Source organism: Tursiops truncatus, chromosome 16, assembly GCF_011762595.2.
Source record: "Tursiops truncatus isolate mTurTru1 chromosome 16, mTurTru1.mat.Y, whole genome shotgun sequence".
Lineage (NCBI taxonomy): Eukaryota > Metazoa > Chordata > Mammalia > Artiodactyla > Delphinidae > Tursiops > Tursiops truncatus.
In genome coordinates, this window is record NC_047049.1 from 27,425,118 (window position 1) to 27,568,907 (window position 143,790).

General features: G+C 43.6%; 4 protein-coding genes across 6 annotated transcripts; 2 read left to right on the forward strand and 2 right to left on the reverse strand.

The window, feature by feature from the left end:
• Positions 1 to 12,380: 12,380 nt before the first annotated feature.
• On the reverse strand, positions 12,381 to 56,567 carry HIF1AN (hypoxia inducible factor 1 subunit alpha inhibitor). The gene is made up of 8 exons (XM_004310557.4): positions 56,366 to 56,567; positions 55,829 to 56,079; positions 53,076 to 53,224; positions 50,570 to 50,715; positions 49,670 to 49,776; positions 49,183 to 49,246; positions 48,845 to 48,955; positions 12,381 to 47,992 (listed from the first exon to the last, which is right to left on the reverse strand). The coding sequence occupies exons 1-8, from the start codon at positions 56,540 to 56,542 to the stop codon at positions 47,948 to 47,950; spliced, it is 1,050 nt and encodes a 349-aa protein (XP_004310605.2). The 5' UTR covers positions 56,543 to 56,567; the 3' UTR covers positions 12,381 to 47,947.
• Positions 56,568 to 56,708: 141 nt separating this feature from the next.
• On the forward strand, positions 56,709 to 64,164 carry NDUFB8 (NADH:ubiquinone oxidoreductase subunit B8). 3 transcript variants are annotated; one of them, XM_073793702.1, is made up of 6 exons: positions 56,716 to 56,839; positions 58,151 to 58,358; positions 58,623 to 58,749; positions 60,235 to 60,334; positions 60,747 to 60,862; positions 63,213 to 64,164. In XM_073793702.1, the coding sequence occupies exons 2-6, from the start codon at positions 58,274 to 58,276 to the stop codon at positions 63,451 to 63,453; spliced, it is 669 nt and encodes a 222-aa protein (XP_073649803.1). In that variant the 5' UTR covers positions 56,716 to 56,839; positions 58,151 to 58,273; the 3' UTR covers positions 63,454 to 64,164. The 3 variants fall into 3 exon arrangements, with proteins under 3 accessions (XP_073649804.1, XP_073649803.1, XP_019795384.1); XM_073793703.1 differs by lacking the exon at positions 58,151 to 58,358 and having other exon boundaries at positions 56,709 to 56,839; XM_019939825.3 differs by lacking the exon at positions 56,716 to 56,839 and having other exon boundaries at positions 58,169 to 58,358; positions 60,787 to 60,942; positions 63,213 to 63,396.
• Positions 64,165 to 67,557: 3,393 nt separating this feature from the next.
• Positions 67,558 to 97,809, forward strand: SEC31B (SEC31 homolog B, COPII coat complex component). Its single transcript, XM_033842391.2, is given in 24 exon segments — positions 67,558 to 69,438; positions 69,763 to 69,902; positions 76,022 to 76,041; positions 76,044 to 76,216; positions 76,419 to 76,514; positions 77,476 to 77,619; positions 77,976 to 78,118; positions 78,976 to 79,075; positions 79,195 to 79,356; positions 79,904 to 80,038; positions 82,980 to 83,210; positions 85,375 to 85,449; positions 85,698 to 85,796; positions 87,075 to 87,081; positions 87,240 to 87,385; positions 88,099 to 88,272; positions 88,785 to 88,946; positions 92,884 to 93,061; positions 93,484 to 93,792; positions 94,021 to 94,079; positions 94,369 to 94,515; positions 94,814 to 94,930; positions 95,386 to 95,457; positions 95,686 to 97,809. Coding segments are annotated over 24 exon segments (3,132 nt in total). The 5' UTR covers positions 67,558 to 69,375; the 3' UTR covers positions 95,866 to 97,809.
• Positions 97,810 to 98,127: 318 nt separating this feature from the next.
• On the reverse strand, positions 98,128 to 105,128 carry WNT8B (Wnt family member 8B). Its single transcript, XM_073793743.1, has 5 exons — positions 105,016 to 105,128; positions 103,350 to 103,510; positions 102,402 to 102,527; positions 101,502 to 101,644; positions 98,128 to 101,291 (listed from the first exon to the last, which is right to left on the reverse strand). The coding sequence occupies exons 1-5, from the start codon at positions 105,126 to 105,128 to the stop codon at positions 100,746 to 100,748; spliced, it is 1,089 nt and encodes a 362-aa protein (XP_073649844.1). The 3' UTR covers positions 98,128 to 100,745.
• Between the last annotated feature and the right edge of the window lie 38,662 nt (positions 105,129 to 143,790).

The following is a 143,790-nucleotide window of genomic DNA, read 5'->3' on the forward strand; positions in this document are numbered from 1 at the left end:
GTCAGGGAACTAGATCCCACATGCATGCTGCAACTAAGAGTTCGCATGCCACAACTAAGGAACCCATGAGCCGCAACTAAGGACCCCCTGCTGCAACTGAGGAGCCCTCCTGCTGCAACTAAGGAGCCCACATGCCACAACTAAGGAGTCCTGGAGCTGCAACTAAGCAGCCCGCCTACTGCAACTAAGACCTGGTACAAACAAACAAACAAATAAATAAATAAAAAAGAAGGTGTTTAGCCCATAAGCCAAGTTCAACTTCTAGTATGTTGGGATCATGAGTCCAGGCACTGAGAGTGTAGCTTTGCTGTTTTCCCTTTGTTTTGTAATTAAGATTTAAAAATTCTAGCCAGATTCAATTGAAATAAAAGAAGGCAGAATTGAACTAAAGGGAGGCCAATGGTGATGATGGTCAGAAGTCTAGACTAGATAAAAGAGAGGGGCCCCACATGTCCCAGCACCAGGTGTAGGCTTCCTCCAGCACTCTCAGTGGGCCTCCCCCAACTCCCAACTCCTCTAGGAACAGCCAACCCTCTCCTTGGGAACCCCTCTCACCTCAAGAAACTGCTAAGAATGAGCCAGTTGGTCTTTAAGGGACACTTTCCTGACTGTAAGAAAACGTCTCCCAATTTCCAGCCTTTCCCTGGCCTCTGTATACTTGCCTGCATTCATTCATTCATCCATAAGACAAATACTGGAAATAGGGTAAGTGTAGTGCATGTAGTGCATAAAAGTACAGATTTTGGAATTGGACAGAAACTCAGCTCTACCATCTAATAGCTATGAGAACTTGTGAGAGTTACTGGACTTTGCTGAGCTTTAGCTTCCTTATCTATAAAATGGGGATAATACTTTCTTCAGCTAGTGATTAATTGAGATATGTATAGAAGCACTTAGCATGATACCTGGCACAAAGTAAGCACTTGATAAGTGTTAGTTACTATTACTGATATCAGTAAAATGGAGCTTTAAACAACCTGCACTTACCTGGCTCACTGGCTTAAGTGACACCATCAATTCTTTTTGTAAAACATACTGACTTACACTCATGGTTCATCAAACCTTCATGGCTAGGATGCTGTACACTTGTGCTCCCCCATTTGGTTGAATTGCATACTTACCAAGAGTCATTTGTTTTTAACTCAGCCTGTTTATGCCAGCTGTGCATATTATTCTTATTATATAATTTAACTAGATATTACATAAACCAATAAAATATGAGTGCTAAACTAATGTTGCTGTTTGGAAAGATTCCATAACAGCAAGTTGCTAAAAAATGTTGTTATCAAATTTTGTATTGGTGACACAACTGAAAAAGAAGAGGAAAAATCATTTAAAATCTAAGGTGTTGAATCCAGATTATTTCTCAAATACTTTTAAAGTTTCCAATCCATGTTAAAGAAATCAAAACTGAAAATGGCAGTCAATGCATTCTGGGTGTAGCTCATGCAAGAAAGATGACAGGGGAATGCCAGCTGGCACACCCATACACAAAGAAAAGTCTTGGCCATGTATCTAAAAACTAGAGAGTAAATAGTCTTTTGTTTTAACTTAAAAATAAAACATTTAAGGTATGCAGAGGCAAAGTAAGAAATGGTCTCCGCCTTTAAGAAATGTACAGTCTGGAGTGGGAGACAGAAAAGAAAGTTATTAATCATAGTAGATTGTGATGCAGGTTAATGGAGCAGATGGAAGGGGATACCTAACTTGGGCAACTGTGCAGAGCATTCCTGGAGGGGGTGGCTCCTGAGCTGGCTCTGTCCGCCTTCACATCTGTCCCTCAACTCCTTTCATATCTTCCTCCAACATAAAAACCAGAGACTTTCCCTCCAGCTTTGCCCTATGGTTCCTTTAATTTCAGGTCTCATTATTGACAAAATCTCACTGAGTGTTACAGGGGACATGGCTGCCCTCCCTGGTATTAAGGAAGAGCCCCAAGGATCGTAGAATGACTTAGGGACCTATCATACATGCACTTATTTAGACTTTCTTTGATTCTGTATATGTTTTCAGCTGTGTCCCATATCCCAGGGTAAGGTTTATGAAGGGCTTGTGTAAAGCAGTTGCTGATTTTCTTTGATCATTTTTTAAAATTAAACTTTTTATTTTGAGATAATTCACACGCAGTTATAAGAAACAATACAATACTCTTTACCCAGTTTCACTCAGAGGTAATATCTTACAAAACTATAGCACAATATCCCACAATCAGGATATTGACATTGATAAAGGCAAGGTACAGAACACTTTCATCACCACAAAGATCTCTCATGTTGCTCTTTTTAGCCACACCCACTTTCCTCCAGCCCTCATTCCCTTCTTAACCCCTTGCAACCACTACTCTGTTCTCCTATTTGGTAATTTTGTTATTTCAAAAATATTATATAGGGCTACCCTGGTGGCGCAGTGGTTGAGAATCCGCCTGCTAATACAGGGGACAAGGGTTCCCCTGGTCTGGGAAGATCCCACATGCCGTGAAGCAACTAAGCCCATGCGCCACAACTACTGAGCCCGCGTGCTGCAACTACTGAAGCCCGCACGCCTAGAGCCCGTGCTCCACAACAAGAGAAGCCACCGCAGTGAGAAGCCCGCGCACTGCAACGAAGAGTAGCCCCTGCTCACCGCAACTAGAGAAAGCCTGCGCGCAGCAATGAAGACCCAACGCAGCCAAAAATAAATAAATAAAATAAATAAATTTATTTAAAAAAGAATATTATATAAATGAAATCACACACTATATAACCTTTGGAGATTGGCTTTTATTTTTTTAACTCAGCAAAATTCTCTGGAGAGTCATCCAGATTGTGTTATGTATCAATAGTTCATTCCTTTTTATATTGCTGAGTAGTATTCTATAGTGTGACTGTGCCACAATTTATTTCCCCACAGAAGAACATTCACCTATTGAAGGACATTTAGGTTGTTTCTGATTACTATGAATAAAGCTGCTATGGACAATTGTGTACAGGTTTTATGTAGACATAAATTATCGTTTCTCTAGGATAAATGCCTAGGATTACAATTGCTGGGTCATATGATAGATAGGATAGATAGACAGATAGATAATTTTAAGGAACTGCCAAACTGTTTTCCAGAGTGACTATACCATACATTCCCACCAGCAATGTATGAGTGACCATTTCTGTGCATCCTTGCCAGCATTTGGTAGTGTCATGTTTTTGTTTTTGTTTTTGAATTTTAAGCCATTTTGAATGGTGTATAATCTCTCACTATGGTTTTGTTTTGCTTTTGTTTTTGCATTACCCTGAATATTTTTCCATGTAATTATTTGCCACATATATATCCTCTTTGGTGAAATGTCTCTCTTCATGTCTTAAGCCCATTTCTATTAGATTGCTTGACTTTTTTTACTGTTGAGATTTTAAGAGTTTCTTATATAGTCTATATACTAATCATTTGTTGGATATATGATTTGCAAATATTTTATCCCCGGCCGTAGTTTGTCCTTTTATTCTCTTAACTGAGCTAAAGTTCTAAATTTTCACAGAGTCCAGTTTATCAATTTTTCCTTATATGGATCATACTTTTGGTGTCCAGTCTAAAAACTCTTTGCCTAGTTCTAGATCCTGACAGGTTTCTCTTATGTTTTTTTCTAAATATTTTTTAACATCTTTATTGGAGTATAATTGCTTTATATTTTACATTTGAATATGTGATTCACTTTGAGTTCACCTTTGTATAAGGCGTGAGACTTAGGTCAAGGTTCTTCTTCTTTTTTTAACCTATGGATATCCACTTGCTCTAGCACCACTTGTTAAAAAGACTATCTTTCCTCCACTGGATTGCTTTTGCACCTTTGTCAAAAATCAGTTGGACATATTTGTGGGGTTTATTTCTGGATTCTTTACTCAGTTTCATTGATCTGTGTCTATACCTCTAAAATACTTCACAATCTTTGTTACTGTAGCTATATAATAAGACTTGAAATTGTTTAGACAGATTCCTCCCACTTTCTTCTTCTTTTTCAAAATGTTTTAACTATTCTAGATCCTCTGCCTTTACATACAAATTTTAGAATTTTGGTTATGTTTACCAAAAACATCTTGCTGGGATTTCCATTTATTTATTGGCTGTGTTGGGTCTTTGTTGCTGCGTGCAGGCTTTCTCTAGTTGTGGTGAGTGGGGGCTACTCTTCGTTGCAGTGCACGGGTTTCCCATTGAGGTGGCTTCTCTTGTTGCAGAGCATGGGCTCTAGGCACGGGGGCTTCAGTAGTTGCAGCATGTGGGCTCAGTAGTTGCAGAACGTGGGCCCTAGAGCACGTGGGTTTTGGTAGTTGCACTGTATGGGCTCAGTAGTTGTGGCTTGTGGGCTCTAGAGCACAGGCTCAGTACTTGTGGCGCACAGGCTTAGTTGCTCTGCGGTATGTGGGATCTTCCTGGACCAGGGCTCGAACCCGTGTCCCGTGCATTGGCAGGCGGATTCTTGCCACCAGGGAAGCCCCTGACAGGAGGATTCTTGACCACTGCACCACCAGGGAAGTCCTGGGATTTTCATAATAATTGTATTAAACTTTGTATCAATTTGAGGAGAACTGACACCTTTAGTATATTAAGTCTTAGTCTTCCAACTTGTGAATATGACATGCCTCTCCATTTTTCAGAAAGATCTTCTTTGATTTCTTTCATTAGCATTTTGTAGTTTTCAGCATACAAGTTCTGCCCATGTTTTGTTAGATTTACACTTGAGTATTTCACTTTATTTCTGAGCAACTATGAATGATATTTTAAATTTGTGTCCATATGTTCATTGCTAGTATATAAAAATACAATTGAGTTTTGTATATTTATCTTGTATCCTGCAACCTTCCTAAATTCACTCATTAATTCTAGGAGATTAAAAAATGTTTTTTATATTCCTACTTAGGGATTTCTTAAGTAGACATAACGTCTTCCTTTGTCATCTATATAGCTTTTCTTTTCTTCTCTTGCCTTACCATCCTGGCTAGAACTTTAAGCACTATGTTGAATTGGAGTGGGGAGACTGGACATCCTTGCTTTGTTCCTGGTCTTAGGTGGAAAATATTCAGTCTTTCACCATTAAGTATAATGTTAGCTCTAGGACTTTTATGGATGCTCTTTATCAAATTGAGGAAGTTCCCCTCTATTCCTATTTTTCAGAGAGTTTTTATCATAAACAGGTATTGAATTTTGTCAAATGATTTTTCTGCATCAACTAATAGGTCCATGTGATTGTTCTTCTTTAGCCTGTAAATAGGGTAGAATACATTGACTGATTTTTTTTTTTTTTTTTTTTTTCGGTATGAGGGCCTCTCACTTTTGTGGCCTCTCCTGTTGCAGACCACAGGCTCCGGACGTGCAGGCTCTGTGGCCATGGCTCACAGGCCCAGCTGCTCCATGGCATGTGGGATCTTCCTGGACTGGGGCACGAATCCGTATCCCCTGCATTGGCAGGCGGACTCTCAACCACTGTGCCACCAGGGAAGCCCACTGACTGATTTTTAAATACTGAACCAGCCTTTCATGCCTGGAATAAACTCCAATTGGTTATGGCATATAATTCTTTTTATATATTGCTGGATTTGCTTTGCTAGTATTTTGTTGAGGATTTTTGCATATATTCATGAGGGATATTGGTTTGTAGTTTTCTCTTTTTTGGATACTGTCTTTGTCTGGTGATATCCAGGTAATATTAGCTTCATAAAATTAATTGGGAAGTCTTCCTTCCTCTTCTATTTTCTAGAAGAGATTGTGTGGCACTACTTTTCTTCTTTAAACATTTGGTAGAATTCTACAGTAAAACTGTCTGGGCCTGGAGATCTCCTTTATATAAATTTTAAAATTATTAATTCAATTTCCTTAATAGTTAGAATGCTATTAAAATGATCTATTTCATATTGGATGAGTTGTGGTAGTTTGTGTTTTTCAATGTGTGAGAATTGTTCATACTATTCCCTTATCCATTTGATGTCTCCAGGGTCTGTAGTGATATCTCCTGTTCATTCCTGATACTGGTAATTTGTGTCTTCTCTCGTTTTGTTTGTTGGTCTTGCTAAAGGCTTGTCAATTTTATTGATCTTTTCCAAGAACCAGATCTTTGTTTCACTGATTTTTCTCAATTTTACTGTTTTCAATTTCATTGATTTCTGCTCTTGTCTTTATTATTTCCTTCTCTTGCTTGTCTTATGTTTATTTTGCTTTTCTTTCTCTAGATTCTTGAAGTGGGAGCTTGTAATATTGATTTGAGATTTTTACTCTTTTCTAATGCATGACTTTAGTGTATAAATTTTCCTTTCAGCACTGCTTTAGCTGTGGCCCATAAATTTTTTTATATTGTATTTTCATGTTCATTCAGTTCAGTGTATTTTTAAAGTTTCCTTTGAGACTTCCTCTTTGACCAGTGGATTATATACAAGTGTGTTGCTTTGTTTCTAAGTGTTTGAAGAGCTTCTTGTTATCTTTATGTTATCATTCCATTCTTTAAAAATTTCACTTGTGGTCAGTGAACACATCATAAATGATTTCAATTCTTTTAAGTCTGTTGAGGTTTGTTTTATGGCCCAGGATATGGTTTATCTTCATGTTAAGTCCCACATACATTTGAAAATAATGTGTATTCTGCTGTTGTTGGATAGAGTGTTCTGTAAATGTCAATCAGATTCTGTTGGTTGATGCTTGTGTTGAGTGCTGATTTTCTTCCTAGTTGTTCTATCAGTTATTGAGAGGGGATGTTTATGTTTTCAACCATAACTTTGTATTTGTCTGCTTCTCCTTTCGGTTCTATCAGTTTTTGCCTTAACACATCTTGCAGCTCTATTGCTTGGTGCATACACACTTAGGATTGTACATCTTCTTGATGGATTGACCCTTTTATCACTATATTACATCCCTGTCTCTGTTAATCTTATTTGCTCTGTAGTCTACTTTATCTGATATTAATATGGCATATGGACTGATATACATATGAACTCATGTTTTTTTGATTAATGTTTTTATGATATATCTTTTCCATCCTTCTGCTTTCAATCTGCCTCTATACATAGGAGATACATTTGAAGAGTGGTCCTTGTAGGCAGCATATAATTAGGTCATATTTTTAACCATTCTGCCAATCTGCCTTTTAATTTGTATATTTATACCATTTACATCTAATGCAATTATTGATATATTAGAGCCCAAGTCTGCCTTTTTATTTTCTGTTTTTTTTTTTTGTTCGTTCTCTCTGTTTTTCTTCTCTGTTTTCATTTCCCTGTCTTTCTGCGGTTCACTTGAACATTTTTTAGAATTCTGCTCTTATTTTTCCATGACGTTTTTGAGGGTATCTCTTTCCATAGCTTTTTTTAAAAAAATTGTTTCTTTAGGTATTATGTTATAACTGCATAACTTATCACAGTCTACTGGTGTCATCATTTACCAGTTCAAATGAACTGTAGAAACTTTACCTCATTTTACATCCCTTTATCCTCTCATTTATAATATCATTGGCTTAAATATTTCCTTTATGTACATCAAACAGTGTTGTAATTTTTTTTTTTTTTTTTTTTTTTTTTGGTGGTACGCGGGCCTCTCACTGTTGTGGCCTCTCCTGTTGCAGAGCACAGGCTCTGGACGTGCAGGCTCAGTGGCCATGGCTCACGGGCCCAGCCGCTCCACGGCATGTGGGATCTTCCTGGACCGGGGCACGAACCCGTGTCCCCTGCATCAGCAGGCGGACTCTCAACCACTGTGCCACCAGGGAAGCCCAGTGTTGTAATTTTGCTTCAACAAACATAATTTAGATAACTCAAGTGGAGAAGGAAAGTCTATTATATCTACCCATATTTTTGCTTAGCATGTTCTTTCTTCCTTCCTGATGTTCCAAAGTTCCGTCTTTTATCAATTCCTTTCTATTTTGAGAAGTTTCTTTAGCCATTTTTTTTAGGATAAGTCTGCTAGTGACACATTCTCTTTGTTTTCCTTCATCTGAGAATATCTTGATTTCCCCTTCATTTCTAAAGGATATTTTCTTTGGATGTTCTAGGTTGACAGTTATTTTCTTTCAGCACTTGAAAAAAATGTTGTGCCACTTCTTTCTCACCTGTATGGTTTCTGATGAGAAATCCACTGCATTTGAATTGGTTTTCATCTATAGATAAAGTGTCATTTCTCTCTCCTTTCAAGAGTTTTGTCTTCAGTGTTTAAAAGTTTGACTATGATGTGTCTTGGTGTGGGTTTCCTTAGTAGGTTTATCCTGTTTGGAATTCACTCAGCTTCTTGAAACTGTGGGTTTATATCTTTTGCCAAATTTCAGGGAGTTTCTGCCATTTTTGAGTACTTTTCCAGCCCTGTTCTCTTTCTTTTCTCCTTCCGAGACTCCAATGACAAATATGTTAGAACTTTTGTTATAGTCCTGCAGTCTGTTTTCAGTGTTTTTTCTCTGTGTTGTTCAGATTGGGTAATTTCTACTGTTCTATCTTCCAGTTCACTGATTCTTTCCTCTGTTCTCTCCATTCTGCTTTTGAGCCCATCCACTGAGGTCTTTGGTTCTGTTACTGTATTTTTGAGTTCTAAAATTTCCATTTAGTTCTTTATATTTTCTATTTCTTTGTTAAGACTTTCTATACTTTTGCCAAAACTTTCTATTTTTTCATTTGTTTCAAGTGTGTTCATAATTGTCCACTGAGGCATTTTTGTGATGGTTGCTTTAAAATTTTTGTCAAATAATTCAGACATTTTTGTCATCTCAGTATTGGCATCTAATGTCTTTTTTTCATTCAGTTTGGGATCTTCCTTGTTCTTGGTATTATGAGTGATTTTTAAAAATTGAAACTTCAACATTTTGGGTATTATAAGACTTGATTTTAGTTAAATCTTCTGTTTTTGCTGGCTTCCTCTGATGGTCCTCTAGCTGAAGAAGGGGGAGAGAACTGCTTTGTAACTGCAAGGTAGAATAGAAGTTCAGGTTCCCCACTTGGCTTCTCTTCTTGTTACTACTGGATGGAGGTGAAAGTTCCAGCTCTCCACTAGGCCTCCTCTGATACCTTCCTGGCTGCAAGGGGGTAGAAGTACTTTGTTACTGTTACCCACATGGCTTTCATTGACACCATGGAGGCATGGAAGTCCTAACTCTACTAAGCCTCCTCTGATACCACCCCAATGTGGAGGGGAAGGGTTGCTTCATTGCTGCTGGGTGTGGATAAAAGTCCAGGCTCCTCATGTGGTCTTCACTGACACTGTGCAATGGGGGTGTGTTACCACTGGCAGGTATGAACATCCAGGCTTCCTTCTTAGCCTTCTCTGACACCATCCTACAGAGGGCTGGGATGCCTCCTTATGGACTGGTGAGAGTAGAAATCTAGGCTTAGCACTTGCCCTTGCTGGCATGGGTGGGAGTGGGGTCACAGGTTTTTCTGTGGCATTTGGCTAGAGTTGAGCAGTTGTCTAAAAGCTGTCTTGCTAGGCTGCCCCTTTCCCAGTTCTTTGACTAGAGAGCAGGCTTTCACTGGAACTTTTTTTTTGATCTGTACTTATTGGTGTTTCTGGGTTGCTAGCCTCTTTAGCTCTAGGTCTGAGATACATGAGGTGAGACAAAAAGAAAACAGGCAACTCACCACTATGTTGTTCCTTGGGTTTCAAGTTCCCTAGCTGCCTTCTTCGCTCCACTTTTCAGAGTTTTCTGATGTTTGCTTTATGTATTATGTCCAGGAGTTTTAGTTGTAATTAATGGAAGAAATTGGGAAAAGTATGTCTACTCTACCTTTCTAGGATAGGAACCTCTTTTTGATCATTTTGATACCCATCAGTTGGCTGAGCCTCTGACATATCAGGCACGGTGTAGTCACTGCAGCATGGTAAAGATATATAAATTATGGCTCCTATATACCAGGACCTCACCACTTAGTGGAATAGACAGCCATGTCTTGTTTAGTCTGGCACATAGTTAGGAGCATGGTTTGAACTCAGATAGGACTGGGTCTCAATTCCAGCTCTGCCACTTGCAAGTTCTGTGACCCTGGATAGGTGAGTTAACCTCTCTGAACCTCAGTCTCCTCACTTGTAAAATATGGGATAGATTAGGACCAATCTCATAAGCTGTTGGTGGCTTAAAGTAAATGAAATAGTGCATGTAAATCACGTTGCATGGTGTCAGCACATAGTAAGTACTTAGTAAATATTAGTTGGTGTTGTTTTCATTGTTACAAGGCAGGCTGGGCCAAGTGTAATTATTCTCCCTCAGTCTGTCCTCTCCAGACAGAGGAGATCTTTTGGCTTACTTTGTGTCCACTGCCTCTCTCTCCTCCTTGATCAACTGTGGGAACCTTTTCAACCTTGTGAAGGGATTGAGATGGATGTTGCACAGGATGAGGAGGGAACATAATGTTTAGTATCTGTTTTCACTCACTCATTCCTTTGTTTCTCTTTTTAAAATTTTGACTCAGCCTCAGTTTCTTAAATATTTATTTATTTGGCTGCACCGGGTCTTAGTTGCGGCATGCGGGCTCTTAGCTGCGGCATGCGGGCTCTTAGTTGCGGCATGTGGGATCTAGTTCCCTGACCATGGATTGAACCCGAGCCCCCTGCATTGGGAGTGTGGAGTCTTAACCACTGGACCACCAGGGAAGTCCCACTCATTCCTTTACTTATTCATGAATTCCTTCAGCAAATCTTTGTTGAACAATAACCCTGTGCTTGGCACCATGCAGGGAGCTTATAATCTAGCAGGATAGGCATCTAAGTAATGATAATATGGGGCAAACTCTAAGTGCCAAGAAGAATACAGTTAGAATACTCTTGAGAGTTCAGAAGAGAGAGAAATCACATTTGGATAGAAGAATCAGGGAGGGATTCATGGAGAAGGGCACATCTGAACTAGACTTCAATAGGTAGACATGGAGGAAGAGCATGAGATGAGCAAGGAAACAGAGAAAGTAAGGTATAAATTATCCTTAGGAAAAAGAAAATAGTATGGTTTGACTAGAACATGGTGTATTTGTAGGGGGTAGAATGAAAGGTGACTGGATAGTATGTTGGGGCTAATATTTGGAAAGATTTCAATATCAGGTGTATCAGTCAGGGTGAGGGTTGACTGCAAGCAGCCAAATTACAGTAGTTTAAACACAGAAGGGTTTATTTTTCTCTAAGTTAAATATAACCTCAGAGTTTGGTGATCTGAGATTGATATGGCAGCTCTACTGCCACCAGGGACCCAGGCTCCTTATATCCTACGCAAGTGCTTCCATCTTTAAAGTTGCCTCATGGTCCAAGACAGCTGCTGGAGCTCCAGCATTCCAGAAATGGAGGAAAAAGTAAGGGAAGACAGGGAATCTGTCCAGCTATCTGCCCTCTTTATGGAACCTTCCAGGAAGTGGCACCCAACAATTTGCATTCACATCTTATTGGTCAGAACTTAGTCACATGACCATTTATTTGCAAGGATATGAAGAAATATAAATTTTAAAACTCTGGGCATATTGCTCTCCTGGATAAGATATGATTTCTATTGCTAAAGGTAAAACGAGAATGAATACCAAGTAGGCAACTGGAAGTCTCTGCAACATCAGAATAAGTGGGGGTTAGACTTAATTCATCTGGCAGTGGGAGTCCTGTGGGGGATTATTTAGCCAGAGACTGGCGCAGTTCAAGTTGCTGACTACAAAGATTAGTCTGGGAGTGTGGAGAAAAGACTGTAGTAGAAAGAGACTAGAGGCAGAGAGATCATTTAGGAGGTGATTTCACCAGTCAAGGAGGGAAGTGATGAAGATATGAAATGGAAAGTGAAGGGGACAGAGGGGAGACATACTTCAGGAGTATATCATTAGGGTGGCAGTTGATTGGATGTGAGGGTTAAAATAAGCCACAGATTGATTTCGCAATGGGAAGCTCAGACAATTGACCAATGGATATGGAATTGGATGTGGGGCCATTTCTGGAAAGAGGGAAATCAGAAGAAGAACTTAATTGGGGCCAGGTGATGAGCTTGGTTTGGAACAAGAAAGAGGTTCAGGCAGAACACTTATGTCAGTGGTTCTCAAAGTGTGGTCCCCAGACAAACAGCATCAGCATCATCTGGGAACTTGTTAGAAATGCAAATTCAGACCTAGTGAATCAGAAACTGTGGGGTTGAGGCCTAACAATCTGTTTTAACAAACACATACTGTATTTCTATACACTAGCAATAAAACAATAGGAATAGAAAATTTTAAAACATACCATTTACAATAGCATCAAAAGTATTACTTAGGGATTAAGCTGACCAAAGATATGCAAGACCTATACTCTGAAAACTACAAAACATTGCTGAGAGATATTAAAGAAAACCCAAATAAATGGAGAAATATTATGTCCATGAATTGGGAGACTCAATATTGTTAAGATGTCAATACTCACTAAACTGATCTATAGACACAACGCAATCTCAAAAATCCCAGCAGGTTTTTTATTTGCAGATATTGACAAATGGATTCTGAAATGTGTATGGAAATACAACAGTCCTAGAATAGCCAAAACAACATGAAAAAGAACAAAGTTGGAAGGCTTACATTACCTGCTTTCAAGACTTTTAAAGATACAGCAATACAGAGTGGTACTAGTATAAAGACAGACAAACAGATCAATGGAGCTGAAGAGTCCAGAAATAAACCCACACATAAATGCCTAATTGATTTTTGACAAAAGTACCAAGGCAAATCAATGCGGAAAGGAGAATCTTTTCAACAAATGATGCTGGAATAATTGGATAGCCATATGCCAAAAAAAAAAAAAAAAAAAAAATTAACCTTGACCCTTACCTCACACCACATACAAAAATTAACCTGAAAAGGATCATAGACCTAATAAAAGAGCTAAACCCATAAACTTCTATAAGAAAATGTAGGCGAAAACCTTAGTGACTCTTGGTTTCGCAAAGATTTCTTAAATATGTCCAAAAAAGGGCAAATAATTTAAAAAATCAATAAATCAGACTTCATCAAATTAAAAATGTTTGCTCTTCAAAAGATATTGTTTAAAGAATTAAAATGTAAGACATATACTGAGAGAAATTATTTGCAAAATACATATCTAACAAAGCCCGTGTGTTCTAGAATATATAAAGAACACTTACGGCTCAATAGTAAGAAGACAACAATTCAATTTTTTAAATAAGCAAAAGATTTGAACAGACATTTAACCCAAGAAGATAAATGGATAGAAAATAAGCACCTGAATAGCTGCTCAACATCATTAGTTATTAAGGAAATGAACATTAAAACCACAATGAGATACCACTACGTACCTACTGGAATGATTACGATTAAAAAGACTGATCACACCAGACAATGGTAAAGATGTGGAGCAAGCGGAATTCTCATACCCTGCTGATGTCTGTGTAATATGGTGCAACCAACTTGAAAAACAGTCTGGCAGTTCCTTAAAAAGTTAAACATACTCTTACCATCATGACCCAGCCATTTCACTTCCAAGAGAAATAAAAGTACAAAGTTTTTACACAAATGTTCTCAGCAGTTTGATTTGTAATTGCCCCAAACTGGAAAACCAAATGTCCATAAACTAGTGAATGGAGAAACAAACTGCTATATATTCATACAATGGACTACTACTCAGAAATAAAAAGGAATGAGCTCTTGATACATGCAGCAAAATAATTATGCTGAATGAAATAAGCCAGAAACAAGAAAGAGGTACATATTTTATGATTCTATTTACACAAAACTCTAGAAAATGCAAACTCATCTATAGTGACACAAATAGGTTAACGGTTACCTGGGAATGGGAGTGGAGGTTGAGGAGAGAAAAAAGAGGGATTATAACGAGAAACCAGAAGCTTTTTGGGGATACGGATATGTTCATTATCTCGATTGCAGTGCTGGTTTCATGAGTGTATTCATATGTCAGAACTTATCCAATTGTCCACTTTAGATATGTGCAGTTTATTGCATGTCAAGTATACCTTGTATAAGGCTGTAAAAAATATTTTCAGCCCCTCCCTAGGCCTACTGAATCCGAAACTGTGGGACTAAGCCCAGCAATCTGTGTTTTAACAAACACTCCAGGTGATTCAGATGCACAGCAAAGTCTGAGATCAATGAGTTAGGTGATAAACTTCCAGCAGGTGGTTGAAATAAGGCTCTGGACTGGAGTACAGATTTGAGAGTCACCTGCTTGGAGTTCATAGCTGAAGTTATAGGATGACAGGATTTAGAATGTAAAGAACAGAAAGCAAGAGGTGGGGACTAAAGAAAACCTACCCTCAGGAAATGGGAGGAACAGGTGACAGAAGCAAGGAAGAAGCCCCCTGAGGTTGGGGGAAGAACTAACAGATGCCAAGGAAGCGATATTAAGATAAGGGATGATCAATAATGAGGATACCAATGTGGTATCTTATATTTGCATAAGTGCTATCCAGTTTCCAAATCATTTTCATGTATGTTAGTGCATTAACCATGCCAGGGATGGGCAGACAGACATCAATAATATTATACCCGGTAGGCAGCACAGTTTAGATTCTACCGAGGTCTGTCCAACTCCAAATCCTGGGCTCTTCCCAGGATTTGGAATTGGACAGACCTCGGTAGAATCTAGCTCCTTCACTCACTCATGTGACAAGTTTCTTGAACTGAGTCTCCATTGCCCTGTTTTCAAAATGGAGATAATTCTACCCACTAACAGGGTAGAATATCTGTGCTCTGTAAAATACCTGCACCAAATGACTTGCAAAGTTGTTAGTTTCTTTATGGTATCCACCTACACCTCACGGTTCCTCATCTTACAGATAAAGAAATTGAAGTCCAGAGTGGGTGAGTGATGTACCCCAGGTCATAGGACTCCACATTCTTGACTTGAAACCCATGGGACCACTGGACAGGTCCATAGATGGGCCTCAGTGGGTATGGAACTCTTAAAATCATATGCAGACTGGATATGAGTGTGTGATGCGTGTTTTTCCTGGAGCAAGTGTTCATTATTTACATTGGTATCTCCAAGGGATCCAGGATCTAAAAAGGTTAAGAACTTCTGCTCAAAGGTCAGTTGTACTTATTTTTCCTGAAGTGCCTTGATTCATGCCTCCCCATATTCTTAGCCATCCGTCTTCCCATCACACACCTTCTTCTAGGACATAGTTTCACTATTTCTCTGCTGACTAACCAGTCTGAAAACCAGGAAACTTGCTTCATGGTCTCACCTCAGATCATTCATTCACTCCACAAGCAACTGCTTATTACCTGCAGGTCCAGTCCACACCATATATCTGGTACAGGGAAGGACCCAAACATGGATGAGGATCCCAGCTTGAAGGAGCTTATGGTCAGGTAAAGGAGTAGGCAGGAGCAGAGATAACTATGATAGATACAGTGTATGATGGGAAACATGAGAGAAGGGGCACAAGCAAAGGTCATCTGGAAAGACTACATTTGGACTGCCTCAGCGTGGACCTTGGTGAAATTTCTCCATCCATATGTCTGTTCATTCAAAGAAGTACAACCCTCAGCTTCATCTTTATTCTTCAAACCACCACAACTTGCCTTCCACCCACCACTTTGATGAAATGCTTTCCTCCAGGTAAACCACCAGGAACCCCTTGCCCTCTTTTACAGACTCTGCCATTTTTATCTTTGATGCTCTCTCTGTGACACTGAGCTGTGTTGGCTGGTACTCTGGGGGTCTCCTTCCTCCCTTGGCTTTCCTGACAGCAACATCTCCTTCTTTCTCCTGCTTCTCTGGGGTCTCTTCTTTCTCACTCCCAAGCTCCTGTTAATGATGGTATTTGCCACAGTTCCATCCACAGCCCACAACTCTTCCCTTTCCACATACTCACCCCAATGACCTCATCCAGGCCCATGGCTCCCCTGACCAAATTCACACAGACAATCCCCATACCGTTTTTTTTCCATCCAGCCTTTCTCAGAGTTTAGCTCTGAACAACTGACCAGCATCTCCAGCTGGATTCCTTAAGAATCTCAATTTCAAATCATCTACAACAAACTTACCACCCTCCCCATGAATCCATTTGTGTTCCCAGAATCAGTCACCCAACCAGAAACCTGGGAGTCATTGTGAATGCCATCTTTTTTATCACCTCTTTTCATCCAAGCAATCACTAAGTCCTGTGAATTTTACCTTTCAGAAGCTTTTAAACTGGCTTCTCCTTTTCCATCTCTGCTGCCGTTGTCCTAGTTGTGCCCTTACCACATCTTTCTTGAATACCTGCAGTAGTCATCTCACTGCTCTTTCTACTGGTCTCTGCCCATCCCAATCCAGCCTATAATAGCTATAACAACAGTTAATCTTCACCAAGGATTGCTACATGACAATTCTACCCATACCATCTCACTGCATTCTTACAACAACTCCAAGAGGCAGGCACTATCATTAACCCCATTCTACAGATGAGGGAATTGAGGCACAGAGAGGTTAGGTCACTTTTTAGTAACACAGCTAATAAGTGGCATGCCAAGATTATTCTAAAATGCAAATTTTAATTATGCTACACACTGTCCTAAAATCCTTAAAGGCTCCCCATCCCCTTAATACAAAAACTCAAATTCTTTAGCACAGTAGTGCAGACCTTCAGATCTGAGCCCTGCCTAATCTCCTGTGTAAACTTTGCCTCTGGGTTTTAGTACATGCTGTTCCTTTTTTTTTTAAATTTATTTATTTTTTAATTTTTTTGATGTGGACCATTTCTAAAGTCTTTATTGAATTTGTTACAATATTGCTTCTGTTTTATGTTTTGTTTTTTTGGCCGCGAGGCATGTGGGATCCTAGCTCCCCGACCAGGTATCAAACCCACACCTCCTGCATTGAAAGGTGAAGTCTTAACCACTGGACTTCCAGGGAAGTCCCCATGCTGTTCTTTCAACCAGAAACTCCCCTTTCCCTACATGTTCCCCTTCCCGACTTTTTTTTTTTTTTTTTGCCTTGTAACCCCTACTCATTCTTCTCAAAGCTCAGGCATTGTCTCATACACAGAAGCCTTACTTCACTGTGAGTGCCCCGCCCTCCCCAGCTCAGGTAGGTGCCTTGGTGGACACTATAATGTGCTGTCCGATTCCCTTCAATGAAGGACTTACCCCAGTTGCTGGGAGTGCTAGCAGACAGTCTTCAGCTTTCAGCTCCCATGGGGGAATGGCCTCAGTTGAAGAGAGCTGCCCAGCCTAAGGTCACGCCCATTTCTGGGGCTACTTGCATTCCATGACCCACCAACACAGGGGTATGAAACCTCTGGCCCCAACTTGGGGAAAAACTGAAGGGCCATTCTAGCCTCAGAGTGACCCAAAGGGCTGGGCTCTGCCCAATTCTGATTCCTTCCTCTCCTTCCACAGGTTTTGATCCCAAGAGCTTCCTGATGACACTCTGAGCATTAATCTCTATCTCAGAATCTGCTTCCTGGAGAAGCCCTCGGTACTTATGTCTCCCCAGCTACGCTCCCTGAGGACTCAGTGATCCAGGGCTAGGGAACTACTGGAGAAAAGCAACAGTCTTGGGCTTCCCTGGTGGCGCAGTGGTTGAGGGTCCGCCTGCTGATGCAGGGGACACGGATTCGTGCCCCGGTCCGGGAAGATCCCACATGCCGTGGAGCAGCTGGGCCCGTGAGCCATGGCCGCTGAGCCTGCGCGTCCGGAGCCTGTGCTCCGCAATGAGAGAGGCCACAACAGTGAGAGGCCCGCGTACCGCAAAAAAAAAAAAAAAAAAAAAAAGCAACAGTCTTCATGAGCCCCAGCCCGAGGGGTGCAGCTCTTTAAACGCAGGGCAATAAGTGACAAAACCCTCTCTCTCCATTGATCCACGTGGTCATGGCTTCTTAACCAGATAATTCATCTCCAGGTAGCCCTGCACTTCCTGACCCCAGGCAAGTCATTAATTTGGTGACTCTTACTGTCCTCCAGTACTCACCTGACCTTCACCCCCCGGAAACCCCCAAACCATAGTGTGAGGCCAGAGCATGGATTTCAGAAGGCAGAGGGTAGGGATGTATGGCAGTGAGGTTGCACTCCCCTGTCACACACTATAACCACTCTGAAAACAAGTTACTCATACTCCAACCGCTGTCAGTCAAGGTAATGTGGACCCCCAAAGTACCAGCACCCTGAGACCTCATATCCTTGAATTGCTAATTCCAAATCCTAAACTCTTGATCCTCAAATTAAAGAAACGGCCCAGTGTCTTGGAAAAGGCACAGCTTTGGAATCAACTAAATCTGAGTTCAACTCCTGAATCTTCCCTGTCTTGGTTGTGAGACCTCTCGCAAGTCACTTCAGCTACCTAAACCCTCATTTCCTTGTTCGTTAAACAGATGTGGTGACAATCCCATCTCACGAGGTTTTTTTTTTTGTTTTAACTGAGACACCGCATTAAGACACTCAGCACACAGGGGCTGCTCAGTAGTTTACAGTTCTCCTCCTCTATACTTGAGAATTCTGAATCCCTAGAGTCAGAAGCAGAATAAAATGAGAAGCAGAACTCTCACTGTTATAGTACCATGTGTCAGGGACTGTTCTAAGCACCCTACTCACACCAAATCAATCCTCTCAACAATCCTGTGAGGCAGGTACCATTATTAATCTCATCTTGCAGATGAGGAAATGTGGAACAGAGAAGTTAAGTAATTTGCCTGAGGTCACACAGCTAGGAAGAGGTGGAGGCAGAATTACAACCCAGGCAGTCTGGCTCCAGATCTACACACCCTGGGGGTGTGGAATGAGCTCACATAGTAGGCTCTCAAGGAAGCTTGTTGACGTTGAGAAGGAAGAGGAGGAGGAAGGGCAGTGGAGGGGAGGAGGAAGGAAAGGTCACTGTCTGGGCAGATAATGAGGAAGACTGAGGGAACAGGTCAAGGGCCATAACCCAAAAATCATATCAGGGCCTGTCTGGCAAGAGTGGGACCAAGAATATGAAAGGTCTTGGGGATGGGCCATCCATGAGCCTGGAGGAGCCTGGACTTTGACCAGAGCAGGGTAGAAAGCACAAGACATGGTGGTGAAATGTCTAGATGATGTTGTCAACATCTGTAGTTGGAGGTCAGTGTGCGTGTATACAAGGGTTTTTTGGTGCCTGTGGTCTGAGCTGGAGCCTCTTTCAGGGGGCGATCAGGGAAGGTTTCCTCAAATAGGTGACATCTGAGTGTGGCTTTAAAAGATGTGGAATGTGGTTGGTGGAGAAGCAGGGAACTGTGGGCCTGTCAAGGAAGGTGGCCAGTCCTGAAGGGCTTATGGGGGGTGGGAGTGAGGGTGTTGGAAGGGGTAGGTTGGGGCCCGTTGTGAAGAGCTCTGAATGCCATGCTGAATCGTCTTGGTCAATGGAGTACTTGCTCAGAGTAATGCTTCAGAAAAAATAATTAGGCAGCAGGAGATGAAGGACAAAGATGAGGAAAAGGAATACCCTGGGGACCACCCACCCCCTGCATCCCTGTGAAGTCATCTCCCCCCTCCCCGGTCCGCTGACAGACTGGTTATCCTGGGAGAAAGGAGAAGCAGGCCGCCACAGAGTCATCAATCCCCTGTGTCTTCTGTTCTTGGAAAGTGCCTGCTCCACTTGCTGTAGCCAAAGTGGGCACTGGACCCCGAGAGTGCAGGTGGGTGTGGTGTGGAAAGAGGGCAGAGTTAGAGGAGAGAGAGATGGAATGCATGGCAGATAGTGGCTCCTTTATGATTATTTCTTGATCTACTGACTAAGAGAAAGACAGAGACACCCAAAGAGAGATACACATAAGGGGAAGAAGAAAAACAGAAGATGCCTCCAATAGAGGGACTTACCTTCTTTCCCATTTGTCTCCCACAGCACCAGGTAGCACCTTGTATGCCACAGGAGCTCAAGAATTATTTGTTGAAATAAGAGACTCAAAGGATATTCAGAAAGTGGCCAATGACTGAGATGGACACAAAAGGTGGAGAGAACTGAGGTTTGGATTGAGGAGCTTGGTGGACCTCCCTTCCCTTGTTGCGTCTATATTTGCCACCGTTTCCTTGCCCCTTAACAAAAAAGCAAGTCCTGAGTCTGCTCCCTTCCCTCAAGCCTTCAAAGTGAACAGATCTCAGAGGAAGACTTCCAAGGCCTAACCCCAGGTTCTTGGAATCGCTGGCAGGGAGCAGGGAGGAAGAGGGGAGTGGCGGTCAGGAAAAGAACCCTAGGCCAGGACTTAGCTGCTGCCTGGGGCTGCCGAGGGTAGGGTGGGAGTAAAAGGAGGTTCTCTGCCTTCCATGGTTCCCATGCTCCTTCACTGTCCCCAATCCAAGCCTTGCTCAGAGGCAGCCTCTGTTCCACAGGTAACATGCCTTCTCATGAGAGGCAGAGAGTCAGCTGTGAGTATGGGGACACTTAAAGACAGAAGCAAGTAAGGCACAGGAAGAAAGCAGAGGGGGAGGACATAGGAAAAAGGGAAGGAGAAGACAGGAAAAGAGGGAAAGAGGGAGAGAAAGAGAGACAGAGGGGAGAGGGAAGAGATGGGAGAGAAGGTCAGGGGAGAGGGAGGGAGGGAGGGGACGGAGATACAGAGAGAATTTTTCCCCAAAATGAACATTACATAGTTAATAGAAGTAAGTAGTCATCTAACAGGTGATAAACATAAACACTGGGGTCAGAGTCTGATTGTCTTCCCAACTGTCTGCTGCCCAGTTTGTCTGTTTATCTCTCTGTCCATCTCTATCTATCCATCCATTCAGTTACCCATTTCTTTTTGCTTTTAAATTTGTCTAACTAGCCAGATATCTACATGTCCTAGGTTTGACTACCTGTCTGTCTTTGTACATCTGCCTATTTGTTTTTCTACCTGTTTTTGATCTGTCTGTCTGCCAATTTGTCAGTTGATTTGGGTAGCATTAGGATGCTTTTGGCTGCAAGTGACAGATGATCCTACCAAAAGTGGCTTAGGTACAGAAATGGAACAAAAAATTTCACAATTTGTATGGAAACACAAAAGACCCCGAATAGCCAAAGCAACCTTGAGAACGAAAAATGCAGCTGGAGGAATCAAGCTCCCTGACTTTAGACTATACTACAAAGCTACAGTAATCAAGACAGTATGGTACTGGCACAAAAACAGAAATATAGATCAACAGAACAGGATAGAAAGCCCAGAGATAAACCCATGCACATATGGTCACCTTATCTTTGATAAAGGAGGCAAGAATATACAGTGGAGAAAAGACAGCCTCTTCAATAAGTGGTGCTGGGGAAATTGGACAGGTACATGTCAAAGTATGAGATTAGAACATTCCCTAACGCCATACACAAAAATAAGCTCAAAATGGATTAAAGACCTAAATGTAAGGCCAGAAACTATCAAACTGTTAGAGGAAAACATAGGCAGAATACTCTATGACATAAATCACAGCAGGATCCTTTTGGATCCACCTCCTAGAGAAATGGAAATAAAAACAAAAATAAACAAATGGGACCTAATGAAACTTCAAAGCTTTTGCACAGCAAAGGAAACCATAAACAAGATGAAAAGACAACCTTCAGAATGGGAGAAAATATTTGCAGATGAAGCAAATGACAAAGGTTTAATCTCCAAAATTTACAAGCAGCTCATGCAGCTCAATATCAAAAAAACAAACAACCCAATCCAAAAATGGGCAGAAGACCTAAATAGACATTTCTCCAAAGAAGATATACAGATTGCCAACAAACGCATGAAAGGATGCTCAACATCACTAATCATTAGAGAAATGCAAATCAAAACTACAGTGAGGTGTCACCTCACACCGGTCAGAATGGCCATCATCAAAAAATCTACAGACAATAAATGCTGGAGAGGGTGTGGAGAAAAGGGAACCCTCTTGCACTGTTGGTGGGAATGTAAATTGATACAGCCACTATGGAGAACAGTATGGAGGTTCCTTAAAAAACTAAAAATAGAACTACCATATGACCCAGCAATCCCACTACTGGGCATATACCCCGAGAAAACCATAATTCAAAGAGTCATGTACAATGTTCACTGCAGCTCTATTTACAATAGCCAGGACATGGAGGAAATCTAAGTGTCCATCAACAGATGAATGGACAAAGATGTGGCACATATACACAACGGAATATTACTCAGCCATAAAAAGAAACGAAATTGAGTTATTTGTAGTAAGGTGGATGGACCCAGAGACTGTCATACAGAGTGAAGTCAGAAAGAGAAAAACAAATACCGTATGCTAACACATATATATGGAATCTAAGAAAAAAAAGGTTCTGAAGAACAGAGGGGCAGGACAGGAATAATGACGCAGATGTAGAGAATGGACTTGAGGACACAGGGAGGGGGAAGGGTAAGCTGGGACGAACTGAGAGAGTGGCATGGACATATATACACTACCAAATGTAAAACAGATAGCTAGTGGGAGGCAGCCGCATAACAGGGAGATCAGCTCGGTGCTTTGTGTCTACCTAGAGGGGTGGGATAGGAAAGGTGGGAGGGAGACGCAAGAGGGAGGAGATATGGGGATATATTTATACGTATAGCTGATTCACTTTGTTATATAGCAGAAACTAACACACCATTGTAAAGCAATTATACTCCAATAAAGATGTTAAAAAAAAAGAATATTGGGACAAATCAAGGTCATGTGCCTCTTGATATAATGCACTGAGAGGAACACAGCATCATTCCTGCCAAAAAATGCATAACATGAGGAAACATCAGATAAACCCCAATTGAGAGATACTCCTAAAAAAAACCCTATTCTGTATTCTTGAAGATTATGTAGGACATGAAAGACAAAGAAAGACTGAAGACCTGTTCCAGATGGAAGGCAACTACAGAAACATGACAATTAAATGCAATTGTGACTCTGGAGGGGATTCTGAACCAGAAGGGGAAAAAAGGTATCAAGGATATTATAGTACCAATGGGCGAGGTTTGAATGGATCTGTGGATTACGTGGTAGAATTAGATCTATGTTAATTTTCTGATCTACATGATTGCATATGACTATGTAAGACAGCATCCTTATTTTTTTTAGAAAATACACATTGAAGTATTTAAACTGGAAAAAAAAAGTGGCTTAGGTAGTAAGAAAAATATTATCTCACATAACAAGAAGTTTGGGGACAGAGAGATTCCTAAATTGGTCAGTGTGGCCCAGGGGCATCATTTGGCACCCAGATTTTCACAGCTGTCCTCTACCATCCCTGGCACGTCAGCTTTTAACTCAGAGGAACCTCAGGGTTTCAAAAAGGCTGCAGCAACTCAGCACATTACATCTTCATGTAGGAAAGTCCAAAATCCAGAAGGAGAGAAGAGGGCACATCTCTTCCATCGGTCCTTTTATAAATTTGAGGTAAAATTTCCCCAAAGTCTCCTTAAGAGACTTCCTCCCACATTTCAGTGGTCAGAATTGTACCACATATCTCCAGCGAGGGGAATGGAATTACCAGGATTTTCCTGGACCAACTAAGACTCACCTCTGGGGCAAGGGAGAGGTTCAACCTTCCCCAAAGCACTTGGTCTCCAAATAACAAACAAAAGAATGGGTTCCGCTAGCAAGAAGGGAGGACAGAATGTGGGGCATGGCTATTGGGTAGGCCTATTCTACATGCTGAGCTATACATCCATCTTCTCTGTGCAATCAGCTGTCCATCTAGCTGTCTATCGATTGGTCTGCCTGTCTGTTGGTCTGTCAGTCACTCCTGGAGACTGTCTGCCTACATGACTATCCATGTCAGTCTGTGTGTCTATCTGTACACCAATTTATCTGTGTCTCTATTTGTCTTTTGGTCTGTCTATAAATAAATCTATTAATGAGTTTGTGTGTTTACTCAATATGTCTGTCTGTCCATCATCCATCTTGAACTTCTGTCCACTTCTGCCCGTCTCTTCCTCACCTATCCCATATTTTTTTAATGGATAGCTCATTTCTTTTTTTTTTTTTTTTTTTTTTTACCACAGGATAGTCTAAAATAACTCTTGAAACTCATCACTCTGGACAAAGCACTGACCAGAGGGCCCACATCTCCTAACAAGAGAGACAGCAGCAGGGAGAGACTGCCAGAGTTCCCACCCCACCATCTCATGGTGCACCATCTCCCCTCTTCCCAGGTCCTGCCCAGAGGCTGGGCTGCTCATGGTCTCTACCTGTGACGATCAGGCCCTCCCTAAGCTATCTGAGCTCCCAGAGTGACTTTGTTCATTCATTCGTTCTTGAACGAATATTTACTGAGTACCTACTATGTGCCAGGCCCTTTCTTAGGTGATGGAGATACAGAGAGGATACATGGTTCCTGCCCCTATGGGATTTACAGTCTATGCATAGACACAGCCACACATAGCCACACTTACACAGGCTTATACACCACAATGGATGCTCCCATGTGTGTGCACACACAGGTTCTCAAATATACATTTAAAGACCCACACAGCCACATCCGGGCCCTGCCAGCCTCTGCAAACATCTGTTGAGCCTAATATGTATGTGGCACTTAAGTTAGTCCTGTACAAAAGCACATCTTACACACACACACACATACACACAGTTATATATTTTACTGCCCTGGGACCCTGATAGTAGGGCGCAGGGAAGTGGCACAGGATTCTTATTTCTGTCCCCACATCTAGGCTTGACTCCCGTCATGACCTTGAGTAATTACTTCTTGACCATACAGTATCCCCTTGTACAAAAGGGGCAATGCCTGGCCCAGGGATGATCAACCCCCTCTCATTTCCTTGAACTACTCTACTCATGTTCCTTTATAGCATAAAAGTTGCTTCTGACCTGTCACTGGGAACATGTCTCTTTCTTTCCTCCCCTCTCTGCCTGTCTGTTTCTCTCCATGTCTCCGCAGGGTCTCCCCCAACAGTGCTCCTGCTTTTGTGTTTCCCATCAGAGTGTGATTGTGTCTGGGTCTCTGTCTTTGTGTGGTGTTTGAGTATTAGGACAGAGTGTTTGAATTCATGTCTATGTTTGAGCTGCTGTGTATTCCTATGTGTGTCTGCCGTGGGTCTCTGTGTGTTTTTATCCAAGAGTGTGTGTGTGCATACACACACACAGGCGCGTGCGCGCGAGCACATGCTCGGCTCCCCTAATATGCTGAATGGGCCATTACGCCTCTTGTATGTGGGGCTGGGGGTGGATGGGGAGGGGGAACAGAGGGAGGCAGCAGGATTCTGTAAGAACATTAAATCCCAAATAAAGTAGAAAATATTTTTTAAAATCACCGACTTCCCGTTTTCTCCGAAATGGAGTGAAACGAGGCTGGTCCTGAGGCAGGGGCTCCGCGGGGCCAGCCACTGGAAAGGGGCAGCGCTTTATTTTTTATTTTTGTAATAAGAGGAACTGAATTAGAAAAAACGGGGAAGGAAGAGCAGAGTCAGATTGTTAAAGGATTCAATGAGCTGTGGCCAATGTATTCGAAAGGTGCTTAAGGCAGCAGAGCCGCTCACCAAACACACACTCACACGCACGCACGCATGCACACACACTGTCATACACAGCCACACCAAGGCACCACATACCGCCATCACACTCACACGACCGAGACAAAGGCACATTCAACCACACTGGCATTGGGACACACACCCAGAGAAACACAGACACACAAACCCATCCCCACACATCCCCCACACGGCCAGTATACGCTCCAAGATGCACGCGTACATCTCAGGTGCCAGGGCAACTAACTCAGATACACCCTGAGACACAAAATCATCTACTGCAAACAGATATACGCAATGACGCAGACACCCAAAGACAAAAACACACATTCACAGTCACACACAGACACTCACACTCCCTACACTTGGATCCACACAGATATTTTCGTATATTTTATGACAACTACCAAATTCACTTCCAACACCTGTATACTCACTCGCACAACAAACTTATTGCACATAAAGTTCACACTTACTATGATGCTTGTTCTCTCACCGATGCACCCACTATGGCTGATACACAAAGACGCTCAGGCCTCCGGACACACCCACACCTTCACACACAGTCACCCAACACACCCCATGTGTAGTTATTAACGATACCAAACGTTTATAGGGAGATTTACAGTTGAAAATGTATTTTGGTCTACTTAAGCCCCATAATCATCCTGTGAAACAGATACCCTTATCCTTACTTTAGAGATGAAGCAACAGAGCTCAGGGAGGTTAAATGACCCGCCCAACACCACACACCAGCAACAGGCCAAGCCAGGACGAGAGCCCCCTGTTTAAAAATTTAAATTGCCAACTGCAGAGAGCTGAACAAACACAAACACATAGGGTCTTGGTCTTTCACACGTTCTCATGAACACAGCCTCACGCTCATTTACATAGGCAGGTTCAATTTCACACACACACCCCACCTTTGCCTGGCCTGACAGTAACCTGCATGTGCTGTGCCCACATTCTCACACACAGTCACCCCCTTCTACCTCCCTTTCTCGTTTTCTGTTTCTCCAGCTGCTTCCTAATCCTGCCACCCCTGGATAGCCTGAGCTAAGGTAAGTTTTCAGGGGACAGGGATGGGGCATGAGCCAGGCTCTTCCTCTCAGCTACACCTATGACCGCATTCCTCCCACCCCACCAAAAGCAACCCCACCTCGTGGCTGCCCCAGCCCCCTCCCCCAGGGCCTGGGAAAGGTGAGCTCCAGCTTCCCTCGCCCTACTCCTCCCACACACTCTAACCAAGGGGACATTAAAAAGTGCTGACAGGGCAGGGGAGAGGCCACCTGCCTGCTCGCCAGTCGGGCCACTTTCATCTCAGCTGCCTCCTGCTGCAGCCGCCACCGCCCTGGCCTTCCCTCCCCCGGGTCCCTCTTTATTAATCTGGCCCGTCTGGCCAGCCCAGACCCGCCTAGTCGCCCCCATCACCCCTTTCCCCTCCAGCGCCAGCGGGGGCGGCTCCAGCTCCCCAACATCCCAGGGCTGCGCCAGGTGGAGGCTCTATTCCCTGCATTGATCATCCCAGGGGCCACGGAGAGTGCCTCCAACAGTCTGGGGAAGCTCATTCTCCTCCAGATTTACAGCAGGAGATGGGGGTCTCCCGTGCCCCCCACTGACACACAGACACATCACACACCGAGCCTCACCTGTACAGGACATGCGTGCCACACACTGACAGTCCTATATTCACACTGCACAACAACACACCCACAACCTCAGGCACACCCACTGTTGTTACACTGAGTTACACATAACACCCACAATGACAGTCACACACAAGGACCTCAAGGGGAGACATACAACAACAGCCATATGATAACACAGCCACCCGTAGTAACCATCATTTAGAGCACACGGCCAACACAATCACACACAAGCACCCACACATGACACAACATCACACACTAGGACACGCTCTCACCCAGCTTGTTGTTGCCCATAATGATAATCAAATGGTACCTGGCTCTTAGTGGCACTCAATAACTTAACATTTATTGAATGAATAAATGATACAGTCGCAGTATATTCACACACTACACTGCACACATATACCTTAGAGCCAAAATGCATATGCCATAAAGAGTGGAAACAAGCCCTGCTAAGAACACCCCAAGCAGCATGTGATTGATGTCAGAAAAGCAGACAGAAGGTGATGGAATGAAAGCAACCCAGCTGGGACAGGGTTGGGGACAAGGCATTCAGTTACCTTTTGGAACTGGAGACATCTTTCTGAAACACAAATCTAATTCCAGAATAAAGCCCCAGCGCTCCTCAACAGTCTGCACAGCCCCGTCTTGTACACACCTGCTGCGTGCCTGCCCAGCCATGGTCCTACTCCCTATGCTCCAGCCATACTGGCCTCCTCTCATTCCTCATCCCACTCTGCTCCCTCCTGCCGCAGGGCTTTGCATATGCTGCTCCCTCCACCTGCAACACTTTTCTCTCCTCTGTTCTCCCAGTTTACCTTTAGCTCTTGGCTCCAGGTCACTTCCGAACTAGGTTAAATCCCTCATGCTATAGACCGAATGTTTGTGCCTGCCCCCATTCATGTGTTGAAACCTAATCCCCAATGTGATAGTATTTGGAGGTGGGGCCTTTGGGAGGCGATTAGTGCCCTTATGAGAGGGACTCCAGTGAGCTCCCTTGTCTCTTCTGCCCTGTGAGGACCCAGTGAGAAGATGGTGATCTATGAACAAGGAAGCAGGCCCTCACCAGATACTAAATCTGCTGGTGCCTTGATCTTGGACTCGCCAGCCTCTGAAACTATGAGAAATAAATTTCTGTTGTTTATAAGCTACTCAGTCTATGTGTTTTGTTCTAACAGCCCAAAAGGACTGACATCCCACTTATAAGCCCACCTTATCAAACCGTTGATCTCTCCTTTATGGCACTTTTCACAGATGCAGTTTTTCTGTCCCCACCACTAGACTGAAGGCCGTATGAGGGCAGTGTCTGCTTTTGCTTCCACCAGCTCACAGGACTGCTACCTAACAGTCCTGAGGGCCTACTCTGTACACATCGCATAGTAGGTGCTCAATAAACATCTAAATAAATGAATGACAATGACGAGGTACACAAAAGAACACTAGAGGGACAGCTTGGCTAGACGTTAACAAGTCCTAGAATGCCAGAACTGGGAGGGATATCGGGAAACCCTGAGTTTTTGCCCTTGCTGTGTGACTCTGGGCAAGTCTCTTCATATCTCTGGGCCTCATTTTCCTCACCTGTAAATGAAGGCATCAGAATGTATTCTGTAGAGCTCTAGGGGCTCAGGAGCATCCAAGCTGCTGTGGGCAAGGATGGGAGCAAAGGAGAGCAAGCTTCAGCCACAGCACTTCTGCTTTTATCTGTGTGTGTGTGTGTGTGTGTGTGTGTGTGTGTGTGTTCAGAATTGAAGGTTCTAAAGTTTAAAATATTCTTTGAAATCCCTGAACTAGGTGATCTCTAGTTGTCTTCTGGAATATTACAATGCAACAGAAGCAGAATAGTTCCAAAACAGTAAGATGCCAGAGCACGTGCTACTTTTTATCTGCAAAGTTATCTAAGTGGGCCCTCAAAATCGACAGAGGAAAGGAGCAATAAGAATTGAATGAGCCCAATTGGAGGAGGATTCCTCGAGGAGAGGAGTTTTCAACATCCTCTGCTGATTCCTAACTCTGGTGACAGACTCAAAGAGACCAGGGAGCTGGTGGGGGAGGGATCAGGGAACCGCTTCCCAGAAGGGACTGTGATCAAAGCAACAGACTAAAAAAGGTAAGTCCTGCCTGAATATGAGTAGGAGAAGACAATGGGTGGGTGGGGTAGTGGGGGAGAAGGGCACAGGGTGGTCCACAAGCTTTCTGAAAAGCCCATATGCACTGAGGATGGCAAACAGGAAAAAACTCTACAGTCAAGTCACCTTACAGGAACTGAACTTTATCCTGGGAAAGGGAAGGCTGAGGGCACAGGAGTTGAGAATCACTGAGTATGGAGGGCAGGGTAGGAAAGCCAGATAAATCAGGATAGTTACAGGACACGGGCTATCTGTTTTTCTCTGTGTTCCCTGAGGGAGGCAGAGGAAATAACAGCCTAAACTGGGGGTTAAGAAGGCGGGTGGGGCAGAGAAAGGCCAGAGAATGAAGCCTGGAGAAATCTACTACTTTGTACCTAAGGTGGGGATGGTTCCTTGGGAACCCCTTACCTAAGTGAAGAACTTCTTCTCCTACTCCATCCCTTCCATCAGCCTCAATGTTTCCTCTGTCTCATATACACCCTTTTCAACCTGCCTTGGGAACCTCAATTGTCTCCCTCTTTCCTTGAACTCCCAAGTTTCTCCAACCCACAAGCCACCTTCACCCACTGCCTCCTTCCTGCAGTGGCTCCCCTGCCTGTCTCTGGCTTCCACCCTGCTGCTGTCCTGGAGTCACTTGTTCTGGAAGCAGCCAACCCCTAGGCCTATTCTCTGGGGTACCTGGCGCTGGTGATGCTCTTCTGGAAGCTCTCTGCCCTCTCCTAGTTCTCCAACCTCTCTGATTCTCTCCCATCAACTCTTCTTATCTACAGAAGGGGCCCAGGCTCAGTCTGAAGGTTTTCAGTGCTTTCCCCTCCACACTCTCTCCCATGACCAACTTATCTACAAGCAAGACTTCAAATTCAACTAGCAACCCCATAGGAAAGACCCTCAAAGGGGCCCCTTTTATATGTGTATTGAGTGTACTCAGTAGATTTGGATTAATGACTCCCAAATCGGTACTTCAGTTCAACTTCCAACTGGCATCCCCAATTCCTCACCAGATATCTCCTCCCAGATTCCCCATCACTACATTAAATTCACTGTGATCACCTTGAGTTCCAAACCAGCCCACATCTCCCAGAATTTCCTCTCAGGTCATGTGCCTGCTAGATCAGGCCCAGCCCACTCTCAATTCATGAATCTTCACACTGGGAGTTTCCCTTCAAATGTCCCTTAGTATTGCCGCTTATCTGCACATTTTAACCCCAAACCCAGTTCAACTCATGTGCCTTTCCTCCAGGGTTTGGTCCAGATTGTCCCCCTCACCCAGTGTCTTCCCTGACTGCATGAGTGGTCTTCCTAAATATGCCATGCCCTCATCCAGAACCCCACAGGTCTCCATTTCTCTGCTCAGTGTCCAGAGCTCTCAGTTTGACCTTCTGGGATGTGCTCCCAGCCTCCTCTGCAGCCCTAAGCCTGCTCTTCCCTCCAGGAACACTTGCCTCCAACAGAGTCTAATTCTTCCCAGCCAGACAGGTCTTCAAGCTCCTCCCGACATTTGCTCAAGCTGCTCCAATCTCTGGGATTGCTACTCTTCTGAGGAGTTAAATCCCAAGCATCCTTTCTAGCTGAGTTTCTCCTGCACATTATCAACTGGGACATGACTGACCACTGTTACCACTCCTGGCTCCTGCCCACCAAAAACCAGTAGCTCCTGCCGGCCACATCAACAAAAATATCCCTGGTTGAGAACCACTGGTTGTATACTGTTCTCTCACCTTCCTCCCAACTACTAGATCGTCTCTAAATTACCAGTATGTTCCAAGACCTTCTTTCAACTTCCTCAAAGTCCTTAGCTTCTGGCTAGAGGCTATGAGGATCAATGAGAAATAAGAATAATAATAAGGGCAGCATCCCCTAAGTAAAACCTTCTATGTACTAGACACTGTTTTAGGTCCTTTACATATATTTACTTAATCCTCACAAAAATCTATGAGCTAGCATTACTATTATCCCCACTTTTCAGATGAGGAAAGTGAGGAAGAAATTAAGTAATTTTTTCAAGGTCACTTACCTAGTAAGTAGTGATAAAAAGGCATAGCAGAAAGCATACGCTTTGGAAACAGAAAAAACATTCAAATACTTAACTCTGACACCAACTGGCTGTGTGACCTCAGCTAAGTTACTTCCCCTCTCTGAACCTTGATCTCATATGTAAAATAATAATAATAGCAGCTACCTAATTCACGGACGGTCCTGTGAGGATCAAATCAGTTAATCTAAAACAGTGTTTGGCACAAAGCAATGCTCCCTTTCTGCATCTCCTTATGTTCTTTTTCTCCACTCAAATCCTACCTCAGATACTTAAAAAGAGTAACAATGATAATCCTTCACAGTTAAACTCAGGCTCTTGGCCCCCCTACACTGCATGGCCCTGCACTGTTCAATCAAGCCTTCCCAGGCCTGCTCTGGCAGCTGTTCCTCTCTTCCCCAGCAAGGCCCCTCCCTGCCTTCGTAGTGTTCTGGCCTCTAGGCTCCTGAAACTGTTGTAATCTGGTCGCAGCATGGCTTGCTTGCCCCATCCTGCTCCCAGAAGCAGAGCGTCAGACCTGACCCAGGAGAAACCCAAGCCCGGATCTTCTGCTTCCCAGGTCTGCTGGGCAATATGTCAGATGTCCAGACCACTCCTTTGATTCCACCCCTTCCGCTGTATCCCTCCAGCCCAGTCCCACCCTGGCCACCCTTACTTGAAGGAGCCTACTTTAGGAGGTCAAAGTCTGGGTCCAACCAGAGCTCTACGACTTCACCCCTTTCTTCTCATCTGCGGCTTTGACCTCTTCTAGGCCCTGGCTCCCTTCCCTTACTTTCCTGTCTATAACTTGGCTCTTCCCAGTGTCTGCTCAATCTCTTCCTCTCCAACAGCTCCTTCTCCCCTGTCCTCTGTCCACAGATTTGCTCCTTTCCTCCAGGCTAACAAAGCTTTGTTGTGGCTTCTTTTTCAAACTATAACCCATCTCCAGCCCTCTGTGTATTTCTCAAAGGATAACCTACAATGGTCTACACTTGCTGCCTCATTTCTTCTCCACCAACTCACTCTTTAACCCCTACTATTCTGCTGACCTCTTAATCACCAACTCTAATGACCTTCACTGGGTCCTCACCCCCGCCTCCTATACCAAACAACTCTTCAGAGTTCGAGCTGGTGACTGCCCCTCCTGTGTTCTCTCCATTTCAATGACCTCCACTCTCTGGGTTCCACTCCTGCTTACTTGGGAAGTGCTTCTCTGGATGTATGTTCACACTTGTCCCTGGAACCCTCTTCTCTCCTGTCTCCTGGGTGCTCTCATTTGCTCAAGCCTCAACCCTCACCGTCCCTACTGTGAGCCCAACCCTGAGCTTCTTTCCTCTGTCTTCCACCTCACCCCTCCCACCACAGCCACACCCCTCTCTCCTCACTTACTCTGCCCTGACAGTGGTTCCAGCCCTCTAACGAAGCTGGTCTCTCTACTGTCTTCCAAACCTCAGATGGATTCAGGCCTCTATAGCTTTGCTCCCCTGCAGACAGATGAAGACGCCTCGCCTTCTCATTCCAGTGTTTTTGTTTCCTTCATTTTCATAAAATCATAGTCAGAACAAAAGTTAAGTAAAAATAATTCTACCCATTTTAAGGTGCAGCTCCAGCTGCCCTGCTCTAGGGAGCCTTCCGTAGGTGCTCACCTAGCTCTGACCTCCTAGGTGTTTACTGGCAGAACCCACAAACCCCTACCTGACTCTACTGAGTCTCCCTTTTCCCTAGGTAATGTATGAGTCTTGTCATCCACACCAGGCTCTGGGATCCCCAAAGGCTTAGAAAGCAGGGTGTCCTCACAAGGTCCTCCCCAGAACCAAACTGAGGGAGACTGCATCAGATGGCACCTAAATTCTCTTCCAATTCCAGTTTTCAAGGATTTGAAATTTGAGGATTCTTTCTAGAATGTTCCTCCGGGAAGATCTTCAGAGTTTCTGGAAGGTGTTTTCAGTTAGCAGACATCCACATGCTCATGCTCATGAGCTGACAAGAGTGCCAGCTTTTGGAGAGTTGAGCCCCAAGAGAAACCAGGCAGGTCAAACGTTATTTTGTATGTGAAGGTAGGGGAGAGGAATCCTGGAAACTGACTCCCTCTCCTCAAGTCAGTGAGGAAATCCAGAAAAGGACTTTTTAAAATCTCAGTGCATAAGCTTGCCTTCCCCTCCCCATTCACACACACACACTCTCTCTCTCTCTCTCTCTCACACACACACACACACACACACACACACACACACACACACACACACACACACTCTTCACCTATACCCTCTGGGACCAGGAAAGTTCCCCCAGAAGCTTAAGGAGCATTCCCCCCCCCCCCTTACACCAAAAAAGAGAATAGTCAGAAGCATGGGCTCAATGTCTCACCACAAAACACAAAGCATGGCTGCCCCCGTGGGGCTTCACTGAGCATCGCAGTCTCCACCACTTCATCTTCATGGCCCCATCATGATATAACAAACCTTCATCTCCAGCCCCTCAAGAAGACGCCAGTGTACTCCAACCCATCCTCTCAGCTCCTTCCCCTCCCAGTACACTCTGCCCCTATTTCCTTCAACAACACATTACACTCAGCACTCCAATGCACCAACATACCCCCATCACCCCACCAGTATCCCCATCCCTGGTGCCAGCATCCCAATTCCTTTATGGCCCTCAGTACATCCAACCTCCCCAAGTCTCAAAACACCCATCTTGGGCTTAAATATTGTGTCCCCATCTCCAGACCCATCGTCCTCCTCCAAACATCTTGGCTACAGTTATCTGGAGAACAAGCCTGTGTACTCTTGATCGCCACACTGTTCTTCATGTGTGCTCTGAGAAACAGAACTGATGCATACTAGGTAGTCTTGTATGTCCTAAGTCAGTTTCTCAAAATGTGGTCAGAGGGCCATGGACATCAGAATCACCTGGGGAGCTGGTTAAAAAAGATTCCTGAGCTCCATCCAGAACTACTAAATGACTGGTGGTGGAGCCACAAATCTGCACTTTCTAGAAGCTCCTCTGGTGATTCCTGTTATCAGTTCAGAATCATTGCCCTAGATGACTCTTTCAATCCTAACAACTCTATGAACTTGGCAGTGTTATTCTACTTCAAACAGTTAAGGAACCCAAGACAAACAGAACTTAGTTTAGGTAAACTGGTGACAGTCATTCAGCCAGCCAGAGGCAGGGGATTCGGGTTGGTCCATGACCCCACAGAAATGGAGCTCTCGGTGCCAGGGAACCCTCCTGCCATAGGAGCAGCCCTCTGCACCCTGGGCTCCGTGCCAGGGCAGACAAGAGGCCACGTGCACAGTAGCTCAGGCAGGAATGCTTGGCTGTAATAGGAGACACACCTGAATTCCATGTGTGTTTGTGCTGTGAGTCTCCTTGCCACCCAGGAGTCCCAGGCCAGCCGCACCTAAGCCGAGTGGCCCCGTGGGCTCCCTGCAGTGGGGAGTGTGAGAAGTGCAGCTGCAGCCTGGCCGGCCACTGGGCTCCTGCTGTTGACTCAGGATCCCCACATGGAGTGAGGGCGCCACGCTCTGACCGAAGTGGGGACTACGTGTCCTGGGGGAGGGCGCTGGGGAGGTGGTGCTTGAGGTCCAAATTTGCAGATTCCTTCCTACCACACTGCCCCATTTTTCTACCCACTCCCACACTGATCCCCATCCTAGACCCCTTCTCGGTAACCCCTAATCGCCCGACTTCAGGAAATCCTGGGATGAAATTCACAGGTCAATGCCTCTGGGTACCCACAGGAAGTGAGAAGTAGGTCCCCCTATTTTCTCCCAAGTACCAGAAGAGTGCTCCAGATACAACTGTCTTTGCCTGGGGTCACTCCTGCCCTTCATCCCAGAACCTCAGCACCATAGAATTTCTGGAAAGTTTCTGGCAGTATTCCAGCCTAATGCCATGCTGGCTGCTTGTCCAAAATATTTTCTCATTTGTCACTGACCTCCTTAAAAAAAAACGGACCTCAGAATGGACCCAGTATTCCAGAGGTGGCCTGACCATCTCAGAAAGCAGTGGGGTAAGTACCTCCCTTGATCTGGCTGCTCCTTTTCGGTTAATGCAGTTTGTGATTGTATTAGAGGTTTTAGCAGTCGCATCACACAGGTGACTCATATTGAGCTTGCAGTCAACTAAACCCCCAGGTCTTTTCTTCATGAACCGCTGTCAAGCTTGGCCCACCCCGCCACCGGGTATTTATGTCATTGATTTTGTTTTAACCTAAGTGCAGGACTCTACATTTATCCCTGTTAAATTTAATCTTGTTGGTTCCAGCCCAGTGTTCCAGCCTGTTGAAATCGTTCTGAATCCTGACTCTTTCATGCAAAGTATTAGCTGCCCCTCCCACCTCGATCACCTGCAAACTTGATGAGCCTGCTGCCTCAGTCAGTTGTCAATAAAAATGTCAGACAAGACACAGGCCCAGACTGAGCCCTAAAACATACTACTGGAGACTTTCCTCTAGTACAGGCTGACATGGATCCATTAATCAACTCTCACTGGGTCTGGTTTTCACCAAGCTTCATGACCATTTGGTTCAGATGTTTCTACTGTGTCTACAGATACTGTGAGAGGCTGTTGGCTGCACTGCTGGAAATTTCTCCTGCCCCAGGCTGTGGCCCCAACACCATGGCCATGCACCCTTCTACTCTCCAAACCTCCAGCATCATTTACTTAACCCTCACTCTAGGGGATTACAGACTTCCAACAGTGCCCACTCCTACATCTCTTGAGGTGTTAAGATGTTTCTGAGCTTCAGAATCTCCCTGTGAGTCACCAACTATTGCTATTTCCTATCCTATCACCCTATGCCTCCTCTGAGGCCTTATTCTCACCCTTGAATTCTCTCTCCGGCTGCCTTCTCCTCTGCCTACAACTATGCTCAGTTGCCTCCCTCACCTAAAAAGCCTTCTACTGGTTGCCTCCTTAAACTGTGATTGGCTTCTGCCTCCATGCTTCTCTTGAAAATGCAAACACTTCCAACCTCACCTCCCATGTCTCCTGAATCTTCAACAATCTTCCATCCCTCAGCTGAGTAACCACACTGCCCAGAGAGTGAGCAGTGATGGTGGAGATGGGGTTGGGATTTGGGAGTCTGAGTCAGAAGATTCAAAACCAAGCCTGACAGACCAGGTATAATCAGGTACAGGAGCTTCACAAAGCAGAGCCTGGGAGCCCTCACACACCAGAGTGAGGCTGTGGTCAAATTACGAAGGGAAGCAGGAAGTTCACAGGAACTGAGACATGAGGTCAGAGCCCAGGCAAACTGTCTGGGCAAGAGAATCTCTGGAACCAGTGTGGTTATAGACAAGAGCAGCAAACACAGAAGTCTGAGCCTGGGAATGTCTTGCATATTTCCTCTAGTGACTGAAACCAGCCCTGGGGCCAGGTGGCTGGGAAAAGACAGCCTGGACAGAGGGGATGATGAGAATAGAGAGGAGGGCAGGGACTGCACTTTTCCTGAGCTCTTCCCCCAGCTATCAATCTGCTGTTAGGAACCTCAGAAAACCTCTAGTTCAGGGGTCACGTGCAAAAATGTGGGCCAGACAGGTCACAGAGGTGAGATAAACCAGGTATTAGGTACCAAAATGAAGAGTGGTGACTGTGGCAAATGGGAAGGACATGCCCAAAGGGGTGGCAGCTACTCAGCTCTGGCCAACTGCTGTCCTATGGGAAATGGGATCTTACTGTTACCAGATCTTCTAATTTTCCAGAGAAGCCAAAAGCTTTTGTTTTTATTTAGTTTTTATTTTTTTGGCTGCGTTGGGTCTTCGTTGCTGCATGCAGGCTTTCTCTAGTTGCGGCGAGCAGGGGCTACTCTTCGTTTCAGTGCGCAGGCTTCTCATTGCGGTGACTTCTCGTTACGGAGCACGGGCTCTAGGCACGCGGGCTCAGGAGCTGTGGCACGCGGGCTCAGGAGTTGTGGCTCGCGGGCTCTAGAGCACAGGCTCAGTAGTTGTGGCGCATGGGCTTAGTTGCTCTGCAACATGTAGGATCTTCCCGGCCAGGGCTTGAACCTGTGTCCCCTGCACTGGCAGGCCGATTCTTAACCACTGCACCGCCAGGGAAGCCCCAAGCTTTTGTTTTTAAAGTTTATCATATATGTTGCCAACCAATTTTAAAAAGTTTCAAAATCCACGCCTGCACCTATGATTTGACCCATGGTGGCCATCTTTTTTTTTTTTTTTTTTTTTTTGGCGGTACGCGGGCCTCTCACTGTTGTGGCCTCTCCCGTTGCGGAGCACAGGCTCTGGACGCGCAGGCTCAGCGGCCATGGCTCACGGGCCCAGCCGCTCCGCAGCATGTGGGATCATCCCGGACTGGGGCACGAACCCATGTCCCCTGCATCGGCAGGCGGACTCTCAACCACTGTGCCACCAGGGAAGCCCCATGGTGGCCATCTTAACTGCTGCCAGTGCCTGGAGAGCGACTGCTACCTAGAGAGGATGAGTGACTGGGTCTGTGGTAATACTATATGCAGAGTTTCCCCGGGAGGTGTTTGATATCCATGAGGGATACTTTTGTGTGTAGAAATAACTATCCAGAAATTACTTTGGCTTTAAGAATTATATTCAGTTTTTGAAGTTACATATTCAAAATCCTAGTTCTTGTCTAAGCTGTTAAGTTCAGCTTACAAACCTTATTATTTTGTTTATAAAACAAAGGAGTAATGTGAGGTTAATATATTTTATTTCTTAAGTACTTCATTTACCTGACTAAAACAAACTTTCCCAAGTACTTAATTATCATATCACCAATAGATTATGTTCATAAATACAGCAAATCTCAAATCATTTTAAATGTTCCAAAACAATATAGAGACTTGGCGAGATTTTGACTTAAAATTCAAGTCTAAATAAATTATTCAACACTCTTTACTTGGTATTACAAGGTAAACCTATCAAACTAAAAGGCAAATTCTCCTCCGTATGTTAAGGATTTAAAAACAAACTGCATAGATTCCTTATAGCAAATATAGTAGGGCTGCAGGTTCCATGTTCTTAAACATGCCTATCCTTCATTCTAAGTTCTCCAGAGTTAAAAGATGCTTACCTATCAAGGAAACAATTGATGCTGCACATATATTTTGGAGGTTGCCTTCTCAGATGGTTGAGATGGTAAAACAACCAGAAACATTGATTGGGCTACTGACTGGATTCTATAAGGGACCCATAAATTCCTATTTGTTGTCTCTGAAAGCCCTATCATAGGGCCTCCATTACCTAAGACCTAAGAAGGTGGTCACCCAGCTCATATCCCTGAGTTTGATGCGCTTCAATACCCAACTGCATTTTCTCAGACACCTTGAATCCCACCTAGGCTGTCAGATACCTTGGTTAGGTTGTGCATTTCCTTGGCTCTGAAAACACTTAAAAAGTCTTTCCATCTTGAAGATTTCTGCTTTCTTTTTATATTCTTCCTTTCTGGGAGGACCACAACTCTCAGAGGTGTTAAGATGACAGCTGGCTGAATGCAGGACTTCTCTCACAACTTTGATTTGTAGTCACAATTCCTAAGGTTCCCCTGGCGGGACTCTGATCTCATCCATAGCTCATTGTCCTGTCCTCCACTCCACACAACCCCTAGACTGGCTTTTCCCTCTAGCACTCGGCACCCACCTTCTTTCTTCAAATTCACCTCTCAACATCACGTGTTCTTCACTCACCCCCACACCAACTAGATGACCAAAGGACCCCTACTCCAGCTCCAACATAGTAGAGTCCTGCCGCCTTCTCCCATGATTCTTCCTCACTCACATTCACACTCCTTAGGACAACCAATCTCACCCTAGACAAGAAGGGAATTCTGATATTACTTGTTCACACTAAGGCGTGGACAACTGAGTCCCTTTTAAACTGAGTAAACTAGCTGCTTCCTAAAGGGAAAAGAAATGAAAGAAAGGGGACTAATATTTATTGGGCACTTACTAGGGAGGCACTAGGCACTGAGATGTTTCACTTGAGCTGTCTCATTCATTCCCAATAGCCACTCGAAGGGGCCTGTTAAGAAAGCAAAGTTCAGAGACGATAAGTAATCTGACCATCTCAACGTTGGCAATGGTGAAAACAAGATTCAAACCTAATCCATGGGACTCCAAAACTTATGCCCTTTCTCAGCACACTGCTTTTCCTTCTTAAACCAAAACAAAAACCTGACCAAATATTGGCACAGTGAAAGACAGCGTTTGGTGAGAAATGCTGCTTTACTGTTTCCTGCTGGAAATGTGGGAGGCTCTTATCTGTGAACTCCTGCAATTCTATGACCCACCCACTCCAGGAAAGCTCTCCTAAACCACCACCCAACAAGTATTATATAGCGCTCAATTTAGACAGCATTTTCACGTATGTTGTCCCTTCAGCCCTGTAAGGGAGGTGGTGATAGTACTGACCACTTTTAAAGATGAGGGGACTGAAGCATGGAGACAAATGTGCCCAAAGTCACCCAGCCTGAAAAAAGGACATCTAAGATTCACATAGGGGTTCATGGCCCCTGAACCTTGTGTCCTTTCCACTTAGACACATCATGTCCCCCACAGACACCCTCCTGCCCTATTTCCTTCATTCTGGGGATCTGATGGTAAACCAGAGCCTATGTCTCTGCTTCTGCTCCTTAAGACACCATCCTAGCAAGACCACCTTTGTCCCCATATCTGCCTTTCACAGACTTTCAGTCTCTTCCACAACCTGGTGATCTCTTCCATTTTGCTTCCCCACCCCAAGTCATCTCTTCTGTGATTCCACTTCAAGTGTCATTATCTTGAGTCAGAGTAGGATCAAAAAAGCCCAGCTCTTCAAGCACTAACTAGACCCTGGGTCTTCATAATAAACCGTTTCCTGAGTGCCCATACTGAATTGAGCGTTTTTAAAACATCATCACAAACGCTCATAACAATATTGCAAGCCATGCGCTATTTTCCATCCCTCACAGCTGAAGTGGCGGAGGCACAGACTTAGCTTAAGAGGTTATAGTTAGGAAGTGGCCAACAGGGATTCAACCCAGGAGTCACATCCGATGTCTCCATTCTTGTCAAAACATCACATAAACCCTTGTAAGAACAATGACTATACTGACTGTAAAATGGGTGGGGCTTTGTTCACAGTCAAAAGCTCACTATTCAAAAACTTGGAGGGAAACTTCACAAGCCTGGGGCCCTGCTGCCTCTAGACTATTGTGTGGCCTCTGTGCCCATCTCCTTGTCTCCTGTGTCCCTGCCTGCTGTGCCTCCTTCACACCTGTTGTGCCACCAGCTCACATACACTTCCAGTGCTTCTTATTCCTGTGGCGACAGCAGGTCTGATGTCTTCTATTTTCACTAACAGTGTTTCAGGTATTTTTAATATTATAAAAAAGAAATTTTAGATCATTCCTCAGCGATGGCAGCATAGTAGATTAGAGTCCTTGTGAGCTGGAGGTCACCGAGAAGGGGTAGGGGTAGGGAATGGTAACATGAGCAAGAAATTTATGCTCGTATCTCTGCTCATGACCTGACAACTAGACTTGCTCTGGGAGCAGACACAGGACCTTTGTCAGAAAGCTACATGGACGAGAAGTAAAGGCTTTAAAAGAGACAAGGCTGGGGCCATTAGAAGCCAATGACAATCAAGCTTCTGCTATGGAACAGTCACCCTGCTGTGCCTTTCTTTACATACCTTATTCCACATAACCCTGACAAGGTAGATAATGTTATCCTCATACATATGAAGTTGAATTTCAGGTAGTTTGTCATTTGCCCAAGGTCACACAGGATGACAGATCTAGGATTCAAAGCCAAATATGCGAAGTCCTCATTTTCAACCACTACCCTATATTGCACCATACACTATACATTCAAGAGCTTGGATATGGAGATAAGAAGCAGAGCTTCCCTGAAGGGCAGGATTGACCTCAATGACCAAGTAAGTCTTAAGCAAACTGAATAAAACACAGCAACATTTTCTGGGGCCAGAGGGAAGGCTTCCAAGGCCCAGAGCAAAAGAAACCTAGAAGTGGAGAGGTGACTGTAAAGTGACTACAGAATGGCCTGAAGCCCAGAGACGGCTTGGCACCAGCTAGAGATCTTCTACATCCATGGGGCTGGAGACCAGGGTCAGACCCAAGAGGATATGAGTGGCTAGAGGGGCACTGCAGAGAGGCGTGGCTCATAGTGGGGAGGAGGGGAGTGGCTGAGAGTGGGGGAAGAATCTAAGAGATCAGCCGGATATCAGTGTGGAAGAGGCTGAGAATTCCAGGCAGCCAGAGTACATCTTGGGCTGATGTCTAAGTAACTGGATCCAGCGTCGCTTCCAAGTAGGGTGGCAGGGTGAAACTCCAGAGGCCAGAATGAAGTCTTTTGCAAAGCAGTCAGGGAAAGGGTTACAACTGAGCAAGTCCAATCCATCTGCACTCCAGGACAAACCTGGGCTGACAATCAAAATGATTTTCAAATGTTTCTGTAGCTAACCAAAGGGTTTTCTTCTTTTGGGGGTCCACTGTCTGGCTCATTCCTACAAGTGATTCTTAAAACCCTTAAACATGGAGGAACAGAGTGTTTGCTTTGGGACTGGGAGAAGCCAGAGAAGAAACATGCCTTTTACTCCTCCCCAATCCCTGGTTATCTTCCAGGTATCACCTTAGACTATGTGACTTCTTGCAAGAAGCCTACTGTGAACAAAGGAGCTTGTCAGGTGCTTCTCCTCTGCAGACCTGTAACTGCCTGCTTGACGCCCCCCGATGAACTGAGAGCACATGGGTAGAGACTAGAACTGGGCCTGAAACAAATGCTCCAGGGGCTCCACAGATGGTAGCTATTAAGACTCCAGTCTTATATTTTTCTGAATTCTCTTCGGAATGCCCCTCTGTGCTAAAATAACCTTAACACATATGTAACTTAAATACATGGAAGAGCATGCAATAAAATTGAAACAAGCGGGCCTGATCTGACTGCTGTGGTGTTTCATGGTATGAGGTTGGCAACAGCTTCTCCAGGTGTAATGGGAACTCACCCAGCTGCCCTCACCCCTCACACAGCGTAAGGAGACCGCACACCTGACAGCTTCTCATGCCGGCCCTGGGCCGATGAGAGCGGTAAAGTCTGGCTGACCAAGTAGAAGGCATCAGGCTCTTCCCTGTTTCGCTCCCTCTAGGGTGGATTTAGATACCAAGGCTCTTCTGTCTGTCCCTATCTCAATATGAGTTTCTCCAGCATAATTTCTTTATTCTTCCTTATGCTCTTCTTGAGAGGGAAGGAATCACTGAAATCAAGTTTCTGAATAAGTCACAAAATAAATGTAACAACCACTACCACAGCCATTTATTAAGTGCTTGCCAGGCACTGTGGTAAAGCTTTACAAACATTGTTTCGATCAGTCCATCAGCCCTGAGGTAGATATTTTCAACACCCACCTTCCCCTACACACATACCATTATAGTTGAGGAAACTTGAGGCTCAGAGAGGTCAAGTCAATCAACAAGGTCAAGCCCAGCTGATTTAAGTAGCAAAGCTAGAAATCTAAACAAAATACATCTAACTCCCAAACCCATGTTTTTATACACTATACTAGATTGTTAGGTTGTTTCTCATTGGAAGTTAAAGGACACATGCTCCTTCCCAAAATATCACCTAAAGACTAGATTTCAGGTGGGGAAGAAGGCAAGGCCCAGTTGTTTTTAAACTTCTTTAATCAGCTATTGTACTAAACACCTGGAGAAGTGAAGTGACAGTCTGGGTATATAAGCTGACCACTGGGTCCCCGTCTCCTGCTACCCCAGCTTCCAGGGCGTTTCTCATCGAAGACCTCCACTCCTGACACGTGACTACTCAATATGCTGTTTCCCTTCCAGCAAACACTGAAACTAAGAAGTCAGCCAAATTTGGTGACTAAGAGCATCACCAAAGACACCTGAGAGAAATTAGCAGACATTCCCAAAACACCCACTATCCCTGAACTGCTGGACCCTAAGGCACAGAGATGCATGTATGTGGAAACACAAACTTCAGTTCTTCCCTCCAGGCTTGCCAGGCCTGGCTCCACTCCTGGGGAGTCTCCTGCTCAATCTCCCCTCACTGGTTCTCCACTGTCCATGATTCTCTAGGTTCCCTCCTCTCACCCATCTCCGGAGGCCCCACTAACCACAGACCCCTGGTCCTAAAGGTTGCCAGTGTCCGAGGCTTTGTCCCCCAGAAATGCACCAAAAGTGCTCAGCAGGGCTCCGCTGAAGATTCTAAGTTCTATGAAGATTAAACAGAACTGGCTGAAGACTAGCAGAAAGGGCTCCCAGAGTGAGAAAAGCTAAACCAGGACGTACAGAAGTGACAAGGGAATGGCAAGAGAACAGAGCAGACACAGAACAAATGGACTAACCGTGTGTGAACAGAATTATTGCAGATCAGAAATGGAAGATCCTAGAGAAAGTCAATCCAAACACCTGCAGCCAGGGAGCTTCTGAGAAAGCAACTGTTTAGGAAAAAGGACCTTGGTGAGGGGCTGCTGAAGAGCCTAGGCAGGGAGAGTATAAGTAGGAGAAACTGGGGGGACAATGGAAAAGGAAGCTGGAACAGCTCTTTAGAGCAGGCAATTTGAGAGGATACCAGAGAAGTAGGCAGGGACTGGGGGGGGGGGCAAGAACTGGAGGTTCCGGAAAAAGGGAAGATGACATGGGCAGAAAGGCCAGGGCCTCTGGAAGCCCATGAGTTCTTAGGAGCATCCCAGTATCCACCCTGTTTGGGTAAAACTGGTCCCTGAGGGCCACTCTCTGCAGCCCTACTAAACCCTGCATTGGAGTTTGAAGGGTAGACAAACCAGAGGTAGGAAAGTTACCAAGGAGAGAGACACAGCCCTACCCATGGGAAGTTCACATTCTGACAAGACAACCAACCACCACCATCACCCCTGCCTCCAATCCTTGATGAAGCCACTGATCTAAGGAACCCACCAACACATAAGCCACAAAACTGAGAAACAAATAACTGGTGCAAATCCTGTCCGTGGTGTTTAAAGAGACGAGAGAGATGAGGTGACACAGAGACCTGAGAAGATCCAAGTTGGGACTCTCCACACCTTAACACTCAGCCTGTTAGTTCATCTCATCACCTGCTCACACATCTGGGCAGGGATCTCAGTGCCTTCCACATAACTACAGCTGCAATGACGTGCGAGGGGGGAGGGACAGAATCAACCTTGCTGGGAGCCTAGGATGAAGAGTCTTCCCTGGGGAGCCCAGGGGCTGGGAGGAGCCTGGAGGTTGAGGTTTGCTCTCTACTGATCTTCCTCCTCTCTCAACAGTCTCTAACCTTGTCCTCACAGGGTGTACCACACATGGCTTCATAACCTCTGGGTGTTTCATGCAGTTTCCTCTCCAACTAAGCAGAGGCTCCTGGAGGATAAAAGAGCAGGTTTTCTCCACACCCTGCAGTGCCGTAATGTAACAAATGCATGTCACAGGTGGGGTATCTAGAGTGTCGATTACAAAAACATTTTCCACAAACAGCATACACATGTCAAAACCATTCTATTTGCTATTCTTTGCCCTATCACTTGCATTTGACACCCTTTGTTGGCTCATGCCTCTAGATGTCTGTTCCTGTATCCACCTCAGCCTGGGGACTGGGCCCACCTAGACTTTGCTAAGAAAATAACAGCTCAGCTTATGGTGGGAACAATGAAAGGGTATGTGGCCCAAGAGTCTCTGGGGGGGCAGAGGGAGGGTCTCCTCATTTTGGGTTGGCCCACTAAGGATCCTTCCCGTCTCCTAACAGATTCAGATTAATGATCGCTCATTCCTAATTGTCAAATTTCTTTTCCTTCATCCTGTGTCTAATCACCAGTGACAGAAACCATTACGCAAATGAGAGCAGACGACTTCCCCCAACTGTTCGCATTGGTAAAAACCTTGTAATTTAGAGCTCTGATTTGTAGGGGAAGCTGGTCTCCCCCAGGCATCCTGGGCATCTGCTCAACTGATGCCCAGAACAGCCCCTTCTCCACCCCCCAAACTTCAACCCCCCAACAAATATTTGACTTTACAAAAGAGTAGTTTCCTCTGTACCTGCTGGTGTAAAAATAGGATCTTGCAACATGGCTGACCCTCATACAGGCCCAAACCCCCATCTTCCCCTCATGTATCTGCCTTCACACTGCCAGCCAGGATAGGAGTAAGCAACAGAGCAGAAACGTTCTACTCTGCTACGAGTAGAATTTGAGCCTGAACAGCCCTAACCTAGGTATGTGAAGGGAAGAGCCTCAATCTCTTCACTGGGGCAAACGGAGGCAGCAGAACATGAATCAAAGTTCTTAGTGAATATCTAGATCTTCAATTCTACAGATGCAGAAGCATGCTGGGAAAAGTTATGGGACCTATTCAAGGACACACAAGTAACCAAGGGGATCTAGAACTCAGTTTCCCTGTAACTTCTTCCAGAACCCTTAACTCATAATATGGCTTCCTGGCAGTTTTCCCAAGAAGTCTTTAGCTGGAGCCCAGAAGAGCTTTCACCCTGAGCTGTATCTTCCGTATCCTTTTGGGCTAAGCCTGTCTGTACCAGACACTGCCTGCTGCCTGTAGTCCAAAGGAGGTACAGTAGGAGAATCAATGTAGTTTGGTGGAAAAGAACAGCAGGGGGTTTGCAGCCAAACAGTACTAGGTTTGAATCCTGACTGCCACTAACTGCTTATTCTTGAACTGTAAAATGAGAATACCTACCTTGCACTAAAAGCACCAGGCACACATTAGGTGTCTAATAATCAGGGATCACTATTGGACATGAACCCAGAGACATTACCCAAGGATCAGGACCCAACCTGTGAAGGTCCCTCCCCCTCGTGCAGACCTGGGTCGGCACAGCACCCAGAGAGGAGCAGCTGAGAGACCACGCCTCCCTGCTGCACATCACCCACACCTTTAAGGAATGAGCCAGGGATGCAGCAGAGCTGCTGAGAAGGAAAATAATGTGCTATATTTCAAAGTGTCTTTGTGGTCAATTTATCTTCTGTCTGCCTTGTTTTCTTTGCTGCGTTCCTCTTTCCCAAAAGAGATGGAGGGATGGAGATCACTGCAATCACATTTTCCAGCACTGGCTATATTTGAAAGAACTACACTTGAGAAGGTACCATGTTTGAACACCCACACTGCATCAGAGAACCCCAGAATGGGGTACTAAAAATAAACACCCCTCCCCAAAATACACACAAGTGCGCTCATGCACACACACACATATGCATCCTCTCAGTCCATCAGTGCACTGTAACTGTAAACTGAGCTCTGGGGGTGAGAGCCATAGCTCGGACACTGGAAGTAAACCTTTGGCAAAAAAAAAAAAAAAAAAAAAGGAAAAAATGAACCCAGAGACTTCCAACTCCTTTTTCCTTCCAGAGAGAAGGGGCATGGAGATGGGAGTGGAGGTGAGCAGACGCAGGGCCATCACACTGCCCAATCCCAGGGGCCCCACTTCCATTATACAGGTGTGAATGATGGCCCTTCGAGTTGTGCAGTGCACAGCTGCCCAGCTGTAAGCTGCAGCCCTGAGAGGGGTTCCCATGAAAAGCTATGAACAGAAAAGGAAATTCCTCTCCATGCTCCACCAGTTGCCCTGACTTCTGAGGGTGTTTGTGGAACATTACAGTGGGGGTCTGGCAGAGGCGCTGGCTTTAAGAGGCAAGGCTACGTTTTTGCCCTTGCCATGAGGTGGATGACATGTGGTGAGTTAGCTGCCTAGGCTTGACCCCATTTTGTCTCCTGAGCCAAGAAGCTCTGCAGACACAGAGGACGGGGCCTGGGCAGGGAGGGTCGGTCATAGGACCTGGAGGCTCTAGCCAGTCGGCCTCAGGCAGGTTGCAGCGAGGCCTGACCAACATCCAATGGCTAAAAATGAGTTTAAAAGCTTTAGACCAGGTCAGGCAGCACTGCCTTGGGGCTCCCGCTGTATGTCCCACTGGACAAGGTTAAGCGGTAGAAACTTGGTAAGCAGAGAGGCAGGCCAGTGTGGACACACATGCACGCACACAGGCACAAACATCCACACACACATCCACACAGAGGCTTGCATCCCTAGAACCTAGAGAAGCCATTGCTAGGATGACTCCTCTGGCACCCAGGACAGAGAACAAGAGCTGGTGCTGAAAGAAAGAAGCTGTATGTGTCTGTAATTTGTAAGTTATGCACAATCCTTGGTTCCTGTGTCCCAAGGCTCTTTTCTGTGTATGGCTTGAGCTTGAAGGTTCAAGTTGGAACCCTGTCTAATTTACTCTCCTAGGAAGCTATTTAGGCTCTCAAAGGCAACCCTCCCCACTCTCCCTCTCCCCATTAGAGTCTCAGTAGCCATTCCCAACAGCCTAGAGCCTCTCTGTGAAAACTGGGAGGGGGCAGACTGACCTCACAGTTAGGATAGCTGTGGCCCTGTTGCCCAGATGCAATGGGCGTCCAAGAACATCTCCTCTCTCTCAGGCTGAGGCACTGAGATTGCAGGAGACAGAGCGGAGAGCCAGAGGTGGCATCCTGACCCAGAAGGAGGGAGCAAGGAACAAGTACATACACGCGTGTGCAGGCATACACACGCACACACATCCCAAGGTTGACAGACTAACACACGACATGATGACAACCAGAAGCTGGGGACTCCACACACTGAATGCAGGACTTTAGGGGGCAGAGAGGGAAGGTGCTGGGGCACAGAGGCAAGGGTAAGAAGTCCCTCCGAATGGGAGTGGAGCGCCAACCACCCTGCCTTGCCCCAAACACCTGCCTCCAGGGCCATGGCAAGAGTCCAGTCCATTAAGTGCAGCGTGCAATACTAGCGTTTGGAGTCTCCTGTCCTCATCAATGAAGCGGTGTGGACGGGCTAGCAGTCACCTGGCAGGAGGCCTCGACTCCTGGCAGGCTAGTTGTATCGGCCCTTGATCATTGTGTTCAACAAGGGCCCCACCTGTGAAAAGACATGAGGAGCCAGTCAGAACTGCCTGTCCCCTAGCCCCGGAGCCAGATGAGGTGTGTCTGGAGACATCGATGTCCAGCCAAGGGCAAGGACAAGGCTTCCATTCAATCTTGTAAACCCTCTAACCAACTCTCTTCCTAGCGGTCAACCCAGTATCCTGGAGCATGGCCCTCTCCTCTGGGTCCATCTTGTATTACCTTCCCTCTCACAATACCCTACATTTGTAAGCAGAACCAAACTGACAGACAGAAGGTCAGAGGAGCTAATAATCCCAGACACCCCGAGTGTTTACGTGCATGTTTTGTAAATGTGACTTAAGAATCTTAAGTGATTCTATATCCTGAAAAGATCATTTGTAATTGGGGCTGGTGCGATCTCCCAAGCCCACAGGTGCTCTGAATGCTGAGGCTATCCACAGGACAGAGGTAAGAACATTGCAAATACAAACCTCCCCCATTTACCCAACGGGCCACTGGCACACCTGCATGGGAAGCAGGTCTCAACATTACCTAGAGCAGTCTTGGCACGGCTGGGAGCGTGTGAGTAGATGCTTTACCGCTCGCTTCCCATTCCAAAAGAATCCCCTCGGGGGTCCCCAGCTGGCACACAAGCCCCATGCGGAACATTACTACTAGCATGGAACAGATTATAATTGATCCGCCAGTCAAGCCCAGCTCTCATCAGAAAACAAGGATTTTCTGAACATACCCATAACCTCTATGAAGAAACAGGACAACAGATACTGAAACAGAAGAGCTACAGAGACTGTGACACCAATCCTGACTTTCCCTGGTCACTCTGCCCACTGAGTCACAGGAGTGCCACCTTGGGGCAGCCACATACCTCTTGTGGGTTCCCCAAGGCCTCTCCAAGCATCTTCTCAATGTTTCTCATTATGGCCACTTTCTGATGGGCTTTGAGAGGATATTCAATTCTCTTAGGGGTGGGGGCCCCCTGCAAAGGAAGCAGCAGCTCAGGAAATGTCTTTAGCAGGCTTCAGTGTCACCCACTGTTCTTCGCACCATCCTCCCTTAAGAAACCCAGTTCAACCCCACCCTCTCCAGCTCCCCCAAAGATCTAGGAATCACTTCCAGAGATAGCCAACCTCCCCACCCTGCCCCTAAATAGTTTATTACACCTACCTCACCCCACTCCCATCTAGGAAAAAAAACCATATTCACCTTATACCAGAAGTTCACAGTGATGGTAATCCCCCCATTTAGTAATGACTCTATGTGATGCCACCTGCAAGAAAATAAACAGGCTCCTGTTTGCCACCAATACTTCTCAGAAGGAGGGATCCTCTGAAACTACGTAGAGTCCTGCTAAGGGATATAATGAAGACAGTATCTTCACACTCATCCTATCAAACACACCCTGAGGCTAGAGGCAGTGGTGTTCACCCTTCAAATACCCAAGAGTCAAGAACAGTTTCTCTAGCCTCAAGCCTCTGGGATCTCTTTGGACTTGAGGAACTGTCATCTTGTCTAGAAACAGTATTGCCATTTCCCCCATGTTCAGTATGCTCATCATCTGGATATGCCAACCTTCCTGTATATCACGTAAGTCCAATCCTGCCACAACTCAAAAGAAGAGACATGGATAAGGCTTTCCAGGGAATGGCAAAGAACGCTCCCTAAAAGCCCCCAGTCCTAGCCCCATCCTCACCAGTACATTGGGATGTAAAGAACATCACCAGGGCCAACCACTGTTTCGTAACCAACCACGTTCTGGAAATTGGGGAACCTCTCGTAGTCAGGATTGTCAAAGTCCACCTGAGAGGTTCAAGAGAAAAAAAAAAAATCAGTCAATCACCAAATTTTTATCAGTAACTTTGGTAGTCAAGAAAGATGCCTTAAAAAAGTCTTTAGAATTTATATCCAGCAGAAGACACAACACACATTAAACATACACAAACTCTCTCAGAGAATGACCTAAGAAGATGGGCATTGTTGAATGTTAAATGATAAAGAATACTAGGCCTCAGTGCTCCTGAGGTCAGAAGCCAATCATCACAGTTTAAAGGTCAGAAAACCTACTCATGGCCTGCAGATCTGAGGAATTAGGACTCATCCTTCACCCAAACCTTCAGAAATTTTTCCCCAAATACATATTCTAACCAACAAAGATTTCTACACGAGGTAGCTAAGCGGTTTTCTCAAGAAAGGAGAGGCGCTCTCTGGTTGGCCACAAAGTCAACCACACACCTCACTGAGATCCAGAAGAGACATTAAGTGACATATCTCAATTCTATTCACCCTTTTTTTTTATCAAAAAGAAGTAGCATCCGTGACAAAAGTAAACAATTATTAAATCCAATGGAGACATATACATTTTGTTCCATGAACTTATAATTCAAACAGAATAACCAGAGTCCACCAGCATCAGTGATGGGGTCTGCCCTAAATATCTGGGGACCACCACAGGGACCTGGAATATATAAACTACATTGTGAAATTGTCCTCTGAGTTTGTCCAAACCTGGCATACCTCCACAGAGAAGGGGAAAGACATGGCAGCCTTGGATCTCAAAGGAGTTCTACACCCTCCTCAGACCACACGAGCTCACCTGGCTCTGTCTGTCACATGGATGATGAACAGGATATGGGTAGAGGCACTCAAACTGATCCGGAGGGAACAAAATGCATCGCTTGTAGCCTTTTATCTGAGCAAAGAAGTTCTGTTGCTCATCATAGTGAGCAGGTGTCACATTTCCTGTAGGAAGACAGACATTTTCTTATTCAGAGGAGTAACTCTACTGCACAGGATGGAACACAGGCCCCAGTGCTGGAGAGAAACCCAGCCTGCCCTCTCATCAAAGGGTTCCAAATCAAAATTTCAGGCAAGATCAGGGAGACTGTAATTACAACTCTCAGCCAATTAGGTGCTACACTTTTAATGGGTGATAAGTCTCGTAGCAAACATCACTGGCTAAGAGTTCACCATCAATTAACAAAGTAGACTTTCTTAAATGATGACTGCTGCCCTTACTGGAAGCAACTGCACATCAAAGTGATACAAGTACGGCAAAATATACTCTGCACAGGTACACCCCACTTTTCAAAAGTTAGCTTTACATCATTTTGCTTTTACAAAAGACCTATATTTGTACCTGTTTTTGCTAACCGAAAGAAATCCAAAGAGGATTTTCATTTTTATGAAAAAAAAAAAAAGCAAAAATATCATTCAGTGTTTGTTTTGCAGCGAGTCATCACAGAGGCAGCAAGCACAAGCAGTGAGAGTGGCACTGCCAATCTCCTCCCCTGGAAACTACACTCAGAATCTCAGCATCAAGCCAGCATCTCAGTATCAAGCCACCATAGCTCTGAACTGTGTCTGTGAGCATCTGTGCTTTATCTCGATTTACTTTGTGCATCCATTAGCAAGATGTGTCCTAAAGTAATTGCTTCTTTGTTTTACATCATCTCGGCTTATACAAGGTTTCACAGGAATGCTCTGCTTTTAGACAGCTGAGGGGAACCTGTACTTGTACTCTTCTTGACTATGGCACGAATTCGAGGGCAGCAAAAAAACGAGAGTTAGAACAACTGAACTGACTGGTATCAGCAATGCATGCATGATCTTCTTTGATGGAGTTAATCAGTCATTTTAAGTTGTACGAATATGTACTTGCTTTGGGTAGCTCTTTTGGAGCTCAAAGATTCTCAACCTCTGCTCCCACTTCATCACACCTGTGGGATTGCAAAACTTCTTTAGATCAACACTGGAGCTGCTGATTCTCATTGAGGGAAGCATATCAGATTCCTGAAGAGAGTTGTATACTTTGAATAAGGCAAATTATTTAAAATGCCATCCTGAATTAGTTCTGCCCTAGCGTATGTATGCTCCATCTACTCTTTGTAAGTGGGGCTGCATCTGATGTTTATCCTTTGCACAATCCTTGAGAGATCAAGGGACCTCTGTAGGGAATGGAGTTTAGAAAACATTCCCCAGGTCTGCCTGGGTGAGCCAAGACAGCTGCTTTCCTAAGTGCAGAGATCCATATGCACCCTCAGAGGAGACTTGCTCTTTCATCTCTACCTGAGGGATCTGTTTCCCTGCTCTCTACACCACAGGATAGGAAGGCAACATAAAAATTCAGTCAAGTAAACAAGAACTTGCTCCTGGCAGGTCAACCAAGAGTTGGTTTCAAAGGGTCAGGTTAAGGGTCAATTCATAAGTTGCACTGCTGGAAACTTTTATTAACACTGGCAGCAAAGGACCCAAATCTGAAGAAAGGACAATCAAAGGGGAAGAAGAGACTTCAGAGCCTAGTGGTGAATGACAATGAGTAATTACTCTCCTTCCTTGTTCAACCCAATTTATTCATCATTTACTAAGTACCTACTATGGGCCTGGCACTGAGCAAGTGACAGAAATAAAAATAAGAATAAAAAAGAAAAAAAATTAAAAAAAAAAAAAACGAATAAGACAATGACCCTGGCTGGTAAGTAGCTCTCTTTCTCCTGATTGGAGTTTAAAGGTTCCTCTTTTTATTTAAAAAAAAAAAAGTATTAATGTATTTGCTTATGTACATGTAAAATCCACTAGCAGGATACACAAGCAACTAATAACATATGGTGCCTCCAGGGAGGGAAGGATACTGAGAGGCTGAGAAATAGAAATGGAAGAGAGATTTATCACTACATACCTATTTACACCTTTTGAATTTAACCCCATTAATGTATTATCTGTTCAAAAGATAAGGTTCAATTTACATTGGAAAAACGTTTCCCTCTTCTACTGGGATAAAAGTCTTCTGAATATAGACAGATCCAATAGAAAACAGCAGAATTTTAGAGATCCCTAATATCTAAATATATATACTCACACAGCAACTGAGGAAGGGAATAGGGAACTTTCTTTTTAGAGTACCTGACATAACGTACGTTATCTCATTTAATCTTCATAGTTAATTATAAGATATTACTGTGTTCATTTTACAAATGAGGAGACTGAGACTTAAGAAAGTTACGTGACTTGTTGAAAGTCATGGAGCGAACAAGTGGTGGGGAAAGGTTTAGAAATCACTTCATAAGACCCCAAGCCATGCTGCTTTCTGAAAGATTTCTTACCTTCCATGCCAATAAGCAGCAGGTTAGAGGTCAGCTGCCCCCAGCCACGCTTTCCCTGTTGCTTATTAATCCAGTTCCAGTTAAAACCCAAGAAGTCCATGACAATCTTCCTGCCCACAGTGTCATTGAGTGTTTGCTGCAGATACAACCTATGTTCCCCAAGAAGAAAATCCCATTAGTGCATGTACACACTGTCCCTGGCATGGCCTCTCATACCTGGAAATCCAAACCCAAGCCCATACCAACATCTCCCACAAAGAACAGCTGCAGTCATGGGACTCTCACAGAACTGAATCCTTACCTATCCTTCTCTGAGCTCTGTTCAACACCAAATTTTATATTTTAGAGAAGTGATTCTTAACTTTTTCTGGGTCACAGTATGACTCCTTTAAGAATCCAAGAAAAAAAAAGAATCCAGGAAAGGATCCCCATAAAAATGCACACATTGAACTTTAATATAATTTCATAGATTTCCTCGAAGCCTACCCACAGACCCTAGAATGATGACTCAGCCTTGTTCCAGAAACTCTCGGGGCGCAAGACATCCCCTTTGGCCCTTGATGGCCATTTCGGCAGCTCGTATTATTGTTCACCAAGAACTAGTTCCCTCCCTGTGAGAGAGATTCTTCCTCACCTCCTTGAAGCAAGGCTTGCTTATATAACTTGCTTTGGCCAATGAGATGTCCACAGAAGTGACTGGTACTACTTCCAAACTGTAATTTTAAGAACCAGTACACACTACCACATCACTTTCCCTCTGCCACAGCAATTGCAAAGGTTCCAATGGCAACTGATGGAGCAATCTGTGTCCCAAAGTGCAAAAGATGATGTAGGTAGAGTATCCAGGTGACCTGAGATGGACATGTAGCATGAGTGAAAAATAAACCTTTGTTGCTTCAAGTCGCTGAGCCCTGGACTGAAGCCTAGTTTATTTTAACTGATTCAGACACCTATCTGTAGCAGCCATCTATAGCTGAAGAAAAATACCTCACTAAGCTTTCCACAGACCGAGGGCCCCTAACATGCCTGAGGAAGGTAAGAAGTTACTTAATAGATATGAAAAGCCAAACACACTCGATCAAGTCCCGAAAGAAACATTATTTAGGGGGCAAACGTGAAGAAAAAGAAGTAATGGTCCTGAGAGCATTACTTCAAAAGCTCAAAGGTATCCCAGTGCCTGGAATCACAATGTTTAAGGCAACATTAATTAAAAATCTTGATAAATTGGAAACAGCTACCTGTTTGGGGACATGGAAACCTCAAGACTCCAATGCAACCTTGGAATGTTCCCCAGAGATTATGATGTACACATGTTCATACAAATATTTCTCAAGTAACTCTGAAAGAGTCAGGAACACTCCCCGAACAGGAATCTAAGCAATTCCTGTGAAACCTTAACAGTAAATCCTCAAAAGAGCTCAAAGAGGATCCTAACACCCTTCACCCTAGAATCATAACAAGCTGTACAATTATACAATAGAGTTGGTTGGTGCTAAAGTCAGCTGATAGGGCAAATCTTGCAAATAGTAAAAAATTTTCCTTAAATCACCCATAAAGTACAGACTACACCCATAGTTCAGACTTAGGCAAAATGCTCTCACTATAGGAAGCAAGAAACTTAAAGTGACTGAGGAACCAGAGGACTCATGTGTCTTATCTCACGCTCGTTCCATACATATGTTCAATCAATAGCTTTACACTCCACAAGCATCATTTAAATCAATCTCTCTTCTCAACATTGGGTGTATGTGTGTGCGCACGCGCGCATGCACTGTGGTAAATCTGAGGACATCATGCATGAGATGATTCAACTGAACCAGTCTCTATAAGACATAAAGAACAAATCAACCATAGTTCAGATTCTGGAAACTCTTCCGGTCAAAGTTTCATCATTATGACAATAGCTAAGAGTCAAAAGCCAAAAAAAAAATTTAAAAGTATGTTTCAAATCCTTTCACTCTGCCACATACTACTAACAGAGTCAAGAAGAGAACTGAGGCTGGAGAGTGAAGAAAAGCCCAGGGTTGGGCACCAAATGTGAGACGGAGATAGTCATTCACCATCAAGTACTCAATGACAGCAATTCCCCAGAGGCAACGTTATTCTGTGGGACTGAATGTTGTCTGGAACCTACCTAAGAGGCTCTCTACCTAAGGTAGAGAGAAAGAGTCACTCCCATGTGTGTGTATATCTTGTGTTTGCTATCATCAATTCAATGCAACACATCAATATTCTCCCCCGCCTCACCTATACAACTTTTTAGCCTGCACTGCCCCCATTCAAATATTTTAGGACAAAGGCTGCAAACCCATAATCTTAGGAAATCTACTAACACATATTTTAAATTGGCCTCTTGCAGCATTTTAAAAAATATGAATTAGCTGCCCACATTTAAAAAGATTTTAAATAAAAATGCTGATTTCTGGTTTCTCTTGAAAAAAATCAGACTATCTGGCAACCCTGGGGCTGCACTTCAAAATGGAAACAAGAGTCAAGTAATGACTTCGCACTCTGAATAAGGCACATGCCTTCAGCTTCATCACAGCTTTCACCCAAACAACTTCACTCACTTCATTCACCTACCTGACTCTGCTAGGCAAGTGTGACTCTCACTTTATGAAGACAACAAACTTGAGAATCACAGTTCAAGTCTAGTCATTCCATCATCCCTCAAGCTAGAAAACTCATCCTCAGATAAGGAAAGGAAAATAGATGCCCTAGATCCAACGGAAAACCACGACCTGGGAATTTACCTCTCTTCACCTCCTCGCTCCTGTATATCCTGCAGTTTCTCAACAAACTCATGGAATTTCATTTCTTCCCTATTGGACCTCGGCTTAAAGTTCTGGAAATTAGCCATCTTCTTCTCATCATAGTACAAAAACTTGTGGGTGCTGGCACTATACACAGAGAAGTCTCCATTGCCAATATTTTCTTGCAGGTATTCAAGGTCCCATTTTAGGGCAGGATACACAAGATTTGTGTCGGTCAGCACCACAGGCTCCTAAGTGGAAAAAACAAATGAAGTCGTCCCAAGGAACTAATGGGTTCTTGTCCCAAGATTCCAATACTTCCCAACTTCAAAATTACTTCTGTTAACCAGCACGAACCTCGCAAGTCCCATTTTTCCTCGCTTCCCTCTCCATCTCCCCTTAGGCCCTAGTCCACACCACGGCCTAGTCCACAACCCCTCCCTTCCATCACCACTCGCCTTTGACCTCTCCTCCCAATCTGGTCCCTTCCCCCATCCCCCACCCCCACCCCCTCTTCGACGCGGCCCCGCCCCCTACCTCATTCTCGATGAGCTCCTCCGCCCGGGGGTCGCTCTGACTTAGACGCGGGATAGGCCGGGTCGGGAAGGTATAACTGCGCAGTTGGGACTCATCCCAGGCGGGGCCGGGGGCTTCAGCCTCTTCCCGGGGTTCTCCAGAGCCCGAGGCCGCAGCCTCAGCCGCAGTCGCCGCCATCTCCGCCGCTAGGGACGGCCCCACCGGAAGCGGAAGCTCTGCCTATTCCGGGGAAAACACAACGGAAACCATAGAGCTAGGCTGCGAGAGAGAGCGTTCCAGACACTAAGAACGCGGGACCGAGCCCTGGGCGAGCGCCTCCTAATGGTAACCTATAGCTCTACACCCTACGCTCCGCCCCCGAAGACCCGGGACTAGACTTTAGTCCCACTGAATAGGGGTGATCATCGGGTTAACCAATTCACAAATTATTGCTGCCTCAGTGTGCCCAGGCCTACACAACAGGCAAAGAAGGAGGTAAGTTTAGTGGGGCATTAAATTTTACACTGATGGATGGGGAGAGACGCAAACTTGACCCACCTAAGGAAGTCAGAAGGAAAAGCAACTGTCCGATAGATAGACGTTGGGTAAAGATTGCTCCGAAAGCCTCGGCAAAAGATATATGGCAACTTGAATTCTTTCGAAATCAAAGACGGTTTTCTTTTGCTTGGCACCATTTGATTTTTCTGCCTGTGTCACCATCTTACCTTCTTAAAGGCATTTTTGTCTATCTTGACCGAATTAGATCAGTGTTTGCTATTGATTGAATGCAGATGTCGTCCAACCATTCTGAACATCCATTCGATTTTCATTTACAAGAGGGCAAGTTGCTGTAAGGTAGTTCTCCCCAAATTCATATACTGAATAGTATATATCAGTTTTTATTGCTCTGATATATATTTGGTAATGTCTATAATAATGGATTCTACTCCAAAACAGTGATCACCCTAAAACTTCCTGGAAATATGTGTATATTTGTACTGTAAATTATTCAAATCATACTTGTGTAGATAAAATGAACACATATTCATATGCGAACAATAATGCCCCCCCCAATTCTTTTGTTAGGCTAGTGTTCGCTAATTGTGGTTCGGCTTGAAATGTATTTATCCAAGTCCTAGTAAATCTGAGCGAATTCTAGCAAATCTGAGGTGGGTTCAGATGATAGGATTGGTTTTACATTTGTTGGGTTGAGGTGACTGGGACATTCGGATGTAAACACAAGACTGAAACTGAAGAACCAGTTTGGGGGAATTCCCTGGTGGTCCAGTGCTTGAGACTCAGCGCTTTCACCGCCAAGGGCGCGGATTCAATCCCTGGTCGAGGAACAGGGATCCCGCAAGCCGCGCAGCCAAAATAAAACAACAAAAAAAGAACCAGTTCGGGGCCAATTTGTGTGTTGCACCGTGCATCTAACTGAAGGAGATAACTAATTTGGAAAACAAAACAAGAACAAACAAGAAAGACCAAGGGCTGAATTTGAAGAATGATCACGTTTGGGGATGGAAGGAGGAACTGCCAGTGAAGGAGAGGAAAAAGGCAAGCAGTCAGAAAAGAGATTGACAGGCTCCTTTTACTTGTACCGGTCCTGGGGTAGGTGGGTCAGCTGTCCACCTGAGATGCTCAGGTTCTGAGTGCCCGTTATCCCTGGATGCGTCTAAGTCAGCTGAGGTAGAAAAGGGACATAACGATCTGAAATGTCAAAGCAGTGACCTGCTTGTTTTTCTCTCCTTTCCGCTTTCCCTCTCTGCCTCTATCCAACCGCTCATCTTCCCTCTGGCTTCCTAGCACCGTTTAAGCCCCGCCCTTATTGAACCTTTGAGACTTTTCTCCCTTGTCACGTTTGGCCCGGCTCGGCCGCCGTGACAAGGTCTTTGCGCATGTGCGGGGTGAAACGAGAAGAAGGTGAAGATGGCGGCAGCCAGGGCAGGGGTCCTGGGAGTCCGATGGCTGCAGAGGGCATCCCGAAACATGGTGCCGATGGGTGCACGGACAGGTCCGCGAGAACGGGCGAGGCCTCAGTGTGGGAGAGGGGTGCCTGAGGTTTGGTATGTCGGACGGAGGGTGGGTATTGTGGATACCGCGGCGGGCGAGTCCGGGCAAGGGCACGGGTGGAGTTGGTGTATTCAGAAAAACAGGTGGAGGGTCTGTTCGTCCCTCGAAGCCTCGGGCTCCGGTGTCTGCAGCCACCGCAGCTTGAAGCCTTCAGAGTGGAAGGAGGAATGGGGTCGCTTCTGACGTGCCCTCATCTGCTCTCCAGCCTCCCACATTACCAAGGACATGCTCCCGGGACCCTATCCCAGGACCCCAGAAGAACGGGCTGCCGCAGCCAAGAAGTATAATATGCGGGTGGAAGACTACGAGCCGTACCCAGATGATGGCATGGGGTGAGATAGGGTCTGCTCGCGCCTGGGTAGTGATGGGAGAAGTTCGGCTGGGTTGGGTAGCTCAACTCTGACTCTTTTCCCCGAACCTTTTCGTGATCCCCTCAGAGTCAACGGTGTGGGCGCTTTTCTCCGTGGAGGGAGGTGGGAGGGGATGGGTGAGCAGCTGCAGCCGAGAGGACTTCAATTTTTTCCTCGGCTCAGGCTGTTTCCTCAAATGAAGAAGCTGAGGTTTTAATAGCTCCCTTGAGGACCCCTGAATAGCAGGAACCTTCTTTGTCTCCATCCAGAGCGCAAGGTTTCATTTAGATTGAGCATCTGCTGGGCTCAGGTGCTGTCATCCAGGCACGTGACCAGGCTGGAGCTGGATTCCTGTCATGAGAATCGTATTTGTAGATGGAGTACTCTATATCATGTATATGTCTCTTTTAAGAAATATTTTGCTGTTAGCACTGTGGAAGTCGTAGTAACTTTAAAGCAGATTAAATAGCCAACTCCCTTAACTCCAGTTGATGGTTTTGCCCCCGCACCCCCGTAACATCCCTGTGGTTAATTGTCTGAGTTGATTACCATCACCCTCATTTTCTGTCCTAGCATCACTCTTTCAGCCGTGGTTTCAGCAGCTCCTATTCGTCTTGTTGTTTTCTAATCACTTTCTGTGACACATGTCTAGTTGTCATCATTTCCTATGTCTTTTATTGTGTTGTGGACAAGAGCAGCCTCGGTAGCAGTCTGTATAAGTTGAACCTGGTTTTGTTGGGGAAAAATCCAGCTTATCATGAAGACCCATGAGGTGTTTGAGACTTGGAGTTGTATGTCAACTCTGTGGTTGAGAAACACAGTTGCTATGAAAAGTGCTTTTCTAATCTGTACCCTTTTGTTTTCATTCCAATTAACTGGGCGATCTTAGGTTCAGACTCTAAACTTCAGTTTCTTTTTCTGTCTAATGGGGGAAACAGCGATTGATTGTTAAATTCCCTTCCAGCACTAACATTATAACATTGCATGACTTTTCTTCTTTCTGTTGAAAGAAGATAAGAAAAGCTTACATATGTTAAAATGTTTCAGAGTTTGACATAAATTTTTAATGAAAATTTGTGGACTTCCTCGGTTATTCTGTGCTTAGTGAGTAAAAATTGAGATTTTTTTTCACTTATCAAATAACATTTTATTTTATTAATGATAAATTTGGTATTGGAAGGCATTCAGGAAAATGGATCTCTTTTATACCATTTGTAGGAATGTAAACTGGCACAGTCTTTTGGGGGGGAAATTTGGGATATTTACCGGTGGCCCTTTAACTCAGCATTTCTCAATATGTACACCTCAGGGAAAAAAATTGAGATCTTGATTTGAAGGTCAGTTCCCCTGTCCTTAGGGGAGGCAGTATCTCTGTCACTTGGTTTTTCATCTCTGAGATGAGGAGACTGTGAATTGTCTGAGTGAGGCTGCTCAGAGCCCTGTCCAGAAGTTCTTGCTGTCTCTCAGGTATGGTGACTATCCAAAGCTCCCTGACCGCTCACAGCAGGAGAGGGATCCGTGGTATGACTGGGACCACCCAGAGCTGCGATTGAACTGGGGTGAACCGGTGAGAGAACCATATCCCATTTCACCTTCCTTCCTTTTCCCTATGTCTTCTGTAGCTCAAATGGCACTTTTCTGCCCAAGCAACACTAAAGTTTTTCTGCCCAAGGAAGCGAGGTCCAGCAATCTGAGATCTGATGTTCCCTGTGTGATGTGTGGAATGGGATGTCTGGGAGTAATCAAAGCTCTGTATTGTAAGAGTCAAAGCTCTGTATTGTAAGAGTTGTGAACTTCTATGATTGAGCTGTCTCTGGTCAGCAGAACCTAGACATAAGCCAGCATCCAGTCCTGTGGGCCACAGTATCTCAGATGTGGCTCTCAGAATATTGCCCAGGGCAGTAGAATGCCTTTGCAGTAGAATGCCTTTCAAGCCTTCTATGAGGCTCTAATCACTCTGGACTGCATGCCTTTTGCAGGAAGAGCAGTATGTGACAGTGATCTGCCTTTTTGTCTCAGATGCACTGGGACCTAGACATGTATATCAGGAACCGTGTGGACACGTCCCCCACTCCTGTTTCTTGGAATCTCATGTGTAAGCACCTCTTCGGCTTCGTGGCCTTCATGCTGTTCATGTTTTGGGTGGGGGAGACTTACCCCACCTACCAGCCTGTGGTGAGTATCTGAGAAGTGCTCCCTCAGCCATACTTACTTAGCCTTGTTTCCTGAGGGAATGAAGTCTCTGGAGTAGGGATCCAGCCAATACCAAGCTTGACTTCCTGGTAAGGCCTGTAGAGGGTCTTACCCACTGGCCTGGTACAAGTACCAGAGCATTGCTCCTGCCTGCATCTTGGATCAGTCTGAGTGAGAAGAAACTGTAGGACTAGGTGAGGAATGAGAATGGAGAAGCCAGCTAGTCTTTAGAGTTGCCATTTTGGGAACTGTACTTAACAATAATATTTCAGCAAGTGATCTTTTAAGGTAGAGTCAAGGAATCTCGAGTTGAAAGCTTATCCTTTGTCGGTGTGAAGGGCACTTCCTGTAGGGTACTGGAAGCAATTAAATGTTTACTGCAAGCATGGACAGTTAGATTTTAGAGAATGTAAAGGACATAGAAAATATACTGTCTGTAGAGAACAGACTTGTGGTTGCTAAGGCGGGTAGGGGAGGTATGGATTGGGAGTTTGGGATTAGCAGATGCAAACTAGTATAAATAGAATGGATAAACAACAAGGTCCTACTGTACAGCACAGGGAACTATATTCAGTATCCTGTGATAAACCATAATGGAAAAGAATATGAAAAAGAATATATATATGTATAACTGAATCACTTTGCTGTACAGCAGAAATTAACAAACAATGTAAATCAACTCTACGTAAATAAATTTAAAAAAGAAAGAAAATATACTGTCTAGCTTTAAGGACATTTAATTTGGATAAGAAGAAAATTTAGATACATGACATGAGCAACATTGGAACATATATATAGGAATTTGGCACAGTTTTTGTGTATATATGTGTGTAGTGAATGTGTATGCTGGGGGTATCAGGTGCTGTTAAGGAGAAGGATTATGCTAGATGCTAAAATATATATATTTTAGATGGTGGGGAGAAGTTGAAGAGAACATTTGGGGCAAGAGAAAATAGAATAAAGGAAGAGGACAGTGAGTTAGCTGGAGTGGAATAGGCTTATAAATAGTTCCTAGATAACCAGCTGCATTGGTTACCTGGAGAGCTACTAAAAATTCAGATTCCTGAGCTCTACTGCCTAGAGAGCCTAATTCAGTAATTCCAGAATGGGGTTCTAGAATCAATATTTAACAAGGTCCCAGGTAATCTTGATGTCCTGGGAAATCAGTTGTCGAAGCTGTGTTAAAAAATATGGTGAAGTGAGTTTGATCAGTTAGGTTGCATGGCTGAGGGATCTGGACTTGATGGTATAGTAATGCACTAATTCAGTAAATATTTATGAAGCCCCTATCATGCACCAGGTACAGAAGGTGCTAAGGGTTGGGGGTACAGGGATGACTTGGTCTGCCTCTAGGCAGCAGGGAGCCATGTTGGGTTTCTGAACAGAAGAATGCCATAAAGAAGCCTAGGTTTTTAGGAAGATTAATTTGGGAGTAGTCTACAGGATAGATTGTGAGGAAAGGAACTGAAAGCAGGAGGCTGCCGTGTTTGCAGTTGGCTGCACAGTGCTACCTGTGCTGAGATAATCAATGTCCTAACGGTAGCGTGTGTGTCTGTGTGCACTGACACAAGCCTTCCTACCAAGCCCCCAGGGGCCCCAGGCTGGAGAGTGCACATAGGGCTGGTGTGAGCGCTAACTTCACTTCAGGAGAGCAAGAAACACAGTGTGGCTCTTCCATTTTTCAGTTCTGTAAGCACATCACCCTTTTCTCCTCCCCGTGAGCTGTGTTCTCTGACAGCTGTTTGTTGGTAAAGCCAGCAGCCCCTAAAGCACGTCCGAGCCGTGTCTCCTCTGTGCTTTCCCCCACTGTTGCTCCTGCACGCCTCATTTGCTAGGCCACTTTAGTGGTGGAACCATTAGAGGCTGAGTGACTTAAAGGAGATTGAGTCTGTCTCGACCCCGAGAGAGAGTGGGATGGATGGATGCGTCGTCTCATTTAGAAAGCTCTCCCTCACACTCTCCCTTTCTCCCTCTCTTTCTCCTTTCTCCCTCTCCCTCCCTCTCTCTCTCACTCTCACTCACACACACACAAACAGTGTAGGCACCACTTCTCTTACAATCTAGGCCTTCTCTCTGCCTTGGGCTGAGTGGGGAAGAGGAGTGCTGTCCCTGCTGTTCTAGCCCAGCTGGGTCTGACCAAAGGCTACCGTGTACCCATTTACTGTGTGTGATTCTTCACTCAGAGTGGGGTGTAGCCAGGTATTGGATACATAGATATATGTTGTTCTTGCTGACCTGTGTTTTTTTCTTAGGGACCAAAGCAGTATCCTTACAATAATCTGTACCTGGAACGAGGTGGCGATCCCAACAAAGAACCTGAGCCGGTGGTTCACTATGAGATCTGAGGAGGCTTCGTGGGCTTTGTGCCCCCTAACTGACTCCCTCAATCCTAGAGATTTTACCTTAATGAAATCGCTAATAAAACTTAGTACTGTGGTATCTGTGCCTCATTTCCCCAGGAATAGCCATTGCTTAAGCACAAGAAAATGTTGATTTGCTAATTTCACTGGGAAAAGTAGTTGAGGGTTCCAGTTGTACAGCAGGTGGTAAGGGTAGCTCCTTTCCCCATCTACAGGGTTGTGGGAGAAGGAAGGTATGTTCCTGACTTCACAAGTTGGAACAAGATTTATTTCCCATAAAAAACCTTTTTAATAATAAGTGGTTAGCTAAAAAACAATACTCTAACATGTTTCAAGTACATTATAGGATAAATAAGTGTTTTGGGACTGGCCTAGGGCTGTGATTGCCTCTAATCTTATATCTCTTATAAGAATATGTATTTGGGACTTCCTTGGTGGCGCAGTGGTTAAGAATCTGCCTGCCAATGCACGCACGGGACACGGGTTTGAGCCCTTGTCCGGGAAGATCCCACATACCACGGAGCAACTAAGCCTGTGCGCCACAACTACTGAGCCTGCACTCTAGAGCCCGTGAGCCACAACTACTGAGACCGTGTGTCACAACTACAGAAGCCCATGCACCTAGAGTCCGTGCTCTGCAACAAGAGAAGCCACCGTGATGAGAAGCCTGCACACCACAACGAAGAGTAGCCCCCGCTCACCTCAACTAGAGAAAGCCCGCGTGCAGCAACGAAGACCCAGCGCAGCCAAAAATAATTAATTTTTTAAAAAGTATGTATTTATTAAAAACACAACATTGTAAATCAACTATACTTCAATTAAAAAAAAGACTATTCCAAAGCAACTTCTGAATCCTAGACTCTTATAAATTGATAAATTGACATTACTTATGTTTATTAATTAGAGGATAGTCATTGACTTATGAACCTACACATGGCTTTCACTACCTTAATGATTCATCCAAGCTCCTATAATAGCCTTAGAAAGAGAAAAACCATGTTTCTGAGGGTCTGTTTCTTTTTTTTTTAAATGAAGTGTTTTTTTTTAAATTAATTAATTTGTTTTTGGCTGTGTTGGGTCTTTGTTGCTGTGCGGGCTTTCTCCAGTTCTGGTGAGTGGGGGCTACTCTTTGTTGCGGTGCGTGGGCTTCTCATTGTGGTGGCTTCTGTTGCTGAGCATGGGCTCTAGGCACGCGGGCTTCGGTAGTTGTGGCACGTGGGCTCAGTAGTTGTGGCTTGCGGGCTCTAGAGCGCAGGCTCAGTAGTTATGGCACACAGGCTTAGTTGCTCTGCAGCATGTGAGATCTTCCTGGACCAGGGCTGAAACCCGTGTCCCTTGCATTGGCAGGCTGATTCTTAACCACTGGGCCACCAGGGAGGCCCTGAGGGTCTATTTCAATGCATCTGTTTAAAAGAGAACCAATTTATGTTCTTTTCTTCCCTTTAGGGACATTTTCTTAAATTACAATGATATTGCCTGAAAACCTGTCTCATAAAGCATACATTCAACGTGATCTGTAGAAGCAAGTCCATTCATGCTAGATAAGAGGTCCTTTAGTGGTATTCAGGCAGTGAAAGACCTTTATGATATCAGGGAGTGGGTACTTCTACTGAAATGCCTCTCTTTGAAGGTCTCCACTGATTTTTTTTTTTTTTTGCGGTACGCGTTCCTCTCACTGCTGCGGCCTCTCCCGTCGCGGAGCACAGGCTCCAGACGTGCAGGCCCAGCGGCCATGGCTCACGGGCCCAGCCGCTCCGCGGCACGTGGGATCCCCCTGGACCGGGGCACGAACCCGCGTCCCCTGCATCGGCAGGCGGATTCCCAACCACTGCGCCACCAGGGAAGCCCCTCCACTGCTTTTTATGTTTTCATTCTCTGTCCTTTAGAGCATTTGATAATCATTTAACAAACGTCTGTCTGCCTAATATATATCAGACACTGATAGGTCCTGGGGATATAAAGTTGAACAAGAAAATAATTGCCTTCAAAAAGTTACCTAGAAGAGAAGACGCATTTGTAAAACGAGGTGAAAAGAATTTCAAAGTGTCTGAGTTGAGAGAAGGGTGCACTTTTTTACTTTACTTTTTTTTTTGTTTGTTTTAATCATGTCCTACTTGAAACTGTGACCTTATGCCTTTGGTTCAGATTTCCTTCAGAGCACTCCAGTGACACCTCAGCCTCATTCCCTACTTCGAGGTGTTGCCTGAAGTTCAGTTTTCAACCCTGTTTCTCATCCACTGTTGTGCTAAGAAGTTCAAGAAATACTTAGTACGTAGAGTGCGCAGGCACCACCAATGCCCTAAATTCTTTTCTGTCCTGAGTTCAAAACTCCCATGTCCACGTGAAAAGGAAATCTAGAGCTGTGTCACAATGACTTGGGGCCACGTCATAAGTCATAAGATAACCAGCTCACCATCTTTGGGGGTATATCAGGCTGGAATATGGTGGTAGAATTCATGCATTAAATTAAAAATTTAAATCAAATAACTTAGGTCTAAGATCTTCAGCTGCCTACAGAACATTTTATTTGGAAATGCCGTAATTCCCTCAATCAATATAAAAAATATATATGATCACCCCCCCTCCAACTTTTTATCAGTCACAAGAGCCTGTCCAGCTTTCTTTTACAATCATTGCCACTATGTTAATCCAGGCTTTCATCACCTGGTACCTGGATTGTTCTCTTAGTCTAATTTGATTCCCTGCCTCCAGCTCTGTTCTCTCTGCATGGTGATCCATATTGCTAGTCTGATGTAATCTTATTGCATATCTGCCCATAATTTTCAGTAACTCCCAATTACCTGCAGAGTTGAATTGGTATTCCACAATCTGAATCCAGCCCACTCCCCCAGCTGTAGTCCCTTTCATTCATGGTATGGGAAACACCAGGGCGCTATTAGCCGGTTGGGCCCCTTCCTCCTTGCTGGGAGTCCACCTATCTTCTTGAAACCCCAACGTATGACACCTGTCTCGTCCCTGAAACCTTCCAGGAAGCCCCTGGTACCTTGCCCCCCGCCCATCTATAGCTTTTAATTAGTTCAACCACCGGTTGGGGGCACCAGTTGCTGGGCTGCAGAAAGTCACTCACCGCTCTTTATGGCCTAGATGGCTTTTTACCTTTTCAACTAAGTGGATTCCGCTGAGAGCCCCTGGAGCTAGGTCCGGGTCTTCTCCGCTTCAATAAGTAAATAATGAGTTATTTTCCCTTTTCAGAGGCTGCCCGCGGAGCCTGACTCAAATTGAATAGACCAGAACTTACTGGTCGGGGGATCTGACCCACTGCGCAATCACAGGACAGGTGAGGGAGGCCCGATTAAAAGCTATAATCCTATTAGGGAACGTTCTCCGTGGGTCAGCGGGGTGCTGGGCCCCGCGCCTGGCGGCGCGTGTGGGAGGTGGGGCCTGCGGGCCAGGACTACTTTTGGCCCTCCGCAGCCGCCTTCCACAGCTCCCCGCTGAGCTCCGAAGCCCTGAGAGAAGACCGGCTCCGGCTCCGGCTCCGGCTCCTGCTACGCCGCGCCAGACCCCTGGCCTGGGCTCTCCGCGCAGGTTGGTTTTCCCCGCCTGTACGGGGCCGCTGAGAGGGGAGGCCGTGCCGGGGACCCCGAGCGCCGCCCCTCTCTCGGGAGGGTGCCGGGGCGCGCTCGCCCTCCGCTGGCACTCCGGCCCGCCCCGCTCCCGGGGCTCCTGCCGGTGTGCCTCTCAGGGGACCCTACGACGCCTGCCCTGCTCTCGGCCGCACTCGGCTCGTTCTCCCTGCCGCGCCTGGGTGCCTCAGCCCGAAGACGGCCTCTCTCCAGCGCTGCCCTGGCGCCTCCCCCATCAGCCCTGGGCCCTGACCTGGCCTGGGCCCAGTGTCGGCAACGGGTCTCTGCGTCTGGCCTGGGCGGGAAGGCCTGTCAGTGCTGACGCCGGCGCGCCGCGGGGGAGGCCGACCATCCTTCGGAGGGACTGGACAGCCAAGGGTAGCTGGCGTCCTCTTTCACTGCACGAGCGTGTCCAGCTCTTGGTTGAGTGGTCATAGCTCTCCCACTTTTAACGCCCCCGGCCCCCGGCATTCTGACCGCAGCGGGGACCTTTTTTGTGAACAGATGTCTTTGAACAAAGTGGATTAAAAGCCCATCTTCCCAATTTGTAGGCTGGGGTTTAAACACTTCATGGAGTTTAGTTTAGACTGGTATAATGGTTAAAAGCACTGGGCTCTGGAGGCTGTTGGGGTGCACAGCTTGGTCTAGCCAGTTTTCTTCTCTGTAAAATGCGGATAGTATCAGTACTGACCGCCCAGAACCATTGTGAGAATTAAATGAGATATGCATGTCAAGTGCACACGGCTAATTGCAGCTCCCGCTTAAGAGACCTTTCTCCAGAAACGTGAAAATGGTATTGACCAGCAGGTGGCACTGGTGACCGTGTAGTATGATGTACAATCTTGTCCGAATATTCCTCAAGTGTTTAGAGGTCCCCGGGAAATCTCGGCTGAGTTGGCAGCCTTAAACTTTCTTCAAGCTGGAGAGTCATTTGATATTATTAAGTAATAAAACTTTTGTTTTGGTAGGTCAAGACTAACCTGGCTGTGGCTTGCTCAAGCAGGTCACAGTGGGTCCCAAGTTTACTCCATCAAGTTCAGTGTTAACTTTTTTTTTTTTTTAACTTCCCTGCCGCTTTAGCCTGTTGGGATGGCACCTTGAGTATGTGTTAGAATTGGTTTGGAAACTACTGAGTTAAAATAGATGTCTGCATTCATTCATAAAGTATTATCGAGCACTTACTATGTGCCAGACATTGTTCTGACGCTAGTTATAACATGGAGAACAAAGCAGACACAGTGCTAGCTCTCATGGAGTTTACTTATTAGTGGACAATGTAGATGTAAATAAATATATAATTATAGATTGCTAAGAAGAAAAAAAGGAGTCTGTTTTTGATTGGGTGGATGACCTCATTGAGGTAAGAAGCTGAGCCCTGAAAGATGTGATAAGGAACCAGTCATGCAGAGAACGAAACAAAAAGCCATCAAAGTATAGCAAACAGAATTTACAAAGCTCTAAAGTGGGGAAACGCCAGGAAATGAAAAAAGGCTAATGCAGCTGTAGCACAATAAGTAAGGGGGAGAGTAGGAAGAGATGAAGTTGAAGTGGTAGGCTAGAGCCTTTGAGCAGGGATCAAAGGGGTTCGCATTTTATTCTGAGTGTGATAGAAGCCACTGAAAAATTTTAAGTGTGGAATGCCAAAATCCAATTTTTGATTAAAAAGTTTACTCCTGCTATGCAGAGAATGAATTGGGTGACAGGGATGAGTAGCAGGGAGAAGACCAGTAATCTAGGTGATAGATGATAGTATCTTCAAATAGAGCAGTGGTGAAGATGGAGAAAAATAGACAGATTAAGGTATATTTTAGAGGCAAAATTTGGAAGACTTAATGATGGATTAGAAGGGAATAAGGGCGAAGGAGGGATCTACGGTGATTTTCAGGTTTGGGGGTTAAGCATTTGTCTGTGTGGTGGTACCATTTGCTGAAATGAAGAAAACTGAAGGAAGAACAGATGGGTGGACGAGATGGTGGAATAGAGAATTCCAATTTAAACAGACTAACTTTTAGGTATCTTTACTATATCCAAGTAGAAATATTTGATTAGCAGTTGTATATAAGAACTTGTAGCTCAGAGGAGATTTGTATTGCCGATATAAATTTGGGAGTCATCGACATATAGATGATGTTTAAAACCAAGGGATTGGATAGGGTCACTGAGAGATTATTTGGTTTGATGGTTATCATCACCCTCGGACCTGTGGCAACTAGTGTATTTGAATATCTTTTAGGGTTTAAAGCATTAGATTTCAGTAACTGGGAAAATGAACTGTCATTACAGATCTGCAGACGGTCATGTATTTGTTACCCTGTGTTGCCCCAAAATGCCCCATTCTTTGGTGGTGACAGAGAAACAAGCTCTCATGTCCACAGGTGTTCCCCTTGATCTGGCCCTTAAGCTTGCTGGTTTCTATTTTCAGTAGACTGAGGAAAAGGGTCACTTTTCTGCCACCTACAGAACAGACCATGAAGCTGAAGGAACTTGAGCGGCCAGCTGTCCCAGTGTGGAGCCCAGCTAGCCACTACTGTGGATAAGGATCCACTGAGTACATAGGTTGAAGGGAAACATAGTATCCAGGGCTCTTTATTGTGGTTCAGAGAAAGTTTTAGAGTCATGGAAATATGGAGTTGGCTAGCAGCATATGCAAAGGGATATTAGGAGTTTCTGGTACCTGGGGGCAACCTTGGACTCTGGCTTAAGGCTAAGCACCTCATGCTTTCTTGTTTTCTTTGGAGCTACCATTTGAAAAAGGGTATATCCAGTCTGCTCCTGTTCCTCCTCTTCTCTACTGCTTAACCATTTATACCCCAAATCCGTGCATATATTGTTGCTCATATGCTGCCTCTTCCTGACTTTTCTTGTGCCTAGGAACATCTGCCCAGCAGCTAGATGCCTCCTTTGGTACAGATGGCACATTGGAAATCTTTGAGGTTGATTTCAGGGACCCCTCTCTGGACTTGAAATGCAAGGGAGTCCTTTCTCCCTCCAGCAGGTACTATGTCTGAACTTTTGATGGGTATGCAGGGCAGATCCTGATGTAGACCCTGATGGGGAATCCCGGGAGTAGTGTGTGCTTCTCAGGGCTCATGAGGAGACAAGTGAGGGGAGAATGGTCTTTTAGTAGGAGAGAAGTTAACTCTGGGTTTATTTTGCAAGAGGATTTTGAAAACACCCACTCCAACCTTTGTAGTCAGCGGCAGCAGCGTCATGCAGAATCATGTGATAGAGACGCCTCACAGAAGCCTGGACCCACAAGTACCTGATCTGTCTCTGAACGCAGAGGAATTGGCTCCTTCCTCCCTTGGCTCTTGTGAACATAACAGCCTTACACAATATTTCCTTGTCTGCCAGTGGGAGGCGAAAGAATGATCCTCTCCTCATTGCTGTCAGGCACCGATTGGGCACTCATGGATTTCATGGCTCTGGCAGGCTTACAGGGTTGGGTACTAGCATTCACCAAGCACATGTATACATTCCAGGCACTATGCTAGGGGCTCTGTATAATATCTTATTCATTCCTCAAAATGAGCCTAACCAAAAAATACCGTTATTCCCATTTTACATAGGAGAGAACCAAAACTCTGAGAAGCTAGGATTTAAGTCTAGGCCTGTCTTACTCCAAAACCTACCTTCTTTCTATTATTCAACTGTTCTTTTACAGGTTGTGTAAAGATGAGGCTTACAGTCTGAATCAATGATCTCTAAATTTTTGTACAATCAGGAAAAATGTGAATATTCACTGTACTCAAGTATATATTTAGTATAAATAATATACATGTATTACTGTACTACTTTTTTTTTTTTTTTTTGCGGTACGCGGGCCTCTCACTGTTGTGGCCTCTCCCGTTGCGGAGCACAGGCTCCGGACGCGCAGGCTCAGCGGCCATGGCTCACGGGCCCAGCCGCTCCGCGGCATGTGGGATCTTCCCGGACCGGGGCACGAACCCACGTCCCCTGCATCGGCAGGCAGACTCTCAACCACTGCGCCACCAGGGAAGCCCTGTACTACTTTTTAATATTAAAAATATAAATCTTTTTCTTACAGCCCAGAGGATTATCTTGCCCATCCACTTTAGAGATTGCTGGTCTAGAATGCAACTCTCCATCTTCTTGTGCATTTTTTGGTCCATCTGAGTGTTTAGATTAAGATATTTAGACAGAAGTACCCTCTTCTTTCTTTTCATGGTTTAACCTAATAATGAAAGTTAGTTTTTGTTCTCCTTTTCTTGAGCTCCTATATCACTTTGTTACAGTATCCCTTATTTTGCAGTTTTTAACATTTCTTTGTATTTCCAGTACTTTTACCTTTTGAAGAGCAGGCCTTGGCGGGTTTACCAGTAATGATGAGATATTCTTAGCCTCTAAGCAAGCATTTCAGAAAGGGCTGCTGAAAGGGGTGTGCTAATTTAATAATGTTTATACTCCTGAAGATAAGAAAAGGGGCAGTGAGCGCAAGGACTCTTTTCTTTGACCAGCCAAGCAGCAGCTTCAGCATAGTAGTGGCTCCTTAGGGCTAGGAGTTCCTAAGAAAGAGGCAATGTAATTGCTTAAGAAACCTTGAAACTGAATCCTGAGATCCATGTAGGCAGAGATTTTTGTCTGTTTTATTCACTGCTGTATCTTTAGCTTCTAGAACAGTGCCTGTCATTAGGTGGTTAAAAAATATCTGTGGAATAAATGAGTGATACTAGAACCTTCTGGATTACCAAACGGAGCATTCATGTCCACCAGTTCAGTTAGTTATAGTTAGTCTTCAGTTAGTCTTAGTGCCTTAAGAGCTTTTCAAGGGTAACAATCTGTTTGTTTGGCAGCCAACTAGGTTGAAGGGACACTTTTTGAAATGTTGGTACTGTATTCAGGAATCATGAAGCATCACCTCACACCCTGCTCTACCCTGCAGGAATTTGGGGACTATAACCAAAACAAATAGTACAGTTAGCTTCCTTTTTCCACCTCTATAATTGTGTCTAAAGATTGAGTCTTATTCTCAAAGACCTAAGGGATTACTTTTGACACAGTTCGGTTGGGACCTTTCTGAAGAAATCATCTTAGACCCTCCAGGGTTTAAGACACCCACTTCTTTCTGTTCCAGCCTGGGTTAGGTCACTTACTCAAAAGTCAGCATCACAGACAGTTGACCAAGATGATCAGGGTAGACGAAGGGCAACCCATCCTTTGCTTTATGCTTTCCTCTTTTCTGTATCATCTTCTGCTTGGTTTAATGGAAAGCACAGTTGTGTTTGGTTGCTACCTTGGCTAAAACTATGTGACTTTGGGCAAATTGAATTCCATCAGTGATATTAGGTTTCCTCACTTATATGTAAAGAAGAGGTTGTACAAGATGACTTGTAAGAATCTACTGAACTCCAAATTTAAGTCTTATCTTCAATCTCTCCTTCCCTTTTTCTAGTTTAGTCTCCTTCCTTTTTTCCTTTTTTTTAATAACAAATGCCTCTCCGTATCTCTTTATTATTAACTAAACATACTCTTCAAAGTCTTCCCCCTTCCATTGCCTGCCCTTTTTACCAGACCCATGCCTCAACCACATTTGAATCCTGAAGATCCCCTTATCCTCAACCCGTGATGTATCAGAGAAATATCATCTATTTAGAAATACCTGACTGAAAGAGAAATGTTCTGAAACACTGGTATACGTGTAGATAAGGGACAGCCTTAAGCTATAAATAGAGTGAAGAGAGTGTGCGAATTAATGCCCCTGGATGCAATCAGAATCAATATGGATTAGCATGTGCACTGAAGCAAGTGATGTTTGGTTTGTTAGATGAATCTCACTCAAGAAGAAAGCTATCTGGGAGAATAATACATTGTTTGTGTATTGACTTTTGAGTTGAGGACGTAGCTGCTGTGGCTTAGTGAGTTCAGGGGTCAGTGGGTGATCTGCTGCACTCTACCTCTGTCTACACTGAGGTTCTAGATCTCTGAGTGGCCACTGTAACCTATGTCTGACCCATCCTCTAGTAACATGGAGAAAGTAGGTGATCTATCTTCCAATACCTTTATCTCAGTTCTAGCTACTTGGGGAGCACTGTGACCCCTCTTTAGGTGCCTTTGTAAGGGACAACACTAAGCAGTAAAAGATCGTTTTGGTACTACTCCTAATTTTCTTGTTTCTAAGACTTGCCTTCTCTCTAGAGACATTAAGATCACAGAGGAGAGAGCATGGACTTTGTTGTTGGACGGACTTTGGTTCAAATCCCAGCTTTGCCATCTACTGTCCTATCAGACACATTATTTAACTTCTCTGACCCTGTTTTCTCTACTGTAAATTTGAGTAACATAGTTGGCATATAGTAGCCTGGTGCATACTAGGCATTCAGAAAAGTAGTTCTCCTCTCAGACAGCCATCGCTCCACCCCAGTGTCTTTATTCTCCAGCTTGGAGCGCTGCCCTCATCTCTCTGACTTTTAAGGAAACTTGGATTTCCTCAGTTATTTTGGCTAGGATGTGGACAAACTCATTTTCACTTTAATCCACTAACATGAGGTTGGGATTTTTCATAAGGAACTTCACTAAGCAAATGAAAGCAAAATCCCAAAGAAGTACAGAAATCATGGGAGCAAGAATTTATACAGCACATATTCCTAATCGTAAGGTAGCTGAAGCTTGGCCTCAGATGAGCTTAGCTGGTGTGACGTTCTGATCTCACAGGTCTCAGTTTATTCTCTCCAGCCTTGTTTTTCTCTTTTTGCCAGGAGCATAGCCATGAGTTGATTGTTGGGGCTGGTTCTATCTTTATGCATTCAGCTTCTTCCCATTGTTCTATGCTGGTGTGCAGTCTGATGTATCTAGTACAGAGGTTCCTAACCCTGGCAGCTTGTTAGAATCACTTGGGGGGCTCTTATTAGAAATGTAGATTCTGAGGGCCTGTCTCTGGAAATTCTGCTTCACAAGGTCTGGGTGGGAATCAGGAACCTGTATTTTCTTTAGGTGCCACCCCTCATTCTGTGATGCCACATGGTCTCCATCGTTGCCATCATTATCCTGAGAAGCTCTTTAGCAGAGAATTCCATGTGTATTCTCATGTTTTCAAAGTTCCCACCTTCCTATACAAACTCGTCTCCCTATACCTTTTACTTAAATCTCTTAGTTCCTATTTGCAGGCCAAAGGCCATCTTTTTTGTTTTATAACTTTTTATTTTTAAAATATTCAAACACAGAAAAGTTGCACAATATAGTACAATGAACAATCATATACCTTCATTTAGACTCATCAGTTGTTAATGTTTTGTCACATTTGCTCACATGCTTGTGTGCTCTCTCTTTGTTTACACACACGCGCGCACACACACATATGACTGTCCATTTGCAGGGCAGAGATGATTGATCAAGTCTCCTTCCTTGCTTGACTTGTCCCAGGTGTTCCCCCTCTCCCAGGTGTTGTCTATCACAGCTATTCGGGCTCCAGTTTCACCCTTACTAGTGAAGTGTTAACAATAGGAATGTATTTTCTGCATGCTTACACAAAGAAAAATCATTTTGTCACACCCCGTATTCTGCATTTCAGCCACTCTAAAGTAACTGGGCCCTCTTCTCCGACCCTTTGGTGACTCCCATGTGGTCTCAGGTACCTTTTACTCTGATTTTATATATCATGTGCTCTGACCATACCACGGTCACTGCATTCCCATGTGAGTTTCCATGGCCATACCTACCTCTGCTTCCTGTGTGACCTATTAGAGGCTTCTCTGGCTAACCTATTGACTTGCCCTCTGCCCATGCTGAGCTCTAGCCCCTGGATGACATGGCAGCCTCTGGAGCCAGCATGGAACACATTCTTCTGTCCTTTTAAGGTCAGCGCAACCTTAGAAAATATAGCCTTTCTGACAGTAGCTTTAGACCCACCGTTTGTTCAGCTCTGCTGTTTTTGTTCAGATGCTGACCTGGTCTGAACTAGTGCTCAGCTCTTCACTTTTGACCGGTTGGCTCTGCTCTAATGACTGGCCAAACAGGTTCCTGCCTGGTCACCCCATTCAATTTCTTTGCTGATTGTTCCCAGGGTGTGGGAACATTTAATTTCAGTTAGAGATCTTACGACATCATTCAATGTGAAATCTGGCTTCTCGGAAGGCTGCAGCAATATCCTTGTCTAGTAGGATAGCCAAGTGAAATGGAGGACAGACCACCTGTGAGCCTTTGGGGATTTCACATGCCTTCCCTAGGGGCTTTGCAGGGGACCCATACTTGTGTGCAGGGAGCCCAGGGTCCATCTCTTTCTTGTGTAAAAGATGCTCAGAAAGCCAGAAAAGTGTGCCCCAAACGGTGCATTTATTCTTTGTGCCTCTGTGTCTCTAGGGCTGGCCCACTGAATCCACATGGTAGTTCCAGTGGACTAGACACATGGGAGAGGCATGGGATGGGAAAGTCCTTAGATCTTTTCTCACTTCCAGTTTAAGAGGGAAGAGGGGACAGCAACTGTTGGCCTAAGGAACCTGCTTCTATTCAGGTATAGAAGAGTTTGGATCTTGCTCTAAATAGAAGACAATATTTTATGATGGTTAAGAGCTCAGGCTTTGGCATAAGATGGGCCTAACTTTGAACCTTGACTCTGTCACTTCCTAGATGTCAAATGGGAGTAAAATTACTAACTGTATATACAGAAGTTTCACAACTTCTCTGTGCCTCGTTTCCTCAATTGAAAATGGAGTTAATACCTCATGGGGTTGTTGATCAGCTAAAACATGTAAAGCACTTAACACGTACTAGTGACTAGTACGTAGGAAGTTATCAAAATAAGTGTTAGTTGTTATTTGAGTTGGGAGGATTAAGAAGTAATTTATTTGAAGTGTTTATCACTGGGTTTATATTAAACCCAATAATGTTAACAAAAACATAAAAAGCACCCCTCCCCCAGCTCCGTGGCAGTGGCCTCCTGGCTTCTAGTGTAACATAGATGGAACATTTTTTCAGCCAAACGGCAGGAGGACCAGGCAGAGGAGACCTCTGTTCTGTGTCTGGGAAATGAGGGAGACAGGCAGGCCCTGACCAAGGGTGGGGATGCCTGCGTAATGTCAGAGGCTGGCAAAGATGCCCATTCTCTACTTACTGACGTGGACCTGAGTTGGTGCTGATGCCAGTTCCTCCTCTTTGTAGGTTGCACAAGCTGATCTGGGGAGCTTTGGCAACGGGCTTCTGGAAGGCTCCGGGGTTATTGCAGGCGGCAGGGATGATGGCATGCTTACTCTATACAATGTGACCCACATCCTGTCTTTGGGAAAGGAGCCTGTGATTACCCAGATACAGAAGCACACGGGGGCTGTCAGAGCCCTTGACTTTAATCCGTTCCAGGTACTACATTTCAGTTAATCAGACACGGCTGACAGATCTGAAGGGAAGTGTTTGCTTGTGACCTGTGGTCTCTAACTCTGAGCCCTTCCCAGGTTGTTGTGGGGGTGGCTTTGGAAGCCCCGCATGTGGGTCTCCTTCCCCCTTTTCTGCTCTCATCTCTTCCTGGGAAGGCGTGTCTCCAAAGGCCTGTTCCTTCATACAGGGCAACCTCCTGGCCTCAGGGGCCAATGATTCAGAAATCTTCATTTGGGATTTGAATAACCTGAGTGTGCCAATGACCCCAGGATCCAAGTCACAGGTGAGGAGCCTTCTGGTGCTGCTGCTTAAGAGTGTGCACCTGATTTTCCCAGGGAGCGTTGAATTATGGAGGCAGCCAGCCCACAGGAGATTTCCATCTTCACCACTGGAGGGCACTAAAGCTCCACAGACTAACGTGCTGCCTACCAGCCAGATAATAGAGAGTTGGAGTCGGGTGGGGGCGGGTTGGGGGTGGCTTGTGGTCATTAACTGACCCAGGGGTTTCTGGAAGGCAAATGAAGAAGGGTGAGGGGAGTAAAAGACATTGAGAGAAGGCGTGAACGTACTGTTTATCGTAGTATAGCTTAGGCAAGCTTGGGCCCTGAGCTTAGCTGACCAGGGGCAAGAGTAGGACACCCAGATACACCCTTGTCCTTTTTGGGGGAGGATCAGCGTTGTCTTTGTATCTGGTTCCCCCATGTGGTTGGGGGACTTGTGTGTCTCTGTCTCTGAGTGTACCTATCTTGTCAGTCTGTAACTGGGCCCATCTTTTTCTTCCTCGCTTTTGTTTCTTATGCTTACAGTATCGTGAGGTAAGTTCAGTATGAATTGATAGCACCTTGTGTCCTAAAAGTATCAATGGCTTTTCTCTCTGCCTCATTCTCTCTGGGGGTCTTGGGGGTCTATATTTCCCTCCCTCCCTCCCTCACCTTTTTCCTCTCCCTCTCTCTCTTGTCAGAGACGAGAGGGCTGTTTTAAAATCTTGACTCTATCCTCTCAGGAGCACTTTGGGATAGGAGTAAAACCCAAGTGCATCTGTCCTCTCAGCTTCTACACCAGTTTCCTAAAGCATCCTCTCTGGAAAACTCCCCTCCCAGCTTCCCGAGACTGGCTTGGTTTGGATAGCCCCATGTCTACTCTTGGCCTTTCTCTGGGTGGTTGGGAGCAGTGGAAGAGCAGCTGTCTCTTGGTCCAGGGGTGACAGGTTGTCCTCAACCTGCCCCCCACATATCCTGCCTCAGCAGCCCCCAGAAGACATCAAGGCACTCTCTTGGAACCGTCAGGTTCAACACATTCTGCCTTCTGCTCACCCCAGCAGCAAGGCAGTCGTGTGGGATCTCAGGAAGAATGAACCTATCATCAAAGTCAGTAATCACAGCAATAGGGTGAGTTGAATACAGGCAGAATATAGGCTCGGGCTCTGCTGTCTCTCTCAGGCCTAGTGTTGGAGCTGCTCTCCCCCAGGCGAGGGTTCTGCTTTCGGCTGTTACACCTGTGAATTCAGCCTCAGCAGATTTCCATTTGAGAGTGAAAGCTTAGGGAAGCTGAACTGAGATGATCTGGAGGCTTCTGGTGCTCCTTGCTATGGTCATCACTCATTCCCCGATGGCTGTGGTGTTCCCAGTCACATAGGAGAGACACAAAGCCTACCCTCAGAGAGGTCCCATTTCAGCTGGACAAAAAAGATTCATAACCAGAAGAGTCAGGTTACATGGCCCATTGGGGTCTGCTTTGTTCACAGATGCACTGCTCAGGCCTGGCCTGGCACCCAGACATGGCCACCCAGTTGGTGCTATGTTCAGAAGATGATCGTCTTCCAGTAATTCATCTGTGGGACTTGTGCTTTGCCTCCTCACCCCTGAAGGTGCTGGAGAGTCACAGCAGGCAGCATCTCAAACCCCATCCACATCCTTGTTGGAGGGCGGGGGCATAAATGACCTGGGTAGAAGGCAATGCATGCCTCACTTTGGCTACCAGACATTCTCCCTGGCTTCAAAGCTATCCCAGTGAACACATAGTTACCTAGTTCTAGTTCCAGGTCCAATCAAGAGGAGTTCCTTTAGACCCAGAGGTTATGGAAAAGAGCCTGAGTTTCCATCTAACTTCCAGAGATGGGAGTGGGGATAGGGTCATGAGAAATACTGGAGCCAATGTTTAGTCCCACTGGGAGAGTCCCCAAGCTCTGATCTGAGGACAGTACTCATTTCTTTAGGTGATTAGGTTGCCTCCTTCAAGAGTTCTTAATAAGGGAACCTTGGCTCCTGTCTTTTCTGTGAACAGGCCTGCCTCTGAAGCTGTAGCTCTTGGGCCTACAGCAGAGAAAACAGCCCCATAGTCTGTTCTTTCTAACTCAAGGGCCGTGCCCCTTGGGGACTTTTGAGCATTAGGTCCTCACTACCCTCCTGGGCTAAAAGCACCTATAGGGATGGGTGGTTGCCTGATTCATGTTGATTCGTAATTCCTACCGTACAATCAGGGAAGAGAAGCAGGCCATCCTTCAGTGACCTGCAGGAGGCAGAGTGGTATAGCGCATAGTGCACAGGCTCTGGGATTTGACTTGGGTTCTGGCTGCTTGACTGCTGAAAGTTCCTTAATTTCCTCCAAAGCCTCATTTTCCTCATTTGTAAAAAGAAGTCAGACTGCTCATTTTGGGGGGGATGAGATTTATCCAAGATACATAAGGCACCCTGCTCACAGTAGGCATTCAGCAAATGTTAGTTCCTCTTTTCTTTCCTTTTTAGGGGGATCCTGTCAGTGTCCTGGAGTCAGGCTGACGCTGAGCTACTGCTCAGTAGTGCCAAGGACAACCAGGTCTTGTGCTGGAACCTGGAGAGCAGCGAGGTAGGCTGGCCCTTCTGTGGGCATGCTGGGATGGTAGGGGAGTCCCGGCTGCACCTGTGTGTTCAGGGTTTCCTTACCTAAGTCAAGGTTTCCTTAATGCTTGTGTTCCCTCATATTAGGTGGTGTATAAGCTACCCACACGGAGCAGCTGGTGCTTTGATGCGCAGTGGTGCCCTTGGGACCCTCCAGTGTTCTCTGCTGCCTCCTTCGACGGCTGGATCAGTTTATACTCTGTGATGGGTAGGAGCTGGGAAGTCCAGCAGATGAGACAGGCTGACAAGGTTTGAAGGGCTTGGTGGAGAATGCTGGAGGGAAGGAACTGTCTCTGTTTGGCGGGAGAGGGAAGGACATAAGCCTGGGAAGAAGTGGGGACTATTGGAGACTTGGGAGACCAGAGCCCTGGGTTTGGGAAGGCTGAACCTTTGCTCCAGTGCCCATCTTCCCGGAAGGACGTCAGTTCCTGCCCAATATAAAGGAGGCCTTTACCTTGATTCTTGCTCTTGGATGTTCCCAGCGGTATTTCGGGGAAATTGGACCTCCATGCTAGGACCCTTCACTATTTTGGAAGTATGAACTGTCTTTCCTCCCTGCCTCCTATAGATCCGTTTTGTGCCACACTCCACTGTAGACATTGGATGCAGTAGGCTTTCCAAGAGCCTTATTGCATGGGAGTCCCATCCTTACTACCAGTCCCCTGGAATATGAGAGTCCTGCCTTTGTGGGCCAAATTGGGTGTCTCAAGGATCCCTCCCAAAATGGAGTTTGTAGGTAGAGTTCCTGGCTGAGCCACCACTCCACACTGGTGATGCAGGTGTCCTTTGCCCTCAGATCTCTTCTTCCTTTAGCAAAGTCTAGCATCTCCCACCATTGCAGGTGCCAGAGCAAGTGGCCCAAGCATCATTGATATCTCCCCTGAAAAAAAACCCCAAATGGATGAGAAGGCAAGCAGGTGTCTCATTTGCTGTAAGTGTAGTGTGTGTGTGTGAAGCCTACTGTGTGCCCAGCATGGAGCTGTGTTCTGTAAGAGGTTTATTCTCACTGCCTGTGTCTGAGATCAGGTCCCACTTTACTGCTCAAGCAGAGAGTTGCTGTAGCTTCCCTCTCTACCCCTTCACCCTGCTTGCTGTGCCAGTCCTGTCTAAAAGGAATTGATTGCTTTAGAACTCTCATTTATGGAGAACTGCCTGAGATTCCATCTGATTTTTCTCCACATCTACATACCTGGACTGGTAGTGAGTCCAGGCGTAGTTAGAATACAAAAAGAACAGGATGAATACAAAGCAGGAAAGAAAAAAAAATGTAGATTTCATCCTCTCCCTCCTCTGCTCAAAACCTTTGACCCCCCTGCCATTGCCTTATAGACTCAAGGCCAAATGTACACAGCCCCATTTACCTCCAGTTTTTTTTGGGGGGGGGGTGGGAGCACTGCCCTAAACATCAAGTTTATTGTGCCGTTCTCACATTCCAAACCCAAACCCCACCTCTTCCAGTGGGGGACAGCAGAGGGAAGGATTTTCACAGTACCTGCAGACCTCCCCATCAACATTCCCCTCTTAACCCTCAGTCCGTCTATCTGTGGTCCACTGAGACACAGCTAGGACAAAGGCCGAGGAGAAATGGGAATCTCTCCTTGGGACAACAGGAGCAAGAGGCTAGAGAACTTGATACCCACCACCTCCCATGCCCCAGGAGAACAGAGGTCAGCAAACCGTCCATGCCATCCAGCCCAGTGGTGTGGGGGAGAGGAAGATGATGGTGACTCCAGCACAGCCGGGCTTGCTGCTTAGGCGCCAGAGGTGTATGGAAGAGGCTGGGGCAGCAACACAGGAAAGGCTTTCTCTGCAGATCCAAGAGAGGAAACTATCTTTGGAGCCAGAAAGAAAAGACCTTGGGATACTTTCCTCTTCCCCCAGGTCCTTTGTAGCAGCGGGCAGCTTCTTCACACTGTCTGTTCAGGAGGCCACTTAGTGGCTGGGGGGATGGGCCTTGTGGAACAGTTACAGGACAGGACACTGGAAGTCTTTGAAGGTGTTGTGGGGTGTGGCCACAAGCTCCTAGCTGGAGGACCCCACCTCTGGGGATGTCAGGTAGGAAGTGAACTGCTCTGGCTTCAGCTGAATTTGATGATAGTTCTTGTAGATTGTTTCCATGAGAGTCTTTCTCATGCTGTAGGATGACCAAGGCTGGGGCTCCAGGACCAGGATGCCCCTAGGATGTAGGTGCCAGTAGATCTGGCAAAACACGCACTTCAGCCCCTCGTCTGTCCAGTTGAAACGCACCCACCTGTTGAGGCCGAGGCAGAGCACCATGTCTTATGTGAGCGTTTGGGGCTGCACCAGCTCATCTCGATCCAGCGCAAAGTTACCTGCCCTGGAGAATTCTCTGCTGAACTAAAAAAAATAAAAAATAAAAGGCACTAAAACAGGCGATGTTGTCCAACTTCCACTTCCCCCGAAATGGCCAAGTCCTGCTCCAGTTTTTATTCCCACCTTATTCTCATGTGTTCGCTCTACTCCAGTTATATATGTCTACTTCTGTTCTATGAATAACTCAACTCTGCTGCCTCCACCTGTACCTTACCCTTCAGCTTCTCTCCTGAACATTGAATCCTACTGCAGCCTTTCAAGGTCGCTTGCTTAAATACCACCCTCCTCCATGGTGCCCGTCTTTAACCCCATCAGAGGTGAAGAACTCTGAGGTCAAGGGGCCTGAATTCTTATCATAGCTCTGTCTCTTACCAGCTGGGTAACCTTGGGCAAGTCACTTAACTCAGGACTTCAGTGTTCTTATCTGTAAAACAGGGATAGTAGGACCTGCTGAGCTTCTATTTGTGAATTGACATGAAACTCAAATAAGAATATATGTAAGCACTTTGTAAAACTGTCGAGTATTATACAAATCAAAAGTTAAGATGGTTCTGTTTAGCACAATCTGTAATGTAGATTTTGTGCTGTAAGAGTGGAGAAGAATTCTGGCTGGGAACATTCATTAAGGAGGGGGTAGTAGTGAATTGTTGGGGACTAGAGCAGTAGTTGTCAAGCATGGTTGCAGTTGGAATAACCTGAAGAACTTAAAAAAAATACTGATGCCCAGTACCACCCCCAGAGCTTCTGATTTTTTTGTCTGGGGTACAGCCTGGTGACTTTGGATAGCTCCCCAGGTGGTTTTAATGTGCAGCCAAGGTGAAGAACTGCTGGAGTAAAGGAACTTTCCTGGGCTCTGCTTTTGTTCCAGGTGCTTTATATAAAGTACCTCATTTGGTGAGAAGGATTCTCAGGTGGGGTTGTTGTGGTGGTTGAAGGCACAGAAGCAGGAATGAACTGGGCACTTTGGAGATGCGGAGTGATCACATGAATGAACAGAGAGAGAGGTGCCGGAGACGCAGGTCTGGCCCTGATTTTGAAAGATTTTGTGCACTCTAGGCAGAGGAGCTTAAGCTCTCCTCTGGGGCCTTGTGAAACCAGTACAGGCTCCTGAATGGCAGCAGGGATAGGGTTGTAGTCTAAGGCTTGGAATGGAGGAGGAAAAGACCAGTGCTAGCACTGGGCGTGGGAGACATTGAACAAGAAGAGGGAAGGAAGACTTTGTTGTTGCTCAGCTATTGTGGGTAAAAGACTGTGATAATTCCAAGGAGTTTAGTCCAGGTGACTGGGAGAAAGGTGGTACCAGGACAGGTGAGGAAAAGATGAGTACCATGTACTGAAGTTTTAAGTTGATGGCGCTGAAAGTGCAGGAGTGGTTTTGGGGTGGGGTACATTCACTACTGAATTCCTGATCCTATTCTACCCCCAGGAGTTCTCTTATTATTGCTTTCCTATCCTAGGGTCAACCAATAGATAGCCTTCCCTATGATCCTGACTTGGTGTTAATTTTTGCCTTAACCCTTCTTGTTTTTCCTCAACAGTTTGGGGGGAAGCTGGTTACCTTTGGCCTCCCCAGCAACCCTGCCCATCAGGTGCCACAGCCTTGCCTCCGCCTAGTCTTCATCAGTCAGGTCACCACAGAACCTGAATTCCTCATGTGGTCAGCTGAGCTGCAGAAGGGCCTGGGATCAGGAAATCTCCTGAATTACTGTCAGAACAAGATCCAGCAAGCATCACTGCAAAGCGAAAAGATGCTCTGGCAGTTCCTGAAAGTAGGAAGCCTGAAGGCTGGCTGCTCAGAAGTGTTTCTCCAAAGCCGGGCACCCCAGCCTCTGTCAACAACCACCACGTGGCCCAGATTACAGAGGCCCTAACCTCACTGGGATTTTTCCTACATGGCACCCACCCCGGGCACAAAGTCTTCACCCTTTACCCGAGGCTCAGAGACCATTCATGGTTATAGGGGAACTGAGGAGTACAAGCAGCATTTGCCTTTTTCCTACTGTTGCTGATGTCCTGGCTACTTTACCAGAGCCAGGATGAAGGCTTTCACAGTGCCATGCCACAGGGCAGTTAAGGTGATGGGAATGGAGAAGAAAGAAAGGGAAAGGAAGGGAAGAGGATCAGCTGGAAGGCTTTGAGTTGTTTCAGGTAACCCAAGGCAAGTCATTGTGGTGGGACTCAGGGCTCAAGTCCCACTCTACTCTGGAGGCATGGTTTCAGTTGCAGCGTCAGTTTAATTTCAGGTTGCTTATGACACCATGATGAGTGCTTTATGTGTCAAAGGAAATGAGCATGTGAGAGGAGAGAGCTGAAGAAAGAAAGAAATAACTGGACAGGCAGTGAGAGGATTAGTCATATCTTTGGGATTATAGAGTAGAATGCAAAAAGAAGGACAGGGCCTGTCCTCGGGGGTCTGAGAAGAACTTGGAGTCTGTGCTTCAGATATACTAGAACGTTTTGCTTTGTTTTGTTTTTGCAGTACGCGGGCCTCTCACTGTTGTGGCCTCTCCCGTTGCGGAGCACAGGTTCCGGACGCACAGGCTCAGTGGCCATGGCTCACGGGCCCAGCCACTCCGCGGCATGTGGGATCTTCCTGGACCGGGGCACGAACCCGCGTCCCCTGCATCGGCAGGCGGACTCTCAACCACTGCGCCACCAGGGAAGCCCTACTAGAACTTTATGAAGGTCGATACCAGGAATCTGAGGAGAAAAGGATCTGAGGAAGATCATCAACCGTAGAATGAAGCTAGAAAGAGATGTGGGAAGAAAATAGTAAGAAATAATGCTATTGTTATAAGCAGGATACAGGTAGTAGCTCCAGGAATGGTGGGGTGGGAAAGAGTAGAGGGAATAATTAGGAGTTCAGCCTTTACTCTGCTGAACAAAGGAGGCATTGGTGCCCATAGGACAGAGGGGAGTCTGATTTAAAAGCTACGCAAGAGCTGTTCATGATGATGGTCCTGAAGCTGAGTATGGATGAACATTTCCAGGAGAAGAAGATAGAAGAAGGGGGCCCTGAGAAACTATGAGAAAGATCATAGTAAGAATTCATGGTTCAGTGTGGGATAAATGAAGGGCCCAGGCCAGCTAACCCATTAGGGTAGGGCTTCAGGAAGCCTTGGCCCTTAGTATCTGGAACACTGAGTGGGTAAGCTGACTTCGTTTACTATATCCATGCAACTTCCACTTAGGAGTCTTCTCACCTAGCCGTTTAGACTCATAAGACTACTGAAGGCTCACTTGGCATCAGTCTCCCCAGAAGGATAGGGGACAGGAACCACAGCTTGTCAGCAGGGCAGCATCAGGGAGCATCAGGTGGTTCTCTTCTGTGGGAGTCCTTGTTACAGTCCATGAGGCAGCTTAGAGTTCGCTCCTTCAGCTCCCCAGGTGCAAGAAGATGAGATATACATCAGGCTGGTGTGCTAGCTGCCCTGGCTTGGAAGCTCCAGGCCCACAAGAACTAATATCTCTTGTACAAACTCCAAAAGCATAGCTTCTAGGGTCCCTGCAAGGGATCTGTTTAGTACAAGAGTCCTTGCTATCAGGGAAGCCCATAGCATGGTGTCCACATCAATTATTTATAGTTTACATAGTTCTGGTCCAGATGCAATTTACCAGTCACAAGCTGTGTTGCCTAGAAACATAGCTGACATTTTACTCTTATCAGGTTACCAGGGCAATAGATCTAGGAAGTCAACTGAAGGTCCAGTTCTCATTGCAGAAGGGGGAAAGGGTTTGTTAACACATCTGCCCACACCCCAACAGGAATCAAGTCTGGGGAGAAATAGGGAGAGATGGTGTTGGCCTCAGTGAGCACTTGTGGTAGTACAAAGAACTACATTTGAGGGTACACTGGCACAGATGTCCAGCTGGTGCAGGAGAGCGTCTTTCACATTCATTTAATGGAGACTTCTATGTTCTGTGGCTCCTTAGGTGACCTTAGAGAAGGACTCCAGAATGAAATTCCTAAGACTATTAGGATACAATAAAGATGAACTTCAGAAGAAGGTAAGCTGCTTTCACATCAGAAACGTGCTTGATGCAGAAAAGAGAATCCTGCCAGTGGAAACCGTCTCAGAATACCTCTTCCATTAATACATATATGAGCATTTTACCTTCTGAAGGTAGTCTCTTTCCCAGGAAAATACCTCAAGGATCTTAGCGAGTCCAGTTGGTGGGGTAGGGAGGTGGGAAGAAAGCATAATGCTTATTTGACCTCATGCTGGGAAGAGTGGTACTCATGTCTCTCCCTCCAGGTGGCCACATAGTTGAAGAGTGATTTGGGGCTGGGTGAGAGCCCTCAGCCCAAGGGAGTTGACCTCAACAGTAACAGACAACAGGCCTTTTGCATCCAGGTGCGGTAGGAGCACAGCCAGCCTAACCTTGGGTAGCATAGAAGATCTGCCTTTAGGGTATCTTCCCCTTCCTAGCCCTAAGCTTTTCTCTCAGTAAGTGCTCAGCTTCTGTGGAAGTCTTCAAACTCCTCATTCATTTAAAACCAGAGTGAGACACAGAGACCTAAGCTTTTAGGCTAGGGGTAGAGTTGTGTTTTAACCATGAAGTAGAGCACTTCCCAAACCATACCTGGTTATTCTTTTAGCTTTACCCATTAAGGGCCAACTCTTTTTTTTTTAATTGAAATATAGTTGATTTACAATGTTGTGTTAATTGCTGCTGTAGAGCAAAGTGATTCATATATACATACATTCTTTTTTATATTCTTCCCCAGTATGGTTTATTACAGGATACTGAATATAGTTCCCCGTGCTATACAGTAGGACCTTGTTGTTTATCCATCCTATATGTACTAGTTTGCATCAACTAATCCCAAACTCCCACTCCATCCCTCCCCCACCCCCTCCTCCTTGGCAACCACAAGTCTGTTCTCTATGTCTGTGAGTCTGTTTCTATTTTGTATTGATAGATAAGTTCATTTGTGTCATATTTTAGATTCCACATATAAGTGATATCATATGGTATTTGTCTTTCTCTTTCTGACTTCACTTAGTATGATCATTTCTAGGTCCATCCATGTTACTGCAAATGGCATTATTTCATTTTTTATGGCTGAGTAGTATTCCACTGTATATCTGTACCACATCTTCTTTATCCATTCATCTGTGGGTGGACATTTACGTTGTTTCCACGTCTTGGCTATTGTGAGTAGTGCTGCTGGGAACGTAGGGGTGCATGCATCTTTTTGAATTATAGTTTTGTCTGGGTATATGCCCAGGAGTGGAATTGCTGGATCATATGGCAACTCTATTTTTAGTTTTTTGAGGAACCTCCATACTGTTTTCCACAGTGGCTGCACCAGCTTACATTCCCACCAACAGTGTAGGAGGGTTCCCTTTTCTCCACACCCTCTCCAGCATTTGTTATTTGTAGACTTTTTCTTAAAATAAATTTATTTATTTTATTTATTTATTTGTGGCTGTGTTGGGTCTTTGTTGCGGCGCACGGGCTTTCTCTAGTTGCAGCGAGCAGGGACTACTCCCACACTGAGGGAGGAGACAGAGGAGCGGCCTGAACTCTGGGAGGTCAAGCCATGTTGTCAGGGACTAGAGTGCATCCCTCTACGTTTAGTAGAGGGCATTTATGGTCCTCTTTTACTTTTTCTTGTCACATCTCAGTGCAAGAGTTTTGCCCTTCACTGCAGAGCAGGATTAACCTCACTGTTGTCTTAAAGCCACTGAGGCTACTTGTTCCATAGCTCATGGTCCCCCACCTGTTTTCAAACAGGAGGAGGAGGAGCACAGGGAATCTATGCCATTTAAGAAGTTTCTGTCTCTCTACAGACATGCTGGGAACTCACATGGAGCAGGAGGGTGGCAGGGCACTAACTTCTGAAGCCAGACTCTGTTACGTGTGCTCAGGAAGTGTGGAGCGGCTGGTGGAGTGCTGGGCAAAATGCCCCTGGGCTTCATCCCCCATGGCTCTACAGGTACCCCTTCTCTGCAGGGCCCTGGTCCCCCACATCAGGCCTTTAGGAGAGGCTAGCAGTGGAGATTGCAGGGACATCAGAGGTGAGTCTTTTGAGTAACCAGGCTGGAATCAGGGTATTAGGGAAGAGATTAGGGCCCCTAAAGTCTGGGACCTTTTCCATGGGTAAGCTATCATCTTCCTTCTTTCTCAGTCAAGGGAGACTGAGCAGCAGCTGCTTAGATATTAACCGTCGTAATTTTTTCCCACTTCAGGTTTGGGTGTATAAGTTTACATGATATTTGAGTAATTGTGAGCTTGGGCCTTCTATTAGCTTCTGTGAAAAGTCCTGTATCTAAATTGTACCAGATACTCTGTGGGTACCCCGAGAAGGTGGGGGTCGCAGACTCATGCGGAGACAAAGTCACACATGAAATAAGAGTATAACAGAATCTGAAGTTGATGATGTATTAGCATAAAAGATAAAAAATCCAAAAAGAAGAGGCAGAAATGTATAAGAGTGTAAGACTTAAACGGCTTGGGAAGTGAAGCCAAGTGGCCCTTCTCTGACTGTCATATCTCTTATATATCATATATCATCACCTGCTACCTGCACCTGGCTATGGCCAGGTGCCCTCATACCCATAGCAGGGAAGTCCTTGGTTGAGCTGCCTGGGCTTGGAGAGCAGGATGTGCTTTGAAGAGGGCTGACTGCCCTTATCCTTGTCCCTATAGGACCTGATGGAGAAGGTGATGGTCCCTAACAGGAGCTTGAAGCTACTGCGGGGTGCTGATGGGGTGAGCCCAGGCCCTGCCACAACCTACAGAATCGCTCAGTATGCCAACCTCCTGGCAGCCCAGGGCAGCCTGGTCGCTGCCATGAGCTACCTACCCAGTGACAGTGCTCAGGTGAGTGGGGGCATGTGGAGAGAGCATACCATTTCATTCAGTCATCTAACACTGGCTGAGCACTTCGATGTTCCAGGCACTATGCTAAATGCTGAGGCTCCCAGGATAAATAAGATCTAGTCCCTCAGGAGGTTCACAGTCTCTTGGGGGAAAGTCAGATGTCAATAATTTATCCTGCTATAACAGAAGCTTATACTAAGCACTGTGGGACTTCACAGGCAAGGGGCTGGCTTTGTCTGGAGAAGTCAAAGAAGGCTTCCCAGTGGTTAAAACATTTGAGCTGGACCTTCAAAGAGAAATAGCTTACCAGAAGATGTCAGGCATTCTAGGCAGAAAGAACAGCGAGAAGGAAGGCTTGGCAGGAATTAGAGACCTTTTGAGTCCTCTAAGGTGGCTGAAATGTAGAGGGTCGGCTGAAGTTTGAATGCTATGTGGGGCCAGGCTTGTAAGAGGGGTTGTTTGCTTGTTTTAACTTTACTTAACACAGTTCTTCATGATTATAACTTTTATAGCCACCAATTCAGCAGCTGAGAGATTGGCTTTTTCATGCCCAGGGTTCTGGTGTCTTGGGCCAGCAGTCTCCCCCTTTCCCCTTTCCCCGGGTTATTGTGGGAGCTGCTCCCCACTCTCAAGAGACATCATCTCCCAGACTGGGATTCCAGTCTTCTCACCAGGTAAGATCTTGCTTGTTCATTCATTCAAAAATACCTGTTAAGTGTCTACCAAGTGCCAGGCATGATTTTATAACATATTTATAATATAATATAATATATTTATAATATATTAGTGAAAAAAATGATGAAAATTCCTGTCTTCATAAAGTGTAGATTCAGTTATTTTTCTAACAACTATTTATTGAACAACTACTAGGCACTTAGAACAGAAAGGTACACAAACCATGATCCTTGCCCTTAATTAGCTCATAGTCTAGTCTAGGAAAGATAGGTAAAAATTAACTACAGTAAAATTCATAAATACCATGATTGGGATATGATTAAAGATTAAAGAGCCATGAGATCACACAGAAGAAAGCAATTTACTGGGGGATGGGGGAAGTTCAGGGAATGTTTCAAAACGAGTATGATGTTTGATCTGAGTCTTGAAGGTTAAAAGTTATTTAGGCAAAGAAAGAGGTAAGGAAGGCTATTTCAGGCAGAGGGAATGGCATCTACAAAGGCAGTGAAGGGAAAGTAAGCAGAGCCCATTTGAGGAATGACTAACATTTTAATGGGGCTACAAAACAGGTGTTTGTGGCAGTGGACTGAGTTAGATGAAGCTGGGGTAACAAGTGGTAGTTAGATCAGGAGAGATCTGGCATTCTGTGTTCAAGAGTTTAGACTTGAGGGACTTCCCTGGTGGCGCAGTGGTTAAGAATCCTCCTGCCAATGCAGGTGACACGGGTTCAAGCCCTGGTCCGGGAAGATTCTACATGCCACAGAGCAACTAAGCCCGTGCGCCACAACTACTGAGCCCACGTGACACAACTGCTGAAGCCCATGCACCTAGAGCGCGTGCTCCGCAACAAGAGAAGCCACTGCAGTGAGAAGCCCATGCACTGCAATGAAGAGTAGCCCCCAGGCTCTCCGCAACTAGAGAAAGCCGGCAGCGCAGCAACGAAGACCTGACACAGCCATTAATTAATTAATTAAAGAAAGAGTTTAGACTTGACCCTGAAGGCAGGCAGGAGCTATTGAATGGTCTTATGCAGGGGAAGGACTAGCTATGTGTCTAGGAAGGGCAAGGCTAGAGGTGGTTAGGAAGCTATAGCAAGAGATAGTGAGGGAATGAAAGACCTGAAACTAGAGAGTGAGGTTGGATTTGAGATATTTAGTAGGTAGAATTGACAGAAACTGGTGATGGTTAAGAGGAGTGTGCTAAATGGGGGGACTGACCACAGTGCCCAGATGGATAGGATGCTGTTAATTTATGAGACCAGGAGCCTACTAGAGGGGAATAAAATCCAGGGAGATTGTAGATAAAGGTATCAGGTAGAAAAGTTCTGATGATTCATCCTGTCCCACCTTTAATTCCCACCCTAATTTTCTTTCCTCCCTCACCTTCCCCCTCCCTCCTCCTCCTCCTCCTTCCCTACTTGCTGGCTCTCTCTCCCTCCCTCCCCTCTCCCTTTCCTCTCACTCTCTCTTTTCTATAATTACAGATTCACAGGAAGATACAATGAAATGTATTGGGAAGTCTCATACATCCCAAGCCCACCACATCCCATGCCAGTGTCCCACACAACCACAATACAATATCAAGGCTGAGATATTGACATTAGTATAATTCACAGATTCAGATTTCACTGGTTTTACATGTATTCATTTGTGTGTGTGGTGTGGGTAACCATGTAAGAATTTTACTTTTCATCTTTTTAACAGAGTCCTTCACAGAGCAAAATAATTTTATAAGGGCCAGTTTTTGAAGTTTTCCTTCTTTGGATCATGCTTTTCATGTCAAGTCTAAGAGCTCTTAGCTTAGTCCAAGGTCCCCCAAATTTACTACTGTGTTTTTTCTAGAAGTTCCATAGTTTTATGTTTTACATTTAAGTCCATGTTCCACTTTGAGTTAATTTTTGTGCAAGTGTGAAGTTTGGGTCAGGTTTCTTTTTTTTTTTTGCCAATGGATGTCCAGAATCATTTATTGAAAAGGCTGTTCCTCTTCCATTGAATTGATTTTGCTCCTTTGTCAAAAATTAGTCAGACATATTCGTATGGACTTATTTCTCAGTTCCGTGTTCTGTTCCACTGATCTGTGTGTCTGTCCTTCTGCCAGTACCACTCTGTCTTGATTACTACCTCTATATCAGTAAGTCTTGACATGGGGAATAGTAATTCCTCCTACTTTATTTTTCTGTTTCAAAATTGCTTTGGATATTCTAGGACCGTGTTCTTTTCAAATAAATTTTAGAGTAAGTTTGCCTATATCTAAAAAGAAACTTGCAGAAATGGACAGGAATTGCATTAAAACTATAGATTAATGTAGGGATAGTTGACATCTTTACTATATTGAGTCTTCCTGTACATGAACATGGTATGTCTCTCCAATACTGTCTCCATCAGCACTTTATAATTTTCATCATACAGCTCCTGACATGTTTTGTTCATTTCAAACATAAGTATTTAATTTTCTCTTGAGCAATTTGAAATCAAATGGTATTGCATTTTTAATTTTGGTTTCCACTTGTTTATTGTCAGTGTATAGAAATGTAATTGGTTTTTATGTGTTAATCTTGTATCATGTGACTTTTCAATGCTCATAAATGAGATTCCTGAACTCATTTATTTGCTTTAGGAGTGTGTTGTGGATTCCTTGGGAATTTCTATGTAGTTATGTCATCTGTGAATAGAGACAGTTTTATTTCTTTTTTTCCAAATTGTATGCCTTTAATTTCTCTTGCGTTATTGTAGTACTAAAATAAGAATGGTGAGCGTGAACACCCTAACCTTGTTTCCAGTCTTAGAGGGAAAACATTCAGTCTTTCACCACTAAATATGATGGTAGCTCTAGGTTTTTTGTAGATGCTCTTTATGAGGCTAAGGAAGTTTTTCCATCTATTCCTGGGGTACTGAATCATGAATCAGTGTTGAACTTTGTCAGATGTTTTTTCTGCATCATTTTATATGATCAAATGATTTTCCTTCTTTAACCTGTTGATATGGTGGATTACGTTGATTGATTTTTAAGTATATCATGATATACATTGCATGACCTGGGGTAAATCTCATTTGGTTGTGGTATATTATTTTTATATACATTGTTGGATTTGATTTGCTAAAATTTTGCTGAGGATTTTTGTGTCTAAGTTTATGAGAAATATTGGTCTGTAGTTTTATTTTGTACTGTTGGTATCAGGGTAGTACTGACCTCATAAAGTGAGTTAGGAAATGTTCCTTCTTCTATATTCTGGAAGAGATTATGTAAACTTTGTGTTAATTCTCTGAATGTTTGGTAAAATTCTCCAGTGAAGCTATCTAGGCCTCGAGACTTTTTTTGGTGGGGGGGGAGCTTTTTAATTACAAATTTAATTCCTTTATTAGTTATAGAAATATTCAGGTTTTCTATTTAATTTTGGCTGAGTTTTGGTAGTTTGTGGTTCTTGAGGAATTGGTCCATTTTTTCTAAGTTGTCAAGTTTATGAATGTAAAGTTATTTGTAGTATTCCTTATTATCTCTTTAATGGCTGCAGGGTCTGTTGTAATGTTCCCTGCTTCATCCTTGATCTTGATGAATTGTGTCTTCTCTCTTTATCTTTGTCAGTCTTTATAAAGGTTTATCAGTTTTGTTGATTTTTTTTTTTTTTTGGTGGTACGCCGGCCTCCCACTGTTGTGGCCTCTCCCGTTGCGGAGCACAGGCTCCGGATGCACAGGCTCAGCGGCCATGGCTCACAGGCCTAGCCGCTCCGCGGCATGTGGGATCTTCCCAGACTGGGGCACGAACCCGTGTCCCCTGCATCGGCAGGTGGACTCTCAACCACTGCGCCACCAGGGAAGCCCTTGTTGGTGTTTTTTAAGAATTAGTATTTTGTTTCATTTTCTTTGTTGTTTTTCTGTTTTCAGTTACTTACCTTTCTTTTCCTTTCCAAGTGCTGACCCTTTTTTCTCTTCCATCAGGTTCCATCTCCATCTCCAAGGCCGAGGATTTTTACACCTCTGTCATCACTTGTGATGCCCTTGACACCTTCCCGTCCTAGCCCTTATCAGGGCTCCAGAATGCAGAATACAAGTGACTACAGGCCATCTGGGTTCCAGGAAGCCCAGTCTTTGCCTGTGGTCCCTGGGGTAAGGCCTGGTGAGTGACTGAGTGGAGACCTGTCTAGGCAGAGCACAGAGGAAAACATCTGGCATGGCCAGAATGGATTTGGGAGGCAGTATGTCTATCTAGTGAGAGGAGCTTAGAGTTTGAAGTCTGAATTCTCAGTACTGTCAGTTACTGGCTTTGTACCTGTGGGCAATATACCTAGCCACTTTGTTTCTTTTGAAAATTGAGAGTGGTTGTTATGTTGGTCATTTCAACCCCACAGGATTGTTCTGAGGGTCAAATAAGGAATATAGTTAAAAGTATTTTGTAAATGGTAGATCTCCACACACATGTATTAGTTATTTATTATTATTATAGTTTTTTTAATTGCTGCTTTATTCCTCTCTGATGTGCTCTGAGTCTCTCCCAAATTGAAATTTGGTGGCAAATGACCTGTTTCTATCCCATTTCAGCTTTATGTCAGCCGCGGCTGTCAGGAGGGCAAAGGGTGCAAGCTCCTAACCCCGTGGGATTCCCTGGAACATGGCCTCTTCCTGGTCCACCCACGGCACCCCCAGACATTATGCAGGCTGGTTCTGCCTCCCTGCCTGAGACTCCTCGACGGCTCCCTCTGCTTCCTGTGAGAGCACCAGGCTTCAACCCTATGAGCTCCCAGCCGCCAGCCCCTCCTGTCACCTTCTCTGCAGCACACCCTCCAGGAGGGCCAGGTGCTCCATGCGCCAATACCTTCCCAACCACTGGCATCTTGACTCCTCAGCCAGGTCAGTCTTCTCCCATGGCCTCCCTCTCCTCCCCTCCCCACTACCACCTTGGGAGTCTCTTTCCTCAAGCCAATGAACTGGGGTTGGGGAATGTCAACTCAGAGTGTGGCTGGTCTGTGGAGGGAGGTGTGGCAGACTCCAACTAAAATAATTTTCCTGGTCTTCAGATCAAAAATTACAGTGTTTTTGATCATGCCCCTAAAATACCTCTATATTTATACTATTCAGGACCTCAAGATTCCTTGGAAAATGCTCCAGTGCCCAGGGGAAACCTCCAGAGGAAAGAGGTCAACACATCTCCCCTCTACTCAACCCCTTATACATTCACCGACGACCCACACTCTAGTTCCGTACAGAAAGCAGCCTGGTCCTTCCCGTTCTGCTTTCCCCACTCACTCTTCTCCCCTCAGCTCCCTCCTCTTTTCTTCTTATACACATTCACCATCTTCTCACGTCCAGGTTCCCCACGCACTATTCTGTGCCCTCGTTCATTCATAATTTCTGCCACTCCCTCAAAGTAGGGCCGAAGGAGTCTTTCAGCTTAGACTCACGTGCCTTTCTTTTCTCTCTCTTTAGTTGCCAGAGACATTCATGCCCCCAGCACCAATTACTGCTCCAGTTATGTGCCTCACCCCTAAGCCACGAGGGGTCCTTTCCTCACAGCCTGCTGTCCCCAGTGTGAGTCATGCTCCCCCTGGAGCCCCAGGAGAACTTAGCCTGTAGGTGACAGGAATGATGTGTTTCCCTCCTCTTGGAAACCTTCTTTTCTTGGGTATAGAAAAGCAAGGAGCACGGTAGATGGCTTCATTCCTCAAGTTGGAGGCAGACTCTGGGCTGAAGGAGATGGGGTGGGGGGCAGATACCAAGTGTCTCTACTGCAGACAAGGGAGGATGCCCCTCCTCATCTCTGCTCTGCTCTAGTGGGAGCAGTGTGACCCCCAAGTCACTGAGGACTAGTCCTGAGGGGAGCCATGAGCAGGACAGCTTGCCTCTCTCTCCTGTGTCCCTGCTTCCTCCTCAGCAACTTCAGCGGCCACCTGCGAAGATGGACAGGAAAGAGCTGCCTCCTGAACATCAGTCCTTGAATATCAGCTTTGAGGCGCTTCTGCAGCGCTGCTCCCTGTCTGCCACTGACATAGTGAGTCTGAACCTTCCCCATGATGCTCCCCTTCTACCCTAGCTGGTCCCAGGACCCCTTAGCTGTAGACCAGTTCCTTGTGTGACTCTTCTTACTGTCCCTGGACATGCTGCCTGTATCTTATACTTGTTTGATGTCCATGTGGAGTTGGGGAGGACTTGTCTGGTCTGGAGGTTACCTCCTTGGCAGCAAGACCAAACAGCACTGAGACTTAGCGCTTGGAAAGGCCGCAGGGAGTACTGCAAGGAGGGTGAGACCAGGAGTGAGGAGACCTGCCATTCATTCCTGGCTGCGTCAGCTTGAGCAAGTCACTTGGCCTCTTCAGGTCTCCTTTTTGTCCTCCGTGAAATGAAAGATCATTAAGCCATTCTAGCTCTAAGGTACCGTGATTCTTTATGGTTCTGTGTAGTGTTAGGCATAGTAGCTGGAATCAGAATCCATTTCCCTCCCTGCAGAAGACAAAACGGAAGCTGGATGAAGCAGCCCAACGTCTAGAATGTCTATATGAGAAGCTCTGTGAAGAGACAGTAAGTACAGGCAGTGGTGCTCCTCTGCCTCCCACTCTTCCACCTTCACCCATGGCCAAAGGGTGCCCAGTGTCCCTTCCTATGGGCCTCACCGACCCTGGGTTCCTTACAGAGTATAGACATCTTGCCTGGACTGGGCTCTAGAACTTAAGTCCTCTCTTCTCCCTTCCATGCTTCCAGGGTAGGGGCGGGGTTGGGCTTACTGACTGCACGCTAATCCTTCCACAGCTCTCGCCTCCTGTCCTGGCTGGGCTCCACGAGGTTGCCCAATGTGTGGACGCAGGACGCTTTGAGCGGGGCCTCGCTGTGCATGCTCAGGTGGTGAGCTGCAGCAGCTTCAGCGAGGTCTCCAGCTTCATGCCTGTCCTGAAGTCCGTCCTCACCATCGCTTATAAGCTACACATCTAGACCAGGCAGCTCCTCTTGCCAGGAGGCCACTTCTACTTTACTTAACTCCTTCCTGCGGGAAAGGGGAATTTCGGAACAGATTCCGTTTGTTTTTCCTAGCCCTCTTCCCTTGCTGCCAGGTATATGATGCTGTAGGCTTGGCTCCAAACAGGCAGAGTGCCTGCTCTCCACCCCTTTATGCGTGGCCCTCTGGGATCTGCTCAGGGCTCTCTCAGCCTGTTCTTCTTCACTTTCCCTAAAACTGTACTCCAACAGGGCCTGGTGCAGTGTGTCTTCTCCCCCAGGGATATTCTAAGTGGCTTCTGAGAGGGTGAGCAGGATCGTTACTTCCAAGTCTACCTCGACTGTACCCATCTTGTGGGTCTTTTGTCTTTCCCCTTCTGTGGGTTATGAGCCTGACTTTACCTTTTCCTTGCCTCTGACTTCATATTTCCAGGTTCATACTTCTCTGAGCCACAGAGGCTGGGGTAGAGTTGACTGCCGTTCACCCTTTGAACAAGTCATACACATGAGGGATGGGTGCTGAGCACAACGAAGAGAAGGAACTCAGACCCTTTTAAGAAGGGACCTCTCAACTGCCAGCATTGTTAAGGGTGGGCTAGGTGAGGTGGAGGGTGGATGGGATACCTTTTGCTGAGAGCTGTCTTAGGCTATGGGATAGGAGCAGAGGGACCACTACCTGTGTGGAGTGGCCCCTGACTCAGCCTGCCTGATCCCTGGCCCAAGGCCTAGACCACTCATTCTGTGATTAGAAGCCATATTAATGAAAGAGTCTTCTAGCACTCTTCTTCAAGGCTTGGAGGCCCTCTTCCCCCAGCCCCACACTTCTCAGGGCTGCCTTCTCTGGCTGCGCTTTCATTGTTGGACTCTGCATTTGAAGCACTGATGTACTTTATGTGCAATAAAGCTGCTTTAGTTTGGTTTCCTCTGTCATCTCCCAATTATTATCTCCTCTAGGTCCTATTTTGCTCTTATCTGTCTTCCCAGTCCTTTTTGTTCTTGTTCCCTATACCGTAATAAGGCAGGGGAGAGGCTTGGGGACAGATAGGAAGTCAGGAGAGTTGAAGAAAGGAGGTGGCACTGAATTAGGCTCTCCTTGCAGCATTTATGGTCACTCTGCTGTGTGTGTGTGTGTGTGTGTGTGTGTGTGTGTGTGTGTGTCTCCGTGTCTCCATCCGTGCCTGACATTCAGCTCCAGGGTTTTCCCCACACCACTTCAGGACTGAGCTCAGCTACACAAAAGGGGCTGGGTGTGAAGCCAGGGGTACGATCTCTAATCCTGTTGTAGATCGCATCATGTCTGCGGGCTAGATGTGTGTGTTTGGGAGGAAAGGATTGTTAGGCAGTATTTGTTTGTAAAGCCACTTGCTCTTCAGATAATACTTGCACTAACTTCTATTGATGAAGCAGTGTGAGCCCCAGCAAAGTCCTTTCCCAAAGTGTCTTTGAAGCCAAGAGCCCATTGAAGGGAAGAAAGGCCGGGAGAGGGGATTAGTTTGTTCAGCAGCTGTGAATTTCAGTGGGAGGTTGATGAACTCTGAAGTCTTTGTTTAAATTAAAGGTGGGGAGAAAAAAGCCGCTGCTGGAGCGAGAGCCTCACTTGGGGCCCTGAACTAACACAAGGAGAAGTCTGAGCTGCGGGGAGCTGTGTACTGACTGCGAAGACTTTTCCCAAACACTTTTCGGGAAAGGTGTTATGAGAAGAGAAGGGGGCGGAGTGGGGGATTAGCATGTGAAATGAAGTTTTCATTGACTCCGTGGGGGTAGAAGGCTATTTTAATGGCATTTTGTTCTCTTATTTTCTCTTCTTGAGCTCTTTAGAGATATTGTTTTGCTAAGGCAGGCTTTCTTCCCCCTTCTTTCCAGTCTGCGGATTGCCTCTATGGGAGCCAACATAAATATTTCTCCTCCAGGAATGCGGGTTAATTAAAAGGAAATGAATGAGTGGAAGCATCCAATCCAGACCCACAATAGGCGAGTGCCCTGGCCTGCCCTTCCCTCCCACCACCACCAGCAACGCCAGCGCTGAGCACGACCCTGTCTCTGTCTTTGCCCTAACCTGCTGCTAAGGCCAGTTGAGGCTGCGATTCTTTTCAAGAAAAGAAAGCCCTGCCTGTGTGTAGGCTCACAGGCTAGGGACAGGAAGGAGACAGTGTTTTGTCCCCTCCACCCAGCGTCCTTGTCACTTCTCAGGACCTCCCTCTGCTTCTGTCCCCTGGCTGAGACAGATGGACTCCTAAAGAGCACACAAGAGGAGGGAAGGGGCCTGGGTTCCAGGACTCACCCCACGGTACCTTACTAGTTGGTGGAACAAGCCACACGTCTTTCTCAGCATCAGTTTAAATCTGTAGAACAGAAGGTTTCACTAGCTGACCTCGAAGGCGTCTTCCCAAGCAACCGGTCTGGTTGTCCACATTTATAAAGGGGAACACAGCACTGGTGATTGGTTGTAAGAGAGAACCTACACTCCATGAATGCAGAAGGTCAGTGTGTTGTTCACCACTGTATTTCCACTCTGGTGTTCATTGAATGAATAAATGAATGAATAGATAACGCAAGAGGGGGGAAAAAAGCAATCCAGATCTAAGGTAGCTCAGTATTGTTTTCTTTATAGATGCAAATGAATGTGGTATCAATCATATCCATTTGGGAATACAAAACAACGTATGAAGGAACTTTCTGGCAGCATGACATGTTTCAAGTACTGACCTGGAGTTATCAAATGTGGAGCACAATAGTCCTACTTGTATGCTGAGAGACCTCCTGGAGAATGTCGCTTTCCTTTACAACATTGTACTTTTATATTTTCTAGCTGCCTTGCCAGATTTTCTTACTGTACACTATCAAGTAATTCTGCCAAGTGAGACAGCCAAGTTAGTACATGCTGCTGCTTCATTAGGGACGAAGGGTGAGTTGGGAGATTCAAGAGGCCCAGATCAAAGCTGAGGGAAGGAGCAAAAGGCCTTTTGCTGATGGCACTGGAAATGAAGCACTAGGAGACCCTGAAGGGAAGCATGTCCCCTGTAAGGAGGGAAGGGGAACCTCTCTCCTCAGTAAGTGTTAGTGGGACCAGAAGATGTGTAGGGATGAGGCCAGGGATTTGAGGTCTGACCTGGCCATTGTGTCAATTTGGAATATGGGAGCCTTTCCACTGTCACTGGTCAGCCTTTAGAGCCTCCACCCATTTTACCCACTTGGAGCCACGCCTCCTCTGTGCTTTCTCCTGCTCTACAAGAGGTGAGATGAAGTTGTCTAGCATTTGACCAGTTCTGCTCCGGAAGGGCTGCAGGGCTACCTGGTGCCTATGACCCAGGACCAGCCTAGGGGAAGGGGGATGACTGGCAAGCTCCTTGGGCTGCAGAGGGTCTGTCAGGGATTAGTTCTTCCCTTCCCAGAGCCCTGTTTCACCAAGTCCCTCTTATACTACTGCTTTCTGAGAAGAGAACCAGAAGACTCAAGCACAACCAGCAGCAAGGTCTTAGCTACTGAGGGAATGTATTAGTGGAAGATTTATGGGGCTGATTTACTAATCCTTGGCAGATTAACCTCTGTCAGGTCAGGATAACTACTTAGGCCATCAGGGAAGTGAGGCTCACAGGAGGATAGTATCCTGGCAAGGTGGGAGGGAGGAGAGGACCTAGAGGTTATATCTTATACACGCTCTTCCCCATATCCCCAAGAATAAGTTCAATACCTGAAAAAAAGGCACATGTCACAGTGACTGCAATAAATTAAGGTTCAAGGTGCTGAACTTCCTATTAACAGTTTCATTACAGGAAGTTTATGTATTGAAGGAAAGTATCCAATGCCTGAATCCTGCCTGTTTGAGAACCAGGTTAGTGAAAAGGAAGGGTCCCAGCTTCTCCTTCCTCATGACCTGTCTTCAGAGGTGCAAACCAGGGTCTGAATGGGAAATTAGCTTTATTTATCTCAGTCTTGGCTCAGGGGAATAAGATCCTTTGGGGAAAGAGAAGAGGTAAAGTTGGTTGCTAGAAGGCTATAGGTTAGGAGCAGGGAGGAGGTTACTTTAAAGGGTAGGAAATGACTGGCAGTCTGCCCTTACATCATTCCTAGATGTCGTGGGTATGTGTCTGGAGCACCTTGGGTGATTGTCTAGGAAGGTCATTGCCCCACTGGCAAAGTCCATTAGAGACATGGTATCACAAGGATGAGTGGCACCCTTGGTTTTCAGCAAGTCAACATTCTAGGGTTCCCATTTCCTCCATCTTCAACCCCTGCCTCTAGGAACCAACCTCCAAAGACATGCTTTTTCCTGGGTCAGTTTCCTCAGTATCCCTTCAGGGAAGGAAGGAAGGAAAAGGGGGAGAGAAAGCAGAGATTCCTGGGGAGTCTATGCCAGCAGTTAGGGAATCAGAAGCACAGGAGGGCCTCTGCAGAAGGAAGATGTGGCTATGGCAGAGAGCTGGCAGCAGAAAATTGAGGGGGAGGGGGTGGGGATAGGGGGAGGGGGGAAGACGGGTGAAAGAAAAAAGCCGTGTTTTCCCTGGGCCCTGCCTATCTCGGAAGGGCTCTTCCAGTTCCTAAGCTCTCCACAGGCTAGGCCAGGCATTAGGGCAGCTGGGACCGGGAGGAGGAACGCCTATTCTCTTCCAAGGAAGATCAATAGCTCAGAATCTCAGAACAGAGGTTTCTCAGACCTAAGTGGTGAGCAGACGATGCAGACAGCGCGAGGAGAGAGCAGAGGAATTGTGGAAACAGGTTGGGAAGTGGCAAGCACAGGAGAGATTGCAGCGTCTCTCTCCCTCTCGGGATCCCTGGCCTTGGTAGTGTGGGGTCCCTATTCCCTAGATTCCTCTACTGCTGGGGTCTCTAAAAGAAGCCAAGGACAAATTGGGAAAGGAGAGTGGGGAAGGGGACCCTTAGGGTTTTCTCCCGGGTTTGTGCGCCGCGCCCCCCCGCGGCCGGTCCGCGCGACTGCAGAAGTACTTGGTGACCCGGCGGCGGCACTGCTCGCAGCGGACCGCGCAGCACCAGTGGAACTTGCAGTTGCAGCTGGACACGGTCTCGGCGCGGCGCTCCTCCACCGCTAGCCCACAGTCCCCGCAGAGCCGACGGCAGCTTCGGCGCTCCCAGCGGCCCAGGGCCCGGCCGCGCCGCAGGCACTCTCTGCCTTCGGTGCCCAGCAGTCCTAGCGTTTTGTTCTCCAGGCAGTAGTCTGGGGAGTCCTCCAGGTGCACCAGCTCCCTCGTGGAGATGGAGCGAAAGGTGTCTGCGATGGCGCCGCGGCCCGCCGCGCTGTTGCCAGCACCCTGCAGCAGGTCCACCTTGAGAGCTGCGTGGTACTTCTCTTTCAGGTGCGCGCCCACCTCTCGGAACTCAGGCAGCTGCAGCCAGCAGGTCTGCGTGGTGCAGCTGCCAGACACGCCGTGGCACTTACACGTGCGTTTCATGGTGCCCTTCACCGCCTGGGAAGAGAGCTAGGAGTGAGCGGGCCAGGGATTAAGCGCCTGGGGAGTGTCACCCTCTGGCGGATTGCGAGGATTCTAGCTAGTCTACGTGCCAGCCGCCTCGATGCCGCGTTTTCCCAATCTGATGGATGAATTGAAGAGCCGTCCGCACCTAGGGCTGGTAGTGGATGGAGCCAGCTGCCTGACCCCCGGAGCTGCAGGACTCACCTTGCGGCCAGCCTCGTTGTTGTGCAGGTTCATGGCTGCCCGAGCATCCTGTCCTGTCTCCAGGGCATCGACGAACTGCTTGGATATTGCCTCTCCGAAGCCCACGTTGTCGCTGCAGCCTCCCCACAGCCAGCCTTGGCCCCCTGGAAAAAAGGCAGTGGGAAGAAAGGACGGCCTGGAGCCTCCTGGGCTGCTGGTTCTAAGTGGGTTTGGGGGATCTGAGGTGGGGAAGGGTTCAGGTGGGGCGAGTGCCCTGTCTCCAAATTAGTTTCACCCTAGATTTGTTTTTGCCACCTTTGTGCTCCTACTTCCAGCTTCAGCCAATCCCATGTCCCAGGACGTAAGTAGCTGCCAAGTGAGGCAGGTGCCTGCTCACCCCGTTACTATGCTTCTGGCCTTTGGGCAGAGTATGCAGACCTCCGCCAGCAACTGACGTCTGGAAGGGACATGATGGTGCAAAAAAGGTGAGGAAAGCACAGCATCGAGGGGGAGAGAGAAGGGCAATTGAGATAATACGGAACAGCAGTTGGCAGTTGAGCTGCAGGGCAGAGGGTTGGAAAGGATAGTGGAGGTAAACAGTGGAAAGGAGACAGGGATAAGCAGCATGGAAGGGCATTCCCCCTATGTTTGAGACAGTAATAGGAATGATTCTGAAGGCAGGGTTCTTCCTTTATCATTATTGTGTTTAAATTAAGGAAACCACCCAGTCAGAGAAGGGTCCCTAGCTACGTTTAGCCTGGTTTGTCACTGTAGGGTTTGGGCTCAAACTGGTTCGCCCTGATTTTCCTCAGATTTAGAAGAATACAACTCTTGTTCACCCCACCAAGTACCCACCAAGCTTTTCACTACTTAAGTGAACTTCATTGGGCTGCCCTACCCACCCTCAAGATCACTACTCACCCAGTTGCCCATTGCGGGAGTCATCACAGCCACAGTTGTCAAAATCCCCAAGGCTGCAGTTTCTAGTCAGAGTGTACATAACCCCGGCAGAACTGATAGCATGTACAAATGCTGTCTCCCGATTAGCTGACAGGAACCAAAAATTGAGTGAGTTAGAGGGAGGAGTTACAGCCCAAAGACATACCTTTAATACCATCGTTATACCCGCCTCTCCCTGTTCCGTTCTATTTCCCCACCTTTATAATGTACCTTACTCTCTTCCAGGGTCTGCTCTAGCCCTGGTCTCAGCCCTGCTCTTCTTCCTTCCCATCTTTTCAGGTCACACATTTTATGACTGAGTGGCTAGATTATTTGATATGGGTGAGATTTAGGTGGGAAAGAGCCCAAGAAAGAAATGGGGGAGAATCTGAATGTCAGGTTGTAAAGAACTCATCCCCACTTCCTCCTGGAACATTGAAGTCTGAGAGGCAGGTGCTAGTCCCGGAAAGAACCACTGATTGGCAGCTCTTTCACTTTCTTGCATGGCCGCTTTTTATCTTCTCCGTGGGAATCTGGGCTCCAAGTCAGTTCCCACTTGCCCTGTACCTCTCTGCTAAGCCTGCTGAAGGAAGGGGCTAAGAGGCATGAAGATTTACGACCCCTACCTACCTTATTTATATTTTGAGGAAGCCTTTAGCCAGCCGGGAGACTGAGGGTGGTATAGGATTGGGGGTGAGGCAAGGTCCATTTGTTGAGCAGTGAGGGTATTGGGGAAGAAGGAAAAAAGCTCTATAGGTAGGAAAGAGGAGCTGGAGAAGGAACAGAGAAGATGCTGGAGAGGGAGATGACCTGAGAGCAGAGACCAGCTGAGGAACAAGGGTGTAGAGGAGGCAGGGGGCCATCCCTGGAGAGTGGGGCTCTAACCTGTGGCCAGGGGGTCCAGGGAGCTGTGGCCGAGGCTTTCCTTACCACTGCGAAGGCCGCCATGGCTGGACAGCTGCAGGGCTCTCTCAGGGCAGTTCCAGCGGTCCCAGGCAAACTGGTATTTGCATTCTTCAATACCACTCTGGGCACCAGCTGCCACGCTGCTGGAGTAGATCAAGTAAGCCTGCAGGGACACAGGGGTCAAACTTCAGACTCACAGCAACTGAACTTGGGAGGCATTTGCCCTAAAGTGGCCAAGCACCTCTTTTCCTGTGCACTCCCATCCCTCCAAAATCATGACAGAGTAAGCACTTCAAATATGCTTTTAACATCACAAATAACATCACAAATAAACTTAGGTAGAAACCTAAGCCTCAGAGAGGTGATGTAAAACAGTGTGCCCAAGGTCCCACCACTAGCAAATGTCTGAAGTAGGAATGAAAATCAGTTTCATTAGACTCTAGACCTCACTGCCTCTATTCATTATACTATTCTGTCACTCCAAAATGAGCCTCAATTACATAATTCATGAATTTTCAGCCATTTTCATGCTACTACTAGCTTAGAAGAGAACATTTTGTAAGCTGGAAATGTCCTTAGAGATCATGTAGTACAATGCCAGCACTTGAAAGATGGAAGACAGCCTCCCACCCTGCGCTGAGGAGGATGGGTGACTGTAGCCTGACACTGCGAAAGAAAACTTCTCTGGCTCTGGAAATTCTGGCCATAAATTCAGAGTCAGTATTCCTGAGTTCTTGTCCTGGCTCTGACACTAGTTTGCTGTGCGGTTTGGGGTGTGTCCGTAACCATTTCTGTGCTACAGTTTTTCTGCCTATAATATATACAGCATAATAAAAGATATAATAAAAGATATTGATATGTGTAGTCTTCAGTCAAGAAGCTGAGTGAAATCCAAATAAATCGAAGGAATTTTTTTTCTTACCTTTGGACCAGTCATCAGGAAATTGTTCACTGACCTGGAAGAGAGAAAAACCACAGAACATAATAGAGATACACCAATTCATTGCTGCTGCCAAGAGTTGTGAGAATTACTTCAGCAAATATGCAGGCACACCTCAGAGATATTACTGGTTTGGTTTCAGACCACTGCAGTAAAGGGAATATCACAATGAAGCCAGTCACGTGAATGTTTTGGTTTCCCAGTGCATATAAAAGTTATGTTTACACTATACTGTAGTCTGTTAAGTATGCAATAGCATCATGTCTAAAAAAATAAAATGTAAGTGCCTTAATTAAAAAATACTTTATTATTAAAAGTGTTAATCGTCACCTGAGCCTTCAGCGAGTCGTAATCTCTTTGCTGACAGAGGGTTTTGCATCGATGTTATGCTGCTGACTGACCAGGGAGGTGGTTGCTGAAGGTTGGGGTGGCTGTGGCGATTTCTTAAACTAAGAGTAAATTTTGCTGAATTGATTGGCTCTTCCTTTCATGAATGATTCCTCTGTAGTAGGCAGTGCTGTTTGATAGCATTTTGCCCACAGTAGAACTTCCTTCAAAACTGGAGCCGATCCTCTCAAACAGTGCCACTGCTTTATCAACTAATTTATGTAATAGTCTAAGTCCTTTGTTGTCATATCAACAATACTTACAGCCTCTTTACTATGGGTAGATTTCATCTCAAGAAACCACTTTCTTTGCTCATCCATAAGAAGCAACTTCTCATCCATTCAAGTTTTATCATGAGATTGCAGCAATTCAGTCACATCTTCAGCCTCCACTTCTAATGCTAGTTCTCTTGCTCTTTCCACCACATCTGCAGTTACTTCCTCTGCTGAAGTCTTGAACTCTACAAAGTCAGCCATGAAGATTGGAATCAAGTTCTTCCAAACCACTGTTAATGTTGATCTTTTGACCTCTTCCCATGAATCATGAATGTTCTTAATAATCTAGAATGGTGAGTCCTTTTCGGAAGGTTCTCAATTAACTTTGCACAGATCCATCAGAGGAATCTATCTATGGCAACTATAGCCTTATAAGATGTATTTCTTAAATAATAAGACTTGAAAGTGAAAATTACTCCTTGATTTATGGGCTGCAGAATGGATGTTGTGTTAGCAGACATGAAAACAACATTAATCTCACTGAACATCTCCATCAGAGCTCTCAGGTAACCAGGTGCATTGTCAATGAGCAGTCATATTTTGAAAGGAATCTTTTTTTTTCCCTGAGCAGTAGGTCTCAACAGTGGGCTTAAAATATTCAGTAAACCACGTTGTAAACAGATGTGCTGTCATACGGGCTTTGTTATTCCATTTATAGAGCACAGGCAGAGGAGATTTAGCATAATTCTTAAGGGCCCTAGGATTTTCAAAATGGTAAATGAACATTTGCTCCAATCTAAAGTCACTAGCTGACTTAGTCCCTAAAAGAGAGTCAGCCTGTCCTTTGAAGCTTTGAAGCCAGGCATTGACTTCTCCTCTCTAGGTATGAAAGTCTAAGATGGCATCTTCTTCCAGTAGAAGGCTGTTTCATCTACATTGAAAATCTGTTGTTTAGTTTTGCCTCCTTCATTAATTATCTTGGCTAGATCTGGAATCTGGATAACTTGCTGCAGCTTTTATATCAGCATTTGCTGTTTCCCCTTGCATTTTTATGTTATGGAGATGGCTTCTTTCCTTAAGCCTCATGAACCAACCTCTGCTAGCTTCAAACTTTTCTGCAGCTTTCTCACCTCTCTCAGGCTTCATAGAATTACAGAGAGTTAGGGCCTTGCTCTGGGTTAGGCTTTGGCTTAAGGGAACGTTGTGGTTGGTTTGATTTTCTATCCAGACCACTAAAACTTTCTCCGTATCAGCAATAAGACTGTTTCACTTATCATTCTTGTGTTCGCTGGAGTAGCACTTTAAATTTCCTTCAAGAACTTTTCCTTTGCATTCACAATGCAGCTAACTGTTTGGGGAAGAGGGCTAGCTTCCGGCCTGTCTTGGCTTTTGACATGCTTTCCTCACTAAGCTTAATAATTTCTTGCTTTTGATTGAAAGTAAGTGACTCTTGTTTTCATTTGAACACTTAGAGATCATGGTGGAGTTATTAATTGGCCTAATTCCAATATTGTTGTGTCTCAGAGAATAGGGAGGCCCAAGGAGAGGGAGAGAGATGGGAATGGCTGGTGGGTGGAGCAGTCAGAACCCACACATTTATTAAGTTTGCCATCTTATATGGGCATCGTTTGTGGTGCCCCCAAATAATTACAATAGTAACATCAATTTTTATTTTTTTGGCCACGCTGCACAGCTTGCAGGATCTTAGGTCCCCGACCAGGGATTGAACCCAGGCCCATGGCATTGAAAGCAATGAGTCCTAGTCACTGGACCGCTAGGGAATTCCCACATCAAAGATCACCATGACAAATATAAAAGTAATGAAAAAGTTTGAAATATTGCAAGAATTACCAAAATGTGACACAGAAACGCTAAGTGAGCAACTGCAGTTGGAAAAACGGCACCAATAGATTTGCTCAATCCAGGGTTGTCATAAACCTTCAATTTGTAAAAAATACAAGATCTGTGAAGCACAATAAAGCAAGTCTGTAATTGAGAGGAAGAAAGGGAAAATGGTTTTTCCAAGGAAAAATTTTGCATGAGGAATCTACTTAATTTAGTTTTAAAAAAAAAAAAGAACATGTACAAAAGGAGCTAGTATTATGCTTTGCTTGGATTTTTAAAATTTCAAATACCAAAAATGTTGGGAGTAATGTTTGATCGTTATTTTGCCAGAGTGGGAAGAAAGCTAGCATTAACTTGCTACTGTCTACCAGACACTCTGCTCTCAGTATTTTACATGTTGATGTTGTTAAATCCTTACTATCTTGGGCATTGTTATCCCTAGTTTTCAAATAGGGAATCTGAGACTGAAAAAAGTTAAATATATTGTTCAAGCTCACCCAGTTAATTAGTGATTGAAGCAAGATCTGAATCCAGGTCCATCTGACTCCACAGGACTCTGAGAAGGATAGTTCTCTAATCAGAAAGAGGTAAACAGTGGAATAACTTTCTAGGGATTGAGTCATAATTAAATTCGAAGAATAAATAATCTGACTCTGGAAAATAGTTTGGCTGTTCCTTTGAAAACTAAAAAGGGACTTGCCACACTACTTAGCAGTTCCACTGTTGGGCATTTATCCCAGAGAAATGAAGACTTATTTTTACTCAGGAACTTGTATTCAGATGCTCATAGCAACTTTATTCAGAATAACCAAAAATTGGAAACTACCCAGATGTCCTTCAAAGGGTGACTGGTTAAAAAAACTGTGGTACATCCATACCATGGAGTGCTACTCAGCAACAAAAAGGTATGAACTGTTGATACACACAAACACTTGGATGAACCTCAAGGAAATTAAACTGAATGATCAAAGCCAATCTCAAAAGGATACATACTGCATGATTTCATTTATGTAGCAGTGGTTAAATATGTAATTATGGAGCTAAAGACTAGATTAATGGTTACCAGGGGTTAGGGATAGGGGATGGATACCACTATAAAGTGATAACACCAGACAGTCTTGCAGTTATGATTGTGGTATGGTTTTGCAAAGCTATACATGTGGCAAAATTGCATCGAGCTATACACATACATACATATATACATACACACACACAAATAAGTGTATGTGAAACTGGTTGAAGTCTGAATAAGCTTCATGGATATTGTACTATAGCTGTAAGATGCTAACTGGGGGAGGCTGGGGAAAGGGTGTGTGGGACTTCCCTGCGTGTTTCTTTGCAACCTTCTGCAAATCTATAATTATACAAAAATTAAAAATATACATACAGGGGCTTCCCTGGTGGCGCAGCGGTTGGGAGTCCGCCTGCCGATGCAGGGGACATGGGTTCGTGCCCCGGTCTGGGAGGGTCCCACATGCCGCAGAGCGGCTAGGCCCGTGAGCCATGGCCGCTGAGCCTGTGCGTCCGGAGTCTGTGCTACGCAACGGGAGAGGCCACAACAGTGAGAGGCCCGCGTACCGAAAAAAAAAAAATATATATATATATATATATATATATATATATATATATATACACACATACATATATACATAATCTAGAGTGCCGGAGATTTGGCAAATGGACTTCAGTATAGGCATTTGAAAATTAATCCAAATATATTACCTATTATCTTTCTTTTTCCATTATAATGGGAGAAAGTAACATGGGAATCGTTATGTATTATTCCATGAAAGTTGGTGTAACCTGCATTTCCAAAGGCCAGTAAGATGCTGGCCATCACAGAAAGTGGGTTGGAAATGAAAAAGGCTAAGAAAGTTCAGTTTCTCATCAGAGGCCAAAATAGCTTGACTGGCATCATACAGAACACACACAACACCTAAAATACGGGTAGTTTTTGACAAACAGTATCAATAAACTGAGATGCTGCCATATGAGAGAAGATGGAAAAGGTTCAGAAAGAAATGTAACAGACTTTTAGAAAATCATAAAAGACTACAGAGTCTAGCAAAACCAAGGCCTACTTTTTGATGCTTGGCAAGCAAAATTAAAGAAGCAGTAAATAAAAAGAAGCAGTACTCTCTTGGGGACAGTAGTACCAGCAAAGCATAAAAATAAATTCAAAATGATGTGAATGAACTCATAATTGCCAAAGCCATTATGGGTTTGGAGATAAATTTCTGATCCGTAAAGACTAGTGTCAGACAAGTCAGCCAGTTCCTGTGCCTCAGATAAAGAAGCCTGAGCTTGCTGTGTCTCAGAACGGCAATCTTTATGTGAGGGATAACTTTTGAAGACTTTCATACGTTACCAGGCCAGACAGAGGCTAGTTCCCATTCCACAAGACAGACAGACAGTATAAGGAAAGAAAACAAAGCAACAAAATGAAGACTGGGTGGCAGCCAAAGGAGAAAGCTTAACGGTGAGCCTGGGTCAAGAGACTTCCTTTGAGAGGACACTGAGTTGAAGTCACAGAGAGTGATGAGCAGAGATGCTAGAAGATTCTTCTTTCCTCGAAGATCCTACAGTATGTAGAGATTTGTATGATATGCTGGTATAGCCTAGTTGATTAATCAATGAGATGTAATTGAGCACTTGCCATATGACACAACTGTAGGCCTTATTTGGACAATATTCCCGTAAGTTGACTTGGGTTGTTAACCCCCGAGGTATTTGCAGATATATTTGAACCACATGGCAGGGTTTACTTGTATCCAGTATGAAGCAAAGACTCCAGTATGTCCTTGCACTCTGCACCAAAGGAGGAGGGTCTTGTTCTTGATTAATGAGATGATGGCAAGGTGTCCTTTTGAGGAGTAAAATAGAATATGGATTACAGAAAGCATAGTGAATGTGTAATGTGAGGAGAGCAAAAGAGGAAAGAATTTAAGCATTTGTATGGGTGCCACCTAGGGACAGTAATATGATTAAATGAAAGATGCTAACAAACAGTGGAAGATAGAGACAGCTCTACAGAACATGGTCCAAGCAGCATACTACTAGACGAAGGTGCAAGCTTCCCATTCCCTATACGTACAATTGCTGATGACACTACACAGGTTGGGTGTCAGTCAAAGGGTTTATGTCTTTCTGGACCCTCCCAACTCTTAGACCTTTTGTTAAACTCCAGACTTGCATATCCAACTATATTCCTTTTTTTTAAAGAACTAGGGTTTGAGTCCTAATTTTTTTTTTTTTGGCCATGCTGCACCGCACGGCTTGCAGGATCTCAGTTCCCTGAGCAGGGACTGAACCAGGGTCCCCTGCAGTGGAAGCACTGAGTCCTAACCACTGGACCACCAGGGAATTCCCCCAACTGTATTCTTGACATCTCCACTTCAATCTTTAATAGGCAGCTCAAACTTAACACGTCCAAAACTGAACTCTTGATCTTCGCTGCCACCATTTCAAACCTGCTCCTCCCATTGTCTTCCCTATCTAAGGAATGGACAGTTCTTTCTTCCATTGGCCGGACAAAAATCTTGGAGTCATCTTTGACCTTTCTTTCTCTCACATCCTGTATTCAGTCTGTCATCAACTCCTGCCAGCTCCAGCTCAAATTATATCCAGACTCTAACAGGTTCCCAATACCTTCACTGCTGTCACCCTGGTCCAAGCTGTCATTATCTCATGCCTAGATTATCATTAAGGCCTGCAAACTGATCCCCTTGCTTCCACCCTTATTCTCCCATAATCTATGCTCAAAAATGATTGGTCCCTTTAAAAAGTGATCCACTTAAACTATAAATCAAATTTTGCCACTGTCTGCTCAAAATCCTCTAGTGGTTTTTTATCTCACATAGAGTGATAGCCAAATTCTTATTGTGGTTTATAAGATCCTATACAATCTGACACCCAGTTAGGCCTCTGGTCTAATCTCCTACTACTCTCCCCTCACTTACTCTGCTCCAGCCACACTGGTCCCTTGTTGTTCCTCCAACACACCAGGCACTCTCCAGCCTCTGGGCCATTACACTTGCTGTCTTTTCTGCCTGGAATGCTTTTTACTCAGATAGCCACATAGCTTGTTTCTTCACCTGCACTGGCCTTTTAATCAAATATGTCATTCTCCCTGAGGTTTTCCTGGATCATCTATTTAAAAATTGAAACTTCCCCCACCCTTTTCTCTGCTCCATTTTTCTCCACAGCACTTTTCATCATCTGAACACTAGGTTTTACATCTTTATTTGTATATTCTCCTTCCACTAGACTGTAAAGCTTCATTAGGCAGGTTTTTTTTTTTTTGGTCTGTTTTGTTCACCAGTTATTATCAGTGCCTTGAACAGTGCCTGAGGATAGTAAGCATTTAATAAGTATTTGTTGAATGAAAGAACAAAGGAACTCACATTTAGGGGTGGGAGCAGGAAGAAGTATCATCTGAGGAAACTCAGAAGGAACAGCAATCTAGAGAGATGGGGGAAAGGAGAGAATCCTTCATTCGTGCCCAAGGTCTTACCACCATGATTATGCAATATCTCCCAAATCTTTACCTCCAACCCTGACTTCCATCTTGAGATCCAGAGCTACATTTCCAAATGAATGCTAGACTTCTCTCCTGGGAATGTATCAAATTGGGAGGACAGTATGTTTATTTTTTTTTAATTTTAACTATTTAATATTAAAACACACACTTTTCAAATAACTCCAATGCCTATTCCAAAATATTAACAATGATAATATGATATGAACACTTACGGGATATGGTTAAAACTTGTGTTTTTTCTTACAAGGGAAGCACACAGCTATTAGAAAGCACTCTCAATAACAGTATAATCCTCAAAGGTTGGGGTGGGGTGGGCAATTGGTGCAAGAGACAAGAAAATAGTAGATTATCTGTGAAAAAGTCTTCCTGGAGATTATAATTAGCCTCCCTCCCCACTCTCATGCTGGTTGAAAATCACTGTTATATTGAGAGAAAAACTCTCCTTTGTTTTTAAGAATTAAAAAAAAATTTACTGTGTGTTATTTTGAAATCAGCACAGTGAACCTAAGAAAAATAGGTAACGTAATCAAAAAGATAAAAGCAAAAGTTAAAGAATTAGAAAACAGAAAAACAGTAGTTTTATAGAGCTGTCTTTGAAAGATAATAAAACAGCAAATCTCTAGCTAGAGTCACCAAGAAAAAGAGAAACACAAATACATACAATTAAGTTGATTCATGCAAAGAAAATACTATAAAAGGTTTCAAGGGACTTCCCTGGTGGTGCAGAGGTTAAGAATCTGCCTGCCAGTGCAGGGGACACAGGTTCGAGCCCTGGTCTGGGAAGATCCCACATGCCACAGAGCAACTAAGCCCGTGCGTCACAACTACTGAGCCTGCGCTCTAGAGCCCGCAAGCCACAACTACTGAAGCCTGCGTGCCTAGAGCCCATGCTCCACAACAAGAGAAGCCCCCGCAACGAGAAGCCCGTGCACCGCAACCAAGAGTAGCTCCCGCTCGCCGCAACTAGAGAAAGCCCGCGCACAGCAATGAAGACCCAATGCAGCCAAAAATAAATAAATAAATATATTAAGAAGAAAATAGATTTCAATATATCCTATTTTCTTTAAAAAATTTTAAAACTACAGATGATTTTCTAGGAAACTATTACTAAATTTGCCTTATTATGAGGCAGAAAACCTGAGAGAGGAAGTTCTAGAGCCAGAGGGTCGGTGTCCCAGCTCTGCCACTACTAGCTGTGTGGCCCTGGGAAGAGACTAGTCTGTGCTTAGTCACCTCAACCATAACTAATGTGGGGATGGTGTGGTAACCTCAGAGAGTTGTTGAGAGGGTCAGATGAGATAATACTTGTATAGGACAAATGACAAACTGGGGGAAATGCTTACAATATATGACACATGAAGAGCTCTTACATATTAATAAGAACAAAACAAACACAGAACTTTAAAAAAAATAAAGGACACAAACAACACAAATCCCAAAAGAAAAATGTCCAGTAAACAATGGAGGAGAGTATGTTTAAAAGTTAACTCATCTTCCGTGCCAAACTAGCCACTTCTCCTGACTTTACTAGTTTTTTTCCCCCCGTCTCTCTCAATCCATTCTCAACATCCAATCAGTTATTACAACCTGTGTGTATTTTACCTTTTTTTTTTTTGCGGTACGTGGGCCTCTCACTGCTGTGGCCTCTCCCGTTGTGGAGCACAGGCTGCGGACGCGCAGGCTCAGTGGCCATAGCTCACGGACCCAGCCGCTCCGCGGCATGTGGGATCTTCCCGGACCAGGGCATGAACCTGTGTCCCCTGCATCGGCAGGCGGACTCTCAACCACTGCGCCACCTGGGAAGCCCTATTTTACCCTTATAATATTTTTCACATACCAGTTCCCTCTTTTCTTTCTCGCTACCTCGGTGACTCTCATTGTCGCAGCCTTAGTGGTGGCCTCCGACCTAGACCACTGTAGAAGCTCCACTAATAAGACTTCTCTACATAACATTTTTTATCCCATTTAATTCAATGTAGAGTCTGTAGCTAGATCAATCTTCTGAAAGCCTGATTCCGATGTCATCCTACGCAAGAATCTTTTGTAGTTCTCCAACTCTGGACACTCAAGGCCCTCCATAATCTGACCGTACATACCTTTCCAACCTCATTTCCCATTAAATATCCCTACTTGTCCAGTCCTCTAGTCAAGCTGAACCAGTTGCTATTCGTGGAAGTCCATGCATTCATGCCTCTATACCTTTGCTCATGCTGTTCTGTTAAATCTTACCTATTCATAGTATTTTCAACCAATAGTGCTGAGACAACTGGATATCCACATACAAAAGAATGAGGTTGGATCTCTACCTCATACCATATAAAAATTAACTAAAAATGGATTATAGACCTAAATGTAAGAGCTAAAACTATAAAACTCTTAGAAGAAAATACAGGTGTAATTTTTCATGACCTGGAGTCAGGCAATATTATTTTAGATATACCAAAAGTACACATAACCAAAGAAAACAGATAAATTGGACTGAATCAAAATTAAAATCTTTTATGCTTCAAAAGACACAGTCAGGAAAGTAAAACGACAACCCACAGAACGGGAGAAAATGTTTACAAGTCATATATCTGGTTAGACACTTGTATCCAGAACATATAAAGAGCACTTACAACTAAAGAGTAAAAAGGCAAATAACCCAATTTGAAAACAGACAAAGGATCTGGATAGACATTTCTCCAAAGAAGATATACAAATGGCCACTAAGTACATGATAAGATGCTCAACATTGTTAGTCATCATGGAAATACAAATAAAAAACACAACAAGAATTCTCACCCACTAAACTAAAATTAAAAAGACTATAACAAGTGTTGTCAAGGATGTGGAGAAATCAGAACCTTCATACATTGCTGGTGGGATTAAAAAATGGTGCAGCTACTTGGAGAATAGGCTGGCAATTCCTCAAAAGGTTAAACAAGGAGTTACCATATGACCCAGCTATTCCACTCCTAGGTATTTACTCAAGAGAATTAAAAACATGTGTCCAACAAAAACTTGTACATGAGTGTTCATAGCAACATTATTCATGATAGCCAAAAAGTAAAAACAACCCAAATGTCTATCAAATGATGAATAGATGAATAAATTGTGGTCTATTCATACAATGGAATATTATTCAGCTGTAAAAAGTAATGAAGTACTGACAAATGCTACAACATGGATGAATCTTGAAAATATCATTCTAAGTGAAAGAAGCCAGACACAAAAGGCCATAAATTATATGATTCCATTTATACAAAGTGTCCAGAACAAGCAATTCCATAGAAACTGCAAGAAGATTAGCAGTTGCCAGGGACTGAGGGATGGAAGAATGGGACGTGACTGCTAATGGATAAGGGGTTTCTTTTTAGGGTGATGAAAATGTTCTAAAATTGATTGTGGTGAGGGTTGCACAAATTTGTGAATATACTGAAACCCATTGATTTGTACACTTTAAGAGGGTAAATTTTATAATTTATGAATTATATCTCTATAAATATGTTAAACACCTTACTTATTCTTAAATTAGTATCTAGCTCAAAAGCCACAGTCAGAATTTTTCAAGACTCACAGCATCATTTTTCTGCCTCACATAAAGGTTTTCCTTTATTCCCTTATAATCAACTATAAATGGAGCCTGCCTTAATTATCATTGTATCCCTTCCAGCTCCTAACATAGTTCCTTGAACATAGCAAGTACTCTATAAAAGCAAATTAAAGGGGTTTGAAAAAATAATCGAAGGGTCATCAGAATCAACAGAAAATTCTAGGATTAAAGGGACTGAAAAAGGATTTGGGGGACTATGAGAACGAAGTCTGTGGCAAGCCTGTGTTCCCACTAATTTTCTAGCATTGTGAGCAGATGAGCCTGCTACATTCACAGAAGGTTATTCCACAAGAGCAACAGACAATGAACACTGAGCAGATGTATACAGAGGTTGATGTTATAATCAAAACTTTTACCAAAGTCAATCTGACACGCTTAATGCTATATGTAATTGTTATTGTGCTTCATAGTAATTAGGCATAAGTAGTAAGCAATTTACATAAATAACTGTAGTTAGTTTTGCTTTTACACTGCCAAATAAAAATTTTATAATTGTTTCCTCTCCTTTGGTTAGTTTTCCAGTGTATATACTGGTAACATATAAAATTTAATTTCTATCACAAAAATAACAGTTAACGTTTATCAAGTATGTAAGGAACTCTCTGAGTGCTTTACCTGTAACATCGTTTTCAATTTTTATAACAACCCCATGAGGTAGGTACTGGACTACTTATTGAGTGTTTATTCTGTGAACACAGAATACTATTTTTACTGCTTTACATGTTTTAAACTCACATAATTATTACAACAATTATATGAGGTAGAAACTAGTATGTATTCCATTTTACAGACACAGAAACTGAAACATAGAGTGGTTAGCCAGCGTCACACAGCTAGTTAAATGGTAAAGACAGGGTTGGAACCTAGTCAGTCTGGTTCTGGAGCATGTACTCCCTTACTGCTGTGCTTTTCTGTAACCCATATATCTCTTGCTCATATTCCCACATATTAATCCAGGACTCCTAATCCCAAAAAGTTCTTGATAAGTATTTCCTGGAGGTCTCAGGGATGTTTTGCACACAGTCAGAAAAATCTCAGTTAACTATCACATTGTCTCTGCTGCTTTTCTATTATTCCATTGCTCCAGCTCTTCCTTCTGCTTCATGCCTACCAGGCTCGGCTTTATCTACCACCACATCCCCTGGGCACATTTTGGGGGTACTGTTGCTGCTCACGTTGGGTTCAACGCATAAAAAAGTAGGGACAAACAAATGTACCACACTAATGCAAGATGTTAATAATGGGGGGAATCTGTGCAGGGGAGAAGGGGAGGGGATATATGGGAACTCTGTACTTTCTGCTCTAGTTTTCTATAAACCTAAAACTTCTCCTTTAAAAAGTCTATTTTTATTTTAATATAGGGGCAAATGTCTTTTAACCCCTTTTAGAGTTTTACTTTTCCACTTGAGTATCAAAACTGCCATTTGTGTATAAGTTCTTACAGGGTTTTAGCAAAATAGTTCTTTCGTTTTTGCTTATAACAACCCCTGGGAAAGAGACTCCTAGTCACCCTCCAACCTCCTTCATTGAACTGAAACTGAGGGGCTTGCTAACAAATTCCAGTGACAAGCTTTATAGCTGGATCTTCTCAATTCCCTTCCTTTAGAGAGAATCCTCTCCTGAGAAGACTCCATAGTCACTCATTTAGATAAACCTCTGGGGCCTGAGCCTTACCAGTTTTCCTGATCTGCCTATATATGCTGGATCCAAGTGGTGGACCCAGCCTGGAGCCCCTTCAAAAGGTGGCCCTTTCAAAGGGTGCCATCCTTGCAAGGAAATGAGCAATTTTAAAAAGTATTAACTAGAGACTCTGTAGTGTTCTGTTCATACCTTTCTTGGGATCGGCTTTCAGGGACCTCATGCAAAAAGTGCCTTTGCCCACCCAAGAGCAGTGTGCTTAGTCTTGACACCCTGGCCATTATTGATTCACCTACCCTGGACCTCTTCCACTCCTATAATGACTCTGAAGAATAAGCACCAGTGAACTTTCTGATTTTAGGGAAGACTCTTTATTACCTTGGAAGCTGACAGTTCCAGTGGCTCAAAAGCAAACACATGGAGACTAGGGTCTGACCAGATAAGCAGGATAATTTCTCAGTAAGACTCTGACTGAAGCTCTAGCCCTGCCCCTGTCCCCAGATGCCTGAAGAGGGTTACTTTGGTGTCAGCATCTCCCCAGTGGAGGAGGGTGTAAGCAACAACCACACTCCACCAATCCCCTTTAACTGTCAGGTGGCCATAGTGCCTGGCCTGGACAGGACTGGATTCTTTCCCTACCTCCTGTCTCCTACCATCTGTCTTGCTTTGGCGTTCTTTTAGAGGTGTTCCATTAGTCTAGGACAGTGAAGTGCAGCCTTGGAGTATGTAAAACTGGTGAAGTCTGAATGAGCTTTATGGATATTGTACTACAGTTGTAAGACGTTAACACTGGGGGAGGCTGGGGAAAGGGTGCATAGGACTTCCCTGCACATTTCTTTGCAAGCTTCTGCAAATCTACAATTATGTAAAAATAAGAATGTAACATACATACGTGTATACATAATCTGGAGTGCTGGAGATTTGGAGAAGGGACTTCATTACAGGCATTTGAAAAACAATCCAGATGTATTATTTGTAGAGCATGTGAGAATCTTCTGGGGTTTATTAAACATGAAGGCCCCCAGCTCCAGAGACTCTTGTTGGGTGGTGGTGATGGGGGAGTGGGTCAGAATCTGCATGTACACGTTCCCGAGACAGCTGTATTGCAGATGATCCTGAGAGTCCGCTTTGAGAAGCACTGGTCAGTGGGAGAACAGGGAGGTGCCTACAAGCATCTGATACCTGGGTATAATTTGAGGGCCTGGGAGACTCAAATTATTGCCTCAATCTTCTGGAAAATGGCTGCTCCAACTGCAACAGTAACAAATAGGTGGACATTCTCTTCTGTTGTGTCTGGATGGAGCACCTTCTGGTTTCGGTAGTTCCCAAAGCTCTCACTGGTCACTGCCTTGAGGTGCTGAGTCTCTGATTGCACTGAGTGTTAAAACCGTGGATCTCATTCCTTCCCTGCCGTTTTTTCTTGGTATTGGTGTTTTCCTGGTGATTACAGCTGCCTTGTTTATGCCCACCTTCCGCATTCCAAGGCTAAAATATCTGGGGGGAATGGAATATGCTCACAAGGATTCTGAATCTTTATCTAGGGGCCCTCTGTCCTCTAAGAAACAAGCTAACTACTTTCACTCATGGAAGTCTTTAATGCCATGACTATGATTTTATATTCTTAGACGACCTCCACACTCTTGCCTTCAACCTTGAAGTGAGTCTTTACTCATTTTTTGGCCTATGCTTTTTCCTACAAGCTTCTAATGCTATTTCATTCTTCTCCCCAGTTAATTTACCAACAGTAAGAATTTGAGAGAACAATCAGATCTCTCTCTCTCTTTCTCTTTTTCCATCAGTCATCCTGAGCTCTCACAGTAATGTTTCACTCAAAGTAACCTCTGCTGATACTGGCTCCCATCTGGGCTGGTTGGCCGAATTGTGTCCTTTTGCTTGTCTTTACTACCTTTTGCCACGACTTCTCTAATATCAAAATTAACAAGTTCCTTCCCCTTCCTTTTAAGTCCTTGCTATTCTCTTCATTACTAAGTATCTTTTCAACACTTGTTAAGCAGCCATCCACACATACAGATGCATTAGTAGTTTTGAGGTTGTGGGTAACCGCTAAAGCAGAGCCCTGTGGACTTTCTGTCATTTCCCCATTGCTTCTCTGCTCTAGGGACCTTCTAAACTTGCAGCACCTCAGTGGCTGTAATCTGGCCATAATCTAACCACAATTCAAAATTCTTTGATCTAGGGCACAAACACCCACACCTTTCAACATTACATATCTTTTCTTGTGGCCTATATGGCCTCCTGAATTGCCTATTCCATACTCAACCTGATCACCAGCAAAACATTTTCCCAGGCATCTGGGACAGGAGGGGAAGGACTTTAGATCAACCCAAATACGAATGCCACAGCTTCTCTTTTAGCTCTTGGAAAGTCTCCAAGTTTCTTTTGTTTGTTTGTCTTTTCTTACCTAACATTTGTTATCCATAGATCCATACACTCAAATTTTTAAAGCTCTCTTCACCTGATACCATTTGAAGAAATTACTTTATTTTATCCCCTTAGGAAGTTCTAGAAAATTACAAGTTCCCATTCTCTGTTAGCTATGTCTCATTGTGGACAAGCGGTTGCAGCCATTATCCAATTAGTTGTACCCATTTCTCCCTATTTGCGGGCTTTCTCCAAACTAGGGTAGCCCACGAGGCAGTCTGTAGCACATCACTTTGTACCGTGAGTGGTGCAGCCGCCCTGGTGAGGACACATGCCTGGTTCTGTATAGTTCCATGGCACAGGACCGGGAGCACCCAGCACTATGCTATCTGCAGGCTTGCTTCTCCCTTTGCATGACCAGAACGTTGTTACTGGGCTAAGTTTGTGCGCATGATTCCCTCTCCCCTCAGTATGAGAGTTCCCTCCCAGGAAAGAACTCAGTCTCACGCAGAAAGCCTTGCAGGCCAGCCTCACTAGTTTCCCAAGTGTGCCCAGATACATTTGAATCCCAGTGGTTGATATGGCTTTGATTTAAGTTAGGATTCCCTTTTTCCCTTCTGCACATATGTTTTTAAAAAGCAAAGGTTCTAAATATAATTATAATTCTCCAGAATTTGGTGTTTTCCTCTCAATGCCAAGGACTCTCATCTCAATGCCCTCTCATCCCCTCCTTTCTTCTGCCTCCTTTCACTTTCCCCACAAGTCTTTGAATAACAGGTTTGGTTTCTCCCTGCCCTTTGAGGTCCATAGAAAGTGTTTGGGTGATGAAGCTCTAGTTGGCCTACTTCAGGAGAGACCATCGGTTTATAATAACTTTGGGTGATGGCCCAGGGAAAAGAAGAAGTGGTTGTAAATGAACATAGATACAGATTTCCATCTGGTGATTTGGCACAGAGAGAGTACAGGGGAAAGGTTAAGGGGAGGGTCCAGAGTAGGGGAGCTGCTAGAAGATGCCCCAGTGAAACAACTTTCTCTTAGAATGAATGTCTGAAGGCCAGGTTTTTCACCTCATAGAGCTCATGAGGTGCACTGGGCCGGGGAAAGCCCAGAGACAGCTCTTTCTGAGCAAACTTCATCGTGACTCTAGCCTCTACAACATCAGTCCCACAGAGCACACATGCACCAGCCCACACACAGAAACGTACGTACATACCCAATTACGTATATAGAAGGTGAGCTTTACTAGTGACTGTGACATAATATCTCATTGGTCCAAACACTTTCACTACCTTTGCTGACAATATCTGAGGATATTTAAGCTAGAAATATTTCACTGTACAATTAGAGTTAAGTTTAAAATGCAGCTTTTTCTAAGAGTGACCAGCATGACTAATTCTTATCCACTGTAAAGTAGAAATAATTGAAATCAGGCTCTTTCCTATTTAGTTATGGGGAGGGATTAGGAAGTAGAAGGCACAAGATAGCTGAAGTCTTGAAGAGAAGAGAAGGATTCAGAATTTCAAAGGCAAGTTTCCTCCTACTTAAAAATTTGTATTTCAGTAGATTGAATAGAACAGAGGCCAGATTACAGTGAGTAAACAGTTATGAAATGAAAGTAGCTAGTATAGATTCATTGAAGGAGTACGGATATGAGAGAAAAGAGAGAAAGAAATGTTGCAGTGAAGATTGGGGCCAAGTGAAGGTTTTTTTCAAGATATGTATAAAAGGAAAAATTAACAAGTGTGTAGTTTTGGCCATATCCCCATATCTATTTCATGGATTTAAACTCCCTCTCTTTTTTCAAGGGGAATTCAGCCCTATAAATAATTCTCAAACTGTTTTATATAAATGTGAATTTTCTATATTATAATGCAGTGCCCTAAAATATTAGGGAAAAAAAAGTCTTGTAAACCACTTGGCAAGGAGAAAAGGAAGGAAGGAAGGAAGGAAGAAGGAAAGAAAAAGTAAGGAAGAAAGAAAAGTTAAACAGATGCCTCAGTTTTAGCAGTTGTCCTTAATATTTATATTAAAATCCCACAGTATCTCAGATCTAGCCCTTGCCAACTAAGTAGTGGCAAAGATAATATAATAGCCCAAAGACAACTGTGTATCATGGGTCTCTGCAAAACAATCTCAGGTTTCTTCCCAAGCAAATCACAGATTTTCAAGGGATAATCTTTTCCCTTGAAACTGAAAAGTCATTTGTATTTCAGGATATTTTATAGAGTGATAGGCTCTCTTTCCTGTCCTCATTTCCTTCCTTCTTTATGTATTGTAGCAAACTCTGCTGAGAAACACTGAGATACAAAAAAGCACTTCAGCATTCAGCATGTAAATGAGGACTGTAGCTGGGAATAAGCTGTACTCATTCTCCATTCTGTGGTCTCTAAGCGAAAGCTGCTAAGGTACAGCTCAAACCACTGTTCCCAGAAAGCCTGGGATTGCAGGAACCTCTTCCAGGATTGTTATGAAGGCAAAGAATTTTGTTTTGTTTTATGATCTTGTAACGTTGGTCCCTGTAGTGCAGCCTTTAGAAAATATTCATGTTCTCAGTTGCATTGGTGGATCAATCAGTTTATATCAGGATCAAGAAGGGAGGTATGCATGGTAACTATAAAAATTATCCTACAACACAACTAGGTGACCAGTTCAAGGCAGGAAAATTGACAGGCGTTGGCACTTTGGTACCATTTTCATTACTTAATGGAACAAAATCCAAATGGATGTTAAAATTTTCTTTCCTCAATCTGACCTATTTATCAATTTCTGTTGCCTTTGCTAACCAGCCACAGCTCAAATAGAAATAAATTCAAATATTTTTTGAATAAATTTTCTCTTTTTACTCATTTGTTTTCTTGATTTTTTCCCCCAAGGGCAGTCATATCTGTATGATGTTCCCCAAGATTCACTCTAATTACTGGCTCAAGATCTCTCAGACACAAGATTTCTTTTCCTATCATTCTTTTTCCTATTTTGAACCATGGTAGTATTTGGAAGATTTAAACAAAGAGAAATATATGCAGTTGACAATGTTACAAGAAAGTATAGATGAAGCAAGAGAAGCTTGCAGTTGATAACTGTTGAAGCTGAGCTATGGGGTTTCATTATATATGCTGTTCCCGGCTTTGTAAGAAAATGAAAATGTTCATAATATAAAGTTAAACAACAGAGTGAATAATCCAAACAGAACCAATCATCTATGCAGTCTAGGCTCTACCAGATGCCTTGGATTCACATGAAGAAATGCCAGACATGATAAAATGGTGCACTATCACTATTTATTATCTTGGGTAGTATGGAAAGGAACCTTCAAAGTCTGATATGGAGAGCCTGAGTAAAGCAAAAGGACTGTGATTTATGGTAGCAAGAGAGAATTACAGTCTTGAATGAAGGGGAATTTTTCCTCACGCAGGATGTTTTAAGCTTGACCTAGTAAACATAAGAATTTCATCTATGGAGTTGCATAGAAAGATTCAACTGTTGGCTCACTTACAGGGTCTTATTGAAACTACTGGCACATAGCCTCGTACTGTGCTGGTACTGCAGGATGCTGAAGTTGGAAAAACATCCTATTAAGAAGAGTGAGTTTGAACTGGTCAGATAAAGGTAAGTTTAAATGATACCCCTATGGTCTGATTTCTCTTGGCCTGGAGAAAACTCTGACCTTAGAAGCATACAGTGAAATGATATGATCAATAACAAGAGCCGACAATAAAGATTGAGAAAAACAAACCATAAAAGTTTGGCTTATAATAAGGCTAGAGAGTCTGTCCAAAGTGGATGGTAGTTTCTTTCAAGAGGCCCTCCGAGTGTAGGTATATTTCAAATGGGAGGCAGTGGGAAACGTTATTTATGTGAACCAAGCTCAGAGTTCCCCCAACTGTTAACCCAGCATGATCTTTTACCTAGGAAGAAAAATCTGCTTTCTGAAAAATGAGGGTTTATCCTAAGAAAAATTGTACTGACCTCTCTTTCTAAGCCCTATGAATTCTCTTCTGCCTTTCTGATGGAAATAGGGAAGAGGTTTTCTTTCTGTTTGGGGTTTTTTTTTTTTTTTTTTTTTGAAGATCAACACTATACATTTATTCTACACATCTCCCCATCATGTGCTTGAATTAGGGATATTGGGAAATTTGTTTTTACCATTGGCTAGTTACTTTGATAATCAAAAGGCGAAAGAGCTCTAAAGATTCCAAGTGTTTATTTAAAAGCTGTTAGGAAATGAAATGAAATTAAAAATGATGAAATGAAGGACACCCACAATAATTCTTGAACTCCTGGAAATCCTAACAGATGCTGCAAATATAGGTCTTTATTCTTAGGAAAATATAGTCAGAGCTAGCTTCCTTATGCTATACATAAACTTTTAACATCAGAGGCAGTACAGATAGTACAGAAGTTTTTGAACTGATCTCCAAACAAACACAAACCCACTATGTTGAAAAGAACAAGTAATTTGAGGTTTAGGGCAAAAGCCAGTACTTCACACATCTAATCCAAATCAAAGAGACTGCAAATAGTTTTTGGTGGGATGAAAGGAGTGAAATAAAAATAAATTCTATGGGTAAATAAATGTAAGAGACAATTTAAATAAGCTAACAAAAGAAATACATTAAAAAATAAAAATACTAGCCAGGTACAAGCTTTTGTTTCTCAATGCCAGACTTCTGCATCTTTGTCAGACTAAACTGTTAGTATCATTAAAAACTCCCAGAAGAATTGGAATTCCAGACAGAGAAAGAAGTCCGGCCACAGAATGAAGGAGCATGGTCCAGTATTCTGGCTACTGAGCTACAAATCATGGGCAGCGGAAACAAACCAGAGTCTTGTCTGACACAGGATAGTTTAGTGGCTCAGTGTAGCAAGTGGTGTAGAGTCAAATTCCTGTCTCACTACTGACAAGCTGTGTGTCTTTGGCCAAGTTACATAGTGAACGCTCACTAAATGTTGGTTCACAATATTATTATTCCTGAGTATAGATTGTGTCCCAGGATATGGGGCAGAGCCAAAGCTAATCATAACTTACCCTTTCTCAGGAGTCTATAGCTATATAGCAGTAAGAACTTCAGTAAACCAGGCAACTTTCTACTTTTAAGCTACAAAATGTGAAAAAGGGGAGCAGAGAACAGAGGTAGCTAATTTAACCTGGGAAGACTTCCTGGAGGAGGGACTACCTGAACTAAGTCTTTAAGGATGAGCAGATGGCAAAGTTCTGGTGGAATCTTTGGACTCTTTTAGCCAAAAAACCATTTCACCCAAATGTGAGCAAATAAAATCCTTTGCAAATGTCCTGATTTATAATAATAATAATAATAAAATCAGCCAGCAGATTAAGAGAATTTGATCATATCAATTGGATAAAAAAAGAAAAGAATAAATGGAGCCCAGGAAAAAGGGATTTTATTAATAGTCCCAGAGAGAATTAACATTACCCAATATAGAGCAGCATTAAACCAATTGTCCCAGCTGGGAAAAAGAAAAAAAAAAAAGTAAATCCTTTCCATGGAAGAGAGAGGATTTGGAACGAAACTCCTTTTCTTCTAGCCTTTTAAAAAATACTCCCATTTTTCTCTATATAATATCACAAGAAGGAGATCTTTCTTTGTGTCATATTATCATCTACGCACACAGAAATGAAGATGCACCACGGAGCGTCCTCCTCATCGTTTATACAAACTGGTTTTGTAAGAAAAGCTGTAATGAAGTGTCTCCTCCCAGACCTCACAGCCTTTGTAAATGATAATAATAATTATTGTATTAATATTATTATCTATGGCAAGAGATATAGAGACACTGAAAGGAAAAATGCAGGGCTCCACTATTGAGAAATCAATGACAAAATGGGAATTAAATTTCAGTGATCATGTCTCAAGCCCTTAGAGGGACTTCCTACAGTGCAGCTGCCAACCTAATCTACCTCCGAGTTACTCCACGAATACCAAGACTTTTTTTACGGACTATAAACTTTTTTTTATTGAGAAGGGAAGCGATTAGGTATGTGAATCTTTTATATTGGCATATTATTTTCCTAATTTCAAAGCAATTTCACACACCTTCCTTTTTATTTCCCCAACTTTGCAGATTCCCAACCTCTATGAGGATGAGAATCCCTTTTTAATCTGACAAAGTTTAGTGGATTCTCACCTGTTCTTTTTTTATCTGTCAGTGGGAAGAACTCAACAAAAACTTAATATAAAAACAAATTACCATGAATTCAATAATTTTTAAATGAGTGTGTATTTTATTGTTCATAATATATGTGAAAAATAGTTTCACATATATGCAGACAATAATAAACTATAGATGATGCTTGGTGAGAACATGGACTCAACGCCCCCCCCAACCACACACACATGGTAATTGAAGTGCTTGCTAATCAGGGGTTCTGCATGTCATTATCAGATGAAATTTCAAGAACCATAGAAAGGTTACCCTAAAAATGTACCTGGAGAGAACCAAGGAATTATGTATATCAAAAGCTGCCTTAAAACCCAGAGATTTCAGATAAATTCTTGCTCTACTGCAGAAAAGAGAATGACCCTATTTAACTCCTTTGGAAAGAAGGAGAGGCAGTGATCTCCGTTAAAGAATGAGGACAGAGCCAGCGTTAACCTCTATGTCCCAGTGCATCTTTCTGATTTGGTGATTGAGTGGAGCAGAGAGAGAGAGAAATGGATAGAACTGAGCAAGACCCAGTATCATTGTGAGACATCATTGGGAGTAAAATAAAGGTAAGAGTTAAGGAAAAACATGTTCTAGGCCTGTTCATGCCAGATAAGAAAGTATATTGGAAGTGAAAAGTCAAATTGGTTTATCTCTGGCCACCATTACAACTGTCTCCATCTGCTTGACTGTATCATGCATTCATGCGTTCCCATTCTCTCTCTCGTTTTTTGTTGTTGTTGTTGTTTGTTTTGTTTGTTGGAGCCATTAGGATTAAGAAAAACAAATTCAAAGGAAAGATTTTTCCCAAGTTACTAAAGGAAATTATCCTCAGAAGTATCCCAACAAGAAGAAACTGTGGAGAATGCTTCCCCCCCCACCAACTCCCACCCAATTATCTTGTACTGAGATACCTAGTAAAACTGCATGTTGTAGGTGAATGTCATCTTTATTCTCTCCTTTTCAAGCCCAGGAATTTCTGTTGATGGACTCTTTTAGACAGTAATTTCAGGAAAGCCTACAATTGAACAGCCAAGCAGAAATTGTGGTTCTATATTTGTTAAATGCTTTTGAGGTCCTCACATAAAAGGTTGATAATGAAGTATTAAGAGAAACTCTGAAAGGCTGCGGTTGGTCAAATTTCTCTGCATGGCACAAAGGGGAGGATGACCTTATGCAAAACCCTGATAGTTCCATTATAAGAATAACCAAGATTTAATGTGAAGTTTAAAAATCACTTTCAAATGCTACCCAAACCAGACTCTTGGCAAAGTATAAATGTTTCATTCAAATTGGGGCTTATAGGGAAAAAGCAATTAAAATCTAATTGCATTATACAGGAGATTTGTACATTTTCTCCTCAAAGTCAGGCAAGGAGAGAAGGGGTTCTTAAACCCTGTTTTTAAATTAGAACTTTCTTTCACATCTCTTTTTTTCTTGTCTCCTTTTGAATCCAGACACTTGAATTTGGACAGACAAGCAACCCAGCCACCTTTCAGTGTGGCTGTGTCAGTATCGGAATGAAATGAACATGACCCCCTCCAGCAGGGAAGGAACACACAGTAAAGGTATTTTTTATAGAACAATTCTTCACACTGCCCTGGTGACTGGGGAAAGGAGTCTCGTGTTTCTCTTTTGCTGATACTGAATCAGCTGAAGAATACCATGAACGTCAGTAGAAATGCTCTGAAATAGTCTGCTCTCCCTTTTGTCTTTTTGTTCTCATGAAGGAGAGAGAAGACAGATTTTTTTTTAACATGAAATATTTAATTAAAATGCCAATTAAAAATTGACCAGTTATTCGGTGGTTCAGTTTATAATCAGCGATGTTGCAAATTATTGCGTTAACTTGCAAACTGTATTAATTTGGCATACTTCTGTTCGACTGTCTAATAAAGATGGCTATACTCACTAAAGATAAGAATACATTCTTAACTAGCATAGGAAGCTGATTTCAGCAAAGAAATTCCTGTTCTTGTTTTCTCAATAGTTAATGTAGCAATTGGATTTATATCTTGGTTACACAGATGGGCAAAATTAGAACTGATAGAGAAACTGAGTTTATATCTTAATTGGAGAGAAATTCCAAACACCTTAGCAACATGCATCTCCCAGGTCTTACTTCTGTATGTTATTGCATACTTACTTATTAACATTTCCATATATAGACCCTTATACGGTTTCCAAGAGCTAAATGAAAATGATGATAATATCATCTATCATTTGTACAATGGTTTATAGCTTACAAAGCACTTTCACACACATTTTCTCAGCAATTTAGAAATTTGTGTAAATGGAATAAATTAAATACATTTGTAGAGAAGTTTAGATTTCTAAAACAGTTTATTTCAAACACGTTTATTAACCCACTAGCAACTCGGTAGCTCGAGCAAATTTTTAGTCTCTAGGAAGTGTCAATATGGGCAGTTACTTAGAATATTCTGAAAAAAATTAAAGTCAGAAAGTGCAAAATAAGATCCAGTTGAATTTTGTCTCCAGCCTTCACCTCAAAGATCAGATTCAGCAGACGGTAGAACCTGCTTTGAACCACCACCTTCTTCTCCACAATGCGGACATCAGGATTTGGTAAAAAGGAGTACTGTCCATTTCCCCCAAAAAGACTTCGAATATTTGTGGTCCAGCAACTTATAAAAGTAAGAACCCCTCCCCTCATCTGATCATCCATTCCTTTATTACCTGGGGTCCTAAAGATTTACTAAAACCGGCCATAAATTTAGGAAGAGCCCTACTCCACGGAACAATTTTTTTCCTAGGAGAGATCCCAAGGCTTCCAACAGTTCTGGAAATGAAAATAAGCTCTCTCCAATAGATTACATACATTTACCTATTCCCAGTTCCAGGTAAGAGTCCAGGTTACTTACCAGGTGTGGCTGAGTTGGAGGACACAGGTGAAAAGAAAGATGCACACAGAAGGCTTCGGAAGCAACATAATCCTCTGGAGTGACAAGGATAGAAAATTCTAAAAACTTGGGAGACAGAGAGGTAAGATGGGAAAGTATTCTCCTCAGTGGTAGTGGGGTGGAATTCTCCTCAAGCCCCAACTTCCTTGGTGTGTAAGCGATCCCAAACAGAGTTAAGGGGAGGTGAAATGGAGCTGCCAAACTTCCAAAGAAGAGATTATCTACTTAATTAAAGTTTTTTTCCCCCCTCTAAGTCCTTCAGCCAATCAGAACTCAAGTGCCAGAGAAAGATTGAGTAGATCAAAAGAACACTCCAGGATCCTCCCAGACAAATGCAGAAGAAGGGGACGAGGAAAAGGGGACAAAGAGAGGAACACGGAGAAAGAGGACAAAGAAAGAAGGTGGGGGGAGGAAGAAAGGGACATAGCAAATCCCCTCCACATAATCACTGCATGGAGTCTCTCTCCTCCCTCCCGCCTCTGCCCTCACCCCCACCCCCAGCCTCCCTCACCCATGCACACTCACCACAGACACAGACACACCGAGAGGAAAGCCTGGTCCCCAAGGGGATTTAGAAGGGACTGTGCTTTCCCGGTTGTCCTTTGTAGGGCTTTGAGGCTTAATTTGCATTCAGGGTAGCTTTCTTCAGAGAAAAATATACCGTGTACTGGGTGAACCTCAGCCCTCTAATCTGAGAATGCAGGGGTATGGCCCAACCATCTCCAGTATTCTTTAAGTTAGAAAGAAGCTTAGGAAGCTTTAGGGAGCCTGATGGTTTCTTCCTTTCAACTTTTCCATTGAACGCTTACTTGTTGAACACCTATTACATTCTCAACCCTACACTAGACATTGTGGACATTTTTTAAAACCAAAACAGGATTTCTGCCCTAGAGACATTTACAACCTAGTAAGGTGATAATACAAGAATGTAATTTAGTAAGGTATTAAATTGCTACAAACTGACTGTAAATCATATAGGCTTATTTGGGGAAGGTTTTCTGAAGAAGGTAGAATTTCAGCTTCGAAGAAGGGATGATATTTCAATAGGCAGCCACCTCCCTATGGTGAAGCCAGGAGGGTGCCCAAGTTTCTTGCTCTCACATCTTGGAGCTGCTGTCCCTTCTGTTCTGCTAAGAAGGAAGGGTCACCTGAGTCACAATGCAGGAACCCAAAGGGCCCCCAACATACTTCCACATGGTCACATCTGCTTTAGCATCTGCATCACCTTTCCTCAGGGCTCCCCAGAGACAATGGTCTGTCTTCATTTCCTTCCTTTTATCTTTATTTCTCTTGCTTCAGAACCCTCTCTGGCCAGATCTACAGTGGCAAAGGGAACTGGAAAACAAAGAATTATTAGATTAATTCATTGCTGGATTGTTCAGGCCAGAAGATTTAGGGCTCTTGACTTGAATATTTTGACCGTTAACCTTATTGTCCATTTTGAATCTTCCAGATCTTTATTTGAGATTCCTAAGTGTGAGATGAGCTCAGTCAGCTCTGACCCCCATACAAACAACTTTAGGTCCTTTACTCACTCTTTGTTTCTCCTCAGCTTTGAGGTGTAATTAACAAATGAAAATTGTATATATTTAAGGTGTCCAATGTGACGGTTTGATATATGTCTCTATTGTGAAATGATTACCACAATTAAGTTAATTCATACATTCATCACCTCACATGGTAACGGTGTGTGTGTGTGTGTGTATGGTGAGAACACTTAAGATCTACTCTCTTAGCAAATTTCAAGTGTCCAATACAGTATTGTTAATTACAGTCAACATGCTGTACATTAGAATTTGTTCACCTTATAACTGAAACTTTGTACCCTTTGCAGGTCCTTCTCTCTTTTGTCATTCAGAAAGGGAGCTGCAGAGTCTATTTAAGACCCAGAGTCAAGTCCTAGGAAACCAAGGCATGATGACTCATGAATTTCAATCTTGACTTCTTCCCTGAGATGAGGACAGGGTTCTCTCCATTTACTTGACTAGGGAATTCTGAGGGGATGGAAAACTTGTAGGAGGTAGAACAGACTTGGGTGATTTTTCTGTGAAAAGGGAGAGCTAATTTAAAACAAGTTTCTTGATGCACTTTCCCATGCCCTCAGAATTTTTTCCCACAAAGGAAAGATTTAATACCCTCATTGTTTTATATAAGGTTAATGTCTTCTCATTGTGAAAACTTAAACATGACAGAAATATATGAAGTAGAGAGCTCACGTCCCCTTGATGACCCACCTTCTTCTCCCCACTCCAGGAGAACAACTAAGTTTTGGATGGTCTTTTGGCTTTTTAACTACATGAATATAAATATGTATATTAACATTTTTCACAAAAATGAGATTATATAGATTATATTTTGCAAGTTGCTTTTCTCATTTAATAATATGTTGTACTGCTTTCTATGTTAGGGCCTAAAGATCTCTCTCTTAAGAGTGTGATAGTATAAATTATCAGATGTATAAATTGTCAGCACTTTGCTGAATATTTGGGTTGTTTTCAGTCTAGCAAAGGAATTGGAAACTTTTAAATTTATTTCAATTTGGAGTTAAGTATTGCTGTTTTAATCACTTTGATACTGGAGAATAGATTTATCTCAATGTCTGAGGTACAAAGGATTATACATAAAGTTATGATTTCCACAGTACTTTTGTGTTTGTTCTTAAATTATTGATAATCTTTTTCCAGTTGAAATATTATTGCCATACAACATTGTGTAAGTTTAAGGTATACAATGTGTTGATTTGATACATTGCAATATGGTTGCCATTGTAGTGTTAGTTAACACTTTTCTCATGTCACATAATTATTATTTCTTTTTTATTGTGAGAACAGATCTTGGTCTCTTAGCAACTTTGAAGTTTACATAACCTTCTTAATCTCCTCCCATCTTCTCCAAATCCTAGGTCGGGAGTTTCCTCTTAGTTTCCTCAAATCAAGGATCCCATGTAAAAATGAGCTACATTTACCTTATTCCTCTAAAAATGAACTGTATTACATTATTGAATAACTTTCAATTTATAGATCTTTGAAAATAAGATGCTCTTAGGTTTCCTGGAATTTTATACCAGCATCTAATATATCAAAGCATTTTATAACCAGATTTCTTAATCTTCTTCTATCCTAGTTTATCTTCTGAAGATGTTTGCTTGATAGTATTCTTTTAGACCTAAAAATGTAGAAATTAAAGCACAGGGCAGAAAGGCAATGTACTGAATATTCTAAATGATACCACCTTTAAAAATGATTGCTATTAATGTCCTGACATTCTGCTATATTGTTTAATCCCTGTTTAAGACTTTGACAGTGGCATATTTGCTTTGGGTAAGACCCTGCATTATGGTGAGAGAGGAGGCTGTTACTACATTTATAGTCTTCCGGGAGAAACAGACTAGCAAATGCTCAAAAGTGCTTAAGGGAGAGATAGGCATGGAATGCTGTGGAAGCATAGAGGCCGTCTACCTAAAGGAACAGGGGAGAGAGGCTGAAAGGCTTCCTAGAGCGTACAAAGACTTGGTTGAGTCTTAAAACAGTGAATAAGAGTTAATCAATAGTGACTGAGGGTTCCATGTAGATGGAATAACAGAAGGTATTACAGATCTGTGAAGCAAGAGGGTACATTTGGAGAACTGTAATTAGTCCATTGTGGCTGGATTGAATGTGACATGAAGATAGAAGGAAGGCCAGAGAAATTCGGTAGGACGCAGATGAAGAAGGACCTTGTGCTAAGAGTTTGGATTTTATCATGAAGGCAATTGGAACCAATCAAAGGGGGTTAAGCGGATGTGTGATATAAAATGTGTATATCAGAGGGATTATTTGGGGGCAGTGATGAAAGATGGCTTTGATGAGACTAGAGGCAGAGACAATTTAGGGCCAGTTACAGAAATCCAGGTGAGAAGAGACAAGGGCTGAACTATTGTAGTGAATAAAAGAGGATGGAATTATATCGCTATTAATATAACAGAGGCTGCTATGATTTCATAATTGTTTGGTACTTCATACTCATTAAGTATTCAAGATTCATTTGTTAATATTTAATCTATTCTTCTCCATAGTATTTTTTAAAAATCTACTATTAAAGTTGATCTGCAGACAATTCATATTTAGGTAAAAGCATCTTTTTAGATTTAACCAGGCATCCAAAAAAAAAAAAAAACACTCTATAAGCAAAATAAAAATACTAATAGAAATAGAAATATTTTCAACATAGATCTTAAAAAGTAAGTTTCATACATATGTAAAGAGCTATAATGAGCCATTAGGATGAAAAAAAAAAGCCCTATTTAAAATTGGCTAATTCATGTGATTAGACTCTTCAAAAACACAGAAGTAAAAATATCCAAAAAGCAGATTAAAATATTGAGCTTTCTTGATTATAAGAGAAAAGACAGATAAAAACGAGACATCGCCTTCATTTATCACATTGTCAAAGGTTAAAAAAAATGAGACCTAGTATTGACAAAGGGATTGTGTTTTATCAGATGGTCATTTATATACTGCTGGTAGGAGTGTGAATTAATCCAATGCTTTGGAAAGCAATTTGATAATATGAATTTAAAACTTTAATCATATTAATACACTTGACTCAATAATTCCCCCTTTAGGAATTTATCATAAGGAAGTAATCAGATGATGTTTATCAGGATATATCTACAAGGATATTTATTGAATTATTATAAATAATAGTTTTAGTAGAAACCTTTTGGACTGTCTACCTAGGTCATAGTGACTGATTTTATGGATTGTCTTACTTCCAATGGAGGGGCCTCCAGCAGTGATTTTGTACCACGTGGCAGCCTTCCTCCACCTCCACCACAGTGATCATAACTAAGCTGGTACTCACCCCAGCTGAGCCAGTCAGGTTTCCTTCCCTGGGAATTTAGACGACAGAGAGAATGACAGAGAGGAAATAGTACCTCTGTCAAATTGCACTTCTCAGTGTCTCCTGAATAGTCCGTGTATTCTTTTTTCAAAAGGAGAAGAATGCTGAGAGCAGAAAGGAGAAGCATGGGATAGCAAAATGCTTTCTAAAGTAGATGACTTAGGGAATCTGTACTGTAATAGCTTGTAGACACATCGCTCCAATCTCTGCCTCTGTCCTCCTATGGTGCTCTCCCTATGTGTCTGTGTCTCTTTTCCTCTTCTTATAAGGACACCAGCCATTAGATTAAGAGCCCACTCTACCCCAGTATGACCTCATCTTAACTAACTACATCGGCAATGACCTTATTTCCAAATAGGGTCACATTCTGAGGTACTGGGGGTTATGACTTCAAAATATCTTTTAGGGATCACAGTTGAGCCTATGACACATGACTCCAACAAACCTTGAACTCTTATTCAGATGTTGTATAATCTCATATTTAACTCTCTGTACTCTTTCACTTAGGTGGTCAAATCCCACACATCAGATGTTGGAAAGTTCTGTGATTCTAGAGCCTGCATTTTTCATAATGAGCCCTTTCTCATTGTGCCATTATTTTTACTTTGAGAACTCTTTTATTTATTTGCCAGAGGGATAGATGCTTGGCTGATGGAGGGAGAGTGGAGTTGATGACTTGTCTGTTGTGTAAATAGACTTTTAATTAATAAGCATCACATCCCACTTATTCCCTCTGTTGTACCTGGCGTTTCCCAGCTAAAAGCTTCTCCGGTATTCTGAGGAACTGATTAGTGCCCTCGGCTGTATCACTCACCATGTTCTCTGGGCAGTAGCTTCCTCTTACTGGCTTCATTCATTACCCTTCCTTTATCCATTCTCTAACTTCCAAATATTGGTTGAAATCTTTCATTTGCTTATGGGCTCCCTCATTATTTTCACCATCTTAAGTTTTATTTATGTGGATGTTATTTCTCTGTCATCATTTTTTTTTTTTCTGTCATCATTTTAACGGGAGGTGGTTCCAATAGGGAATGGGGAAAACTGTGTGTTCATAGCCATCTAAAAATGTGTATATACGTACTTAGTTTTTTGATAGATATTACCAAATTAGTTTTCCTTTTATATTTCTCAATTCTTTTTCTTAGTTCTTGCATTGAAACTTGAATATAATGTTGTTAGTGGTCATCCTTATCTTATCCTATTTAGGTGGAAATGCTAATATTTCATCATTAAATATGATTTTTGTTGTAGATTAGTATCCTTTGTGAGACTGAGAAATTTTCTTAATATTTCTGCTGAGTTTTTAAAAATCTGTGTTGGGTTTTGACCTTATTCAGTTATCTTAGTATCTGTTGAGCTGATGGAGCTTCCTCCTTTAATATGTTAATGTAGTGAATTATATTAACATAGTTCCTAATTCAGAATCATTCATGGATTCCTGGGATGAACGTTTCTTGCTCAAGATGTATTGCTGGATTGATTTGCTAACATGTCATTTCAGATATTTCATCTGTGAGCATAAGTAAATTTGGCCTACCCTCCCCCCTTTTTTTTAGATACCAAATGCCATCCTAGTTTGGTGTTGGTAGCAGGATTATGCTAGCTTTTTGGAACAAACTGGAGGAGTTTCGTCCTTTTCTAAATGCTGATACAAATTATATAGCATAAAAATGATCATTTCTTTGAGATTTGTTAGGACTCAGACAAAATTATCTGAATCAGATGCTGTTGTTTTGAGGAGTAGAACTTTTCCATTTCTTTTGTAAATATCAGTCTCTTCAGGTTTTCTACATATTCTTGAGTCATTTAAAAGTATTTAAAATATTATAAAATATATCATTCAGAACTAAAACATAACAAATATATGTATCCATCCTACCTCCATCAAATCCAAACCTTTTTTTACTTGCTTAATTTTTTAAAAAGAAATAAAGGATTAGAGATGTATTTGAAATCCCTAACGTTCTTCCTCCCAATTCTATTCCTTTCATTCTCTCCCCACACATATCATTATTCTGAATTTGGTGCTTATAATTCCCATGCATGTTTTATACTTTACATACATATGTATTCTTAAATAACATATAGCATTGTTTTGAATGTTTTCACAATTTATACAAATACAATTATATGCCATGTATTGTTCTGTATCTTCCTTGTTTTCCTCGTCTTTAGTTTTAACCTAGTTTCTTCATTTAAACCACCGTGTAACATTTCTTTCATGAATGTACCAAATTTTTTTTATCCATTCTTTCCTGGTGAATATTTAGGAATTTTTTACACAGATATTCATGTCTCCTGGAACTCCTGGCACAGATATTCATGTCTCCTGGAACTCCTGTATCAGAGTTTCTATAAAATATGTAACTATAAATGTAATTGTTGGTACCCCAAAAAAGTGCTCTTCAACTTTGCCAGATTCTGCCAAAAATTCTTCCACAGTATTTATACAAATTTATATTCCCTTAAGTAATATGAGGTTTCTTGTTTCTTCACATCTTTATCCACATTTGGTATTTTCACATTTTTTTCTTTTTTTTATTGAATAGAAGATTCTTTAGAGTCTATAAAGGTTATTTTCACATTTTTAATTTTTTCAATCTAGTGAATGTGAAATGGTATCACATTTTAATTTGCATTTTATTGATCACCAGTTATTCAGATTGTTATTCTATGAGTTGCTTCTTCCCATCATTTATTTTCTATTTCATTTTGGCTTTTATCTTTACTAATTTCATCTACTTTAATTGGATTTATTTAATAAATTTATTTATTTGTTTTTTAATTAATTAATTAATTATTTTTGGCTGTGTTGGGTCTTTGTTGCTGCGCATGGGCTTTCTTCAGTTGCGGCGAGTGGGGGCTGCTCTTCAGTGTGGCGCGCGGGCTTCTCATTGCAGTGGCTTCTCTTGTTGCGGAGCACGGGCTCTAGGTGCACGGGCTTCAGTAGTTGTGGCACACGGGCTCAGTAGTTGTGGCTCGCGGGCTCTAGAGCGCAGGCTCAGTAGTTGTGGTGCACGGGCTTAGCTGCTCCACAGCATGTAGGATCTTCCTGGACCAGGGCTCGAACCCATGTGCCCTGCATTGGCAGGCGGATTCTTAACCACTGTGCCACCCAACGCAGCCAAAAATAAATAAATAAATTTATTTTAAAAAAATTGTTAGTCTTTAATTTTATTGCATTGTGATTAGGATAAATCATTACTTTTTGAAACTCCTTGGGATTTTCTTTCAATATATATGACTATTTCATTTGTGTTTGAAAAGTAGGTATAAGTCTTACATGTACTATTATATCAGCTTTTTAAAATTGCTTTTAGATATTAATTAATTTGAAAATAAATTTTATAAATATACATTAAAAATAAAGAAACAAGATACACTGCACACCTATGTAGCTTAATACAAGTAATAGAATAATTCTATTATGTTTGAAATATACTTTATACCTCATCCCAATCTCATCTCCTTTACTCCCCCTTCAGAAATAAATAATATCTTGAATTTTTTTCTTTAGCATGCCTTTGCCATTCACATGTTTTATTCCTAAACAATGTTGGTTTTGTGTTTTTGGACTTACACTAGTGAAATCATACTGTATATATTCTTCTGCAGTTTGCTTTCTTTTCACTTAACATTACATTCCTGAGATTATCCATGCAGCTATGCATAGCTGTAATGAATTTATTTTCACTGTGATAGAGTATTTAATTGTATAAATAGTTTATAATTTATCCATGTTACTGTTGATAGTATTTGGATTGTGTCAGATCTTTTGCTAGTCCATAACAGTGGTGCTGTGAATGTTCTTATACATGTCTTTTGGTACACGTGCACAGCGGTTTCTTTAGAATATATACCTAAAGTGGAATTCCATGATCATAGGGTTAGTGCATCTTTCACTTTCCAAGATGATGTTAAATTGTTTTCCAAAACAATTATAATAATTTACATTCCAACTAACATTTTATACTCTACTGGGCTCTTTATGATGTGTACTTTCAAGTCTTCACCTATTTTTTCTATTGGATTATTTGTCTTTCCTCTTTTAATGAAATATATAAATTCTTTATATATATTGGACTTTAAACTTTTTTCAATTATATGCATAGCAATACCTTCTCCAATTTTGTGGTATGTTTACTTCTCTTTCTTTATAGTAGCTTTTGATTAATAGAAATTCTTAATTATAATTAATAAAACTTAGTATTATTACTGATAGTAATTTATTCATATTACTATTATCATCATCACTAATGGCTTGTGCCTTTTATATCTTATTTAAGAACTTCTTCCCTAACCCTAGGTGGTAAAGATAGTCTTTTATATGTGTTGAATTTAACAAATAAGTAAATATATGTGAAGCTCATAGAACAGTACCTGTCATATTAAAGTGTTCCATAAATTAGCTATATTAATATTATCAATTTTATCTTACTTTGTCAATTCTTAGATGCACATTTTTCACATTTTTGCATCTGTGGTAGGCTGAATAGTGCTCCCCCCACTCCCCAGCAAAGATATACAGGTCCTAACCTGGAACTAAGGTTACTTTGCAAATGTGATTAAATTAAGGATTTTGAGATGGTGAGATTACCCTGGGTTATCTGGGTGGGCCCTAAATTAGCAAGTGTCTTTATAAGAGAGAGGCAGAGGGAGGTTTGACTGCAGTGACAGAAGGGAGAAGGCAATGTGACAATGGAAGTAGAGAGAAATTTGAAAATGCTATGCTGTTGGCTTTGAAGATGAAGGAAAAGGCCACGAGCTAAGGAATACAGCTCTAGAAGATGGAAAAGGCAAGGAAATGTGTTCTCCCCTAGAACCTCTGGAGGGAACATGGCCCTGACCACACTTTGGTTTTGGCCCGTTGAAACTGATTTCAGACTTCTAGCCTCCAGAAATATAAGAGGATAAATGCATGTTGTTTTAAGCACCATGTTTGTGGTAATTTGTTACAGCAGCCATAGGAGATATACTGATAACATGGAATACTCTTTAAGAAATGCTTTGATCACCTTTGTTCCTGATGGCAGTGTGCGGACAATAGGGTTGGAGGTCAAGGATGAAGCCAAAAACTCTTTGTAAGATTCAGGCTCTGAGTATGAAAACATTTTAGGAATATTTTAATCAGCTTATTTCTCTCAAATTTTCTTCCTTATGCATGAACATGAAATCTGTGTTTAAGTAAGTTTATAATAGTATAAGATTAAAAATGCTAATTAGTAAGAAAACATTGTCCTATAGTTTAATTAGCATGTTTTTCCTGTCTTAAGGTAGTGGTGCATCATAGAATTGTTGGCATCTGAGATTCTCTGAAATTTAGTGTTGTTGTTGTTGTTATTATTAATAACTTGTACCTTTTATGTCTTGTTTAAGGAATTCTTTCCTACCCATAGGTTATAAAGATAACCTCTTTATAAGTCCCAGATAATCCCAGATAATCTCTGGGACTTCCCTGGTGGCACAGTGGTTAAGAATCCGCCTGCCAATGCAGGGGACACGGGTTCAGTCCCTGATCCAGGAAGATCCCACATGCCGCGGAGCAACTAAGCCTGTGAGCAACAACTACTGAGCCCACGTGCCGCATCTACTGAAGCCCACATGCTCTAGAGCCCATGCTCCGCAACAAGAGAAGCCACCACAGTGAGAAGCCCACGCACCACAACAAAGGTTAGCCCCTGTTCGCCACAACTAGAGAAAGCCTGCGCACCGCAACGAAGACCCAACACAGCCAAAAAACAATAAAATAAAAACTTTTAATCATTAAAAAAAGATAATCTCTGATATTGTGTTCTAAAAATATTATAGTTTGCCCTTTATATTTAGATTCTGAATTCACTAAGAATTGATTTTTGTAAGGTAGGGGTCCAATTTAGTTACTTTTCATATGGATAACAAAGTACCATTTATCAGAAAAAGCTATCCTTTCTTCACTGCTCCTTCTTACCAGCTCTTTTGTAGGTCAAGTTTTCATTTATTCATGGGTCTGTTTCTGGGCTATTTTATTTTATTGGCTACATTTTTTATCTCTACGTTAGTAAGATACATTTCAATTATTAGGGATTTATAGTAATTATTTATATTTTGTATGGCAAGTCCTCCCATCTAGTTCTTCAGAATCACCTTGTCAATTTTCCCCTCTTCCCAGAACACTTTTAGGATTTTGATTGGAATTTATCAGATCTGCAGATTCATTTGGGGAGAACTGGCATCTTCACAGCACTGAGTCCATGACTGTGATATAGCCCTCCATTTATTCAGTTATTCTATAATGTTACTCAGTGAAGTTTAATAATATTCTCCTCCAAGGTCTTAGATGTATTTTGCTAAATTTATTCCTAAATACTTCATATTTTTCATGCTACTGTGAGATCATTTTTTAAATTGCATTTTTTAACATTGTTGCTGACGTGTAAAAATTCAACTGATTTTTCTACATTGGCTTTGTATCCAGAAACATAATATTATTCACCTTAATTCTAATATTTTGTGGTATATTCTTTTGCCTTTTCTATGTTAACACATCATATGATCTGAAAATAGTGACTGTTTCTTCCTTCTGTTTCTTGTTTTTCTGTGTCAGCTAAGACCTCTAGTTCCATATCGAATAGAAGTGATGATAGTGGCAACCTTAGTCTTGTTCATAAAATTGGAGGGAATACTTTGAATGCTTTACCATAAAATAAGATTTTTTAAAATTAATTATTTATTTTTGGCTGCGTTGGGTCTTCATTGCTTCTTAAGTTTTGTGGGGCCTTTTTAACATCTTTATTGGAGTATAATTGCTTTACAATGGTGTGTTAGTTTCTGCTTTATAACAAAGTGAATCAGCTATACATATACATATATCCCCATATCTCTTCCCTCTTGTGTCTCCCTCCCTCCCACCCTCCCTATCCCACCCCTCTAGGTGGTCACAAAGCACCGAGCTGATCTCCCTGTGCTATGGGGCTGCTTCCCACTAGCTATCTGTTTTACATTTGGTAGTATTTATAAGTCCATGCCACACTCTCACTTCGTCCCAGGTTACCCTTCCCCCTCCCCATGTCCTCAAGTCCATTCTCTACGTCTGCGTCTTTATTCCTGTCCTGCCCCTAGGTTCTTCATAACCTTTTTTTTTTTTTTTAGATTCCATATATATGTGTTAGCACATGGTATTTGTTTTTCTCTTTCTGACTTACTTCACTCTGTATGACAGACTCTAGGTCCATCCACCTCACTACAAATAACTCACTTTCGTTTCTTTTTATGGCTGAGTAATATTCCACTGTATATATGTGCCACATCTTCTCCATCCATTCATCTCTTGATGGACACTTAGGTTGCTCCCATGTCCTGGCTATTGTAAATAGAGCTGCAATGAACATTGTGGTACATGACTCTTTTTGAATAATGGTTTTTCAGGGTATATGCCCGGTAGTGAGATTGCTGGGTCGTATGGTAGTTCTATTTTTAGTTTTTTAAGGAACCTCCATACTGTTCTCCATAGGGACTGTATCAATTTACATTCCCACCAACAGTGCAAGAGGGTTCCCTTTTCTCCACACCCTCTCCAGCATTTATTGTTTGTAGATTTTTTGATGATGGCCATTCTGACTGGTGTGAGGTGATACCTCATTGTAGTTTTGATTTGCATTTCTCTAATGATTAGTGATGTTGAGCATTCTTTTATGTGTTTGTTGGCAATCTGTATATCTTCTTTGGAGAAATGTCCACTTAGATCGTCTGCCCACTTTTGGATTGGGTTGGTTGTTTGTTTGTTTGTTTTTTTTGATATTGAACTGGATGAGCTGCTTGTAAATTTTGGAAATTAATCCTTTGTCAGTTGCTTCATTTGCAAATATTTTCTCCCATTCTGAGGGTTGTCTTTTCGTCTTGTTTATGGTTTCCTTTGCTGTGCAAAAGCTTTTAAGTTTCATTAGGTCCCATTTGTTTATTTTTGTTTTTATTTCCATTTCTCTAGGAGGTGGGTCAAAAAGGATCTTGCTGTGATTTATGTCATAGAGTGTTCTGCCTATGTTTTCCTTTAAGAGTTTTATAGTGTCCGGCCTTACATTTAGGTCTTTAATCCATTTTCAGTTTATTTTTGTGTATGGTGTTAGGGAGTGTTCTAATTTCATTCTTTTACATGTAGCTGTCCAGTTTTCCCAGCACCATTTATTGAAGAGGCTGTCATTTCTCCATTGTATATTCTTGCCTCCTTTATCAAAAATAAAGTGACCATATATGCATGGGTTTATCTCTGGGCCTTCTATCCTGTTCCATTGATCTATATTTCTGTTTTTGTGCCAGTACCATACTGCCTTGATTACTGTAGCTTTGTAGTATAGTGTGAAGTCCAGGAGTCTGATTCCTCCAGCTCTGTATTTCTTTCTCGAGATGGCTTTGGCTATTTGGGGTCTTTTGTGTTTCCATACAAATTGTGAAATATTTTGTTCTAGTTCTGTGAAAAATGTCATTGGTATTTTGATAGGGATTGCATTGAATCTGTAGTTTGCTTTGGGTAGTATAGTCATTTTCACAATGTTGATTCTTCCAATCCAAGACATGGTATATCTCTCTGTCTGTATCATCTTTAATTTCTTTCATCAGTGTCTTACAGTTTTCTGCATACAGGTCTTTTGTCTCCTTAGGTAGGTTTATTCCTAGGTATTTTATTCTTTTTGTTACAATGGTAAATGGGAGTGTTTCCTTAATTTCTCTTTCAGATTTTTCATCATTAGTGTATAGGAATGCAAGAGCTTTCTGTGCATTAATTTTGCATCCTGCTACTTTACCAAATTCATTGATTAGCTCTAGTAGTTTTCTGGTAGCATCTTTAGGGTTCTCTATGTATAGTATCATGTCATCTGTAAACAGTGACAGCTTTACTTCTTCTTTTCCGAATTGGATTCCTTTTATTTCTTTTTCTTCTCTGATTGCTGTGGCTAAAACTTCCAAAACTATGTTGAATAATAGTGGTGAGAGTGGAAAACCTTGTGTTGTTCCTGATCTTAGAGGAAATGGTTTCAGTTTTTCACCATTGAGAATGATATTGGCTGTGGGTTTGTCTTATAGGATGGAATGTCCTATAAATGTCAATTAAGTCCATCTTGTTTAATGTATCATTTAAAGCTTGTGTTTCCTTATTTATTTTCATTTTGGATGATCTGTCCATTGGTGAAAGTGGGGTGTTAAAGTCCCCTACTATGACTGTGTTACTGTCGGTTTCTCCTTTTATGGCTGTTTGCATTTGCCTTATGTATTGAGGTGCTCCTATGTTGGGTGCATAAATATTTACAATTGTTATGTCTTCTTCTTGGATTGATCCCTTGATCATTATGTAGTGAGTGTCCTTCTTTGTCTCTTGTAATAGTCTTTATTTTTAAGTCTATTTTGTCTGATATGAGAATTGCTACTCCAGCTTTCTTTTGATTTCCATTTGCATGGAATATCTTTTTCCATCCCCTCACTTTCAGTCTGTATGTGTCCCTAGGTCTGAAGTGGGTCTCTTGTAGACAGCATATATACAGGTCTTGTTTTTGTATCCATTCAACCAGTCTGTCTTTTGGTTGGAGCATTTAATCCATTTACATTTAAGGTAGTTATTGATATGTATGTTCCTGTTACCATTTTCTTGATTGTTTTGGGTTTGTTATTGTAGGTCTTTTCCTTCTCTTGTGTTTCCTGTGTAGTGAAGTTCCTTTAGCATTTGTTGTAAAGCTGGTTTGGTGGTGCTGAATTCTCTTAGCTTTTGCTTGTCTGCAAAGGTTTTAACTTCTCTGTCGAGTCTGAATGAGATCCTTTCTGGGTAGAGTAATCTTGGTTGTAGGTTTTTCCCTTTCATCACTTTAAATATGTCCTGGCACTCCCTTCTGGCTTGCAGAGCTTCTGCTGAAAGATCAGCTGTTACTTATCGGGATTCCCTTTTATGTTACTTGTTGTTTTTCCCTTGCTGCTTTTAATATTTTTTCTTTGTATTTAATTTTTGATAGTTTGATTAATATGTGTCTTGCCGTGTTTCTCCTTGAATTTATCCTGTATGGGACTCTCTGCGCTACCTGGACTTGACTGACTACTTCTTTTCCCATATTAGGGAAGTTTTCAACTATAATCTCTTCAAATATTTTCTCAGTCCATTTTTTTTTTTTTTTTGCGGTACGCGGGCCTCTCCCATTGTGGAGCACAGGCTCTGGACGCACAGGCTCAGCGGCCATGGCTCACGGGCCCAGCTGCTCCGCGGCATGTGGTATCCTCCCGGACCGGGGCACAAACCCACGTGCCCTGCATCAGCAGGTGGACTCTCAACTACTGCGCCACCAGGGAAGCCCCCCTTTCTTTTTCTCTTCTTCTTCTTGGACCCCTATAATTTGAATGTTGGTGCATTTAATGTTGTCCCATAGGTCTGTAAGACTGTCCTCAATTCTTTTCATTCTTTTTTCTTTATTCTGCTCTGCAGTAGTTATTTCCACTATTTTATCTTCCTGGTCACTTATCCGTTCTTCTGCCTCAGTTATTCTGCTATTGATTCCTTCTAGAGAATTTTAAATTTCATTTATTGTGTTGTTCATCATTGTTTGTTTGCTTTTTAGTTCTTCTAGGTCCTTGTTAAATGTTTCTTGTATTTTCTCCATTCTATTTCCAAGATTTTGGATCATCTTTACTATCATTATTCTAAATTCGTTTTCAGGTAGACTGCCTATTTCCTCTTCATTTGTTTGGTCTGGTGGGTTTTTACCTTGCTCCTTCATCTGCTGTGTGTTTCTCTGTCTTCTCATTTTGCTTCACTTACTGTGTTTGGGGTCTCCTTTTTGCAGGCTGCAGGTTTGTAGTTCCCATTGTTTATGGTGTCTGCCCCCAGTGGCTAAGGTTGTTTCAGTGGTTGTGTAGGCTTCCTGGTGGAGGGGACTGGTGCCTGTGTTCTGGTGGATGAGGCTGGATCTTGTCTTTCTGGTGGGCAGGACCACGTCTAGTGGTGTG

Coding starts and splice junctions, on each gene's coding strand:
- WNT8B (XM_073793743.1), bottom strand. CDS start 105,128: ATGGCTGACTTTGTAGAGTTCAAGACTTCAGCAGAGGAAGTAACTGCA. Junction 102,528..103,349: donor CCATGGCGGCCTTCGCAGTG/GTAAGGAAAGCC, acceptor GGTTCCTGTCAG/CTAATCGGGAGACAGCATTT. Junction 101,292..101,501: donor ACAACGAGGCTGGCCGCAAG/GTGAGTCCTGCA, acceptor CTCTCTTCCCAG/GCGGTGAAGGGCACCATGAA.
- HIF1AN (XM_004310557.4), bottom strand. CDS start 56,542: ATGGCGGCGACTGCGGCTGAGGCTGCGGCCTCGGGCTCTGGAGAACCC. Junction 56,080..56,365: donor AGGAGCTCATCGAGAATGAG/GTAGGGGGCGGG, acceptor TTTTCCACTTAG/GAGCCTGTGGTGCTGACCGA. Junction 49,247..49,669: donor CTTTACATCCCAATGTACTG/GTGAGGATGGGG, acceptor ATTTTCTTGCAG/GTGGCATCACATAGAGTCAT.
- NDUFB8 (XM_073793702.1), top strand. CDS start 58,274: ATGGCGGCAGCCAGGGCAGGGGTCCTGGGAGTCCGATGGCTGCAGAGG. Junction 58,359..58,622: donor GCCGATGGGTGCACGGACAG/GTCCGCGAGAAC, acceptor TCTGCTCTCCAG/CCTCCCACATTACCAAGGAC. Junction 60,335..60,746: donor GATTGAACTGGGGTGAACCG/GTGAGAGAACCA, acceptor TGCCTTTTGCAG/GAAGAGCAGTATGTGACAGT.